At 40.7% G+C, this 144,179-nt stretch overlaps 6 protein-coding genes and 1 pseudogene across 8 annotated transcripts; 3 read left to right on the forward strand and 4 right to left on the reverse strand.

Annotated features, from left to right (window-relative positions):
- Positions 1 to 10,460: 10,460 nt before the first annotated feature.
- On the reverse strand, positions 10,461 to 11,414 carry LOC116666668 (olfactory receptor 5B12-like). The gene has a single exon (XM_032490499.1). It carries the CDS (start codon positions 11,412 to 11,414, stop codon positions 10,461 to 10,463), a length of 954 nt encoding a protein of 317 aa, XP_032346390.1.
- Positions 11,415 to 30,825: 19,411 nt separating this feature from the next.
- On the reverse strand, positions 30,826 to 31,776 carry LOC102507550 (olfactory receptor 1444). Its single transcript, XM_006172991.1, has one exon. It carries the CDS (start codon positions 31,774 to 31,776, stop codon positions 30,826 to 30,828), a length of 951 nt encoding a protein of 316 aa, XP_006173053.1.
- Positions 31,777 to 37,513: 5,737 nt separating this feature from the next.
- LOC102507802 lies at positions 37,514 to 38,217 on the forward strand (annotated as a pseudogene).
- A 6,592-nt stretch (positions 38,218 to 44,809) lies between these two features.
- On the reverse strand, positions 44,810 to 80,335 carry LPXN (leupaxin). Of its 2 annotated transcripts, XM_006172970.3 has the most exons (11): positions 77,783 to 78,741; positions 76,829 to 76,967; positions 76,270 to 76,340; positions 71,728 to 71,873; positions 66,447 to 66,493; positions 59,962 to 60,061; positions 57,060 to 57,227; positions 55,451 to 55,624; positions 55,267 to 55,348; positions 46,368 to 46,516; positions 44,810 to 46,039 (listed from the first exon to the last, which is right to left on the reverse strand). In XM_006172970.3, the coding sequence occupies exons 3-11, from the start codon at positions 76,280 to 76,282 to the stop codon at positions 45,770 to 45,772; spliced, it is 1,149 nt and encodes a 382-aa protein (XP_006173032.1). In that variant the 5' UTR covers positions 76,283 to 76,340; positions 76,829 to 76,967; positions 77,783 to 78,741; the 3' UTR covers positions 44,810 to 45,769. The 2 variants fall into 2 exon arrangements, with proteins under 2 accessions (XP_006173032.1, XP_032344614.1); XM_032488723.1 differs by lacking the exons at positions 76,270 to 76,340; positions 76,829 to 76,967; positions 77,783 to 78,741 and adding an exon at positions 80,228 to 80,335.
- ZFP91 (ZFP91 zinc finger protein) lies at positions 79,471 to 109,380 on the forward strand. Of its 2 annotated transcripts, none has more exons than XM_032488722.1 (11): positions 79,471 to 79,961; positions 84,866 to 84,894; positions 99,177 to 99,386; positions 99,644 to 99,680; positions 100,067 to 100,168; positions 100,703 to 100,837; positions 101,608 to 101,658; positions 102,096 to 102,174; positions 103,109 to 103,223; positions 105,062 to 105,161; positions 105,525 to 109,299. In XM_032488722.1, the coding sequence occupies exons 1-11, from the start codon at positions 79,615 to 79,617 to the stop codon at positions 106,033 to 106,035; spliced, it is 1,716 nt and encodes a 571-aa protein (XP_032344613.1). In that variant the 5' UTR covers positions 79,471 to 79,614; the 3' UTR covers positions 106,036 to 109,299. The 2 variants fall into 2 exon arrangements, with proteins under 2 accessions (XP_032344613.1, XP_032344612.1); XM_032488721.1 differs by having other exon boundaries at positions 79,472 to 79,961; positions 100,064 to 100,168; positions 105,525 to 109,380.
- Positions 109,381 to 109,902: 522 nt separating this feature from the next.
- Positions 109,903 to 113,587, forward strand: CNTF (ciliary neurotrophic factor). The gene is made up of 2 exons (XM_006172973.3): positions 109,903 to 111,230; positions 112,357 to 113,587. Exons 1-2 carry the CDS (start codon positions 111,117 to 111,119, stop codon positions 112,843 to 112,845), a joined length of 603 nt encoding a protein of 200 aa, XP_006173035.1. The 5' UTR covers positions 109,903 to 111,116; the 3' UTR covers positions 112,846 to 113,587.
- An 11,858-nt stretch (positions 113,588 to 125,445) lies between these two features.
- On the reverse strand, positions 125,446 to 127,665 carry LOC106728804 (macrophage-expressed gene 1 protein). Its single transcript, XM_014553396.1, has one exon. The coding sequence runs from the start codon at positions 127,663 to 127,665 to the stop codon at positions 125,446 to 125,448; it is 2,220 nt and encodes a 739-aa protein (XP_014408882.1).
- Positions 127,666 to 144,179: the final 16,514 nt, after the last annotated feature.

Genomic DNA, 144,179 nt, shown 5'->3' on the forward strand with positions numbered 1-144,179 from the left:
AAAACAAAAATCAGAGTATTATAATGTACGAATCAAGAACATGAGGCACTATAGTGTTAAGAGGAGTATGGGAGAGAAAATTATCACAACTGAGATGGCTAAAAGTGAAACGTTGTCCCAGAACACAGATTTCAGTTGGACCAGTTGGTAAAAGGAACTTTCCGAGAAGAGGTTAAGGGTATATTGGGTTATGTTGATGACTGTCCATAAATTCCAGAGGGCCTGGTGGAATGATTTCAGGAGTTGGGCAGGAGTCAAAGCTGGGAATAGAAAAAGGATATGAAGGAATATGGTCATTATTTAACAGGGGTTGATGCCTGATCTGAGATTCCTCAGCTTCACGGTGAGTGACACAGTGATGCAGAGAATTATGAGAATAGTCCTAAATGTCTCAAGACAGGTGATGACAACCAGGCTATTAGGCTGTGGAGTGGGAAGAGGGGGTGAAGGTCTTGATAGAAGCCTGACGTTTTCCACTCTCTTGTTACTCTTGCTATTCATGTTAGGAAGGCCACTGGAGAATGTTTCAGAGAAGGCACTATCTTGGTTCCTCAGAAAAGTACTTACCTTCATCCATAAACATATATAGATACCCCTAAATCTGGAGAAAACAATGTACTGAAAGGCATTTCATTATTTAAAAACTTTCTTTTTTATGTGGTATATTTATACAATGGAATACTACTCAGCCATAAAAACCGACAACATAACGCCATTTACAGCAACATGGATGCTCCCGGAGAATGTCATTCTAAGTGAAGTAAGCCAGAAAGAGAAAGAAAAATACCATATGAGATCGCTCATATGTGGAATCTAAAACAAACAAACAAACAAACAAAGCATAAATACAAAACAGAAATAGACTCACAGACATAGAATATAAACTTGTGGTTGCCAAGGGGGCAGGGGGTGGGAAGAGATGGACTGGCTTTTCAAAATTTTAGAATAGATAAACAATATTATACTATATAGCACAGGGAAATATATACAAGATTTTATGGTAGCTCATAGAGGAAAAAAATGTGACAATGAATATATATATGTTCATGTATAACTGAAAAATTGTGCTCTACACTGGAATTTGACACACATTGTAAAATGATTATAAATCAATAAAAAATGTTAAACAAAACTTTCTTCTCAACAGAGTGAAGGAGTGAGACTTAATCCAGCAATTTCCAGTGAGAGGAAATAAACTAGTTTCAGGCACATTCTTGTAACCAAATTAATCTACTGGTGAGAAGAAGAATTATTGAAGGGTTTTGAGTCATATTGACCTCTCAGCAATGTTTCTTCAAAGATTTTTATGAATTGGTCCACCACATAGTTGGTGTTCAGGACATAATTAAAAATTGTAATCTTCCTGAGAACATGCTCTGTGCCCTCAGAAAAATTCAAATTTATTCTTCAAAGAATAACACAAGTTTCAAAGCTTCCATGAAGTCTTCAGTAACTCCTTCTCCCTAGACACTGCCCTTTTGTTATAACCTGTAGAGCACCATTAACCACTTTCCTACTTGGAATTGGTTTATCTTAATTTAAGCTTCATTTCCCATATACATCATCTATACTATATAAGAAGACATACAAACTTAAATGATGAATTAACTATGATATCTAGAATGTATTGAGCACTTTCTATTTTTAGAATACCACATGCAGCCTCTACCTCCACTGATTTGTCACCCAGCCATGGGAGACATTATTCCCATTTCACATATGGGGAAACTGAAGCTTGCTGACAAGTACTTACACACTGAAATCCAAAAAACTAGCAAGTAGCAGAGCTGGTACTTGAAGTCATATCGTTTTAAATCAAAGCCTCAGTTCGTGATCAGTAAGAAGTATTCCCCTAATATTTTATAAATAATCTACACTCTCTATCCCAACGCTGGACACAGTAAAGTTACTCATGATAATGCCTTATTCGTGGGTGACTGATTTATTGAATCCATCATTCAGAAGCAATACAGAGAATTAAAAAGCATGGTTTGGGAATCAAATATAATATTAGCTACTGTGAATTTGGCAAATAAACTATCTTTCAGAATCCCCACCAAATGATAAGAACTATGTCAACAAATGCTTACAAGCAAACTCCTCTTCTCACTCTCCAAAAAGTAAAAGAAAAAAAACATTTCTACATTTAAAAGTGATAGAACTTTTTGATAACAGCAGTGAATAAGCCACATAAAGTGCTGGAATTTGTTCAGTAATTCATCCAGCATTCATTCTCTCCTCAAGTACTAAGTATGTACTTACATTACACCAAAGTGTGTCATAATTCTATGATTTACAGCTATACATAAAACACATTACCTGACCTCACGGTGTGTAGTGGATCAAGACCAATGTATAAAGTGATCATTATAATTTGTGATTTTTATTCTTTGTGCCCAAGCAGAGAGCATTATTTTTGTCCCTCAGGCCAGTATGGTAGGATGCTCTCATTTACACTATAGTTCACCAACCAGGAGGATATGTAATAGTTAATCAGTGTGGGTGCCTAATGCCAGTAATGCTTCTGAATGATAACTGGAGTCCAGGTCTCCTCATTTCCATACATTGTTCCTTCTGCTGTGATGTTTATAACTCTTCTTTCAAGCATTTAATAATTGGTTTCTTAGCCCCTCTTTTATTCCTCTTCATTCCTTCCCTTTTTCCTTAGTATAGTTATGTGCTCTCCAAATCATAATGAACTTTCAAACTGAGATCCAATTTCATACTCTCAAAGTCCATGGGATAGACAAAGTTCCCGGTATCACCATACTCCGAAAGAAGAAACTAACAGTGAGGTAGCTTTAAGAACTTGTCCAAGTCACACAAGCTCTTATGTGGCAAAGCAAAAACTCAAGACCCTCCTGTTCCTTTCACTTTTTCACAAGATAAATACATTTGTTCCTTAAGAATTTCCATACTGTTTGTAACATATTTTTCTGTTTAAGAGAGACTCAAAACATTCAGTATAGAGTGACACATAAATCAAGGGGGAAACGGATGTCTTGATGTATTTTCCAAGAAAAATCAGTCCCTGTAAATTTATTCAGTTGTAGATTGATCAGAAGCTTACCTTGCTCCCTGAACTACGCAAGAGGCAAATTCAGCACATTCACGTATGAGTCTCAAATCAGAAATTCAATCCATGAAAGAAAGGAAACATTCTACTGAGATGTTCTTCTGAGTCTCTGATGAAAATGGAAAGTTCTCCAAAGCAAGGAGATACTTAAAAAAATTAATTGCCGGGGAAGTGGGTAACATGAATTCCATGGTAAAGTCTGCTCATCTCCCTTTTCAGGTAAGTCACTTATCTGCTTTGAGTCCCTATATCTTTATCTATAAAATGGAGCTATTCGGAAGGTTGCCCTGAACTACACTCTCCCTGAAAGACTGCCGCTGTCATGAGATAATAAGAGAATCTCTGGAATATCCTGAAAAAGGACAATTATCATAATCATAATCAAGGTCGCGGTTATTACAGCCCTGGTCGTTACTGCAGGCTCTCAGCAAACCTCAGTTTGGGGAAAGGCCACCGTAGGTACTAGACAACTATTGACAGTCAGGTGAATGGATGAATGGTCAATGGGCTCTGGCACTTTGTCTGTTACCTATAATATAAGTCCCCATGGAGTCACATAGGAACATGAAGAGAGTTATAGAACCTTGGACCTCCCAGGGCACAAAGCTCCCATGAGACCAACAATAGCTCCTGACCCCGCACAGCTAGAGACCAAATGGTTAGTGTGTCTGTAAAAACCGAGCTTTGCCTATTGATGGAGAGTATGAGTGTATTATAATTACTACTTGGGTTCTCGTTGATCATGCTAAAATCAAGTTACATCATTACCTCTAGGGCTCCAATTTGATGTAAACATGGGGGGATAAGGACAGAAGTTTGAGATATCAATGGCATGTAACATTATGTTAGTTTCAGGTGCACAACACAATGATATGATATTTGTATATATTGCTAAATGATCACACAATAAGTCTAGTTAACATCCACTTCCATCCTTAGTTGCAAATTTTTTTTCTTACATTGAGGACTTTTATGATTTACTCTCTTAGCAACTTTCAAATATGCAATAAAGGATTATTAATTATAGTCGCCATGCTGTACAAATATCCTACCATGGCATTTATTTTGTAACTTTTTCTGTATCTTGAAATGACCTCAACTCATTCCTTTGATTATGCCTTTTGGCCCATAAGAGGATTCCGGGCACTACACATCAAACCTCAAAAGTCCTAAATGCTAGATTTGTTGTTTCACTTCACATAGCCTCACTTTCTATATCTTTTTAATGAAATTAGTAATACCTATCTTTGAAGTTTTACAGACTGCTTTGAGGATGAAATAAGACAAGGGACGTGAAATGAAGGTAAATCACTCAACCTGTGTAAAGGATTCCACCTGTTGTCAGAAAGTTCTATCCCAGGTCATTCTGACTGATGTATCACAGCAATGTCACTTTGAAGGAAAAGGCTTCCAGCCATGAGACTCTGAAGACCCCCTGAAATAAAATAAAATCACATCAACAAGGTTGCCCTGGGCACCAGGTAGTTCCCACTATAGTGAGTTTGAATAAAGCCAGATTGGGATTTAAGGGTCTAATGACTAATGTCTTGAAGGGAATTACACTGACATGGAGCTCTAAGGGAACAAGTTCTCCTGTGACCCATCCACAGCTCCATGCCTCATGGACTGAATATTTTAATTAAAATCTCACCTGTAGGGACCAAGTCCTTAGGGAACTTGCTAACAAAAGTCATGGGTGTGTGAGTTGTTATTTCTTCTCCATTAAACCCATCTGTTCTCAAAAATCAAGAAAGAGAGGCTATTAACATTATTCTTGGAAGAAGTTGATGTGGACATCAGAGCTGGAAAAAAAAACACATGCTGGTACATCCAACCAATCACAAAAGTCTTAGACAACCAAGCAAGTGACATCCTGGGCCCCTCAGTTAGCCACGCTATGATCCAGCTCCACACACCAGTGAACCACCACTAGCCCCTTGACCTCCTGGGGCTTTGTAGCCAACTAGCAACACAGTCCCACCCACCATTGGACCAGGACCAGGATGAGGACACCTCTGGTCATGTAGCTGGCCATACCAGGACCCAGCTCTGCTCACCAGCAAGTGACCACCTCTGCATAAGGCATAACCTGGCTACCAACCAGACCAGGGTCTAGGTATGCCTATCAGCACATCCACAGTCATCATCCTGTAACAACAAAAAGACACACAGCCCATACAGGGAGCACCCCTAGAGCATATCACTCTAGTGAGCAGAGGGCAGTGCACTGCTGGGACACAGGATGTTTCCTACATAAAACCACTTTTCCAAGATAGGGTAACATAACCAACCTACCAAATACCAATAAATAATAACAATGAATTAGTCAAAATGAGGCAACAGAAGAATATGATCCAAATGGAATATCAAGATAAAACCCCAGAAGAGGAGATCAGTGAAGTGGAGATAAGGAATCTACCCAACAGAATTCATTGAAACAATTATGAAGATGCTCAAAGAAATCAGAAGAAGAATGGATGGACACAGAAATTTAAAAGACAGCTAGAAAATACAAAGAAGAGCCTAACAGAATTGAAGAATACAATAACTGAAATAAAAAATGCACTAGAAGGAATCAAAAAAAGATTAGATGATACAGAGCAATGGAGCAGTGAACTGGAAGACAGAGTAGTGGAAATTCACACAAGCACGTCAGAGAAAGGAAATTTAAAATGAGGACAATTTGAGTCCTGAGATAGAATCAAGAAACTCAAATCCTCATGACAGTGTCCCAGAAGGAGAGAGGAGGTGGGGTACAGAACATATTTGAAGGTATAATAGCTGAAAACATCCCTTACCTGGAAAAGTATCAGACAACTAGGGCCAGGGAGCAGAGAGAATCCCAAACAGTATTAACTCAAAAAGGTCCATACCAAGAGGTATTATAATTAAAATGACAAAAAATAAAAAGAGATTATTAAAAGATGCAAGGGAAAAGCAACAACTTATGTACAATGGACCTACCATAAGGGTATTATTGGACTTCCCAGCAGAAACTCTGTGGGCCAGAACAGGGTGGGTGATATATTTCAGTTGATGAAAGGGAAAAACAAGAAGACTCCGCCTGGAAAGGCTATCCTTCAGATGTGAAGAAATAATCAAGACTTTTACAGATGAGCAAAAGCTAAAAGAGTTCAGGACCACAAAACCAGCTGTACAAGAAATGTTAAAGAGCCTTCTCTAAGTAGAAAAGAATAGGCTACAACTAGAAACATGATAATTATGAAAGGAAATATCTCATTGGTAAAGGCAAGAGTATAGTGTTGAGCATTTGTTTTGCAGCAAGTCCTAATGAAGGCCGCGTGCACCTCGAGCAGCCAGGTTGGCACCTCCAGGCTCCTTCCCCAGTAACCACACTGAGCACCTCAGCATCAAGCGGACGTAGCTTTAACTGTGTCTGTGAGCATCTGTGCTTTATCTCAGTGTATTTTGTTCATCCATCAACAAAATGTGTCCTAAGGTGTTTGCTTCTTTGCTTTACACCATTTTGGCTTACAAAAGTTTCATAGCCATGCTCTACTTTCAGACAGTGGGGAAAATGTAGGGGTGTGTGTGTGTGTGTGTGTGTGTGTGTGTGTGTGTTTGTATATATACATATATATTTATATGGTTTTATAAAGATATTAAGGAAAAATTGAGGAATTCAGCAACTGAGGATTCAGTACTAGAATGAAGAGAAATGTATTGAGGTAAACTTCATTTTCTTACCTGCAATAAAAATTTGACAAGTATCTTAAAATAGTAGACACAGATCGATCCATTGCTGCTGCAAATCCTGGAGGGTATTATTAGTGAAATAGGTTAGATATAGAAATACAAATACTGTATGTTTTCACTTACATGTGGAATTAAAATGTTTTGCATCTCTCTGATAATCAGTGATATTGAACATTTTTCGTTCTACTATTGGCCATTTGTATATTTTCACTGGAGAATTGCTTGTTTCAGTCTTCTGCCCATTTTTGCATTTAGTTGTAGGGGTTTTTTGTTGTTGCTATTGTTGTTAAGTTGTATGAGCTGTTTTTATATTTTGGAAACTAAGCCCATGTAAGTTGCCAATATTTCTTCCATTTTGTAAGTTGTCTTTTTTTTTTTTAAACATTTGTTTATTGAGTTATAGTCATTTTACAATCTTGTGTCAAATTCCAGTATAGAGCACAATTTTTCGGTTTATACATGAACATACATATATTCATTGTCACATTTTTTTTTCGCTGTGAGCTACCACAAGGTCTTCTATATATAAGTTATCTTTTTGTTTTGCTTATGGTTTCCTTTGACGGGCAAAAGCTTATATGTTTAGTTAGGCCCCATTTATTTATTTTGCTGTTAAATCCTATTGCCTCGGTAGAATGCTTTAGGAGAACATTGCTAAGATTTATGTCAGAGAATGTTTTGCTATGTTTTCTTCTAGGAGGTTTATACTGTCCTATGTTTAATTCTTTAAGCCATCTTGAATTTATTTTTGTGTATGGTGTGAGGGAATATTCAAACGTCATTGATTTACGTGCAGCTGTCCAGTTTTCCCAACATCACTTGCTGAAGAGACTGCATTTTTTCCATTGTATATTCTTGCCTCCTTTATCAAAGATTAATTGACCTTAAGTGTGTGGCTTTATTTCTGGGCTCTCTATTCTGTTCCATTGATCCATATGTCTGTTTTTGTGCCAATACCATACTGTTTTGATTCCTGTAGCTCTGTGGTATTGTTTGAAGTCAGGGGTGAGGGTAATTTCTCTAGCTTTGTTCTTTTTCTTCAGTATGGCTTTGGCAATTCTGGGTCTTCTGTGATTCCGTATAAAATTTCATATTATTTGGTTTAGTTCTGTGGAAAATGTCCCAGGTCATTTGATAGGGATCACAGTAAATCTGTAGATTGCTTTGAGTAGCATAACCATTTTAACAATATTAATTCTTCCAATCTAAGAGCGTGGGATATCTTTCCATTTCTTTAAATCATCTTTAATTTCCTTAATTAATGTTTTTGTAGTTCTTTGCTTATAAGCCTTCCACCTCCTTGGTCAGGTTTATTTCTAAGTTTTTATTCTTTCGGATGCAGTTTAAAAAGGCATTGTTTCTTTACTTTCTTTTTCTAATATTTCATTGTTACTAAAAAGAAATGCCACTGATTTCTGTATGTTGATCTTGTATCCTGCTACCTTGGCAAATTCTTTGATCAGCTTTAGTAGTTTTTTTTTTTTTTTGTGGAACCTTTAGTGTTTTCTATATATAGTATCATGTCATCCACATAGAATGACAATTTTATTTCTTCTTTTTTCGTGTAGATATATTTTATTTCATTTTCTTACCTGACTGTCATGGCTAGGACTTCCAATATTATATTGAAAACACATAGTGAGAGTGTGCATCCTTGTCTTGTTCCAGACTGTAGTAGGAAGGCTTAGAACTTTTCACCATTCAGTATTATGTTGGCTGTGGCTTTGTCCTAAATAGCTTTTATATGTTGGGGAATGTTCCCTCTACACCTACTTTGGTAAGAGTTTTCATCATAAATGTGTGTAGAATTTTATCAAATGCTTTTTCTGCATCTATTGAGATGATCATGTGATTTTTGTCCTTTCTTTTGTTGACACAGTGTATCATGTTGATTGATTTGTGTAAGTTGAACCATCTCTGAGTCCCTGAGTTGAACCCACTTGATCACAGTGCATGACCTTTCTTATGTGTTGTTGGCTTCTGTTTGCTAATATTTTTGCATCTTTGTTCATCAATGATATTGGCCTGTAAGTTTTTCTTTTGGCAGTGTCTTTGTCTGGCTTTGGTGTCAGGCTGATGGTGGCTTTCTAGAATGACTTTGGGAGTATTTCCTCCTCTTCAATATTTTGGAAAAGTTTGAGAAGGATCGATACAAGTTCTTTGTTTGGAGGAACTCTCCTGTGAGGCCATCTGATTCTGTACTTTTGCTTGCATGGCTCATTTACTTTTAACACTGAATAATATTCCCCTGTCTGAATGTGCCACAGTTTATAAATCCTTTCACTTACTGAAAGACATATTGATTGCTTCCAAGATTTGGCAACTATGAACAAAGCTGCTATAAACATTGTGGGGTTAAGTTTTCAATTCCTTTGGGTAAATACCAAGTAGAAAAACTGCTGGATTGTATAGTAAGAGTATGCTTAGTTTTGTTAGAAACTGCCAAGCTGTCTTCCAAAGAGGCTGCAATATTTTGCAGTCCTACTGGAAAGGAATGAGAGTTCCATTTGCTCCACATCCTTAGCAGCACTGGATGTTGTCAGTGTTCTGGATTTTGGCCTTTCTAATATATGTGTAGTATTATTTCATTGTTGTTTTAATTTGCATTTCCTGATAACATAAAATGTGGAGAATGACTCAATTTAAAACATTAACATTTTTGGTAATTTTCAAAGGACTATACCTAAGAAGAGGAGGACTCTCCAGGGCTGGTTTCATGACCATAAAGCCTGTACAGTTCTTAGATGGTCCTGCACTGGGTTAACACTCTGCTTTTCCCAACTTGGAATTATTATAAGTTTTTTAAATGGGACTCCACATTTTTGTTTTCACATAGGATCTGCACATTCTATAGCCATTCTGGTTTAAGTGTGAAGACTGTGTGAACTGATTCATCACATTTAAAGTATTCAAGGGAGATTTTAGGATTTCACAAGGTTGACGTGTGGAAAATGAAAATACCAGTTCCTTTTCTACAAAAGGAAAAACCTTCCCTATCAGGAGGGACAATAGCGGTGATCTTTCACTTGGTTCTGAGGGATATGCCCCATACATTTAAATACCTCTGGCATTCCATAACAAGTCATTTGGCACTTCACATCAAATCACAGGGGCCCTAATACTAGATTCCAGACATCATGTAAAAAAAGTACACTTCACGCTTCCTATGTATGAGTCCATGGTTTTGAAAGAAATATATATTTTATTTGTATTCTGAATGTATTCTAACTCATTTAGCTGAAAAAGAAATGTTCAAAGAAAAACCAATATCTCTAATATTTATAATTCAAAGAAATTGTCTTTAGACTCAGTAAAACTGGACACTGTTTTCCTTTTTAAAAGATGTCTTTATTATTTTTATCATCCTTCTGAATGATTTTTAGTATTCTAATACACGAAAATGAAAAAGCTAGGCTAGGCTATTCCTACCGAGTGGTGAGGACCAGTCAGCTCAACCTGTAATTTAAGCCTGAATGATAATCTATCAGTTGGTGTCCTGACTGTATACACAAAGGAAGGATCACAAACAGACACATTTGCTTCATAGACTTAAAAGAGCATGGGGGGAAGTACTCCAGTAGTTCATAAGACTCTTGATGTAGCAAGTCAATATTTTCCCCATGTCGACTGAAATGTATGAGACTGTCTTATTGTTGATTCTACATAATTAAAATATGAATCTTACAGAGAACTTTGCCTTCCCTACAGCCTTTTTAAAGGCACTCTTGACCTCTTTGTTCCTCAGGCTGTAGATCATAGGGTTCAGCATGGGAACAATGATGGCATAGAACACAGATGCCACCTTGTCAGTGTCCATGGAATGGCTGGAGCTGGGCAGTAAGTACATGAAGGTGCCAGTCCCGTAGAAGATGGAGATGGCAGTGAGGTGGGAAGCACAAGTGGAAAAAGCCTTCTGGCATCCTTCAGATGAGCGCATCCTCAGAATGGTGATAAATATAAACAAATAGGAAATCGAGATGATCAGGACAGAAAAGAGGGCATTGAAACCCACCACAAAAAATATAACCATCTCATTGATGTAGCTGTCTGAGCATGAGAGAGCCAGGAGAGGAGGGGCATCACAGAAAAAATCATCAATCACATTGAATCTACAGAAAGAGAGATTGAATATGTTCCATGTGTTCAGAGAGGCCTCCAGAAAACCAAGGACATAGGAACCTATGACCAGACACAAACACAAGCTTGTTGTCATGATGCTGGTGTAATGTAGTGGTTTACACACTGCTGCATAACGGTCATAGGCCATGCAGTTCAAGAGAACAATTTCCACAACAACAAAGACCGCAAAAAAGAACAACTGAGCAGCACATGCATTGTAGGAAATGACCTTGTCTCCTATAAGGAATCCAGCCATCGCCTTGGGAGTGACAGCTGTGGAGTAACCAAAGTCTGCCAGAGACAGGTTACTGAGGAAGAAGTACATGGGAGTGTGGAGACGAGAGTCCAGCAGGATCAATGTGATCACTCCCAAGTTCCCAAGCAGAGTGATGAGGTAGACGAGAGTGAACACCAGAGAGAGTGGGATCTGCAGTCCTGGGTCATCAGTTATCCCAACAAGAATGAATTCAATCAGCTCTGTACGATTCTCCACTGGGGCCATTGGTGCAGTATGTGAATATCCTATAGTAATGGGGAAAGAGAATCTGGGTGGTAACTGAGCTTAGATCCATCATTATGCCCAAGGTGTATCTCTCATCAGAATTCTCAAATTTAACAGGAGCAAAAACCAAATGTAATTATTAAATATGGAGGGAAACATAGATTGTTCTAGCTAAAAGAATTTTGGAGATAATATATCCCATTCTCCTATCCTCATAAAGGATTGAAATTAAAGTTCAGAGATGAAAAGAGACTTCTGTACAACTAATGATTTGCTACTGAGTAAAATATGTTGATCTTTCAATTCAGATTTTCAAACTCTGGACACAGAATAATTATGCAATAAAATAGGTTAGTGTAATTTAATTCTTTTCATTCAATTACCACTATTGTATCAAGTACAGTATTATATTGTGGCAAAACATAGTTTCATATATCATGTTCTAGCCTTCAGTAGTCTCAGAAGATAATAGGATACGCAGAATGTGTAGTTACCACACAGTGGGTACAAGAGAAGTGGCTGTACAAGAAATGCAGACATCCAGAGAATAAAAGCTAAAAGCATGAGTCAAGACTAAGGACATCTGGATGCAAATTCCAGCTCCAGCATGTACTAGATGGCTGACTCTGGGTACTGCTCAGTATCATTTGTCCATCACTTTTCCCTTGAAATCATTATCAAACTGGAGTGATCATGCAAACTGGCACTGTAATTTTTTACACACTATGACTAGGGCAGAGCTATTGGTCTATGTACTGATTAGAGGAATAGATGTTGTAATAGAGGAATTGCAGGTAACTGTGAAAACCAACATCTTGTATCCTCACTCATTCCATTTCTGCCCCAAATTCCTTTCACTCTCATATTCTGTCTATACCTTCCTCCAATTTTTCACCCAGTATTCTTCTTCTACCCAGATAGTGCCCAGTACAGCTATGCCAAGTAAGGATCAATCTGTTTTCTGAGTCAGCTTTTGTATTAAGTAGGGTGTCTGAGCCTCAATTTTCCAACTGAAAAATGGATATAACAATATTGCTTAGCACTTAACAGACCTTCAGTAAATGTAGATATTTTTACTGTCAGAAGATAGTGGAAGGCTCTATCTAGGGACCAAACAGTAGGTGAGGTTAGAAAAAGCTTCTAAGGGGGAATGAAATCTGGGATGTTATGATCCATTCATTTTTCTTTGTATTAATCTCATTAATCTGTGCAACAGATAATGATGGTTTGGACCCGGGTGGTAGTGAGACAGATAATGAGAAATTATCCAATTCTGGATATATCTCAAAAGTAGAGCTGTTTGGATTTCCTGCTATATTGAACATAGGGCATTGAGGGAAGAGGGAACAACGATGATTCCATTTTTCTATAGCAGTACATGGAATGGTGTAGACGAACCAGATATTTGAGGAAGAGCAAGAGAGATGATTCTAAGTAAGTCCTGCCGAGTTTGAGATTCCTTTTGGTCATCTAATTTGGAAGGGTTGCATAAACAATTGGAATAGTTGCATCATATTTTACTATTTTGAACTATATTGGAAATTTCCTACTGATATAACCTTCAGGTATTATATAAAATCCACAAAACTAAATTAACACCACTAAAGCAAACAGCTTGGAAAAAACAAAAATCAGAGTAATCTAATGTACGAGTCAAGACCATGAGGCAATATAGTTCATAGCAGATCAAGAACAATGTATAAAATGATCAATATTACTGGTCATTTTTGTTCTTTTGTTCTTTGTGGTCAAGCAGAGAGCATTATTTTTGTCCCTCAGGCCAATTGATGATAAGATGCTCTCATTTACACTATAGTTCACCATCTAGGGTATCTAATAGTTAATCGGTGTAGGTGCCTAATGCCAGTAATGTTTCAGAATGATAACTGGAGTCCAGATCTGCTCATTCCCATAAATTGTTCCTTCTGGTTTGGTGTGTGTACCTCTTTTTTCAAGCATTTACTAATTGGTTTCTTAGCCCCTCTTTTATTCCTCTCCATTCCTTCTTTGTTCCTTAGTGCTGTTATGTGCTTTCTAGATAATGATATATTTTCAAACTGAGATTCAAGTTCATACTCTAAAAGTCCTTGGGATAGACAAAATTCCTAATATCACCATTCTCCGAAAGAAGAAACTAACAGTGAGGTAGGTTTAACAACTTGTCCAAGTCACACAAGCTCTTATGTGGCAAAGCAAAAACTCAAGACCCTCCTGTTCCTTTCACTTTTTTTAACGAGATAAATACATTTGTTCCTTAAGAATTTCCATGCTGTTTGTAACATATTTTCCTGTTAAAGAGACACTCAAAACATTCAGTATAGAGTGACACATAAATCAAGAGGGAAACGGATGCCTTGATGTATTTTCCAAGAAAAATCCGTCCCTGAAAATCTATTCAGTTGTAGATTGATCAGAAGCTTACCTTGCTCCCTGAACAATGCAAGAGGCAAATTCAGCACATTCACATATGAGTCTCAAGTCAGAAATTCAATCCATGAAAGAAAGGAAACATTCTACTGAGATGTTCTTCTGAGTCTCTGATGAAAATGGAAAGTTCTTCAGAGCATGGCGATATTGAAAAAATTAATTGCCGGGGAAGTGGGTAACATGAATTCCATGGCGAGATCTGCTCATCTCCCTTCTCAGATAAGTCACTTAACTGCTTTGAGTCCCTATATCTTTATCTATAAAATGGAGCTATTCGGAAGGTTGCCCTGAACTACACTCTCCCTGAAAGACTGCCGCTGTCATGAGATAATAAGAGAATCCCTGAAATATCCTGAAAAAGGGCGATTATCATAATCATAATCAAAGTCACTGTTATTTGCAGGTATTTGCCCAGGTCATTACTGCAGGCTCTCAGTAAATCTCAGTTTGGGGAAATGCCACTGTAGGTACTAGACAATTATTGAAAGCTGGGCGAATGGATGAATGGTCAATGGGCTCTGGCACTTTGTCTGTTACCTATAATATAAGTCCCCATGGAGTCACATGGGAACATGTAGAAAAAGTCTCATAACCTTGGAACTCGCAGAGGACAAAGCCCCCATGAGACAAACATCAGCTCCTTACCCCACACAGCTAGAGCCTGAATAATTAGTGTGTCTGTAAAAACCCAGCTCTGCCTGTTGAGGGAGAGCATGAGTGTATTAACATTACCGTATGTGTTCTCGTTGATCATGCTAAAATCAAGTTACGTCATTACCTCTAGGGCTCCAATTTCACATAAACATGGGGGGATAAGGACAGAGGTGTGAGGCATAATTGGTCTGTAACATTATGTTAGTTTCAGGTATAAGACACAATGATTTGATATTTGTATATATTGCAAAATGATTACCCCAATCAGTCTGGTTAACCACCACTCCCATCCCTCGTTACTAAATTGTTTTCCTGTTTTGAGAACTTTTATGATTTACTCTCTTAGCAACTTTCAAATATGCAATGCAGGGTTATTAATTATAGTCGCCATGCTGTACAATTATGCCACCATGGCTTTTATTTTGTAACTTTAAGTCTGTACCTTCTGAATGACCTCATCTCATTCCTTTGAATATGCCTGTTTGCCCATAAGTAGATTCCCTGGCACTACCCATCAAACCACAAAAGGCCTAAATTCTAGATTTCTTATTCAGATGGGAACAATGTGAATCCTTTCACTTCACACAGCCTCACTTTCTGGAATTTTTGATGAAATTAGTAATACCCACCTTTGATGTTTTAAAGACTGCTTTGGGGATGAAATAAGACAAGGGGTGTAAAATGCTTAGAAAATCACTCAACCTGTAAATCACTTAGTAAATCACTCCTCCTGTTGTCAGAAAGTTCTATCCCAGGGCATTCTGACTAATGTATTACAGCAATGTCATTGTGAAGGGAAAGGCTTCCAGAAGTGAGCTTCTGAAGACCCCCTTGAAATAAAATAAAATCACATCAACAAGGTTGCCCTGGGCACCAGGTAGTTCCCACTATAGTGAGTTTGAATAAAGCCAGATTGGGATTTAAGGGTCTAATGACTGATGTCTTGAAGGGAATTACACTGACATGGAGCTCTAAGGGAACAAGTTCTCCTGTGACCCATCCACAGCTCCATGCCTCATGGACTGAATATTCTAATTAAAATCTCACCTGTAGGGACCAAGTCCTTAGGGAACTTGCTAAGGAAAGTTATGGGTATGTGAGTTGTTATTTCTTCTCTAATATATCCATCTGTTCTCAAAAATCAAGAAAGAGAGGCTATTAACGTTCTTAGAAGAAGTTGATGTGGACATCAGAGCAGGAAAGAAACACAGGCTGGGGCATCCAAGCAATCAGAAAGGTCTTAGACAACAATACTTTCATAAGTCATGTGGCGTTTTTTCTTTCTTTCTTTCTCTTTTGCTTTCTCTTTTTCTTTCTTTCTTTCTTTCTTTCTTTCTTTCTTTCTTTCTTTCTTTCTTTCTTTCTTTCTTTCTTCCTTTCTTCCTTTCTTCCTTTCTTCCTTTCTTCCTTTCTTCCTTTCCTTCTTTCCTTCTTTCCTTCTTTCTTTCTTTCTTTCTTTCCTCCTCCCTCCCTCCTTCCCTCCCTCCTTTCCTCCCTTCCTTCCTTTCAGAAGTAGATATCCTTCTGTGTGTATTGTGCCTCTTAAATTCTGAAGCCATAACCTGATTAGAACTAAAAATCTAGCAAATGGTACTCCAATTTAATCTCTTCCAACACTAATCTTTGTTTCCTTTTACACATTTTTCACACCTTCAGATGAAATTTTATATCTTGACTTTCTTACAATTAGATACGGGTTGCACCCCAGCCTTCTTGCACTTGGTAACACTGACACCTTCCACAAGTGACTCCAGAGATGTGTGTGCCTGTATATATATGTATCTTTAAAAAGGTTGTGTTATATTTCTTTACTATTGTGTCTGTATGAAATGAAGGATGCTCACTGAACTTACTGTGGTAATTATTTTATGATGTATGTAAGGCAAATCATTATGCTATACATCTTAAACTTAAGCAGTGCTGTATGTCAATTATGTCTCAAAATAAATAAATAAATACATAAATTAATTAATTAATGCAAGTAGGACAATGTAAGTTAAGAAGTTAAAAATAAAGTGGAAGTAACATAACTAAAGGTAAAAAGAACTTGTTACTTCTTATAATTTATTTCTCATGGAATTTTGTTTAAAACTTTAAAAAACCTAAATAAATTTGGAGGACAAAATGCTGAGGGAAAAACACCAGTCACAGCACACATACTGCACGATTCCACTTATATAAGGCATTTAAAATAGACACACTCATAGCAACAGTGAGGAGAACGGCAGCTGCCGGGGGCTGGGTGGAGGGGAAATGGGAGCTGCTGTTTAAAGGGAGTAAAGTTTCAGTTGTACAAGATGGATACGTTTAGAGAGCTGCGCGTGCCTGTATTTAATGATACTGGTATTGTGCACTTGAAAAGTTCCAAGGGTAGATCTCATATTGTGTTCTTGCCTCAACAAAAAGAAAAAGACATTAAAATGTTCACTTCCTACTAAAAAATAGTCACAGAATGTTTATGGTTTAGTGGTTTCTCTCTCTCTTTCTCTGTCTCTGTCTCTGTCTCTGTCTCTGTCTCTGTCTCTGTCTCTCTCCTGCTTTGTAGGCTGAACACAGGAAGTATCAGAGGAATATTAAGCCTGTGAGAAATGACACCAGCATCAGGTCCTAAAGACACAAGAATGCCTCCTAAATCAGAAGAGAGTAACCTAAGGTTGTATCAGTCTTGTTAAGAACAACTCTGGGAGTCCCCAGAATGTGTCCCCATCCTTAGGACACGTCGGATCGTAGGAGAGAACCCCCACAAAATTCTGGATATGATTCATATAGATAAATGTCATTCACAAAGATACAAAAATATGATTCACATAAGTAAATCTTGATTCAGATAAAAATAATTTTAGAAAGAGTCCAAGTACATTATTTTCTTTTATCTAAATATTTCTTCTGAGAAAAAAAAAATAAGGCTGAAATACAACACTGCTTTCCGGTTCCTCCTCACTGATGAATTACGGTTATTTCTGAGGTGCTTGTCATTTGATAGGATTAATCTGTTACAGATCATTCTTGTCCTCAGTTACTTCTTCTCGAAATGAAAGCGATCATTTTTCCTTTTCCTTGTGAGAAACATGCACAGAAAAGCCCTCTCCGTCCTTGTTTGCTGTAATACGTGGACGCTGGGTGTGGGGCTGGGAGGGACGTGGTTCTGCATAGAGAGTTGAGTTCTGGGAGGAGCTCCCATGCTGTGTTTCCTTTCCATTTCTGCTGCTTTAAGAGCTAATGGGGACAAAAGATTTGGAAGTTTTTCCATTTTGGGTCTACAGTATTAAGTGATATTTTCCTTATGTTTTCTAAATACTTGCTATTGTATCTTTGGTTATGATGTTCCACAATTATTTTTTAAAAGGGGACAGAGAAATTAAACCTGGGTTTTTAGAAGCTGCTTTGGATCTTCCTGCAAATGGAAGGGAAAATATTACCATAGAAAGAACTCTAGTCTTGAGGAGGCAGAAGACCCAAGTTCCATCTCCTGCAAGCTATGTTGTGACATCAAGAAAGTCTTCTCTGAGCTCTGGTTTAATCGTGACACCACCATAAGATTGTGCAAGGGTCAAATGAGAACACGTGAAAGCACTTCAAAAGCTGTGAAGCACATGGGAGCTATAAGATAGTGTAGGGTTTCAAAGCCAAAGAAGACAACCTCAGCTCCCTCAGGGGGAAGTGCTGTAGTCGTGCATCTCTTCATTTTATTAATTCATTCATTTCATTAATATTTACACAGCACTATGTGTTGGGTCCTGGGACTGAGCCAGTGCCTTGCTCCTCCTGCCCATCAGGGGCGGAAGACAGTAATACACATCTAAATAATTATTAAGGATGTGTTAATAAAACATTGTATAGTAATAATAAAAAAGAAGAAATGAAGCTGGTAATGATAATGCCCACCTAGTAATAATATTAATAGTAATGGTTAATGTTTACTGAGTTAGGCACTAAGCTGCAAAAATTATGTCATGTAACCTCCACAAGCCTTATAAAAAAGATATTGTTATGATTTCCACTTTACAGATGGAAATCCTAAGACTGTGAGAAGTTTTAGTAATTTCCCCAGGGTTGCATTGCCAGTAAATGGTAGAAACAATATTCAAGTGGTGGTCACTTTGCAGTGTGTAGAAATGTCAAATCACTGTGCTGTGCACCAGGAACTAACGTAGTATTGTAGGTCCATATACCTCAAAAAACAAACCAGGGAAACAAATTTATAGAAAAGGAGACCAGATTTGTGGTTACCAGAGGTGGGGGTTAGGGGGAGGGGGAATTGGATGAAGATGGTCGAAACATACAGACTTCCAGCTGTAACGCAAATAAGTACCAGGAAGTTAAGGCACCACATGGTCAGGGTAGTTAACGCTGCTATACTATCTATGAAAGTTGTTAAGAGAGCAAATCCTAAGAGTTCTCATCACAAGGAAAAAATATTTTTTCTTTTGTTCTGTTTCTATGTAAGATGATGGATGTTAACTAAACTTATTGAGGTTATCACTTTATGATGTACCTAAGTCAAATTGTTAAAAGCTAACAATTATACCTTAAAACTTATGCAATGCTGTATGTCAGTTGCATCTCAATAAAACTGGAAGAAAACAAATCTGCGATTTCATAACTCTGAAGAAAACCACTATTCAAAACTTAGAAGTCTGCTTTCAGAAGCCACAGCCTAAACCACCATGATAAACTAACTGTTGATTAAATAAGGTAATGCATGTAATAGCAAGCATTCAATATATAAAATAATTACTATTACTTTGTCTAAGTACTACTTTTGTGCCTCCCAGATTATTCTTCATGCTCGTCGACACTTGAGTATTATGTTGTGTCAGAATTTTTCAGTCTTTACAGGGTTTTATTTCCCCCATCTCTGCTGATATGAAGGCTCAAAATTCTCTTAATGAACAAGATTTTTCAATTCCTAAGGAGACACAGCATCTCTCCAGCATGCCCTGCAAAGTTCAAGCCTCTAGATTGGGACCTTTATCCTTTGTGAGTTTACATATTCATCAAATTCTGAAAGGAGGCTCATGAATCAAAAAAAAAAAAATAAAAAATGGTTAAGAACTTCAGCTCTTACTGTATTGACTGAAGCACAGCTACTCTTTATGACGAGCTGGACTTTGGCACTTTTCTCCCTAGTCTGAGTTTTGGATGCTCAACGCCAGATAACACCTAGATTTCTTCCTTGTCAAAGCCCCGTGGAATGCTGGTATCATCCCATCAGTCCTAAAAAATTCTGTGCTGTCAAAAAATTTTTAAGTTTGGAAACACTACTTGAAGCACCCCCATCCTAGAGATTCAAATGCTCATTAACCTATTAAAGATGCTGAAAAGGAAAAGCTGTTTAAATTACTTTTGCTGCCAAAAATCCAGCCTCTGTACCCCGATAGCCAGATTGAGACTTGGAAGCAGAGTCATGGGGGAATTAGAAAAGAACGGCTTCATTTTTTTGCCAGGCAAAGGGGAATCATAGTAGACTAATGCCTTAGAGACTGTGAATCCACCTTGTGGTTGGTGTCCTGAGGTTTTATAGAAAAGCTGGGCAGGACAGAAAGGTGACAACACCCAGGGGGCTTTTCCTGGGTGCTGCACTTTTCTTAATCTTGATGAACCCACCTGGTGTCATGGGTCTGTTCATTCCTCTGAGGCCATCAGCCCATGACCACCTTCCTGGAACACAGCTCCTGGGTTAAAGGATAAGCCATTCTGGGTAAAGAATGAACAGAGAGTGGGGAGTAGAGTGAAAAGGCTGGGGGTTGTTTAGCACAAAAATTGTTGAGCAAGAGAAGCAAAGGTGGGGGTTTGTCAGAGAAAAGAGAAGAACAAGTTGCAAGAATTGTAGGTCAGAATGAATCAACAAACAGCTTTAGCTTCAGGGAGGCCATTTTGTTAGTTTTCTATGCTTTCACCTCCTCATGGTAATGTTTTTTCCTATGCACACCTGTTAACTCCCCTATAATCTTAGTATTTAGGGAAAAAATTCCCCATTAGATAGAAGTGTGTAATCCATGAAATCCTACACCCCCAGGAGCAATGCATTGCAGAGTTACACTCTTTGAACATCTTGTGCCAACCTTCAGGTCGTCATATATAACTTACCATATGGGATTCAAGATTCTCTCTCATTATGCTGAGTATATGCTAACTTTTTGAGGACTCATTTTTTGCCATGTTTACCTTTCAAATATCATCAAAATGTCTGATATGTTTTAGTTATCCATAAATACTTTTATGAATAAGTGAATAGCTCAGAATCTTTTGTTTTTTTCATTGATAAGGAACAGAGTAACCAACTGTTCTCATTTGCCCAAGACTGAAGGGTTTGCTGGAACTGGAGTCTTCCAGTGCTAAATCTGGAAAGTCCCAGGCAAACTGGGACAAGCTGGCCATGCTAAATGGTGGTGATTGCTTGTTTTGTTGATTTTTGCTTTTAGGAGTCCTGTTTGTGCACTCTGTGTTGTGTGTTGGGAATTGGGCTAAACATTGGCCGTGAACATTTTTTGTTGCTGTTTAACCCTCAGAACAATCCTAGGAAATAGGTGTTAATTTTTCCTCCATTTCAATGAGAGGAAACTAAGATGAATGGTTCATGCCTGACCCAAGAATACACGGCCTTAACCCCCACCTGGCCCTGCAGTCTGCACCCTTAACCACTTCTCTCTCCCGCCTTCCAAGATGGACTTTGCAGGGACAGCAAAGAGAAAAGGGCCATGAAATTCATCTTTGAAAATGAGCACTCAGTAATTCACGTGGAAAATAATGTGTACAAGCATAATCCGCTCCCTGCAGGATGAGATAGAGATGCGGAGAGAGAGAAACCTGGAAAGCCATAATCTTGACATTAATCCAAGAGGCGAGTGAATTTGAACATGAGCTTTTAATATGTTATAAACAGGCCGAGCAAGCTGAGAGCTATTTTTAGCTCTGAGTTATGAAATACAATCACATGGGCAAGTGGCCTACATTTTCTGTTTTATATTTGGTGAGGAGTTTTGCAATCTAAGTGAGAACGACATTTCACCGACCCTGTTTGGAAAAGGCAGCTGGAGGCTTACAGATTCAGAGTGTGCTGAGCAGGAGACCTGCTTGGTGTTGTGGATTTGGAGACAGAAAATCTGGGGCCGCTCTCTAGCAACATGACGTGGGTAGAGCCACTTAAGGTTTTTGTACCTCAGTTTCCTCATCTGAGAAACAAGAGATTGTTGGACGGTCAAGATACAGTAGGAGGCAGGGAGAGCCAACAAACCGAGTGGATTAGAATCCTGGTTCTGTCTCTTAACACCTCCGTATCTGAGCCTCAGTTTCACCATCTGTAAAATGAAAACATTAATTCACCTCTCATAGATTTATTGTAAACTTCAAGGAGATAATGTATATTAAATATAGAAAACATATGTGACATGATAAAGGTACTCAGTAAAATTGCAATTCCCTTTCTTTGAATGTTCAGTTATCCATCCATTCCCTAAGCAGCACTAAACATCTGCTACGTTCCAAGTACTAAGTTAGGAGCTAGGGATTCAAAGGTAAAGATGACTGAGTGTCTGTCCTCAAACCATTTATAATTTAGTAAAATATGGTGACTCTTTGCCAGATTGTTGTCCTTTAGTAAGTCACTTCACATCTCGGAGCTTTGGTTTCATGAACTATGAAAGTAGGATAATAAAGTCAATGCTAATAGAGTGATTGTGAGAAACAAAAGCGGAAAGAGCTTCTAGCCCACAGAAAACCCTCAGGAAGCATTTGAGGAAGGGAGGGGGTGGTCTCCAAGGCTCTTAACATCTCCAGGACATATGAATGTTGTGTGTACTAACTTCAGGGCTATTAGTTTCTGCTTTCTTCAGAAAACAAGTCTGGAGGTTTAGGATTCCATCTCTGAGATTGTTGGAAACACAAATCACAATCCTGGGGAAGGTAAAACAGTATTTTTTGGCCATCAGAAGCTCTCGTAGAATTGAGAGTGGGCGAGGAGACTGCTTAGATCACGTCTGCTGGGAAATAGGCTCTGGGGCTGAGATTTCATATAGGTGGCTAACGGCGGATGCCCTTAGGAACAGCACCTGTAAGGGAGAGATGGGGGCAGGACCAGACAGGGAGATAAGTTGGGCTGTGATGCAGTCACAAGAAAGACTTCAGCCAACCCTTTGGGGCACTCTGAGGTGGCCCCCAGGAGCTGCCTTATGGGGCCAGGACTTTATATTCCTCACTGGCCAGTCTTGGATGTGGGTTACCCTGGGTGAGGTGGCCCTCTTCAGCTGAAGGCAATGCTTAAAGGGAGTTCAGCTATGATGTCCAAGCAGCTCACCATGGCGTCCTCTATGGGAGACACTATTATTGACATAAAGGATGCTTGGGATTGAGCGGGTGGGGGGAGGTGTGACGTGTCGCCAACTAGGGACTTAAAGAGAGGAAGTTGCTGCAATTAACTTGAAAGGCAATAGGTTGGCTCTTGGGTAAGACTGTCCAGCTGCAGCCATGCTCGCATGTCACTTGGGTATAAAGTGACCGTTATCTGAGGCGAGAACCAGTAATGCGTTTAAAAGGTGATTCTATCAGAAACATCCAGAGAGATGCAACAGTGGTGCTCTCCAGGACAACATGGGTTGTGGCCACCAGCCAGGGCAGCTGTGGTGCGTGTGGGCGTCTGCAGTCCTGGAACAAGATCTGTCCTGGCCACTTCGTGGATGTGGTGAGATCACTTCCCCTCCCCAGGCCTCGACTTCCTTGTCTGAAACATACAACAGTGAAATGAAAATAACCCTAAGGTCTCTTTTAGTCCCAGTAACTCCAGATCTTAATCAACACTGTCAGCAAGAAAATGTGATCGAAAAAATGGATCATTGGTAATTACTTAGCTTTCTGAAGTAAGTGCAATTGTGGGGCAATGCTTTTCTCTGTATTATTCATTTTTCTGCTGAGATGCTAGATAAAATGCTTATGGGCTTTTGTGGTAATGAGGGTTTTTGGGGTTTTTTTCCTATTCTGTTACCCATTTACATTTCTACTCTATTTTTCAATTTCTTGAGGCTGTGGCCCTGTCTCTTGGTCCCGACACAGTCCCTGAGGATTATCCCTCCCATGCTGGATGTATCTGTTTGGGTTTGTTACAGAGACCAACTGAGGCTAACATAAAGAGCGAAAATGCAGGTACTAGCAAGCATATCAAGAGGTTCACATAATCAAAGGGAAACTTGACAAAAGGCAGGAGCCAAGAGCATTTCAGAGGCTAAGGAACTGAAGTGAGCAGCAAAGAAACCATGTCCTGGCTGGAAGGGCCCCCCCCAAGGATCCCACCACTGGGGCAAATGATCCCAAGCCTTTATGATGTCCTCGAATCACTTGCTTAGGTTCAAATTTGGGGTAGCGAGAACTTTTCATTGGCTGAGCTTAGGACTCATGCCTGCCTCTCTGTACCTCCATGCACTTCTCTTAGGGAGTCTCTCTATTGGAGGCAGGGAAGAAAGGACTCTCTTTGCCTCCTTTTCCATAAACTTGGGCGGGCATAGGGAATTCTTCTTCCAGGAACCCAATAATTATGAGATCATCCTCCAAGGAAGTCAGAGCTTTTTTAAGAAGGAAAATGGATTCTGGATACAACAAAAAATGGCCAATGTCTGCTACAACAGACGCTGAAATAAGTTTTTAGGTGGCTATGTGCTCACACACAAAATGCTGAACAATTTGCCGAAAGCAAGCGAATGCTTTGCCTTAACAGAGATGCGTAAGCGAAACTGTTCTAAATGTTCCCCTGCAGTGACTGGGATTCTGCCTTCAGCTCTAACATCTGCACAATAGTTAGGCTTTCTTTAGTGGAGTTAGAATCTATAGCATAAACTTGAAGATCTTAATCTGAAAAAGAATATCCTTCACAGTTGGGCACCGACTCTCAGCATCCCAAACTTCTTTTCCATCATTCCTCTTCATGAATGTGACATTCCAGACAATCAGAACACTGCTTGCTGAACACATCTCGTACTTTCCTTCCCATTTCACTGTCTCTCTCTTTCTTGTCCAGAACAAGCACATGTTCTTCAGTTCCCCACCCTGGGATCTACCCTTCCTCTGCTCTCCTGTAGCATTTTATGTGTATCTCTTGTAATTGTTTATCATTTTCTACATAGAATTCAAGTTGTAGATTCTGTCCTCATTTTAGTTTATACTATAAACTACTTGAATATGAAACTCTGTTTGATATATCATTTTTAACATTTCTATTGTGAAATACATCTTGTGCAAAAAAAGTGCATAACACAAATTTACATAAACTCATTGAATATAGAAACTATATTTGATTCACCTTTTAAATACATTTTTACTGTGATGCACTTGGAAAAATGTATAAAACATCTAGGTTGATTTTAATAATAGCGAACTCTGATATATCCACCATCCAAGTCAAAAATAAAGCAGCAGTCTCTGCATATCCATCCAAATACATCTGTTCCTATCCATTTGTGGTTTGCTTTATTTTTATACAACAATAGAAAAATGGTTGAACGATTTGGGGAAAAAAACACAAAAGTGTGTTTAATTTGATCAGTAACCAAGGAAAAGCAAATTGAGACAGCAATGAGAAAACACTAACCTCTCTCCAAACTGGCACAATTTAAAAGCCCAGTTATACCAAGTGTGGGCAGTGGGAACTCACACAGTGTTGCTGGGAGTATAAATTGGCACAACCACTTTGAGAAATAAAGTCGAAACTGTATATAACCTACCACTCAGCAGTTACTCTTTAAGACAGAGATACACCCTAGAGAACGGAACACACGTGCGCACTGAGATTCAGGATGAAAATATTCACGCCTCACTGTTCATCACTACCCAAACTAGAAATAAACCAGGTTAACGTGAACGATAGACTCGTTGATTAAATTTTGTATTTTTTCTATTGGGTTGTCTAACCTTTTCTCGCTGATTTGTAGAAAGTTTAAAACAAAACCATTTTACACAAACACACACATACACAAACACATTAACTTTTTACTGGTTAAATACATTACAGAAATTTTATTCATACCACCCCTTCACACAGACACACGCTTTGCTTGCAAAATAATCACAGAACAACAACTGAGAAATCCCACGTTGTGAGCAGGAGGCAGGATTCGTAGGCTTGGATCTGGATAGCTGAGTGGTGGTTACCCTCAGATGTTTCTTTATAAAAGTCTGATTTCTCTGTGGGGACACAGTTGCTCTCTTTAGCCCAGGCTCTTCATCCGGTTTGATGCGAACACGTCTTAATGGACTGAGTGAGTCATCTACTTCTGATGTGGGTAGTTTATTTTTCTTACAAGTCCCTGACAACAAAAGCTCCTGCCATGTGCAGTCCCGTCTCCATACCTGGGCTCAGGTGGGTTCCTGTTGGTCAGGAACTCCGCCTTCAGCTCTGCTTATAATATAATTAGCCGTGGCATTACTATCCTTAGGGAGAGGGTGGCGATTTTAAAGATGCTTTCCTTACAAATATTCAAGAAATAAAAATAATAATTAGTTCATTTGTGTCCTTATTGTTATTATTTTTTAGATTCCTGATAGAAATGATGTCATATGCCATTTTTCATTGTTATTCTGATTTCTTGAATATGTGTAAGCACATTTGACTGTCCTTTGTGATTGGATTACCACATTCTGTTGAATCTTATTTTGAAGTTGGCTTTATTCCTTTGATAATTATGTAAGTTTAAAAAGCTAAAAGATCTAATCTGTTCTTAGAAATAATAATTAGTACATATATGTAAACTAAAAAAAAAGTGCAATATACTGTATATATGTGTTTACATGCAATATAATATGTATGTGCAGTCGAACTGTAATAATTCTAACTAATAAAACAGAAAAAGGAAAAAAAATTAAAAGATAAAAATGTTTTTCTGCCCATTATCTCCCTTGACCCTCACAACACCCTTGAGGAAGATTTGACTGTGTTTTTATCTACACTTTGAGGAGGAGGAGTTTAGCTCAAAGATAAGTGACTTATGCTGGTCTCAGAACTGGCAAGCATAGACTTTTGACTAGAAGTGAACTCTCCGCTCTTGGAATTCTGGACTCTCTACATCATTCCTTCAGAGCCTTGCTCAAGTTCCACCTCCTCCAGGGAGCTTCCCCTGGAGCAAAGAACAGGCTTCTTTCTCATCTCTGAAGAGTTCTGAATAGTATTTTCTGTGCTACTCACTTGACAATCGCCACAAATGCCTTGAATTGTCATCTGTCTAGAAATACATGCTTTTCTCCACTGCACTATTTGCAAGCCTCTCCTGAAGCAGGAACAATGCTGTGTATTACTGGTTCCTTCACAGACCTCACCCCATGCCTTTTCTGCAGATTATGCCCAGTAAATGTTGGCTGGAGTTTGGCTATCCCTGTGGGGTACAGCGTTCAAAGAGCCAACTCCAACTACAAAGACTGATATGCCCTATATCTGGAGGAAAATCTCATTTGAAAAGATACCTGCACCCCAATGTTAATAACAGCACCATTTACAATAGTCAAGATATGGAAGCAACCTAAATGACCATCAACAGGTGACTGGATAAAGAAGTTGTGGTATATATACACAATGGAATATTACTCAACTATAAAAAAGAGTAAATAATGCCATTTACAGCAACATGGATGGACATAGGGATCATCATACTAAGCAAAGTAATTCAGAAAGAGAAAGAAAAATACCGTATGATATCACTTAAATGTGGAATCTTTAAAAATGACACAAATGAACTTATTTACAAAACAGAAACAGACTCTCAGACATAGAAAACAAACTTATGGTTATAGGGGGGAAGGGTGGAGGGATAAATTGGGAGTTCAGGATATGCAGATACTAACTACTATATATAAAAAAAGGTAAACAGCAAGGTGCTACTGCATAGCACAAGGAACTATATTCAATATCTTATAATAGCCTATAATGAAAAAGAATATGAAAAGAAATATATGTATATGTACATATGTATAACTGAATCACTATGCTGTACACCAGAAACTAACACAGCATTGTAAACAGACTATACTTCAATTAAAGACTGATATGCCCTGATCCACGCATGTTCCACAGAATATAGGAAAAAATTCCTGCTGACAAAGTTATTGAAATCTGCGTCATTAATCTCAAAGTGCCTTACATGAGTCACCACATATGCAGGAGAATTGACACGGCTGAAGGAAGAATTATATGCTACAGTCTTAAATTTGCTTGCATTCTTCAGAGTGCCTTTCCACAAAGCAGGGGCTTATCATGAAAGACTGTCTTTAAACGATTTATACATCAAATAACTCATCTATTGAAATTCACTGAAATACAAGTCTACTCTCCTTATCTCAGAGGACTGAGCAGGGAAAGCAAGACTTACGTTCAAATCTGGGCTTCTGTCGTTAACAGTAGGCAAATAAGTTAATTTCCTAAAGAGTTGATTTCCTCCACTGCAAAACTGGAGCACCAAAATCTGTCTCCTAGTGAACAAATGGAAGTAAAAATGTCTTTTAAAACATCAAGAACTTCATAGAATGCAAAGGATGAATAAAAGTCAAGTAAGATTTGGTTCCTGTGAGTTTCAACAAGCTAAACTGCAGGAATGAGGGTTTGCAACTGTAAAGTGAGAGAACTGAGGTAGATTATTGTTGAAGGCTCTGCCAAGTCTAAAGAGTCTATGACTTTGTCGTGTTAGATTCAATTGTCAAGAACCCCTAACATTTTAATTTTTCTTTCCATACCCTCAAAAGCTGAACTAATTATCTTATGCACAAAGGGAGCCTCTTGATTTAAAATAATTTTCAGAAGGCTACTCGATCCTAATATAAATAACTGTCCTCCTGACTTATGTGTTTTCACATTCTGTTTTGGGACAATCCAGGAAGGATGTCTCCCTGTGCCTTGATTGTGCTGTCTTGGTCTACAGGCCTCACTCACAGCGTCTCTCATTCATCAGACCATTCCTGCCGGGAGAGGGTGGGCGTTGCTAATAACCAAATGAGCATTTAGTCTCCATCTGACAGATTTCCCATGGGGAAGTGAAAAGCTCCCCACAGTAACCTGTATTCCTGTAAATGGATGTCTTGCTGGCGACAAGGCGTCTCCTTCTGATTAGCTTCTGTAAATGAATAGTGTGTAATGTCAGCTGGAAATGTGTCTGCTGAGAATGGGGAGCCAGGAGGGCAGGAAGTTAAACAATGGATGGAAATAAAGGCTTGGACCTGGATGCAGCGGTGGACAAAGTGAGAGAGCTCGAGAAGCCAAAAGTGGGAAGTTCAAGAACAGATAAGTGAAAGCCATTGCAGGAATCTCAGATGCATCAAACATGCATTCGTTATGACGGGCATGTTCACATACTTTATTTCACGGCATCTTCAGAGTTTGTCCTGTACGTTGGGTTCCAAGAGATCAAACGACTTTCTGGAGGTCACACGACTGATCAGAGGAGTAACAATTTTCGCACAGCTCTTAATACTAGAATGATTATACCCATTTGTGGTCGACAGTAATGCTAGTTTAAATGCCTTCAATAGAAAATGTAGGCTTTAGGTCTTTAACTCTCAGAAGATCTACATACTTTTCTGCCTAAACCAAGATACAGGGACAGAAAGAAACACGCCCAGAAACATACCTTACTATGTGCCATAACAATTTTAATATAAAAAAGGATAGACTAATTTTTCATAGAAACCTAAACTGCTTCATGGTAAGGGCAGTTCTTCCTTGAGCTGAGGAGAGAAAGAGGTTGAGGGAAAAAAAAGGAAGACAAAGAGGAAGAGGAGAAGGGAAAAGGGGAAGTAGAAAAAAAGGAGCAGAAAGAAGAGGAAAAGAAGTTAACGATAACTATCAAGTAGGAAGAAAAGGCGAGCTATGACAGGAACCCCCCCCCCCCCCCCCAGTGCTGGGAGAGCTACTTCCAGACTCCTCCTCAAATCTGGGCACTCTGAGCTCTGTAATATCTACACGTCAGTGAGGAGGACTCCTCTGTGAAGTAGATCCTGACCATCAAAGGCTGTTCTTCTGTGTTTATTACTGGGTAGCCCTCACTGCTAAAGCAGGGAGGCAGGAGGATGGATGAGGCAGGTCTAGATGGTCAAGATCTTGGATCCAGAGGAGCTTCTGGTCCCTGTAGGTGATGGCGATCAACACCTAGGGGTGTTCCACAACTCCCTCTTCACTCCTCTCTCCACAAGACCCACCATCAACCTTCCTCAGACTGAGGCTGCCCTGGGCATGATAGAGTCTGATCATCTCAGAATTGATTTGACCTTCTGAGCTCCCTGGTGAGCCCATCAAAATTTCTGGTTTTCACTTGTAAGATAAAAAAATGTATTTTGAGATCTTGAAATCATGAAATATGTGATGACTTAGACTAATTGTAGCCATAAACACTGTCAAGCAGTTGATATGTGAGAAGAAAAATTAATCAGCACTCCCCACCCACACACAGTCGCTCACACCATCGAGCTCATAAAACGAGACCTGAAGGTGGATTTGTGCTGTGGGTCATCACACAATTCCTAGCTGAAGAAGTACATTTCTACAGGCTTTTGAATTTTTGCAGAACATCAGAAGGGAACAGGGATTCAGAGGTGAACCAAATTATTGAAAAAACAGAAACAAAGAGGGCACAAAAAGCTATTGTGTGATTCATCAAACTTACAGATACTGAGAAATGCAAGCACTTAATTCAGAAGACAAATATCCTCTCCACAGCCCTGGGGAAAAATGATTTTTTTTTCTTTAAACCTTCTGCAAGTTTTAGTAATTACTTTAGACAAAGGCCAAAAGCATAGAACAGAGGGCATATATTCTAAAAAGAGATATGATTATTCAGGTTAAAGTTTAAACAATTTATCTACTGAAACATATATACACAAGATAGTTTATTGTTTTCTACTAAAGCTGTCCTAACACTTCAACAGAAGGAGGTGGAGAATACAGAGATGCTGAGCCTATGAGTGAGGATGGGAATAAGGGGGGGACACAGAAGGGTGGGGGTTGGAAAGATTTAATACTGTCATCCGACTTTTGGTCCTCCTTACATCAAATTGTAATAACAAATGGAAATTTCTTCCCATCAAGATAAGGAGAGGGAAAGTCAGTGCATTCCGTTTATGCTTTGATCTGCTTTAAACAGTGTCAAGAAACTAATGCAAAAAAAGAGGTTTAAACATCCCAGGGTACTGTTCGCTAAGTAGAAGATTATTTTCCTAAGTGAGACATTTCAAAGTGCTGCTTTTTATGGCTTCTCCTAATAGCAGAAGTAACCACTGTGCTTGGAGAAGAAAGAACTGAAATCTGCCAAACCTCTGAAGTCACGATGGCATCTAGGTCTGAGGGACGATTTATCCCTCAGTTACCTGCCTACTTCCTACTCACACTTAGAGTCCGGGAATAAAGTTTGCTGAGTATTTTCCAGAGAGCATTTTTCACTTCTTTGTTCCTAAGACTGTAGATCAAGGGGTTCAGCATGGGAATCACCACCGAGTAAAACACAGAAGTGATTTTGTCTGTGTCCATGGACTGGGGGGAGCTGGGCTTTAAGTACATGAAGATGATTGTCCCATAGAAGGTAGAGACGGCAGTGAGGTGGGACCCACAGGTGGAGAAGGCTTTCTTCCTTCCTTCTGCAGAGCGCATCCGTTGAATGGCAACAAATATGAAGAGGTAAGAGACGAGGACGACCAGGAAGGTGAAAAAGACGTTGAATCCCACGACGTAGAAGACCACCAGCTCGTTGGTGCTTGTGTTGGAGCACGAGAGAGCCAGAAGTGGTGGTAAGTCGCAGAAAAAGTCATTAATCTCATTCGAACCACAGAAGGAGAGGCTGAAGGTTTGTGCTGTGTGGATGGAAGCATTGAGGAAGCCACAGACGTAGGAGCCGGCAGTCAGGAGGGCACACACACCTGCTGTCATGGTGCTGGTGTAATGAAGGGGCCTACACACAGCTGCGTGGCGGTCATAGGCCATGGAGGCCAGGAGGTAGCACTCGACGGTGGCAAAACCCACAAAGAAGAAGAACTGAGCAGCACATCCATTGTAGGAGATGATTCTGTCCCCTGACTGCAGCGCAGCCAATATCTTGGGAGCCACGGCTGATGAGTAACCCAGGTCTACAAGGGAGAGGTTACTGAGGAAGAAGTACATTGGAGTGTGGAGGTGGGAGTCTGAGTGGGTGATTGCTATCATCCCCCCATTCCCCACCAGAGTGATCAGGTAGATGGACAAAAATACCAGGAGGATGGGGACCTGAAGGGTGGGGTCATCTGTTAATCCTAAGAGGATGAACTCTGTTACTTCTGTGCTATTCTCCATCAATGCTAACTTAAATTTGGCCTGGCGATTAAAAAGGGCATCGATGGAAAAGTTGTTCAGTCTCTGAAGACCTCATATTTCAAAGAGTAAAAAAGATTTCCTGAGGCTATGATGTAAGTTTAAAGGCAGGTCAGCTGCTGTTGCAGTTTGTTTCAGAGCCTAAGTGAGTGGTACCCAACTGATAGGAGAGGGCTGGGATCAGCCAGAAGCTGGCATTTAAATAGACTTGGGGTCCTCTGGAGGGAAGTTCTCTACGGTCTCAATTGCAATTTAGGGCTCAGTGACATGAAAACAAGCAATCAAAACACTACTTTCCTGAGGGAATGAAACATTATTGTGATGCAGAAGAAGCTTAAAGGCCCTGGGGGAGCCCCAGACCTTGATGCAAAGGCTAAAATGATCAATGATTCAGTTCCATCAAAAATGCCTTCAAAAAAGTCCTCATCCTACACGGCTGGTGGGGATGTGAACTGGTGCAGCCACTATGGAGAACAATATGGAAGTTCCTTAAAAAGCTAAATATAGACTTACTATTTGATCCAATAATCCCACTCCTGGGCATATATCCAGAGAAAACTCTAATTTGAAAAGACATATGCATCCCAATGTTCACAGTGGCATTAGTTACAATAACCAACCTAAATGTCCATCAACAGATGACTAGATAAAGAAGTATTGGGGTGTGTGTGTGTGTGTGTGTGTGTATACACACATATACATATATGTATGATGGAATATTACTCAGCCATAAAAAAGAATGAAATAGTGCCATTTGCAGCAACATGGATGGACCTAAAGATTATCATCTTAAGTAAAAAGTAAGTTAGAGAAAGACAAGTATCATATGCTATTGCTTATATGTGGAATCTAAAGAAAAAGATACAAATTTTATTTACAAAGCAGAAATAGACTCATGGACAGAAAACAAACTGTGGTTAGCAGGGAGGAAAGAGGGAAGGGAAGGATAGATTAGAAGTTTGGGATTAACAGATACACACTACTATATATAAAATAGATAAACAACAAGGACATACTGTATAGCAGAGGGAACTATATTCAGTTTCTTGTAATGAGCTGTAATGGAAAAGAATCTGAAAAAATATACATGTATATATATAACAGAATTGCTTTGCTGTACACCTGATATTAACACTGTAAATTGACTACACTTCAATAAAAAATAAGAATTAAAAAAAGCTAGCTTTAAAGTATTGTCAAAAAAATAAATGAACATTAATACAAAAAAAAAAAAATGCCTTCAAAGAAGCTACAGGGTCCAACCATCCCCACAACCCATGGAAGACTTTCTGTGAATATGGGGACTTGACTCTTTCTCTAAGACTAACTGGGGAAAACTTTAAATTTTATCAGGCCAAATACAGATGATAAACTTCATCAGAATTTCCGTGTTGCCTAAATTCAACTCTGACTAAAGAATCTCAAGCTACAAGGACTTTTAGGGATCAAAACAGTTTCATGAAAATTTTTCTCCCAATCAGCTTGATTTGAAATGAGCTTTAGCATGGAGTTTACAGGAAGCAAAGACGTCTATTTCAGCCCCTACCGAATTATTACACGTTGGGTTCTCCCTACACTTCAGGTCCTTGTTAAGTACTATGTGTTTTTCACTTAATGTTCATCCTACTCTGCAAGAAATGTATCACCCCTCCAGTTTTACAATTGTGAAAGCTCACCGTGTATGCAGCACCCAGATCTTGGTTTCTAATAATCATCTCTAATAAAAGGAACATGGTTCCTTGGAGAAACGATTGATTCCAGGACTAGAGCAAGGAATACACATGGCAAACCTGGGGCATCTTGTCACACCAGGGAGTAAGGAGATGCTCAAGTCGTTCTAACTCAAAGTCTACATACGTTTACACTGTGCTTGACGCTCCTTTTGCGAATCAATGCTCTTAGAATCTAGAAAAGGTCCTGTTTCCCACAGAGACTCACAAATGCATGTTCCAGTAAAGCTAGCTACAAAAGTGAAGCTTATTTACCTTTTTTCCTTTGGTGAAACTATTTTCTTTTATAAAACTTTCTGTTAGAATAAATTCAATTTTTTGATAAAATGAGGAATAAGAAGTAGGTGGTGAGCTGGGTGCTACCGGGCTAAAGATGTTTTTGCATCACTCTTGGAATTTTGTAGGATCTAATCTTGTGACCCACACATCCAACTCTGAAGACTAGACCTTCCTCATTGTTATTTTATTTGATCAATACAACAACCAAGGGGAAAATGGAGAGAGAACGAGGGAGAGGAAGAAGGGGAGAGATTAAAAAAAGAAAAGAGAGAAGTCTAAGAAGAAGGAGGAAGAGGAGGAAGGAAGGAGAAAGGGAACGGGAAGAAAAACAAGAAGGAAAAGAAGGAAATGGGAAGAGAATGAGGAGGGGCAGCCGGGAGAAGGGAAGGAGACAATTTCACCTCGTGGGTCCAGCACCCTCACAATGGAGACGTTTCAGCCAGAACATCTAGCTCTATAAAATAATTTAGTACTCTCCTTTATCAGTGTTTAAGATTCTAAACAAACAAACAAACAAACAGGTTGAAATGAAGAATATTCACATGGTAAAATGGAATAGCCCTGAGTTTTGGCGAGTAAGAGACCTAGAATTTGCGGCTTACTGAACTGAATCACTCATCAGTTCCTCGTGGTTCTGATTTCTCTTCTTTCTTCTCCCCCCAAAGAGGCTCTGAGCTCCTATGGGGATACCTCTACTTGGACTTCTGTGGCTCTTTCATTGTTGAGCTCCTCACAAGATCAAGTCGTGGCTTCATTTTCTGGTAGGTATACGTACCTTGAGGTTTCGGGAAAATAAAGGGTAAGAAAGGGTCCAGTTCTGACTTTTGGGTTAGTGCAAAGCCAGGTATCACTGAGTGAATGCTGCCACCTCGCGGTCATTTCCAGCCTTTCCTGTGATGAGCTGTTCCCCATGGTGCTGCCTGGGAGCGTGAGAACTTGTCTTCCTCGGCACACTGACCGGTAGGTCATAGAGGGAAAATGGACTTACAAGAAGAATCGAGAAGCCACTAGTCGGTCTAAAACATAATAATAATAATTAAAAAAAATAATAAAAAAGTTAATTTCATGGACACATCGGATGTCAGCGCCTTTTAAGACTTAAGAGATTCCTAGGTGCTAAGACACCATGGCCCAGAGGTGACAAGGACAGTCCCTAGAGCCAGATGCATGGGTTCAAGTCCCAGCCTCTTCTCCTCCACCCCTTCAGTGTTTCAAGTCACTTAGCCTCTCCATTCCTCTCTTTCTCATCATGTGGTTGTTGTGAGAATTAACAGAGTAAAGTACTTAGAATACTGAACACTGCATATTATTATTAATATAATTATTATATATGAATGCTAGTCTATATTTTATACAGAATTATTAATATAATTAATATAATATTAATATTATATGTTATTCTGTAACACTGTATGTGTTATTTTTGTATCTAATTATATCAAGGAGTAAGCAGTTTCATAGAGATGAAGTGATTCGCCTAAAGCCATGCCACTGATGCGCAGCCTAGTTGAAACTCCATGGCTCTAAGACACCTGACTTCTTTCCATCCATCAATTTCTCCAGAATTTCCTGAGCTTCTCTTGACTCTACAGCCCCACTGAGGCATCTGCACCCTCTGTGGATGGCATCCTCATCTTCTTCACCAAGACTGGGCTACCCAATATTTATGCCACCGCCATCACTTGTCTGAATTCACCCTGCTTTCTTCTGCCTTCCTGGATCAGAACTTGCCCTCGTCTTTTCCCACCCCCTCCTTCTATACTGTTGATCCAATCTCTATGCACTTTGTGAGGTTTTTCCTTAGTGATTAGTCCCATCCTTCACACCGTCTGTAAGAGGTATGCTCTTACCCCATTTGTCCACAAACATGCTTAAGTTACCCATCCTTCCCCCAAAACTCTCAGAAAGCTTTCTCCTTCCTTCACAGACCCGTGTGCTCACCAGTATCCCTCCCTCTACCATTAAAATGATCGTCTGCATCATGTCCCATCCTAGCCTCCACCCACCACACTGTAACTTCAACTATTCCCACCCCCATTCCACTGAAACAGTATTCTTCACTCCACAGCCTGCTTCACAGACACGCACGTAGTGTAGTCGCCCAAGGCCCCATGCTCAGGAGGGTCTCTACTCGGGGTTTAATGCTCTGCAGTGGTCATCTTCAAATGTGTGCTGTGTAGGTAAAATCTGATACGACGACAGAGCCTGCATGGGAGGCTTGGCACTTCAGCTCTCTCGTGGTCGCACCTCCCACTGCCTCCCATTCTCTCTTCAATCCACTGTGTTCAAAATGGTGATGACCTGCTTGTGGCTTCCAGGATAACGTGCAGCCTCTCCAGCCCGACATTCGAAGCAAGCGCCCCAACCAACCCTTTTTATTTCTCTTTATAACCACCAAGCATCCTGCTTTATCCACACACACCCAAGGACATCCTCAAAAAAGGAGCTCCTTTCTCCACCTACCACGCTGGGCACGTTTTCCCCCTTTGCCTGCCTTCACGCTTTTCCCTCCGGGTTGGAATGTCCCAGTTTCGTCTTACTGCTTTCACTTGAAGGCTCAGATTAAAGCCATCTCCACCACGGAAGTTGTTCTCTGGGGTTATGAAAAACATGTGTGTCCTTCTGTCTATAAAGACATTTTTCCAAATTGCCTTGCAGTATTTAGAGCTGTTCACTAACTTCCTCATTTTGTTTCCTTTCCCAGCACCTAATCCTTCACCTTTCCCACCCCCATGCTCTGTGGCTTTCACTACCCTGACCTCTGCTGCCGGGGAAGAAACCATCAGGCACGGACAAGCTCATGTTAGGACTGAATGTACGGCTATTGCTAGACTGTGACCTCTTTAAAGACAGAGACTACGTCTTACTTGTCTTCGATTTTCTCCTGGAACCTAGAACAGTGCCTGTAAACAGAAGGAACCTACAGAATTATGCAACTCCTATCTGACTCTCTACTTAATAAATCAGGCTAGGAACAGAGATGTCATTTGAAGGGAAATTTATTTGTCCTTCACTCACCAAACTGGCATTCAGATCCTCAGATGTGGTCATCCTAAAAGGCACTGTATGCTTCTCATTAGGAACAAAAATGGAAAATTATCTATTTGTAGATTTGCAAACCCTGAAGGCCTATTTGTTAGTGAAAATTAAAAAGGAACTGTTTAAACTGGTGCTTTGAAATGCATCTCCCTTTTGCCTTCAAAAAGGAAACCACAACCATCAGCTGTATCACAGGACATCTGCATATGTAAACACAGAGAAGAGGGACCATCCTTATTCCTTAGAATAACAGCCTCCTCTGGGCTCTAGCCTCCGTCTCGTCTGTCTCCTTTAGTATTGAGCTGGATCATCTTAAATCTTCTTCATCTTAAGACTCCAACATCTCCATCCCTATGACCTTCTTCCTCTCAGCACACAAACATCCAAAAAATACTTCTCAACTCACCATCCTTAGAGCTGCCCTTCTAATGCATCTTTTGTTTACACATGAACATCTCTTCCGAGATGTTCTGTGTTCATGTTCATGTTCCCTGAGTGAATGAACAAATAGACAAATGATCAAGAATCAAACGATACTGCACAAGGTAACAGAACTAGTCAGCCGTAGAGCTGAACGGAAGCCCACTCCTGAAATTAAGACCCACATCATAAAGGCTTCCCCGTCTTTCAACTACAGTTCAACATCCTCAGTCCCAAATGAGCCTTAAACCCATGCCTGAGTGTGTTTACTCAAAGGAAGTGGGTTTACGCCTCAACAAGCAGAAATCATGGCGTCTGCATCAGTCAGGATCATGGAGGCCAACGCAGATCCCATCTGCAAAGACGCGGTCACCAAGATGCAAGAGATCACTCTTCTGCAGATTATAATGTCTCAAGTTCCTAACGTGGAAAAGGGTATGATTATTTTGGAGAACAGTGAATGTTCATCCCTCAAAGCAGAAAATGAGGAAATAAAACTTGAACTACATCAATTAAAACAACAAGCTATCGATGAAGTGATAAAACCCCAACAGATATAAGATTAGACTTTAATGTAGAAAAGAGCAGAATAAAAGAATTGCACTCATTGAACAAAATAAAGCTGCTGGAAATGAGGGCCAGAGACAGTGACATGATCCCAGCAAGATCGGGCCCCTAACTTAGACAGACAGAAAGAGAGACACTGAGGCTGATGGCCTCAAAACCAAGCTCAAGTTGCTCAAGCTTGATAATATTAAATATTTAGCAGAGTCTGTGTTTACGTGCCTAATGGTAAGTCTGGGATTTTATTGCCTGTGTATATAACAAAGTGTCTGTTTTTTTTTTTAAAAAAGATCAAAATATGCCTGTTGGTGAGTTTGGGATTAAGCTGAGTGACACCACCTAGTTTACGGTCAGAACACATGTGGAACCGTATCTTCGCCACTGTGTAATACTACGGACTGACTTCTGTCCCAACAAAATCCATGTGTTGAAGCCCTAATTCTCAACGCATCTGTGTTTGGAGATAGCACCTTTAAAGGGGCAATTAAGGTTAAATGAGGTCACAAAGGTGGGGCCCTAATCCAGTAGGATTAGTGTCCTTATAAGAAGAGGAGGAGACAGCAGGGAGGCACATGCACAGAGAAAAGGTCATGTGTGGACACAGAAAGTGGTGGTGGTGGGGGCTCTATAAGCCAAAGAGATAAGCCAGTCAGAACCTGTCGACACCTTGATCTTGGACTTCAAACCCCCAGAACGGGGAGGAAATAAATTTCTGCTGTTGCAGCCACCCAGTCTGCGGCATTTTGTGATAGCAGCCCTGGCAAAACGAATGCAAGTAACCATGACGACAAGGATCTCCCTGGGACTTTCCCTGGAATTACGGTTACGCCGTTGACGGGCAGCCAGCATCGTGGCACTGGAAGGTGCCTGAACTCCTCCCTTGGCTCTGCTTCTTTAACCTGGGGTCTCTGCTTTCTATCTAAGGGAAGCAGCCGACTGACGGATTTCCTGCACCATGGAAATCATTCCGTCTTGAGCAGACTTTGTCAATATGTTGCTGCAAAGGAAGATTATGAGCTCAAACTCGAGCTCTTCCCCTAATCTCCTCCCAGAATTTTCAATTCCATCAGCTTTCACCCTGAGCCTCAAAAAAAAGATTTCTAAAATCATACTAAAACAACGAAAAGCCTGCTATGGTTTCACAGTCTCCATGGAAATGCTAGAGAGGGAAGATGTCCTGACTCCTTCACAAATCTCTTGGACTATTCTGTTGATGCCTTTTATGTATGGTTCTTGGTGGCTTACAAAGCTCTTTCTCACTTATTATCTTAGTTAATCCTCCCAGCAAAACCCACGTGGGAGGTGTTGTTACCCACATTTAGCATATTATGAAACTGAAGTTTGGAGAAGATAAATAGCTTAACTGAGGTTTACACAATTTGTTTTTTCTTTTTTTTTTTTAAGTGAAAGTAGATTTATTCAGGAATATACACACTCCATAGACAGAGTGCAGACTGTCTTGGAAAGCAAGAGAGGTGGCCCCAGAACATGGGGCCAGCTAGGAAAGAGAAAGTGGCCGTGAGGTGTGGGAGTGGTTAGATTTTATGGGCTGGGTAATTCTATATGCTAATGAGTAGGAGGATTATTCCAACTATTTTGGAGAAGGGATGGAGATTTCCAGGAATTGGGCACCCCCTGCCCACTCTTTGGCCTCTTATGGTCAGCTGGGAACTGTCATGGCTCCTGTAGGTGTCATTTAGCACATAATAATTGCTAATGTTTACATAGTTGGTAAATGATAGAATGAACCTTTGAACTTTGGTTTGTCTGGAGCCAAGGCTACGGTTCTTACCACTATACCCCAAACAACGTAGGTTACAGCAGTGGGTCACCTTTCCTGCCCTAGTGCCCTCACTCGCCCCTGGAAAATCCACCTCATGGGCCATATTTCTGAGAGGTACTTCACACTGTCGAAGGGAAGTGTTCCAGGCAAGGAACACCAACACACGTTGCCTGGTTCTAGTGCCATCGCTAACATGGGATGATCTTGGCCTATTCATGTAACTGATCATTTTTCCATAGGTGAAATGGAAATGATAATCGTTGCCCCTCTCTCCTTCCTAAATCCCCTCCAACAGTACTACGCTAGAGGAAATGCTTTCGGCTTTCTAGAACTGGGAGCGTTTTACAGCTTTGCAAACAAATGACTTACGACACATCCCAAGTGTGAACACCAGTGAGTTGAAGATCTTCCCAATGAACTTTTTCTTATGTGCCTACCTTTTCATAACTTTCCCCAATAGATGCTCCAAGTTCCCACCCTACCTGTTGGCACTCAGTGCTAAGTGCACCCTGAGTTTCCTACTGAAAGCACCGGTGACTCAGACTAAGGGCTTTCTTTGTTCAGAAGCACATCCAGCTTGCGTAGAGGGCAGGCTAGAGGAGGCAGAAGAGGTGTGGGGGGATTGCTTGACCTCCTGTGTGTCTACAATAAATCCCAGAGGTCATCAAGTGTCCTGCACCTTCCCACAGCAATAACCTGTTCATTAAATGCACACTGCATTGGCCTGCCTCGGTTCCCCACTCTCTTACTGGTACCTCCAGCAACCCCCTCCTAAAATAGACATTTGCACACAAACCCTAGTCTCAGGGTCCACTTCTAGGAAAACCTACACTAAGAGACACTCCAGGATGAGTGGTAGCTTCGCCAGGAAGTTTGTAAAGTGAACTCAGTGACAGACCCTCCCCACCCTCAACCACCACTGTCTTTATTTTCCTCGTAGAAGGTGTTCTGTGTCACCCTTGTGGCTTCTCCATGTTTCTTTCTTTACTGGAAGCTCTGGAAATTTCACCTTGCCCAACTCACAAGTTCTCTTATCTAGCCTGTAAATTTCTCCCCTCCTTCTTTCCCTCTCTTTCAAAACTTTCAGATGCTCTCAGGAAAATCTCTCTCCCTCTAAGCGCCTCATTTTATTTTTGAGCCTCCGATATTTCTTAACTTGCGTCTGAAAATGCAAGCACACCTGGAGAGGGAAAGTCATAAATCCCAAGTGTCGTTGGACCTAATGAAAGTCATCACCCTCGACCCCCAAAGCACTAAAAAGTGTCCCTACCATCTCCTCTCAGCATCACTATAAATGTCTCCTTTCTCTTCCTCAGTCTCTTATAAACCTAATTTTCTTCAAGTACCAACTCTCAGGATAAAAGTAAACACAATTCTCTTATAATTTTCCAAGTTTTCTTTCTTTTCTCTTTGCAAGTAAGACATCGTTTTTATAAAATTATTTTTCACTACAAATACACAGCATTACGTAACATTAAAAATTTAATCATCTTCCATGGAGGGGCACTAGACAACGTTATGTAACAACTTCAACACATTTCCGTATCTTAGAAAAATGACAGTATCTTCCCTTCATTTTTCTTTTTTTTTTTTTTTTTGCCCCTTTGGTAATATTGATACACATTACTCTGCTTTGCTAACCAATTGGACCGGAGCAAGAAGTTTGTTTTCTAAATATCTGAGCTGTCCTTAGGATGCCTCAGACTTAAAACACAAAGTTCTTCACTCAATTATCCAAAATCCATGACCTGTAAAAAAGTCCTGGGGAGTGAACAGATATTATTTTGGTCTTTTTGTTTTTCATGGTGACATGCAATGCACAATCTGTGCCACTGTAGATTTTGTTTGTTCATTCATCTATTCATTCTTTCACGATACTTTAAGTTTGTAAAAGAGAGAATATATCTGCTCTGCTTACTCAATTAGCCAGAATCCTAACTCATACCAGCTTAAGCAAAAAAAAGTTACAACTTCCCAGTCTGAAGCTGAGATGCTGATACAGTAGGACTGAGAGGCTCAAAAAAAGAAGACATTGCTTCTTCATTATTTAGCTCTGCTTTCCTCTGTGTGGGCTTCATTCTCAGGCTCCTCAAGTGATGATAAAAATATTTCTCAGCAGCAATGGGGTTTATTAACCCTAGAGCCAGAATCCCAAAAAAAGGCCAGTTCCTCTTTCCCAAAAAATCCAGCAAAGTTCCTAGGGAGCAATCTGATTGACTTTGCTAGGGTCCCATGTTTACCCATGACCCAGTCACTTTGATCCAGAAGAACAAAGCACGTTTACTGGTCAGGCCTGAGACTGGAGTCTATTCCGGGAGCTGAGGGTAAAGTCAGCCGCACCCAAGAACAGGAACCAAAAATGGGAGCCAAGCAGTGCCTTGTGCAGAAACTAGACTGGAAAAAAATAACACTGAAAAATGTACTCACATTCTATTTTGTGTCCCCAGTTCGTCCAGTCATACAATTCAACATAGCATATCCAAGTCCAAAGACACTAAAATCCAAAATCAAATTGTCTCACAACTCTGAGTTACAGTTCCGAGGAAGTGAAGACCTCTTTGATTTCTTGATTTGCTCATTCTCTGCTTCAGGAGTGGTCCCGTTAGCACCTGTGATCTGAGGTGTCTCTCGCTGGAATTAGGGTAGTCCTCCAGTGAAAAATGCTACTCTCAGAATACAGTATTTGTTGAGATCTGATGATATCTAACACAGGGAGGGAAGATGGATTCTCTCAGCAGGATGCCAGAAAGTCTACTCAATTATCCAAAATCCATGACCTGTGAACCTAAATGTGGTTATGAGATATCTTTTCACAGGGCATTAATTCAAACACTATGCATTTACCATAACTGGGGAGGAGGAACTCCCATACAAATGGTATCATTTCTTGCTGAACAGACTTGAGACATCGCTGCCTCCGGGCAAAGGTACACACTTGCAACAAGCACAGCTCAGGCACCAGCACTGGTCTAAGACGTCTTTCTTTGTCATCCAGTGGACCCCAGTAGACTTCCATTTCTCCTTTGAGCTCTGGGTTCTCAGCTTACATGCTGCCCTGATGGGGAGTTTTATCTAGTAGCCTCCACGGCTTTTTAAGGATAAACAGTCATTTTTTCAGTCTTGTATTTTAGTGGCTGCTACCTCTGCCTTTATTTAAGGACCTGTCATGCCTAAGACACTTAGTTCTGGGGACAGTGGTGACCCCTTCTCAACTTCATTTCAGCTGGAAGATCTCCCTTTCTTGGGTTCTCAAACTGAAGCTGCTTTTGATGTTTCTTAATGCTGTGTCCCCCTAAGGCCTAAGGAAGACCACTGTCTCTGTTATGTGTTCCTCATAACACCATCATTGCCGGCTCTCCTCTGCTTCTGAGTTCTGTTAAGTTCTCCGACATGTTCCCTCGGGGCACTGGAAATATCTCCTTGTTTACCTCCTGTATTACCTTAAAACTTAGACACACTTTAATATTTTCACTTTTGAACATATAGGCTTGTGAATTCAAGATTCGTGATCCTCTTACCAGTACCCCAATTTTTTTTTTTTTTTTTAAGTATTCACATCTCCTCCAGAGAGCCCTTGTGTTTTTAGAAGCTTAGTCCTGCTCCTGACTCTGGGAATGACCCAGCTTGGTTGAAGGCAAGCTGCATAGTCCTCTCTCCCAGCAAACATCACTGGTGGGTGAGTGAACTAAGCTAGTCCAGTTAGGATGAACCTTGGGATTTTTGCTTGCAAAGCTAGAGAAAAGCACTCTTTCTCCCCCTACTGGTCACAAGCAGAGAGCGTGTGGCCAGCAACCATCCTACAAGGGCAGAAGTAGGTGCTAGAACTTGTATGAAAAAAAAAAATGATTGTTGTCTTTCTCTGTGTATCACCTTGGAGGACTCTATTCTTATTCCAAAGACTAATTGGCCAAACTAATTTAAGGATTCCTCTTTGAGAACAGAGTTCCCAATCTATGGCATATTCTTTTATAAAAATAGATATCCTCACGTGTGGAAAAACCCTGTCTTTTGAGGGTAGGTTTTATGTTTTAAAAGCTAGAAATTACTCAGAAGCAAGAGTAAACAGGCATACATCAGTATGAGAATAGTATTCGGTTTTTTTTTTTTTTTTTTTTAACAAGAGAACTTTTGTAAGTGGCTTCCTTGCTGTTAAAACACCGGTCCTGAGGGCAGCATCTTCTTTGGAGCAAATGTATAACCACTTACTTTCACTGTGAGAAGAAAAAGCCGTCACTTCTTAATTGCACTTTAGTAAACTCTGGTTTTTCTCTGGCATTTTAAAATATGTAGATTCTACTGAAATCTCAAAATAGCTAATTCTTAAAAAGAAAAAAAAAAAAGTCAGCACCTGAACATTCTTTCTTGAGGGCTAAAACCCCAAATTTACTTTGTCAAGTTACCAAAGAACCATGAACACGGCCATATTCACACCTGCAAATGACATCAGAGAGTCTTGTGCAGTGATGCGCATGCTTAGAAATTGAACGTATATTTTGCTTAGTCTGGGAGTCTCAGCCAGCCAAACAGGAGGAGAAGCCAGATGGCTCCCTATCTGGGTGGCCTCCCACATAGCTTGGATGCATTTGGAGTTCCTATTTTGTAAAATTAACTGTTACCACTTCCTTTTAACTCTCAATACCCCCTTGTTATCTATGCCAATAAATGAGACCAGTATGATAAACTTAGCAAGAATCATTTAATCTATTTCAGTTCTGTTCCCACATCAATATAAAGACACCCAATTCAGCTCTATTTAAAAAAAAAAAAAACTTCCAGTAAACTTCTCGTGGAGTTTTCCTTAGTAATTTAAACTAATTTTGTAATTTTGTAATTTTTTTTGTAACTTTGATAAATCATCATACAATTATTTTTAAGACCATGGTAAGAGAGAGATGGTACAGATCTTACTAATATTTCCTTTGAGGAAGCATGACTCCTTCAGAAGCTTACTTGAGACAGGACATGAGAAAGTCACATTCTTTAAAAGCCTGACAGGCTTTTCTACAAATTTGCTTCTACGATTTTTCAGAGGAACAAATAATTAAGTGGAGATTTTAGGGGGTGGGGTGGGGGGGGGGTTCCTAATCCAAATGGGAAAATGGTTAAATTAGGTTTCTTAGCACTTTTCTTCAGAGATGCTCTAAGAACAGCCATCTTGTTTGTCTTCATGAGACAACTGTGAATTTGAGAAAGATGCCCATTTCATTTTTCAAACAACTTTATTGAGACATAATTGATATACAAGAAAATGGCATATATGTAATATACACAACTTCATGAGTTTGGAGACGTGCATACATATGCAAATACGAATTTGCAAGTGCCTAGTGGAAATTGCTTTTCTCCGTAGGTAAACAAAGTGATTAAAACAATTTTAAGAAGCTTTGTCGTCTTTCAATCAATCATGTAAATGCAAAAATGAAATATAATGAATGTTACGGGCCCAAATTAAGAGAAAAGTTAGTGACTAGGAATCCCTCCTTTTAATTTCTTTTGATTTAAACAAAAGTGCCTATTGTATGGGAGTAAACAAGAGGTATGACACAAATTTAATTGCACGTTGTATCCAGTAAATACCATGGGAAGCAGAAAGTTTATTTACCAAACTAATGTAACACTGAGTCACTAAAACCACAAACTATTTATCAACGATGTCAGTACTCAAAGCTGTCCAGTTCATCTACTTTCTCTTGAAAAAAAGAAATACACTGATGGGAGATGCCAGGAGCTTAAAAGGGGTATCACGATTCCTCAAGAATAAAGCCCACAGCAGTGATTGTGGGAAAATGAGTCGCAGGAAAATGGCCAGTTTTGAGGGCCAAAAAAAGAGAAGATAAGCTTAGGGTGATCATAGGGGTGAAAATGGAGAAATCTAAGTAAGCCAGTGGTGGAATGAATGTGTGTATGTGGAAAATACATCTATAGAGACACTAGACAGCAGATGCTTTACCTAAATTCAAGTACATGATTTAAAAAAAAATACTAAGACTAAAAATCAAAATTTAAGACTACAAGCCTGGTCATGTAACATCTAGAAGTTTATCACCTTGGCTTTCTCTATAAGCCTATTGAGCAGAAGGTCAGTAACTTCAAACACACCCTTTCCTCTCTGGGTTTCCACGTTATAGTAAATCTGAAGAGGGCGTGGGTTCAGGTGAGACTACAGTGGGAAGAGCTTATTGAAGCAGGGCTGACAATAGGTCTTGTCATTCTGCTCCCTGAAGATTCCCTTGGACAGCTGTGTCAGGCAGAAAGCACACACGAAGTGTTCGGGGTGGAACTTGTAGCCCATGGCGCTGATGCAGCGGCCGGTGATGGGCTGCCCACAGCCATGGCAGAGGGTTCCCCGGCGCTGGTGGTAATGGAGCTCGCAGAAGGGACGTCCGTCCAGTTCAAAGAAGGAGCCAGTAGAAAAACTGCTGAAGCAGTCCTGGGTGGTGGGGAGGAGAAGACCAAGAAGAGAAATGCCAACGTCAAGAAGGAAAACAGCAGCAAAGGTAAATTTTCAGCCTTGAAATCCCTGCCAGTCACCTGCCAGATGGAGGAACTCATTCGGGCTCTTGACAAACAGAGGCTAAACTATTGCCCATTTGTAGAACAGATGAGCAAATGCCCACATTAGATGCTGTGTTTTGGGTCTCCTTTTAAGAAGCCCCCATCAATTCCTTATCCTAATTGTGAGCCCTCTTACCAGTTGCCTCTCCGAGGAGGAGAACACTGACTTTCCCTAAATCTGAAAGGTAAATGAGCATACAGACCCCACAAACAAAGCACTCCGGGTGCCAGACAGTATCCATGGCTGAAAGGTAGTTTTCCAACACCGGGCGGTTGCAGCCACCACACTTGGGTGAGAACATGGCTAAGAAATCCTTTCGGCAATATGGCTTCTGGTCCTTCTCATGAAAGCCTGGAGAGATAAAAGCAGAGACTCACTCTTGCAGTTTGAGACCTTAAGCCACGTTGGAGACTAAGAAGGGGCCAATGGTCTCCCAAATTTAGTGTCCCCTTATTCAGAATGGTGCTAAATAGATACCTACCTCAAAGGGTGGTTATAAGAAACATACGAGGCAATCAATACAGGTAACGTGGTTCATAGTAAGCATTTAACATAAGCGTTAAAGTCTATTCCTCCTCAGTGCCTTTGTACTAAGTGTTCCATTGGCCTGTGTGGTTCTGCCCCAGGCCTTGACATGGCTAGCCTCATCTGGGATTCAGAAATCAGCTCAAACATCATTGTATCAGAGGGACATCTCTTCAGCCTGTATCTATCACTTCATCTCTTTTTAATCACCTTTATAGCATCTACCATTATATGAAATCACCTTTATATAGCATCTACCATTATATGAGACCACTCTGTGGTCTGTCCTCCATCACTGGAACATCTGCTCTGAAAGAAACTAGATATTGTTGGTCTTGTCACATTATATCCCCAGTATCTAAAATAGCATCTGGGAAAAAAGTCCCTAATATTTAAAAATAAAGTACTATTAAATAATAATTTCCAAATGGATGCAAGATCTAAATGTAATAATTCAAATCATGCAATTACTTGAATTAAAAATGGATGGGTTCCTCTTTGATCAGGGAATAAGAAAAGTGTCACAAAAATGGCTCAAAGTTCAAAAACAAGTTAAAGTTAATACATTTAGCTACACTAAAAGTATATATGAATGATTTATGCATGATCAAAAAGCAGCCTAAGCAAAGACAAAGGACAAACTGAGGAAAATGTTTGTTAATTATGTCTCAGAAAAGTATTAACTAATATAAGGAATTCCTAAATGTATGTATGATTTCAATTATTGTTTTATAAAATTTTTAAAAATAGAAAAAAATCAATCTCTAAAAAATTAAATCAAGTTTAAACAAATAACTGTATATCATATTGATGATATGACCAAAGGAAGGCAATAATTCACTTAAGTGGCTTTAAAACAGCATTTTGACTTGCAGTCCTATGGATGTATTCTAAAGACAGAAAACAGCTATAAAGAATTCATAAACTTTTTTCAATAATCTTGTTTTTGCAATATTTATATTGATTTTTTAAATTAATATGGGTTGATTTATAATAAAGCAAATAATTACGGTAACAGGGTAATGCCTTTGGTAAGCAAGGTTTTCAGTCTAAAAAAAGGTAAAAGTATAATGTTAAACGAATTAAGTAAAGGAAAAAAATCTTACAAGTCTTACAAATATCAGTAAGAATTCATGATTTATATTTAGCTTTATTTTTTAAAAAATGGATTCTAAGTTCTGTCCACTGAAAAACCTAGAAGCAATGATATCCCAAAAGCAAAGAACACTCCTAGCACCCAGAGTGTGGTCCCTGAATAAAATTTCCCACTGAAACTAACCAGCCCTCTCCGAGGAATGACTGGTTCCAGGTTTGGGGCGTGGTTGACAAGACAAGCCTGCCGTATCTTGATGTGCCAAGGAAACAGGAAGATATCGTGGGTTATTGGGATCATGTTAAAAGGATACAGTAATCGGTTTGAGAGGGGCTACTACCAGCCTCCAATAAAACAATTTGAGCATTAAAAAAAAAAAGACTACTGCGTTTGATCAAATCACATCAAATATACATAACTCTATGATTTAACAATAATATGAAGAAAGTAAAAACTCAGTCTCCACTAAGTATTATTAATGAACCTACTTACTACTCTTAAAATTATTCTTACAAAGAGAAAGGGTAAAACATTTATCCAATTTTCCTATATGAGATATATTTCAAGATAACCAAATAGTTGATGATGAAAAGTTACTTTTTATCTAATCCCAGCTAACAAATGGAAAAAAAATGATAGAAAATTTACGGTCTTGCAACCAAGATCATTAGACGTTGGCAAGGATCATCAACAGAGAACTTTAAAATGGAAGGATCAGGTTGACACTGCTTGAAACCAGTCAATCTTGGCATCAGTAAAAGTAGGTCAGCCAGTTATTATACACCTTTTCAATTTTTTATCTTAGGGGGAGGTAATTAGGTATATTTATTTTTAATGGAAGTACTGGGGATTGAACCCAGGACCTCATGCAAGATAAGCAGGTGCTCTATCGCTGAGCTATACCCACCCCCTTACACCTCGTGATATGATTAAACAAGAAGTACCCAAAAGCCTCTATCTGTAACCCATTCTTGGCACTCATCCCTGGAAATACTGAACCTAAACCTAATCAAATCTCTAGGTCTAAATTTACAGAAAATACAGGAGAAGGCAGGATAAGAGGAGGATAAAGCAAATAAGTTAAACATTGTGAGGAGGCAGCCAGTCAAATCAAGAATACAGAACATTTTACAGGACATAGGTTCCAGTTTCTTAAATCAATGGTATAAAAAAGTAAAGAAGAGAGGATTATTGCAGAATTTAAAAATTTTGAGGGATAAAATGTCAAATGCAGTAAACAGATCTTGCTTGGATCCTGATTCAAACAAAGCAAGTAAATAACACTATTTAGAAATTTGAGAAATTTGGACATAGATTTAAAGTGATAATTAGAAATTTTTAATTTTGTTAAGGGTGAAGGAAGCTATGTTTAAAAAAAGCTACTTATCAGTTAAAGATGATGCGTGATGAAGTATTTAATGGCGAGATGACACGATTTCTAGAATTCGCTTTTAAACGTTCCATCAAGATAAAAGGATGGGTGGGTAACAGTTAGAGGAAATTCATTTGGCAAAATGTTGGCACCTATTGAAGCCAGCTAGGTAAGGAAGCACTTTTGTGTTTTAAAAATTTCATAATAAAAAGTTTAGGAATAACTTTGTTGAGGTGTAAGTGCTTTCTCTTTATTACGTGAAATGTTCACTGTCAGGTGCGTATGAGAAAACCCATGGCTTGATTTTTACAGATCCTGTGTCCAGATCACAGAGGATGAGAAATGAATGGTGATTACTTTTTTTTAAAACTCTTTTAAAGGGTGGGTATGGCTCAAGCATGCAGGAGATTCTGGGTTCAATCCCCAGTACCTCCTCTAAAAATAAGTGAATGAATAAATCTAATACCTCCTCCCTCAAAAAAATTTTTTAAACCCTTTTAAATAAGGCTGCTTCACAAATAGACGATTAGCCCAAGAAGAAATACTTTAAGAGGTAATAATGTTCAGCATTATGAGTAGGCCATGAAACTCAAAAGAAAATGATGAAGTTCTAAGTTTTGCTAATTAATAGTTTAATTTCTAATTTTAGCTAAGTAGTAAAAACAGTCAAATAAATATATGGAGGTATTCATGTATTTCTATATTTCTAGTGATAAAGTTAAATGTTATTGTTTTGAAAAGTCTTTTGATAATGTGTATCAATCCTGGAAACTAATCCATACAAATAATTCAATAGAAGAAAATGCTATGTTTAAAGACAGTCATTACATTATATTACTAAGACACCAGAAGTAATCTAAATATACTATTATGCACAAATTCTGTTGCTTCCAATGTTTGGAACTATGGATAATGCTTTGGTGAACACCCTCAGGCATATAACCTTACATAATTTGTTTGCATAAAGCCCTAATAGAATAATTAATATTATTAAAATTATTATTATAAAATTATGAAATAATATGGATAAATGCTTAAGTGAAAAAAGAAATTCAGGTACACTATAATTTTTATATGCATAAACATTAATAAATGAGAAGAAATACTGGAAAATGTTTTATGTTGCATGAGGTTAACAGGGTAATAGATTATAAGTGAAAATTTATGCCAGGTCTTTTTATTGCCTTCACATTAAAAAAAAGAAAAATGCAATAAACTAATTCATCTTCAAGCCATATTCAAGTGATACATTCCCTCTGCTTTGAAAATCGCTTCTCTTCTGATGGTTTGGTTCTTCCCTTAACTCGGGGGACTGCCTAAGAGGACAGCTGACCAGACCACCCTATTTCAAATAGCACCTTGTTACTCTCCACGTGCCCCCCAACCTACAGAGTTAGTCAGTTAGTTAGTTGGCTAGTGTGATTACTGTCTGTCTTTGTCACTAGAATCCATGCACCATGAAGGCAGGAACGTTGTCTTTTGTCATTGTCTCCCTAGCACCTAGAATAGTAGCTGATGCACACATAGCAAGTGCTCAATAAATATTCACTGGATGAGCAGACACGTGAACAACATGACAACAGCAAAACTGAGACCATCAGCTCTGGGTTCACCAGAACCTGTATCAACAGGGGAACTTCTCTGAAAGGAACTCTCCTTAGCATCCACAAGGAGCGCCTGCCAGAAGCGAGGATGACTATTAACAACCCCATTTCTGCAGCACCTACTTTGTCCTGATCCCAGCTGAGGGCTCTACCTCCAGAGCCCTTCATTTCTAAACTGAAATTAGACTCTTCACAGAAGTCCTCCCAGTTTACAAGTGAGAAAAGGGAAGCTCAGAGAAATTTCATAGAACCAACTAGTCCGTGGAGGAACTCAGATTCAAATCTAGGCCTCACTTTAAAGCCTAAGTTGGAGGTCACACCTTTGACTTAAATGCACTCTGACCTTAACTTCTCTGTGGGAACTGAGAGTACCAGCTGAGCCCAAGTATCATAACCCAATAATTCTGTAAATATGAGAGCTCTAACTATGCCCCAGTAAAGTGGCTTGTAAGCAAAATGCACAGAAGATTGGAATGCAACCCATCCAAGGAGCATCATTTCCGGAAATACTCTTTGCTAGTAGCAGTCAGACCGAAAAAAGGCAACAGAGGAGCCAGGGGGTGGGACCCAAACCATGTAGCTGCAGTTGCCCATTATCCACAGTCACTTTTGGATATGCCTTGTCTTGTTCACTGTGCTTTCTTTGAAAAACAGACAGTTTGATAGATTTCTGGGGCCTCTGGATCTAAGAATGCAAACCAGTGATTGTATAAGCTGTCCTGTGTTCTTATTCTATACCTCTGAGATACAGAAGAGCTCACCCTACTTTTTTCACCTTATCAGAGACTATCTAGTGTTGATCCGGTACCTCTGGAAGCAGGAAGGCCTGCTTACTATTTAAGAAAAACAAACCCACACCCATAACCACCTTTCTTGCTTTTGTGTGGCACCCAAACTTCAGCCTGCACCCATCACCTGGAGAGGTTGTCAGCGTGCCAACTGCTGGCCCCCACCCCACCCAGAGATTCTGATGCAGTAGGTCTGGGATGGGGCTCGAGAATCTGCATTTCTGACGAGTCCCCAGGTGACGCTGATGCTTCATGAAGCACATGGCACAAAACTGAGTGTGCCTGTAAGTAGGTGTTACTTGAGAAAATTATAAGACATGCCAACGACCCAGGAAAGACCCTCATCTAGGCATTTACGGGGGAGCTGTTCTCAAGAATGAGACAGCAGGAAGGTAACAGCCTCTGTTTCAACTCAGGTGAGTCCCAGGAGAAGAATGAAAAGCAATCAGCCAGACTTGCTGCGATACCCCTGCAGTTAGTAACCCAACAAACTGAGAAAGTTTCAGCACTTAACTTTCCGGGGGGGGGGGGGTCCTCTCTGGGGCCAATTACCTCCAGAGGATGGATGAGAAACACTGACAATTAAAAGTGCCTTAGAGAGAGGGAAGGTGTTTCTATGCCCGGGAGGCTCTTAGACATAGTGGAAATTAGGGAGCACCTGCATGGCCTGGATAACGAACAATTAAAAAGAAAGAGGTAGGCACTGAGGACCTAGTCCCTCTGGGAGGATGCGAAGGCCTGATGTGCTTAGAAGCTTGAGCCTCAGAGAGGAATTCTCTGAAGGGAAACAAAAATGCAGATGAATTTAATTTCCCAGGAGACTCCGTGGTTAAGCCATCATCATAGAAACTTCAGAAACTTTGTGTGTGACTATGTGACTCGGGGCAAGACAGGATGCCACCTAATTAATGCACTGGTCACATGGTAGGAGACTCATTTACAGAAAAAAAAGTATAAAAACAAAAACACAACCCAAGAAGAGCTTCTGATTCATAAATGACATTTTTGGTCCGTTGTCTCAATGAATGTTTTAAACAGGTGTGGCTTCGTATTTGCTTTGTAAAGTCAGGAATAACCCAATCAGCCTTGTCTGTTTAGAAGGACCCCAAGTCAAAAACAATGAGAACTAGCTAACTTCATGGCACTTCTGGTCATCCTGTGAATAGGATATTTTTCTTTCATATCTTACTTATAGGTCTTGAAATATGTCTGTATCCTGTTATTCTGCGCTCAGGCAACTTCCACATCACACTCATCCACGGGTGATATTCACTTGCTGACTGTCTAATCAGCTAACCCTCAGACTTCCATGGCTACCAGTGCAATATAAATTTACCATGAACTAGATTAAATCTCAATGAAAAACGCAGCTTAACTGAAGTGCGATCTAAAAATGAAAGATCTAATGATTTGTGAAAAGCATTGAACAAGCTTCAGTGAACAAGCAAATTACTACAAAGCACTCTGCTAGTGGATTTTATCAGTGCTGCTCTATCTAGATCTGTCTTCAAATAAAGCGTATGGTCTCATCTGTTTCACCCCTGTCTCAACCCTGGAGGGGTCAGCTATCAAGATTAGTAACAGGAGTGAGAGGGTATAGCTGTGGTAGATCACGTGCTTAGCATGCATGAAGTCCTGGGTTCAATCCCCAGTACCTCCGTTAAAAATTAATAAATAGAAACCTAATTACCTCCCCCCAACACACACACAAAAACAAACAAAAAGATTCGTGATAGGTATGAGGGTGGTGGATGCCAAAGGCGGGAAAGGACCAAAGAAAGGCCATAACCCCCTTCCCTGGCCTCCTGCAGCTTAAAGACCCCACTGGGGGAAAGGGTAGCTGTCACTTAAAATAAATTAGAAGCTTTAACTATTACACAGACTGAATTACCAAAGGACTTAGTCTTGTGTTTTTGTCATAATTTTCTATTTAGAAGAGTTTATTGAGTATTATCAAAAAAGACATGGGATTGCCCACATTTTTATTGAGAAGAAAACTCCCCACTGAGTTAACTCTAAATGGACAGGAAAAGAAAAGGAAAAAAAAATAAAGAAGCTTTCTGATTTCATGCATCAGTCATATTTGTTCAAAACAAACATAAAAAGAAGTCAGAAAAAAAATCAAGACAATTCAGAAAGCAGAAGGGAAAAAAAAGTTTGCAAAAAAGGGAAAAACAGGTCATGTAGAAAGGATCAGGAATGAGAACAATATCGTAATAAAAAAAACTTCTCAACCATGAACACTGATGACACTGAAGCAGTGTCCTCAGAATGATGAGGGTACATAGTTTCCACCTAGTTTCTATGCCCAGGCAACTTCAGATAGGCAAATATTTTCAGATGTTCAAGACTTCAGAACTTTCACCTCCTGTTCATTCTTTCTCAGGAGCTACTATAGGGTGTGCTCCACCAAAATAAAGGCAGTAGTATGTATTAAAAGCCACAGGATCCAGGAAACAGAGGATCCAAAGAGGAAAACAGCCAAAGGATCTCCCAAGATAATGGCCCAGAATAACTGCCTCTCAGCAGGCCTGAGGAGAACCCACTTCTGGCTGGAGCGGGACGAAGGAAGTCTTCTGGATGGCTGTCTCCAAGAAAAAGCAAATGGAACTGACATAGTACCAGGTGCGGTTGACCAGTTTGAGAAGGATTTCGCAGCTCTGCCAGATAAATTAATGATACATACACTGAAATTTAAGCAAATGAAAAAGGGATCTAAATATTAACTTCAGAAAAAAGCAAATTTATACAAAAAGGACACCGTGATCATCATCATCATCATTACTATCTCCATGTGCCAGGCACTATTTTAAACACTATGCTGGTAATGTCTCTCAAAATCCTCAAGGGGGAGGTATAGCTCAAGGGGTAGAGTGCATGCTTAGCATGCATGAAGTCCTGGGTTCAATCCCCACTACCTTCTCTAAAGATAAGTAAAAAAATAAACCTAATCCCCTCCCCCCCAAAATTATTAAAAACCTTTTTAAAATAAAATCCTCATAGTGACCTATAAGGCAAACATTATTATTAGGCCTATTTTACTCATGAGGGAAGTGAGTACAGACAGGATTAACGACTTGACTAACAAGGTATAGCGAATAATACCACAGCCTAGATTTGAACCAGTCTGACTCCAAAATCCATGCTCTACCATATCACAGTTTGTTATGTGGCTCAACTGGGAGCAATACTTACGTGACTGTCAACATGTACACACTGAATACTGATCTGACCCATAATTATGACCTAATTATAACTGAAAGAATGGGGGAGGGGGATTATGTTGGGGGTGGGTGGGGTAGTAACACCATTTCTAAATACTTATCTTCCCTGGTAGGAAGTTCATACACAGTATTTAAAATTGGGGGGAGGAAATCAATGTATAGTAATATATTATGTAAAACACACAAGGAAATAACAGAAGAAGCTAAAAAAGTTTGGAAAGGAAAACTGGATTTGGGAATAGAGAAAGGAAAAGTAAGAGATTGTTCTTTTTAAATATTACCCTTGAAGAAATATTTGCATTTTAAACAATGTATTTGTATTTCTTTGATTAAGAGAGTTGATTTAAACAAAATTTATAAATGTTGGAAAAGGGTAGGGAGGGATGGCATTTGGTACTGAAATGGGCACCTGGATGGCAACGGCAGGAACCAGGGCCACCAGAGCAGGTCAAGGAAGAGCTCTGCTCGTCTTCCTGTAACTACCCCAGGTCGTACCTTCCGCACCGAACACCTCTCCACAGTGAGCGCAGAAGAAGTGCTCTGGGTGCCAGGTTTGGTTCATGGCCGTCAGCACTTTCTGGAAAAGAAACACACAGAGAAGGTTAGAATGCTGCAGGGCCGTAAGACGTGGCCCCGGCTCTAAGCCACGGGAAAGCAGGGTGCAGGGGGCTTTGCTTACCTCCAGGATGGGAGCGGCACAGTAAGCACACCGTGGAGAGAAAAGGTGGTGGTAATCCTTGGGGCAGTAGGCCAAGCCACTGCGCTCAAAGAAGGGACTGGAGCCAACCTCCTGTCTGCAGTGAGCACAGACGAAATGCTCCGGATGCCACGCTTGCCCCAGAGCATGGATCACCTGGAGAATGAAGCAAAGCCTGGCGTGGGGGCCCCGTCAGTGCTCAGGGGTCCACAGGCTGCAGGGTGCTCTCAAACAGTATTCCATGCAAATGCCACCCCCCGGGAGGCATTGACACCCAACACGGAGGCCTCCACCAAGGTTCCACAGTGAAGTCTGTTGTCCGTGCTTTATGGATAATAAAACGGTGCCCACTTGCCTGACTGATCACACTGATAAAGCCTATAAATGCTAGATAAACAACAAGGTCCTGGGAGGGGAGGGGAGAGCTCAGTGGTAGCGTGTGTGCTTAGCATGCACGAGGTCTTCGGTTCAATCCCCAGTATCTCCATTAAAAATAAATAAATAAACTTAACAACCCACCCCCCAAATAAAAATAATAATAGTAAAGTAAAAAATTTTAAAAAATCCACAAACAACAAGATCCTACTGTAGAGCACAGGGAACTACATTCAATAGCTTGTAATAACCTATAATGAAAAATATGAAAAAGAATATATATATAACTGAATCATTTATATATATAACTGAATTATATATGTATAATTATATATATAATACATTATATATGTATAACTGAATCACTATGTTGTATACCAGAAACATACTGTTAATCAACTATATTTCAATAAAAACATACAGTTTATAAATGCTCATTTCCAATATACTGCCCCAGAGAGTGGGAGGAACAACATAGAGCACAGAAGTGATGGACAAGAGATAACTGCAGCCTTGGCTTGCAATGGATGTCTGGAAGAGGAAAAGGCCAATGACAGTCTTTACTCCTCTGATCTACATCTCACAGCCCAGGCAAAGTCAGGTCTCAAAACCCACTATTACAGGAGGTGGGTATAGCTCAGTGGTAGAGCACGTGCGCGTACGTGAGGTCCTGGGTTCAATTCCCAGCAACTCTACTAAACTAAAAAAAAAAAACTTTTATTATGGTTTTAGCGAAAGATGATGCCAGAGCAGGAGTTTGTGGCCATGATTTGGAGCTAAAGTGCAGCTAAAAATCATAATCGATCAATTTACACTGGAAATGTTTGAGCAGAGGGAGGGGCGAGAAGGTTCCTCTAGGTAAAGGCAGTACAGAAAAGTGGTTAAGAGCTCAAACTTGGGAGCCAGACTCTCCTGGGCTTGGATCTTACCTCTACCTCTTACTAGACCTTGGACATGTTGGTTATCGCCCTCGAGCCCTCAGTTTCTTCATCTTTACAAAGGGCTTGTAACCACTGAAGGGCTCATGTGACCATTAAATAAGGGAATACTTGTACAGCACTTAGCTCAGCGCCTGGAGCGCTGTAAGGGATTGGTAATTGTCAACGATTACTAAAATGTCTTAGAAGATAAGAAGAAAGATGAGTCCTGATGGCACGGAGACAGACGTGCACACAGACACAGATAGCTGTAGAATCAACATCTTGGCCCGTCCCACCTTTCCAGCAATGGGTTTCTGGCAGGAAGCACAATGACCCTTGGACACTGTGGCAATTCCAAGGTCCTGCAATTCCTGCTCCAAACCTCCCAGCATGGAGTCCAGGGAGGCCTTCTGATCCTGCTGATGCGGTAAGTGTTTCTTGCTGGCATCTGCTTTCACTGTAACCTGATACCAAAGAGAGAACCATGAAGAGAATCAGCCTCATGTACCTTTGATCCCTTAGTCTTCCCACAACCCGCCTCCAAGACATTGAAAGAATCTAACATTGTAACCCAGTAAAAATGCTTTCATCTCCCTTTCATTTCATTTCATTTCCCTTTCTAAGTTCCTCAGGCCCAATGAGATCTGACTTGTCTTCCTCTGTTTGTAAATCTTTTCTGGCGATGGGAAATTGACTGTATGATGATGATACCTTTTCTGATTCTTATGACGACCACAGGTCAGCAACTAGTCCTATCTTCTTCTTCATCTATTTTGCAACATTTATTGAGCACCTGATTTGTGCCAATCACTGCTCTAGGCTCTTGGTATAGAGCAATGTACATGACCAAGCACGTATCTGCCCTCATGGAGTTTACATTCTCTGGGTGATAAGACAATAAGCAATTAAACAAATAATTGTACAACGTAGTGTCAGGTAAAGATAAAATATACATTATATATCAAGACAAATGACAGAGGGTGGGGTGGTGAGGAAGATTTGATTAAGATGAGGGTGACCAGAGAAGGCCCTCAAAGGAGGTGATATTTGAGCAGATATTTCAGAGATGAACGGACCCAGAAATATAGATACCTGTGGGGAAAGCATTCCAGAAGGAAGGAAAGCCCAGAGGAAGGAGCCGGACTTTAAAAGAAAAGTTAAAAAGGTCAGTAGGGCTGGAGCAGAGGGAGTGAGAATAAGGGAGGCAGGAGAAAATGATGGAGAAAAAGGCAAATATCACTTAGGACCCTCATGGTAAAAAGCTTCAGTTTTATTCCAAGGGTGATGGAACCATCAGAGGGTTTCAAGCATGAGAGTGAATGAATCTGATTTACAAGATCCCTGTGGTAGCTGAGTGAGGAATCCGGTGTAGAAAAGCAAGAATGGAATTAGAGGCACTGGTTAGGCAGGAGACTACTGTAACAGCTCAACCCAGAAATGACTTGGACCAGGGTTAGTGGAGAAGGTTGTGAGAAGTTGTCTGATAACTTGCTGATGGATTGGCTTTATGAAAGCAAATCTCCCAGTCAAGATAAAACTTTCAAAAGAAAAACCTCAAATTACAAAAAAGTTGCCCAACTTCTCCTTTGTCAACCCATGTCCTGATCCCGCCTCTCTCAACTCCTTTCTAACTGGGCTACTGAGACCATCTACCTAATACCTCCTGATCAGAGAAAGCCAATGACTCTCCATTGCCTCCAACATCAAATCACAGCATCAGACGGACATTCAACGTCCCCCATCCACAGCCCTCAATTTACTTTTCCAATCTCATCTTTTATTACTCAGTAAAAAGCCCCCATTGTGTAAAGCCAGCCAGGCTCCCTGCAGTCTCCTGGATGTGTGTTACTGTCTTCAGGCCCCTACTTATCCTCTTTTTACTGCCTGGGATAACCTCACATTATCTCACTAATCCAAAATGCTCACTTCCTGTCGAGAGACTTTTATCACATGGCAGATTTCCTTCTTCCTCTGTTACATAATGTTAGTGAATGTTGGCGAGATTAGCGTTCCAAAAGCTAACATCCAAAAGGCCTGAGAGGGTACCAATGTTAAGTAGGCCAAGTGACTAAGTAAAAGCACAAGAAATGTATATGTATCTACATCTACATCTACATCTATTTGCTGGTATATTCCAGAATACTTTTGGAAAAGATATGCAAGCAACAGGAGATACTGACTACCTCCAGGGGGCAGAGCTGGACGGCTGGGAACAGTTTGTACTGCAAGCTTTGGTACTTCTGATTTTTGTACAGTGTAAAGATACGGCTTATTCAAAAAATAAACAGATACTTTTCTAATGTAAATAAACCAAGACACACACTAAATTAATTTAAAAGCTCCACACAATTAAAACTCCTAATGCAGATATTCTTCCTAGTATTTTCAGATATACAGAGCAACGAGGAATGCACGTAGCTTTATCGTAGACATTAAAGGAAACTTGTTTCTGATGTCCATTCATTTGTCCCTCTAATAATTATGTATTAATCACGATGTATCAGGAGCTGTGCTGGGCCTTGGGAGCCCAAAGGTGAGTGGCAAAGATAAGCTCTCTGTCCTCCCACACATTGTCACACACCGCTTTGAAATGATTTCAGTCACTTCATGTGTGCATATCAGATCCCCCAACCAATTCAGAATGGTTGAATTCTCTTCCTTAGCAGTTCTAGACGGTAACTCCCTTAATAAACTCCTAAGTCCGTGTGTGTGATTTCCATTCCCTGCCAGGCCAGTGAGCTTGACACCCCTGCTCCGGAGACTAGAACAAGGGGGCAGATTTTATCTCAGGATGAGCTGAAGACTCGTCACCCTTCCTGCTTCCAAAGCCACACGTTGCTCTCCCTTGCCCTGCCCCAGCTTGCCCACGGGGCTCCTCTGTCCCGCTCAGGGAGATCTCTGTAACAGCCCTTGCACCCTTCATCCAGCTAAGGTGGCAAACAAGTCTTGTATTTTATAAATTTCATACAGTCTTATGCCTTATTTTACAAAGCACACTCCAAGCCCCTTGAGATCAGAGCCTGTATCACAGTACCTTTTAAGTCCAAATAATACATTGTGCACAGGTGAGTTCATCCACTGAATTACATTTAGTATGGGAAAATGAATGACAGCTTAGAAGAGTTCCTAAAGGGGGAATGCAGAGCTGAGTTCCACAGAGATAAACTCTGAAGGCTGTGTCACAGACACTGCGCTCACCTTGGTCTGCATGTCACACAGGCGGGCCATGAGCTCATCCAACTGAGCGGCTGCTGAGGTTTTAGGAGGTGGTGGTGATTCCTTGGGGTTTTGGACCTCACTATAGGGAGAAAACAAAAAATCATACGAACACATCGAAACTCAAAGACATGTTAGGATGCACATAAAATACCAGAAAATGTAGTTTTAACTAGTGACCCCTTAGATATGACTAAAACTAGAGATAGAGAGTATCTTTTAAAAAAATAGGTACTAGACTAAAAACCTCAACAAAGTTCCCCTACTTTTGTCTCCATGTCTCCCTCTGGTTACCTCATTGTTCTCATGAATTTAAACAATGGGCATGCAGCTGGCTGGTCATTCTTCCCCAACAATTAGGAGCAAAGCAGCCTCTGAAAAGAGCTTTACTGCCATGGCTCAGTTATTTTATTTTTTTTTATTTTAATAGCATTCTTTTCTAAATTACAAAGTATTATATCTTCTCTCAGTTATTATCAGGTGAGAGACAAAATAATAAATAAGAATTTGGAGCAGGCCTCAGCAAACTAAGGTCCATGGGCCAAACATGGCCCATGCTCACTCATTTACACACTGTCTATACCTGCTTTCCTACAGAGATGGATAGTTGTGACAAAGACTTTATAGTTCACAAAGCCTAAAATATTTACTATTTACCTTTTATGGAAGAATTTTGCAGACCCCTGATAGAGTTTAGGTAATGAATATGATATTGGTTTCATATCTATATAAATATGAATAAATTATTGATAAATAAAATTTTGGACCCAAGAAATAGCATTTATCCATATTTCAAATGCATGTATCTTTGGATTCAGCAATTTCACTTCCAAAACGGTCCTACAGAAAAATTGGACATATCTATAAAAACTAAACTAAATGGAGACACAGACAAACAAATTCTGGTCCATCCACGCTATAGAATTCCCTGTAGCTGCTAAAAAGAATGCAGACCGAGGGTGGGGAGGGTAGAGCTCAGTGGTAGAGTGCATGCTTATCATATGCAAGGTCTGGGGTTCAATTCTCAGTATCTCTATTAAAAATAAACAAATTAAAAAACCTAATTACCCACCCTCAAAAAATATTGTTTAAAAAAAGAAACCAAATTTAAAAAAAAAAGAATGCAGACATAGATTTATATGAATTATAGAAGATTTCTAAGATCTGTTGTTAATTTTAAAAAGCAAAGCCCAGAACAATATGAAAAATGTGTCCACTTACATAATCTTATAAGCATATATACCTAAGTGTGAATGTGCATCCATAAAGACCTCTAAGAAGACATCATGGCAGCAATAATCCATGGAGATGGTACCTAGGTTGCGGGACGACTCAAACTGGAGGTGGTCTCAGTTTTCACCGTGTGTATTTCTGACTTCCTTGACTTTTTTTAAGACTATTTTTTAGAGCAGTTTTAGGTTCACAGCAATATTAAGCAGAGGGGTATGTCTGACTCTTCATACACACGAGTTTATAAAAATAATCATCCACATTAAGCTAGATTTTCAAAACAAAGGTCATCTATACTGGAAAAGAGCTACTGATGACCAAGAGATGAGGTGATAGGGGTGGCAGTTGGGGCATCTGTAGTGCAACTCTCACGTTTATCTTAGTTACACACACACGAACGTGTTCATAAACAACAATTCCACAAACAACCTTCAGTATACTACATTACTATAGTCACAGTGTTGTGATTCCTATTAAAATTATTTTTAAATATAAAATTAATACATTAAATGTAGAAAATGTTAAAACTGCAGAGGAATATAAAGAAAAAAATTAAACCACACATAATCCTCCTTTTGAGAGGCAATTAATACTCTAGACATGCTGGCTCAAATTTTTACTCTCTTTCATGATTGTGTATAATTTTAGAAAATCAGAATTGAGACAGGACAGGAGGAGGCAGGGCACAGCCATTAGAAGAATGACACAGCAGTGGAGGATGGTACATACACTACTTAAAACCCTACTAGACCCAAGAAAAGTGGAAGAATCAACCCCCAGTAGACCTTAGGCCCAAGATGGCAGAAGACTTGACTTCCAGTAGTTCCTTGGGCCTCATCTTACGGTCACTGTAATACATTAGCACGCTAAAAGGCACACCCACAGGTGCCATGACAGGTCCTGGGCTGACCATAAAAGGTCAAAATGTGGGCAGTAGCCCAATGTCTGGGAATCCCCACCCCTGCCCCTAAGTAGTTGGAATAATTCTCCCACTTGTTAGCATATGAAGTTACCAAGCCCATAAAAACTAACAACCCCGCACCTCGTGGTCTCTCTCTCCTGCCTTCTGAGATGATCCCCACTCTGTCTATGGAGTGTGTATCTACCTTTACTTTAAACTACCTCCCCACCCCATGCCTCACGGCTTCTCTGGCCTCCTGAGATGGCCTCTGTCCATGATGTGTGCATCTCTCTGAATAAATCTATTTTCACTCTACTATGGCTAGCTCTGTATTCTTTCCTGTGCAAAGCAAGGGACCCTCACTTGGCGGGGTGCATCCCAGGGACCCACCCGAGACCTGGGACACGACCACCCTCACGCACCCCATTTTCCTGTAACAGAATGACACTATTTTACGCATGTTTTAAAGTTAACATTTTTCCATATCCTTATGTACCATATCCTTATCTGTCCTGTGGAACCATAATAGTTAACATTTATTAAGTGTGTAGACTACGTCAGGCCCGCTGTAAAGGGTTTTACACATGTTCTCTTTAAATCCTCATAAAAACCTTAAGAGCTAGGTATTATCATCCCCAGATGAAAAAAACTGGGGCCCAGGGAAATTGAAAACGTTGCTCTACACAATGCAGATGGGGAACAACAGAGTTTGGGTCTGCAGCCTGTGAAGCTTGTGTTCTCTATCATTAAACCGTTTTCTAAAATGATGTACACAAACCATATAGTTTTCGGGGGGGGGAAGGCATAGCTCAGTGGTAGAGCGCAAGCTTAGCATGCACAAGGTCCTGGGTTCAATCCCAAGCACCGCCATTAAAAAAGAGTCTTAAAAAAAAAAATCCAAAATCATAGTTTTCAAGTGTATAACGTACCATAATTTATTAAACCAATTATTTATTGTTAGACACCACGATAGCTTCTGATTTTCACTGCTGTAATCAATACTGCTAAATAAACATCTGATATTTATTTCCATAGAGTACATTTTGAGAAGTGGAAACACTGGGTTATACAGGTAACTGACTCTGGAGTAATGTTTGTAATCAACATTAATCAAGAAGCTTAGATAACAACCCACTAAACTGTGTGTTTCCCTCTCTCTCTCTCTCTCTCTCTCTCTCTCTCTCTCACACACACACACACACACACACAAAGCCATAAATAAAACCAAATACTCCAAGTCTTTCACTAAATATATTTTCAAAAATGACAACAAAAGCTTACTACTTTACTTATTTTTATGTATTTATCAGCTAGGGAAAAAGTAGAAAGAGGATGGATATCTTTCCTAAGAAAAAAAGACTGTCTCTTGCATATAACATGTCCTGCAACTGACTCACTCATGTTTGAGGATTTAATAAGGAAAACGTAGGAGGAAAGAAGGAAGTTGCCTTTTAAGTACAACATGGCCTCCTGCCAGATGTAAGTTTTTTGGTTTTTTGGTTGTTGTTTTTTGTTTTTATAACCTGAGAACAGGAATGGTCAGGTATGCAAGGGATTGATTTAGTCCTTGGAGGTTTCCACCAAGTGTAAAGGAGCTCTCTCTCACAAGTCTTTTTTTTTTTTTTTTAATTTTTAAAAAAACTTAATTGTGGTATAATTTCTGTACAGTTAACTACCCATATTTCAGGTGTACAATTTGATGGATTTTGATAGATGTACACACCTATGAAACCACCACCACAATCAAGATACCTAACATTTCCATCACTCCCCCATCACAACTCTTTTCAGTCATAATCCCTTAGTAATTGCTGCCACAGACGTGTGTCTTAGAAATACGAAAGGCACCCAGACTCTGAACATACTCCTCTGCCCTGTGCCCCAGTGTAGAATAAATGTAGTTTCTTATAGGGGTCTGTATAATCCTAAAAGCCTGTCCATCTCATAATTGGGGCAAACTTGTGCTTTTTTAAAGAACTCTTACTGATTTCTAACTGGACTCCTAGTGCAAGTGTATAAAGGGCAATCAATCACTGTCATAATACCCTAAGAGTAATTCATTTGACAATAAAAAAAAATTCTAAATAAAAAATGAGAGGCTCTGAAGAGTTGATGATTACATCACTATAGGAAATGTTCCTGAAAAGAGAGAAACCTCAAATCAGAGCTCCTCTGATCTGTCCCCTGACCTCTGGAAGACGGTAAAGGTGCCTAGGGGTGTCATCAGCAACAACTTCATTACTCAGAGGTTTTAATGATACAAATACAAGAGATGCGTTTGAAAGAATCCAGACTGCTCAAGTGAGGGGCTTCATTTTTAACTCGTTCATTCTTCTGCAAAATTTTTATGAAGTGTTTCTCCCTGTTCTTCCCCAAATTATTTTTATTCACGTAAAAGATACATTTCTAAATATTATCATGTTGTTATAGTCACAACGGGTATTGAATATACTTTCAAGGTGGAAAGGGATGTCTGGTGAATTCAAGCAAACCAGACGAAATGGTGGAAACTGGAAGCAGGCATCTTGCTTCTGAGTCTCATGCTCTGTCTGTGCATAGGAGCCTTGTTGGTTCTGAATTATATCAACCTCAGATTTGTATCAGTCCATTACATGCTCACTAGGTCACCTGGATTTCCTGTCACTCTCCCACACAGATCTACGTGGTAAGTATCATTCAGTAATGGGAAGTATATCCGTCGAGGTCCACTCAGGAAAACACAAACACTGGGAAGGAATTTAATCCAGAAACATGATTACCTAGGTGATGAGAGAGCTAAGAAGCAAGCAGAAAACACTGAGGGAACCCGGAGATTAGTGACAGCAGGAAGCCATTAGGCCAAAGGGACAAAGCATAGAGGCAGTTACCAGGGCCCAGGAGCCCAGGTTCACAGGCATAAACTGGAATCACACCAGACCTGTTTTTCTCCAGCTGAAGCCATAAAAGGAGATACAACTGCTGACAGAGACGCTGTGGAGAGACAGAGACTGGGGCAGTGAATGCCTCACATTTCTCTGCCTTTCACTCTCCAGTCTCTCTAGAGTCCCTCCTGTTGTTGAAACCACTGAGAGCCAACAGACCCTGGAGCCTGGGAGCCCCAATCTACAGGGGTCAGCTCCCCTGGAATACAGAGCAGAACAAGAGAAGAAGGAGAAGCAGGTCTGCTGTGAAATAGACCAGAGATTCATACTACAGAAGAGGGGGTGTGAGGAAGTCAGTACGGGCCTGCCATCAGCTGACCACAGTGCCAGGTACACAGGGAAATCGCTGTTGGCTGGGTTGATTTTCATATTATGTTCCTGCATTTATTAGAATTTCCAGTAAAATCATGGTTTCCTCAATTTAAAAACATTTACTGAGAGCCTACTGTGTAACTGGGGTTGTTCTGCTGTGTTGTTTTGTTTTGTTTCATTTTTTTATGAAAGGGGGAGACAGGAAGGTCTAGGAAGCATGCCCACCAAGCAGCTTCCTAGGACTGGAACACACTGACAGTGTGTATTGATAAATTGGCTTTACTCCCATCAAAGTAGAAAGTGCCCTGAAGTGGGGGGTTATAAAAAGACTTCCTGATAGCACACATCCTTCTTTTATTTTTGAGCCATGTTTGTGCACTATTGGCTGCAATTCGGAAACAGGTAGGATGGGGTGTAGGACTGTTTCCCAAGCATGAACCTTCACTATCTACATTTTAAACCCTTTAATCTGTTTCCCAGAATGTTGTCTAACTTTTAAAACTGCAAGCTATAACTGAAGAGAGAACAGGAAAGACGGTCTTGTAGTTTTTGTAGACTGTCAATCCTGCATTGGCCAGTGGGAATGATTTAGTAAGTGGGTCTGTTTCAAAATGAAACTTTTATTAAAAGGAAATCCCTCCACCACTAAATGAATTTTGAGCAAATATGGGAAGAAGTGTATGTTCATTATATACTCCCTGCCATGGAGACCCACTGTCTTAGTTCAGCCCTGATCTCATCACTGATTCTGTTGGCATCTTGCTGCAATTTCCACAGGTGTTTTCTCTTTTGTAAACTGGAGCATGCTATCTAGAATAGCCGGGCCAAAACATCTGTGGTAACTTGGACTATTGACACTTGTTTGGGTGGTAAAAGAAATAGCAGAGTCCACCAGCCCGGACAACCTGTCTGGAAGCCAGGCTCCTTGAGAAGCTGCCAAGTCAGCTGGGCAGAATTCCACCTCTGCTCGCAGACTATGGGATGAGGAGGAGGGTAGCGGGAATTCTAATAATAAACACTTGCAAATTATGATCCAAACACAGATGGATAACAATTATCTAATAACCTTAATTCTTTAAGCATTTAATTTAAAAAAAAAGTACCTGTAGACATTGGGCTCCTGGATCTTGGTGGTATACACGAGCTGCACCTGAGACACACAAGTGACAGAGAAGAGCAAAGAATGAGTTTCTGTATTTAGAATGCTGGTGCTTGTCTACACCCTGAGTTAGAGGATGTTTTAGCTTCTAAAGGGGACTGATAGCTAGCGTGTCTCTGAAATCTCCTTGCACAAGGCAGAGGAATACCAGCCATCCCATAGAGAAAGGCCAAATTCTAAGCACAGCAGCTGGCAGGTGAACAAATACGGTACCCCCTCTCCGCCCTAAAAGCACTGAAAGAGAGAAGTCATCATACTCAGAAAGGAACCGCAAAACAAACTGAGTCGTAGCAAAGCCCCTTTAACTAGACAGGATGGTGTCTAGGGGAAGACTAGAACACGATTAGATGTAACATACCGAAAGAAATAATGAGTGACTCTAAACAGTAGTTGGCCAGTAGTTCACCTACCTTGTGAACAAATATTTACTGAGCGCCTGCCATGTGCCAGGGCTGGGGATGTAGCATTCAAAAAACAAAACAAAACAAAGGAACAAAAATTGCTCCTGAGCCTTACATTATGGTGGGGAGAAACAGATAATAAACAAATTAACATGTAAAAAAATAATTAATAAAAATTAATGAGGGATGGGAGATAGGAAATGGGGAGGGATGGCATTTATAAATATATCGGTCAGGGAAGGACTCACTGAGAAAGGGGCACTTGAGCGAGGACTAAAAGGAGGCGAGGAAAGTATACAGATTTCAGGGGTGACATGGTCCAGGTAGAAAGTACCCTGGAACATCTGTGGAACAGAAAGGAGGCCAGTGTAGCCTGAACAGAGTAAACCAATGAGACAGAGGCAAAGAGTATAAGGGTAAAATCATGCAGATCGGGTGACCATATAACTTATTATTCAAACTGGACACCTCTGAGAGTGAACAAGGGTACTAAAATAATTAACATTACATTAATTTTTGAAATATGTATTTCTTGACCAAAATTTTTATCTTATTATATTGGTGGACCTATAAAATAATTCTACTCAAAATAAAATTTTCTAGAATATTTTTAAATGACACATAGCAATGAACATTAAAGCAAAGGATTTTTTAAAAACCTTTTATATTGATTGTTTGAACACTTTAAAATAGCACAAGTAAATAACTATTCTTGAGATATATATACACATACTTTAATTGGCTGCTTAGCCATTATTGTCTTCAACATTATGATGTGGAAATTTTTCTGCAAAAAATGTCTTTTTCCAATGTGACCTTTTTTATTTTCTTTTTTGTTTTATAAAATTGCAATCTGCTGCAAAGCTGCATTTTTATGGTTAACATATTTGAAATTGTTGACACTTTTCATTGATGCTTCTCTGTAGACCATATTTTTAATTGAGAAAATACTGCCTCTCTCGATGCAGATGAACCTGTAAGTTCAGGGCAGATTCTGCTAAATGGAGGCTATCCTCAATTCTATGTTTATATTAACTATTTCAGCCCCAATATTTTCACAGGTGCTGTATTTCTGTCTCCAGTCACACTTTTCTTCAATAATATTTTTATAAGACGGAGCTCTTAAATTGTCTCTATTTGAGATGCCGTTTACCATTTCAGCAAATGTAGATACTGCAAAAGTCACAGGCCTTCACAATTTCATCCCATTCTGGTGGAGAATATAAACTTAGCCAGTTAAGATCTGGAGGTCCATCAGAGTCAAGATTCCCAAAGCACAATTTTCAAAGTAGGTAATTAAAGCATTTGATCTCTCATCCTTTGATTTGTTCAGTTCCTCCCCAGCTTTTGTAGGGAGAAATTTGAGCTTTTTCCTTTTTGAAAGCTTTGTTTCACATAATTGCAACTTGTTAAAAACTTCAAAGGCTACATTTTCATGCTACATTCATTGAATAATTTGATTAAATATTTCCAACTGATTTTGCACATAATGTGGCCCAAATTTAGGTTGTTTTACAAAGTGGTTTTCCAAAGGCTCAGGCATTTCTGAAACCCAGTTGATGACAGGCAATGCAGAGAGAATATACACATGGCCATGCCGATGTCTTTCTGGACTCAGCATCAGCTTCTGTCACAAAAGTTTTGTAGATGAGCTGTATATATACTCTGACTGTGTGTGTGTGTATATACATAGTTTATAAATTTCAACAATTGAAGTTTCTATTTTGATGGGTAGAATACTACAGCTTGTTTGGATGCATTAATGAATTTTGTGCACATCACAACCAGTCCCAAGGACATTTCTGCTCCACAGGCTTTTAAATATGCAAGAACATTGATTTTACCACAATGCGGTGCTCCACCAGAATTTGTGTTAATATCATCACCCCCCACAAAAACATTTTATCTCCACTCTTGGACTTTTCAACTAAATTTACAATGGCATTAACAATGTCAGATGTTTCATTTTAGACAGAAAAATGAATTTCCAAATATTTTGATCTTTTGAATGGGATGAAAACATTAAACCATCTTGAATTAACAGATTTTCTAACTGAGGCCTCTGATGGTACTGATATAAATCTGATGTTACTTGATGGCTTGCAAAGGGGATCAATTCATTCATCACCACCAGCTCAATTTACTTAAAAGCACAAGAATACTTGGAATTGAAAACGAGCAAAATTAATTTAGAAGAGTCATTGGATTCCAATGGAAAGGTGTGCTTCACAATGACATGTAAAAACACACCTCCTGCAGCTTCACATGTTGAACTGCTATCTTCTGGCATTTTCTTCTTGAATTAAATATTAACTTCGGAAGTAGATTCTGATGGTTCTTTACCATATTGGTGTCTTCTGTTTTTTCAAAGGAACAGTGATATTTCTACTTCCCCCATGGTGGATGGTAAATGTTGACAAATACTTTGTACAAATTACACACCTATCATCAACTTTCTTGAGACAATTAAACGTGTAGTTTTGGTTTGAGCCAAATGCTGCTAAAAATTTTTGTTGCAAGATTTAAAAACATTACTAAATAATAAAGCAGACGTTATAGCTTTAAGATACAAATAATGACAAAAGTGCTCTAACAAGAACATTTAGATTACACTCTATGGCAGGAATGCTTAGGCTGTATTTCTTAAACATGATTTGTATGGTATTTGTATGATATTAAGCCACAATTTCCCATATTCTTTCTCTCTGAGAAGGCTTCCTGCAACTCAGAGACAACTACATGGACCACAGCAGGGCATGAGTGGTGATATACCAAATGGCCAGCAGGGGGAAAAAGAAACCTCAAAACTTTTCCTGCCACCATATAAGACCAGAGGTGTTTGCCCCTAAGTGCTGTGCTTGAGCTCGTAGCTTTAACAGCCAGCATTCTGCATATTGTCCTTGAAAGGATTCTGTCAGTTAGGCTTTTGTCTTAACAAAATCAGGAAAAGAGTGACAAGTTATTTTGGGGGGACACGTGGAGGGCTGGTGTCGCAGGTGGTAAAAGAATTCACCAAAGGCAAGGAGAAGTTTAAGAACAAAGAGAAGCTTAATAGGTTTGCTGCTACAGGTAACAGCGGGCCGCACAGACGAGAGGTGCCTGTGTGAGCGCAGGGATGAACGTGCAGGTTCTTTTATTGGGGAAGGGGCTGTGCACACCAAGGATGGGAACAGCCTTCTGATTGGCTATCAGTGAGGTAAGGGACTGTGGTACACAGGAGGCTAGCGGATTTATGACTCCAGTAAGATGGAGACATGAGCTGACATAAGCAAGGTAGGGGAATTTATGACTCCGATAAGGGGAAAACATGGGCTGTGATAAGAGGGCCTGAGTCATCATGAGGCTAGCCACCTCCCAGGGCTGTGAATTCTGCTAAGGCAAACACCCGTAAGGACGTCAGGAAGTCGGGGGGCCCGCGGGGGCCAGTTGGCACTGCCATTGTCATTAGTCATCTTTTGGATCTAGCTATAATAAAATAAGCACTCTGTTCACTGCCCGTGTGTTTTATATGCTCCTAGAGGAGACTGAGAGAAGACAGAAGAACCAGGTGGAGATCTCTGAACCCATGCTGGTTTACTTTAATGCCAATACTAATTTTAAAACTTCACAAAAAAAAAAATGGAAAAATCTAGAGTAAAAATTAAGTCAATAATAGGGTGTCAAAAAAATAAGCATAAACTCAGGGCTCTTCCATGCGAACCAAGACATATATGGTCACCTCCAGAAGGTCTGTGGAAAGATTGTGACTTTTAGTCCAAATGAGATGAGAATTCATTGCTGGGTTCTGAGTAGGAGAATGAGATGATCTGATTTACGTTTTACAGGATCATCTGAGCTGCTATCTGGAGAATAAATTGCAAAGGGGATCAGGGAAGGGGACCAGTCAGGAGTCTATGGCTATAATGTCATAGTGAGAACAAAGACAGTGGCTCCCTAGGAGAGAGATAAATGTGCATCCTTACAACTGTATGTGGGTAGCTGGAAGGAAGAACAGTGAAAGTGGAAACCTTCCCACAGGCTCAGATTTCAAGTCTGTGCTCCTGGTGATTTCATACAGTGCACACGGATGAATCGGAATATCATAGTTCAAAACCACCAGATACGAAGAACATCTACTTAATTCCTCTTACACTAATTCATTCTGATTAAGCAACCTTCTAATTATAAAGCAGAGGCATGCAGACCTACTCATAAGAAGGGAATACATATGCCAGCAAATATTAGTATGTGTTCTACTTGATAATTTAAACTCTAACCAGAGAGTAATAAATTGGATTTCTGGAGTTTTTTTTTTTTTTAATGTGATCTTTTATAAATTTAGTTTGTTTGTGTTGGTTCCCTAGAGCTTCACTGTCTCTAGATATACAAATAATTAAATTTCCCAATATATTCAGGAGAAAATAAGACCTGGAAAGTGGTAACCCTAAAAAGTCACCCTGAGAAGATTTGCCTGAGCTGGCCTTGCCCAGGTGATCTCTGGCCTTACCGAGTACCATTCCAGTCAAACTGCAACATGCATCTTGGATACCCACACGGTACTATCAGAGTCTCCCAAGTGAACTAGGGGATACTCTGCCTGTTAACAGGCACTCATTAGAAAAAAAGAAATAGTTTTCAAAGACTTATTCTCCCATGATGATTTTCTCAGTTCTCCTCCTCTTTCCAAAAACAACGACCTTTAATCTATCATTGAGGATTTTTGTTTTCTCACTCTTTCTTGGATATATGATTCTCCTTTCACATCGTTATATGTAAGATACAGTTAATTTTCAGAAATGCACTCAAATATCTATATTCAAGATACTCTAATAAAGGAAAATTTACCGGGAAGGAACTTGTGTCGTCTTGAATTGAAATGTCAGCAAGGCTCTTCTCCTTTCTGGAATGCTGATCTGGGGAAGGAGAAGCTGTGTTGAAGTATTCATCACTCTCCTGGAGGGTGGAGTGTTCCAGTTCCTCCAATAAGGCATCTACATCAAAAGATACAAGGGAATCATAATATAGAACATGTAAGTCTTCTGGAATAATTATCCTCTTAAATATCCCCACTGTGCTGCCATTTATCTCCCTCTTCTCTTGGGTTAAGGCTATTTTCAAACAGCTTCCCTTACTCCTTATTTGACTTCGAGAATGTGGTCTATTCTACCAGGAGATATTTAATGCCCTCCACATAGTGTAGCCTGTTTCTTATTCCCAACAGCTGCAATCAATTTCATAGTCTTATTCTTCAGTATGACTTTTTATATTGCAGGGTATTCATTTTTATCATTCACTTAGAGTGGATCACCCACAAAGATTCCCCAATTAGAAAAATGTAAATCCTGCATATTTTGCCTATCAGAAAAATGTAAGCAATTATATTACAGTTTTTCACAACAAACCAGGACTGTAAAACTTATTCTTAACCCTGATGATTTTTTTTTTCTTATATTCCCACCACATAACAAAATTCTCAAAGCAAAGTAAAAATATTTTGTCTTTTAGGGTGTAGGGGAAAAAAAGGACTGGGGAGAAAACAGATATTGCAAAACCAAGCAAGACGTTGCAATCCAAATATTTGAGATTTGTATCTCTTGTAGTTTTCTTGGGAAAAACCAATGGACTTTATTGTGTGAGTATTACACTATTACCTTTCTGCTTTGATGAAATTAATACGAATAATTAATAAAATTAACACATGACAGGCATTATGCCCAGTTTATATTATATATGTCTTACATATTTAATTATATATTTATATAATCATCCTAATGCTTTCAGGCTAGTGATATTATTGTCCTTATTTTGTAGATCAACAAAGAGACAAATAATTTGTTTAAAGTCACATTGCTACTGAGTGCAGAACCTGGCTTATTCTGGGGTATCTGAACCCTGGCCCCTGCAAGCCAGAAATTCCAGTCCCTATTCCCACTGTGGATTCTTTGGGTCATCCTGGCATGACACATTCTTCTCTGAAGCTAGTTCTTCATCTACATAATGAAACAATTGTATCACAACAGTATTTTTTAAATTGTGGATTGAGACCCACTGGTGGTTCTCTAGTGGATTGTTTACTACAGATTATAGTTTTTTAAATTTTGCAAAACACTGGATTATATTATTTCTAAGGATCTGCCTAGCTCTAAAATCTTCAAATGAGGAAAATGAACTTTACAGGTTATTAAAAATTTTTTTTTAATTTATTTCAGATGTTGGGGGATGGGTACTTCTTTTTAACGGCATAGGAAAAGATCTAATCATTTCTCACAAACGCAATCGTCTACAGATCTTTCTCAAGCATCTATCTCACAAAAATAGTGAATTCTATGCACCATTTTAGAGATAAGCAAACTGAGCTAAACTCTTCAGGGCAAATGACTCTTAAACAAATAAACTATAATGGAAAAAAGGAGATAGAGTGGGAATCAACAGATTAAAAGAGACTTAAGAGGCGTGTGACTGATTTCAATGTATGAATCTTAAATAAACAAGCAAAAATGTTGCAAAAAAGAAACAATTAGGAATATTGAACCCTGATTGAAAATTCAATAAGAAGTAAATATGGTTAATTTATTTTAGGTATGATAAGCATGTTTGATAATATTAAGTAACTTCTGTTAAAATCCAGGTATGATAATGGTATTTCACAATATTAAGGAATTACAACTAAGGATTTTGTGGATGTATTGGTGTTATGGTTATCTGTGTAAGTGTATATATACCTTTATGCTGAAATAGTTACAGATGAAATGATACAATGCCTGAAAGTGCTATAAAATAATCTAGGACTAGAAGGAATGGGTGGGTCCTTAAATGAAGTAAGACTGGCCAAAAGTTGAGGATTGTTTAAAGTAGTAGTTTTCAATAAACCATTTACTTTTAGTAAATTTTAAAATTCTCTGTAATAAAAGTTTTTTCAAAAGAAGAGAAAAGAAAAGAAAAAGAAAACTAAGGTAGAAAGAGAAAGTAAAACTTTTTCTCTCTAGACTTTACTAGCCAGGCAGCCAAATTTCTGAGTTCCAGATTTTCATTCTGTAGCTCTCTACAAAGATATAGCTTCTTTCTTTTCTATTTTCTAAGCTTTGCTCCAACCAGAAGTCATGGAGACTCTTGGATTCAAAATAAAAAGTCACTTACAATAAAGATTAGGGGAGAGGGAAGATCCTCTAGAAGAAAAGCAAACCATACCACTAAGAGTAGAAGGTTACCCTTAGAAGCACCAACATACCAGAGCTACTAAAACACTTCTTTCTGGGCCATGAGTTAACAGGCCTTTCTCTTCCTGTTTCCTATGAGTGTACATACCACCAGCACCCCGAGATTATCTTGCCTTTTGCCAGATGCTATAATTTCAAGATGACTAATTTCAGTATGACAAATAAGGGATTACTGGTGGGGAGGTTGGGTATTAGACTGAAAACTCTACAGTCCTTTTCCATAGTTTTTTATCTATGGAAGTCAAACGTCAACATTCACTTTCAGGAAAGGAATTAAGTAAGATCTCTTGTGGGTCTCACTAGACTGTAGTGATTTCATTCAGAGCCAGTGTCTACTCCCAGCTCCCCTTTATCTAGCATCCCCCTTGTAGTGAGGGTTTAAGTAAGACCTTCTGGGTGGATACAAACTACCAACCTTGGGGGGAATACTGCAGAGAGGAAATATTGGCCTGCCCACCTGGATAATACACATGAATGTTACATTGCAGGCTGCTTGGTACTTTCTACATTTCTGGATTAAATTTCTCCACCCATCCATCCTGCTGAAGAAGTACAAAACTCTGAAAATCTGTTATTCTTTAATTTTTTAAATTATCTAGTTTATTCTATTGGCTGAAACCCCTGAGCCAACACACTTCTAAACTGGGAAACATCTTGTATCTTAATCAATTTTGGTGTCAGAGGCTTCTGAGGGTGACACTGAACAAGTTATTTTGCTTTTCTTAGCTTGTTCAACTGAAAAAAAGTGCATAATATCTATTTCACAAGGTTGCTTGGAACACTAAAATGATTAGTACATGTAAAAACATCTAGTTTTAGCTTAAGTCACTGCATAACTATTAGTTCCTTTTCCAACTAAGTGCATGAAAGCCATTCGGTGTCCCTAAAATAAAAAAGCAGAGCTGGACTCTGGTGTAACTCAGGCAAAAGTGTGAATTTCCCCAACCCTCACACAGGAGAAGAATTTGCATTCCACCCCACGTCCAAAACATATTCTACTCCAAGTATCAAAATAGGCTTTACTTTCAAAACAGTTCAATACTTATTAAACATTAAATACTCCTCTACTTTTCAGTAATATCTCTCTTCCCTCCTATAATTTGCCTTTCTTCCTTTTTCTACTCCTCCAGCTCTTAAATTACAGTTTTTGGGTTTTTTATCTTTTAATGGAGGTACTGGGGATTGAACCTAGGACCTTGTGCACACTAAGCATGCACTCTACCACTGAGCTATACCCACCCCCTTCCAATTACAGTTTTTAAAAAAAGGCAATATACAAGACATGTTTTCTATTGTTATTGTTTGCATTTTTAACACACTGAAACATACAAAACCCCAGGACATTGCAGAATCACACAGCTTGGACACTGGGCAACGGTTAGTGACTCAGTGTTAGTAAGGATGACAGCAACAAAAGTTGGCAAAGGATATGGAATGAGTCCCAAGAATGACAAACCTTATATTACTCCAAAAGTTTAAAATCAAGGATCTCTCTGAACAATGTGGCCAATAGATTCAGAGTTGGTTTTAATTGCTTTGGAGTGGAAGGAGGTATCATATTTGCAAGCCATAGTAATCTGTTCCTCCAGAATTGCTCTCAATACAAAATTTAGCAATGAAAAGAACTGGATTTTTTATAGCGCTGTGCCTTCTTGATTTAATACTAAACCACAGAACAAATGAAATCACTCTGATCTTTCTCCAACCTTTGCAGACCCCTCATTCTCGTACTTCTACTTCATTTCTTCTCCTCCTAACACTCTTTAACCCCGCTCCCTTTTCTTTCTTTTTCTCCCCAAATCACATCTCTGAGGTTGCCAACTGTGTGGCCACCCTATGATTTCCAGCAGCCCCCAAGGAGCAAAATGCTCATAACAAAATGACAACTTAAATCACAATTCAGTCCAAAAGGGTTTGTGCGGAGTTTACTCTGTGGTTAGCACCAAATGCTCTGCCTATTGTGCCCCTGAAAACAGTGAACCCATAGTTCCCCAAAATAACATAGTTCCTCACGCTTCACTCTTGGTTGGCCTGTCGTCAGGAGAGAAGTGAAAATAAAATCTTCTAGCACTACCCTTCATCTGGCTAGAAGTATTCCCCACCCCACATGGAGATGGCAGCTAAATCTTCATTCCCTCAGAGTTTCTCCTCCAAGAAGCTCCTCACTCACCCAACTCTTCCATTGTCACACACCCAAGATGCTCTGGTACCACAGGTTGTGAAGAACTGCTTTGGTATGTGCTGAAGAAGAGGACCACAAAGGAACTGAATGAGCCAGCGTGAAGCAGCCTCTATAACCCTTTTTTGGTTCCTGTATTTGCTTAGCACTTCCTTTCTTTTGATTTGGTGATTTTTTTTTTCTTTTTTGTAGGTCAGGGTTTTAAAAATGAGACTGACATAGAAAGGTGGGTCGTTGGATTTGAGTTCCGATTGTGCACTGGCCAGGGTGATAAAAGATTCAAAGTAAATTCTGAAAAATTTGAACACCTACTATGCGCCAGGCTTCATCTTGAATTCATGGGAATGACAGATTTGCCCTTGTGCCTTTTTCCCCCAGTGTTGTGGGTATCCCACTGTGACTGTGCTTCAGGGAATCTGCTTTTTTTTTTTCCTTCTGTGAAGCTGAGGACCATAAAAGCATAATCTTCATAAAATTTCCGTTGGAATTAACCAGCACTCAGTTCATTTTGCTGTCTTTATTTACTTAACTATCCAGAAATTATGCTCACCTGCTTTCCTGAATAGATCCTAAACCCCATTAAAGGCAGAACAGGATTCTCAAGGCCAGGTTCCCATTTGGATTCTCAGGGCCAGGGTTATTTCAGTGGTCCAAAATGCAAACAATTATACAAGTCATGAAGAATGAACCTGGAAAATTTAAGACACCAGGTACTAAGCCGCACATGTCTCAATTAAGCACAATTCCTGCCTAGTTATGTTGCCTTATAGTGGTTTCTCTGAAAGTGACACTGAGGTTAACTTTCACTTTAACTACTGTGATTTTATTCACCATGAATAAAATAAAACATTTACGAAATGCCTACTATGAGAATGCAGTACTTAAAGAACTAAGATCATGGCCCCATGAAACAGATACTATCCCCATTTCTACCAGTGGTGAAATAGATTCAAGGCATAGTAACTTGTTAAAGATAGTAGAATTAGCAGGTAGCTTTGCTACTTACTATAATACATATTTAACTTCAAAGCCTGTAATCTTTCGTCTACAACACGATGGGCTTTTGTTTCTGTTTTTGTTTTTTTAGGTTAATCTAAAGGAATTCTCCATTCTCCATTCCACTGTGATCTTAAAACTTCTATTTTTCTTTTTTTTTTCTTTTAAATGTAAAGGAGATCCCACCTCTGCATTACTTTGAGCAGTCATTTGAGTATCAGTGCCATTCCAAATCTGCACACTGCAAACAAGGGTTTGAAAGAATTCCCATCCACAATATGCCAAATAGTTTTTACAATTGAAATGCAATTAGCCCCATGAAAGCGCAAAACACTCAACAGGGAATATGAACATTTGCCTAATCTGAGTGGTAACTGAGCCAAAATACTGGAAGGAAAAATGCTCTTCAGCACTTGGCTTGCAAATTTTGAACTCCAACTGCAGTTTAACTGAATGATTAATGTGAACTTTAGAACTGGATTCCCAGATCTTGTTTCCATTCACTTACTTTGGGGACTTCTAGCTCCAGATGCTTTATTTTCCAAGGTTAAGAATCGTTCCTGCAAATCGCTCCTTGATTATAATGGATGCAAGGGAATAAAGGAAGGAACGCAAGAGGCTCATTGCCTTCACCAAATGCAACTTGCAGATAAACAAATGTGGAAACTCCCGTTTGACGCATTAGGGCAATTTAGTTGCACACGAGTGGAGAGTGGAGAGAAAAGTAATTTCTGACAAAGCTGCTATTCTGACCATGCTTCCTGTGCAGCAGAAACATTTAAAAACCGCAGAAGCAGATGGCTTCGGGGCGGGGAGTCTGAAAGAGGACTTCAGTTTTCTAGTGGATCACCGGAGTCACGCTAACAACCTTTCACCCTTCCCCTCCAGCCCAGGGACCACAGCCAAATTAAGTAGCCGGTGCCAGTTCCTTGGTCCCCAAAACGTCTAGTTAAAAAGCAATTCTACGGTTCTTTCCGCAAACTTTTATTAAGAATCAGATGAGAGTTGAGAATTGTGTTAGGCCCCCTAGGACCCGGCGGAATCAGATTCAAACCCTGACCTCCAGAGGCTCCCAGGTTAGTGGGTCAGACACAGAAGAATATTGAAGCTATGAACGCTAGCTGGTCCCAGATGAGGCGCCGTCTAACGAAACAAAGCTAAGGACTATTACGTGGCCATCCTAGAACTGCTTCGCCAACACCAAGAAAAAAAAAGTAGGGGAAGCCTTGCCAGGGAGACCCGACCAAAAAAATAGCTGGCCCAACATTCGTGCCCGAATCTGCGCAGGCGTTGCGGCCTAACCCGGAAACAGAGTCGGCCCGGCCGAGAAAACGCGGAATGCGGAAAAAATGAACTACCTTTCCCATCTGGCATCGGTCAAAAACGCCCAGCATCCCCTTTGCCTCAGGTTTCCTATCTATTATCCTAAGGCGTAGGATAAGTAGAACTTCATTTCCCAGGATGCCTTTGGGCAAGCTAACCATGCTCATGCGCCAAAAGGCGGGTCCTCCTTGCCCTCACGACCCCGCCTCTGTTCTACCGCCGCCATTTTTTCAGGCACTTTCATCCGGCAGCCGACGGGGCTTTTTTTCTTAAAGGAGAAGCGACAGCTCAAAAAAATTCCCCCCTTCTCCCCGCAAGACCTGGCGACGCTGGGGACAGAAAGGCCACAGGCAGGAAAGTGGGATCGGGGTGGAGGCAGAAGAACGCCAAGGCTATTTCCGCGGCTTAAGGAAGAACGATAGAAAGAGCCCTTGTGGCATTAGCGGCTCCTTAGGGAGGCAGGTGCGCGCGCAGCCAGTCCAGGGTGCGCGCGAGGCGTGGAAAGAGGTGCGTTTTCTTCCCACCAACGTCCTCGCGAGACCTGCCCCTCCCATTGCCCCTAGCGTTCGCTGAGCTCCGGAGGTGGGGAAAAAAGGTCACTTTGGGATTGTCGCGAGACGCAGCCGTTTAACGGTGAGAACGGGTGCGCGGGGAAGGAAACCTCGCGCGCTCCCTTGGAGCCGTTTCCTGATTGGTTGAAGGAAGGGGTGGGGGAGGGAACCCGGTACGCCGCTGCGTGAGGGACCGCGAGGGGCGGGGCGAAGAAGCGGTTACTCCTCTCCGATTGGTCAGCTGAGCGTCTGTGGCGGGCGCGCGCGCGGCGCCAGCGGTAGCCGGCCTTGAGTGGCAGGGGGCGGGGGGGGCGCCCTCGGAGCCGGGCGGAGGGGAGGGGGGAAAGAGGAGCGCTGAGTGAGAGTGAGCCGGACGCTCCGGGGGGCGGGGGGGAGCAGCGCCGCGGCCGCCGCCGCCTCCGCCTCCGCCGCCTGGGACTAGGGGGTGGGGGACGGACGCGTCCCGATGCCGGGGGAGACGGAAGAGCCGAGACCCCCGGAGCAGCAGGACCAGGAAGGGGGAGAGGCGGCGGCGGCCAAGGCGGCTCCCGAGGAGCCCCAGCAGCAGCCCCCTGAGGCGGCGGCGGCGGCGCCTGCGGGGACTACGAGCAGCCGCGTGTTGAGGGGAGGTCGGGACCGGGGCCGGGCCGCTGCGGCCGCCGCCGCCGCCGCTGTGTCCCGCCGGAGGAAGGCCGAGTATCCCCGCCGGCGGAGGAGCAGCCCCAGCGCCAGGCCTCCCGACGCCCCAGGGCAGCAGTCCCAGGCCGCGAAGCCCCCGTCTCCAGCTCAGGGCAAGAAGAGTCCGCGACTCCTGTGAGTAACGCAGCCTTTCTGGCGGTGGGAAAGACCCCCCTCTACCCGCACGCAACCCTCTCGGCTCCCGTAGCGACCACTCCACGTGACGTGCTGCTCGCTCTGCCCCCTGCCGGCTCGCATGCCAGATGTCACACCGCTTCCCTGTTAGCCGCTGTCTTATCGCTGCTCTCTGGCTTCCCCGCCCCCTCGCCTGTGGTCGGGCCACTGCCCCGCTCCCTGAGGTCCTTTGTAGGATGCACCTCTTCGTCTCCCCTGGGACCCACCTCTTCCCTGCCGCCTCGGGCTTCTCCCGCACTCTGGCATCTGCACGCCCTTTGTCAGCCCGTCCTTTCCCTCTTACGGCGGCTCTCCAGTATTACATCACATCCCCCGTAGGAAAATCAACAGCACGATCTTAGATATGCCTTCAAAAGTGTGTCGCCCCCACCTTCCTATTAATTAGCTCAAGAGCCAGTTGTACTGGTATCATTTTGGAGCTTTTTTTCACGCTACTAAATTTTCACATTTTCCACTCGTTTTAAAAACCTGGTACTAATAGGGTAAAAACGTGGCTCTGCCAATTTTCAGCGTAGTCTTTCATATAACAAGGTTAGGTAGATTTCTTTTTTTTGTTTGTTTTTTGACAGGTTTAACGAGATTGGGTTTTCTTTAATTTTTTTTTGACAGGTAGCATATGTTTTTGTTTGCTTGAATTTTGCATGTCTTAATGTAGAAATTTCGTCTTTAGAATAATCTGAAAGGAGTTTTTTTATTACCTAGGGATCATAGAGGGACCAAGAACAGATAACCAGAAATATAAATATTTTATATGCTTTTTAAAACGTTTCTGTGTTCAGAATACTGAAGCACACGTGTTTGTAAATTCTAGAAATTAAGCACAGCCGTTGAATTCGCTTCTGAAAACATTTGTATCTTGACTTTCGAGTAAAAAAAAATTAGTAAAAAGCAGGGAAAATTGAAGATGAGGGGATAAATCAGTTTTAAATGATTTCCCCCCACTCTACCTCCCCCATAGAGACCGTGGCAACATTTGGCTTATAGGGACCTAATAGATTGAAAACTTGAAACACACCTGTTCCAAAAATAAGAGTGAAGTCTGTGACCTTGGCATGCTTGTCTTGGAAGACTGTCAGAAAGAGAAATAAAATTCAAAAGAATATTGTGGTATTAGATGTGCTTTCAAATTATTCAGTGCTAGTTAAGTTAACATAATTTAGACAATTGTGTAAATTTTGTTTCTGTGGACAACAAAAATCTGTCCTTACAAATCATTCAGCTGCAAATGGGATTCTGATTACTGCAAATGAATTTTATGGTCACAAAAATTCTAAGCTCCTGTATTTAATCTGATAAATTTGAAGATATATCATTAGCCTTATTTGGGTATAAACTCTTTGGACAAATTTCTTAAACTGCATGTGTCTCAGTTTTATTATCAATATGAGATAAATCTCTCTGAGTTTGTGAGAATTAAGTACAGCATGTGAAACATAGAACAAAAGCCTGGTACATAGTAAATATTAGAAGTTATTGTTTTGAGCAGTGTTGTGGAGGTATAACTGATTTGTAGTGTTTTTCATGTAAATTCTGGCAAAGTGAATTTTTAATTCTTTTCTATTAACATACATAGGAAGATTAAAATTTATTTATTATTTTTAAAATTCTCTTCTATTTTCACCTATTTATTTGAAAGTTAACTATACCTATATCTCCTTGCTACATTTCCCTCCTACTGAGCCACCAGTTTTACTTAGAGCAGCGGGCTCCTAAGATAATTATACCTAGAGTGGTAGCTGTCATGGTTTATTTTTTATCTTAACTCTTGGCAAAAGAATACCACTGAGTCTTTTTTTATGTCCACAATATAAATGTTAAACCAATTGAGCTTGGATGAAGATGACTTAATTAAACCCCTTCAGTTTTTTTCTTCACAGTATTCCTTATGGGGAGGAAAGAATAGTCTTAATTCTTAATGTCCTTCTCTCTCTCATCCAATGTCATAAAAGTTAGTAGTGTTCTTTTACCTTAGCCTTAGAACTGTCCCTTGATTATATATTTTAAATTACGCAGTTTTGATTGAATTGTTGTAATAAATTTTCATTTTAATATTTTTCTTTTTTGTTACACATTTTCAATATACTGGATGCCCTGGAAATCAAAGGACTCTTAAAGCATTTCAGCTCATTAAATCTTGATTGAGCAGTAACTGGCTCTGATACTGTGCTGAGCCAGAGTTTATAGAGAAAAATGAGGCATGTACTTCATCTTCAAGGACTTTGCAATTAAAAGGGAAGATGCATTGATTAGTGGAGGTTTGTCAAATGTGTGAACAGTTTATAGGTTTTCATAGTGATCAAATAAATTTTAAAACTAGTAAAGTAAGAAACTTAATCCTTTGAGACATTTCAAGAAGTTTTGTGTATCAGTTTACCGAACTCCGGTCAAGTGCCTTCTGACCTTGATTCAGCTCTATTTTCCAAATAACATTCACCCCAATAAATTCCCAGTAATCAGCTGTTTAATCTACATTTGTTTCTCTTGACTGAAGAGGCAGCAAAGTGTACAATAGCTTAAAAGGTCAGTTATTACAGAGACTTGGATTGATTGAAACCTCTTTTCCTATTGCAAGGCTGAATAACAGAGAAAAAGCATTGGACTTCAGTCAGTTTCAGGTCCCAGCTTGCTGCTGCTTACTAAATGACCTTGGGCAAGTCACTTAACCTCTTTAAATATGCTTCTTCATCTTTAGCTGACAACTTACAGTTTGTGAAGTGAGCTTTATAGTTAGATGACAATTAGGTTATAGCTTTTGTAAACTTTTCTAAGCTTATAACAATTTTCTGTTTGCATTGGAATGTTCAGAAGTTAATAAAAAGAGCAGGAAATCTTTGTGAAGGGAAATAAAGAATTTTTCAGTGAATGTGCTCAAGAGAAAGGCATAAAGTTAAATTTATGATCGTTATAAATTAAAACTTAAAGACTAATAGTAAGGAAAGATAAACCAAATTTGAAGAAAAGTTATATATCAATGCTAAGAATCAATACTCTTCATTTGCTCTATTTTAGCCAATAAATTCCAGAGTTAAGATCCTTATATCTATATGTATGTACACACATACACACACACTTCAGCTTTTTTCTGATTCCTAAGTTAAAACATTTATGCTTTCTACTAATAAGGACACAATATAATTGTTAAAATAAGACTAGGTTAAATGCAAGAAGCTTATTTTGCTTCTACCATGATAATAAGTCCTCTGGTTATGTAATACATTTCAGAATTTAAAACTTAAATACTTTTTTTAACTTCTGATTTACCTATTGAGGAAAGCTGTTTCCTCACCACAAGGAATATAGGCTAATAAAACTGAGTATTCTTAGAGGTAAACCTGCAGGTGTCAGATGGGTTACAAATGAAGGAAACAAATACTGCTCAGTTTTCCCAAATACGAAACTCCATTTGGAGTTTATTTTCTTGCATGACACCTTCTTACTACTTTTGTAAGGAAAAGGTGAGGGTCTTAGATAGTGAGAATGAAAAAGCAGTAATATTCTGAATTGAAAAAAACTTTTAAGGCTCTTTGGAGAAGGTTTCAGTCGTACAAGCCTGAAATCCTGTTTTTCTCTTATGGTGATCAATATGGTAAAGGAAACATTGAACAATTCCGAAAGATTTTTGAAAAGTTTACTGTCTAGTGTTTCAAGATCTAGCAACTATTTCTGTACTTTTTATTTGTAAAGATGATTAGCACTTATATTAGTTGTTAATTGGGACATTAGTAATTTAAAATTATAATACCAAGCTTTTTAAAACAATATGGGATGAGAAAATGATAGCTAGTCTTTCTAAATAAGACAGCTTCTTTATCCTGTGGCTTGTGTATTTGCTTGGATATTCTGTTACAACATAAGGATCTTCATTTGTATTAGGTTTACTTTTGAAAAAAAAGAAAACTTTGTATTGCTCGGAGGTGCTGTTTGGCATCTTCATGTTAAAGATCCAAGACATGTCAGCTTTTAATTTGGATAATGGCTATGGGGAGATTCATAAAAACTATACTCAACAGTTATGTATGATGGAAGTTTTCCTGAGTTAAAAACATGAGAAAAACATTTTTTTGTATCAGTAGTTTATAACATACTAGATTCTTTACTGTTCCTGTCTAATTTGTAAAACGCAGTTTATACTTATTTCTGAGGTCCAATCTGTTGCCTTTTTAGAAATAGATTTTGACTTGGGTTTAACAGGTGAATAATTTTAGGGTTTTTGTTTAGGCTTGTTAAATTTTTGTTCTGGAAGTTGTCCAGTATACTCAAAGTAAAGAAAATAGTATAATGAAACCTCAGTATTTATCACCTAGTTATAACAATTTTTGAGATTTTGTCATACTTGTTACCTCTATCTCCTCCCCCTCTCTTTTTCTTTTGGCAGAAGTATTTTAGAGGAATTCTCAAACCTTGTTTCATATCACCCCTAGTTACTGTATTTTTGTAAAATAAGGACATTTTTCTTTTATAACCATTTAATATAACAAAATCAGCAATATTTTCTTTGTATTAATATTTTTATAGTTAAAAACAACTGTTTTGAATGATTTTCTATCTGTGTGTTGTCAAGTATGATAGCTACTTATGACTGTAAATTTACTTTAACCAAACCTAAAACTTCCATTCCTCAGTCCTGTAGCTATTTCAAGTACTCACCAGCCACGTGGAGACTGCCATGCTGGTAGATCGGTGGGTGTGGAATATTTGCATCGCTGCAGAAAGCTCTATTGGACAGTACTGCTCTAGATGTTTTTCTACATCACTCTGGAGATGAACCTGAAAGAGATAAATATTTGTATTTTAAGACAATGTGCAATATTTTTCATTTAATATTTGGTTCTCTTTTCTTTCAGATGCATAGAAAAAGTATCGACTGACAAAGGTAAGACTGGGTCATTCTTACATCTCATGTACTTTACGTGACTATTCTGTAATCTGACAAAATAAAATAAGCTTCAGTCTGATAATTCAAATTGTTCCCATTTAAAGTGACTTTTATTAAGTAAATAATTATTGGGATAGACTGAACCTATTTAAGTAGCAGCAGGTTTGGGCAAGTGGAATATTCTTGCATTACTTAGAAACCTGGTAATGGGAAATCAGGTTATCTGATATCACTGTATTGCAATTTTTAAAGCTATTTGGGTTTTTAATAAAGTAACAGAGGAATGATACACAATAGGTGAAATAAAGTGTAGACAAAATCAAGATGCTTGTAGAGACTCACATTATAAATGTAGATTAAAGAATGTGGAAAGAAAAATGTTCTAAGATTTCAGCCTGATGAATAATTAAATGGGGTCATTAGGTCATTTTCAAATAGCAAACTAAATGTATGTATTAAGTGTAGTCTTCTGCTTCTCTGGATTGAGAGGGGAAGCTAATGTTCACTTTTTTCTTTTTAAATGCTCTTTTAAGAAGACTGTTCTGGCTTTGCAGATTGGGTTATTAAAATTGCCCTTGTCATTGTGAGCCAGTTGCTCAGTTAATTTATTATGTATATATGTAACATAAATTTATATTATTCTTAATGTAGATTTTTCTCTTCATGAAGAATACTTTGAGAATACGTATAAGGCAAGTTGAAAACCTGGATTTATGTCATTGAGAAAAATGACAGTCTGGTTAGGGACCAGTAACTTGAATTTGTGGCTACTTTGTCAATAATCAGATGACAGTAATCAGGATTCTTTTTTCTTTGAATTTTAAAATCTGAGGCTAATATTTCATAGTATGCCATGCAGAAGTATTTTGTACTAGGCAAATTTTTTCTTTAGAAAGCTCTGCATGACTTTGTTTAGCAAGTTTTGGGTTTTGTTGCTTTTGATACTTGGAAAATTGGAGAATTGTCTGTCAAGATTGGAAGGTCTTGTGTTCCTTACTCAGAGATCATTTTGGAAATTTTAGCTCTGACTAAAGAAATTATTTTGAGTTGCCTTGAGGAGACTTCAGAATGTGGTGGAAATCTTGAACCCTTGTTGGAGATAAATTAATTGCTCTTTGTGTTGATTTCTTAAGCCAGAAGTTGCAATGTTACATAGTTTTGCAGTTGAGGGGAGATTAAATCTACATTATGGGTAATTCAATCTCAGTCAGTCCCACTTTAATCCACTAGTTAGTTAAATGCTTGATCTAGAGTTAGAGCTTAAGGTTTCATTTCAAGTTCTGCCTTTTATTGCAAATGAACTCCACACAGTAACTATTAAAACTGAATGACTAATTCAGCAAGGTAACAGGATACAGGATTACCATACAGATACCTGTTGCATTTCTTTATACTAACAATGAAATAACAGAAAAAGTTTAAAAAAAATTTTTTTAATTGCCTCTAAAAAAAAAATCTTAAGAATAAACCTGATCAAGGAGGTGAAAGACACTGAGAATTATATAAAACATTGATTAAGGAAATTAAAGATGATTTAAAGAAATGGAAAGATATCCCATGCTCTTGGATTGGAAGAATTAATACTGTTAAAATGGCCTTACTACCCAAAGCCATCTACAGATTTAATGGGATCCCTGTCAAATTACCCAGGACATTTTTCACAGAACTAGAACAAATAATCCTAAAATTTATATGGAACCACAAAAGACCTAGAATTGCTGAAGCAATCCTGAGGAAAGAGAACAAAGCTAGAGGTATAACCCTCTCAGACTCCAGACAATACTACAAAGCTACAACAATCAAAACAGAGTGGTAGTGGCACAAAACCCCGCATGGATCAGTGGAACAGAATAGAGAGCTCAGAAATAAACCCACATACCTATGGTCAGTTCATCTTCAGCAAAGGAGGCAAGACATACAGTGGAGAAAAGACAATCTCTTCAGCAAGTGGTGTGGGGAAGCTGGACAGCCACCTGTAAATCAGTGAAGTTAGAATACTCCCTCATGCCACACACAAAAATAAACTCAAAATGACTTAAAGACTTAAACATAACATAGGACACCGTAAATCTCCTAGAAGAAAACATGGGCAAAACATTCTCTGACATAAAATCGTAGCCATGTTTCCTAAGGCCAGTCAGTGCAGAAGAAATCAAAGCAAAAATAAACAAATGGGACCTAATCAAACTTAAAAGCTTTGCACAGCAAAGGAAACCATAAACAAAACAAAAAGACAACATACAGAATGGGAAAAAGTATTTGCAAATGATGCAACCAATGAGGGCTTAATTTTCAAAACATGTAAACAAACAGCTCATACAGCTCAATATCAAAAAAGCAAACAACCCAATCAGAAAATGGACAGAAGACTTAAATAGAGATTTTTCCAAAGAAGATACACAGATAGCCAACAGGCACATGAAAAAAACGCTCAACACCACTAACTGGAGAAATGGAGATCAAAACTACAATGACGTATCACCTCACACTAGTCAGAATAGCCATCATCAGAAAGTCTACAAATACTAAATGCTGGGAAGAGTGTGGAGAAAGGGGAACCCTTCTACACTTTTGGTGGGAATGTAAATTGGTGCAGCCACTATGGAGAACAGTATGGAGGCTCCTTTAACAACTGAAAATAGAGTTACCATATGATCCAGCAGTCCCACTCCTGGGCATATATCAGGAGAAGACAAAAACTCTAACTAAAGATACATGTACCCCAATGTTCATAGCAGCGCTATTTTTAGTAGCCAAGACATGGAAGCGACCTAAATGTCCACCGGCAGATGAATGGATAAAGAAGTTGTGGTATATGTACACAAGGGACTATTACTCAGCCATAAAAAGAATAAAATAATGCCATTTGTAGCAACATGGATGAACGTAGAGATTATCCTACTAAGTGAAATAAAGTCGGAAAGACAAATATCACATAATATCACATATATATATGTATAGTCTAAAAAGATGATACCAATAAACTTATTTACAAAACAGAAACAGACTCAGAGACAGAAGACAAACTTATGGTTACCCAAAGGGAAAAGGAGGGGGATAAATTAGGAATTTGGGATTAACAAATACACACTAGTATGTATAAAATAGATAAACAACAAGGACCTTCTGGATAGCACAAAGAACTATGTTCAATATCTTACAATAATGTGTAATGGAAAAGAATCTGGAAAAGAATATATGTATATATCTGAATCACTTTGCTATACACCTGAAACTAACACAACTTTGTAAATCAACCATACTTCAATTTAAAAAAAAAAAAGAAAGGGAAAAAAGCTGCATTATGGGTAATTCAGTCTCAGTCTCTCACTTTAATCCACTAGTTAAATGCTCTGGATCTAGAGTTACAGCTCAGGATTTGAATTCAAGTTCTGCCGTTTATTGCAAATAGTGCAGTACACTGAATATGGTAAGGACGCAATAAAAGTTAGCTGTTGTTAAGTTTGTAAAATTTTGAAGAAGTAGATCCTCTCCCCCTCCCATCTCAATCTCTGCATTAATTTACCTGTTAGAGTAGCTGTTCAACTCTGAACAGTATGTATAGCTACATAAGTATATCTTACATTTATATAAAAGATGTTTTCAGGATTGTTTTTACTCTTATTTACTCCAAACGACTTGAAATTGTGTGCTTATCTTCAGTGAAAGTTTAAAAACTTTGGACATGTTTGAATAAATGATACTGCACACACAGAGAAAGCAACTTACTGGTATTTTTAAATTATTAAATTGCAAAGTGACATGTTCATTTTTCAAGCTGATATAATAGTAAAGAAATGACTGCCATTGGTCCCTGTTCCTGCTGTGTTTATTTAACCCTGGTGGGTATATGTAAAACAAATGGAAAGTTGCTTTGCAAATGGTATTTATTCATTCAGTAAGTAATTTTTGAGCATTCACTGTGTGTCCAGCACTCTCCTTAGGTACTGGATTGTGCTGGTAATCAAATAAGTGCGATGAAGAAATCTTAACAATGTAGTAGTGTTTGATGAAGCTGGGAAAGGGAAGGCTAAGTTTAGATGAGATGGCAAGGGAAGACTTTGAGAAGATGACATTAGAGCTGAGACCTTGCAGATAACTCGATGAAGCATTCCACAAAGACACAAAAAGAGAAAAGCTTAAAGCATGAAATCTTATTTTACCACTGCCAAAGGATTGTCTTCATCACTGGGGAGCTTTCAGGAGTTTTAGCAGAAAATTTGAGGGATCAAGCCTGGCTAATTCCTTTTTAACTTGGCTTTATGTTTTCATTCTGGTCTCTATTTTGAACCAGTGTTCTACTTAAAGCATTGAAGTAAAGGAATGGTTTGCCTAAATGTAATTACTAGTAATCCCAGTATTAACTTTATCCAGTAATTGTAACTTCTTTCACTTTCAGACCTGTCTAAAATTGCCCAAGATAGTAATAAAAAAGACTGTAATATCTTAATCTTTATTAAAGTGAGTTTCAGGTGTTTCATGGAATAATAACAAATATTACAGAGTCAAATGTAGGCAGTGCTTGAGTCATCAAAGTTTATTATTATTACAGGACTTCTCAGAGATTGAGATTTTGGGTACTATACAATGTAAATACCAAAATACGTAGCAGTTACCTGTAAGACACTCCTCCCCCCGTTTTTTCCTTAAAGAATATCTCATAAAATTAGGGCTTATGGGAAACACAAAGGTGCTTGAAAATTGATTGTATTAAACTTTGGGTCTCATCTTTATTCCAAGTCGCTTTACTGTTTTCCGTTACTATCCATGTTACGGAGTAGATGTTTGGAGAAGATTGCCTGGACAGAGTCACCAAATGAGTTAAAAAACAGGTCTAGAAATGTACTCAGGTTGTTTAGAACTTTGACTGTTTGCTTTATCTGGCTAATAGTTTTCATAGCTTTAATTTCATCAGAGTGTTTCTGTTTTCCTGTGTTGGAATACCTTTGATTATTTCTTGGTCCTCTCATTTCTAATACTGAATACTCTTAAACAGTATTTGTGTCATCCTTAAAATATATACAATGGGAATTCTCACCTTTTTTTCCACTCCAATGAGAAAAATCTAACTTTTTAATTTTTACCATTTGAGCATCTGTACAAAGGATGTATAGAACATTGTCTTCACAATTCTTTCTTGAAAGATTGAGTCTCTTTGTGGATAACCTGGTTTCCTAGTTAAAATTTTGTAAGTTTTGAATAGAAAAGAACTCTGAAAGAAAAATCTCTTAAGTTAAAAAAAAAAAAGAGGCATATATAATTCTAATCTTAACCCTCAGATATGCTGTCAATTTTAGCTTAAAGACTCCCCTTCACAAATTGAATGATACTTTTCTGAAGTTGGCTTAAATATGTTTTTTAACAAAGGACTCACTTTTCTTGATTTCTTTTAACATTGTTGAGATAGGCTAATATTTCAAAATGGACTTTACTAATTATTTATGGAAAACAAAGTAGAGCTAATTATAGAAATACACGGAGTAGTACGATCATGTTTCAGACACTCAAGTTCTGACTGTTATAATAATGCTTATGTCTCAAGTGCTAACAGTACATTAGACAGGCGTTTTAGCTATCCTGTTTCCTTCCTAGCCCTTTTTCTTAAGGTACCAGGAGCTGTATTATTTCTCCCAATATGAGGATAATCTGCTCAACATCTTGTTCCTTGTTGGAAATGCCCCATATCCTTTAACCGTTTTTCTAGTTCAGACACCCAAACCTCCTGTGGATCTTGCTCTCTGTTCCAGTTTCCTACAAGTGCAGACATACCTCATTTACGATAAATGTGGATTGAGACATAGGCTTAGAAAGCCTTGATTATCAGCTCAGTTCAGTTATGGGATGTTTTATCAATCAGGTAAATGAGTCTGTCCCTTACATATATAAAAAAAACTTTATAACAATTTCAGCTGCTGATTCAACTTTCGTAAGAACCATCTCAACAGAGTAATAGGTTTATTCTGTTATATACAGTAGTTTTATATTGAGATCCCTTTTCCTGCCAGAACCGGTTGAGGGCTGCAGCAGAATGCCCAGGTAGGAGAAAACTCAAGCAGAGAAAGCCTAAGGTCCTGAGCGGGCAAACCGACATTCATCCTTGACTCTGAAACCCTGAGAGACGCTCATCTCTCCATATGGGCCTGATGTTATCCTCACACTGAGATCATGAGTAAACAAGAACCTCTGACAAAGAGGAATTAGCTCTGATCTAATGCCCCCTAAACTTTTAAGTCTGAGAAGGACTGAGCTCCTCTGAAGTAAAACTAGCCAGGTTGATCTAACTGCATCCAGGCAAATATCCCTTTGGCCCCTTAGAGGTAGCCATGGGTCTGTCCTTTGTCTGCTTGCTTCCTTAAATGTGTCTAATTTTGTCCTAAACTCCCTACTTGTATCCTACTGATTTTGTTTGCAACTTTACCTCTTTGAGAATTTCTCAACCCCAGTTTCTTTACTGTGACTCTAAACTCTGTCAGTTATCTATTGTTGTACAGCAAACTATTCAAAAACTTAGTGGTTTAAAATATAACAGTTTGTTGTTTCTCATTTGGGCCATTCCCTCTCCGCAGTGGCCTTTCAATTCAGACGTTTTCACTTCACGGTGGTCTCAGGGCAGTGGTCCAGAAGGCCAAAGGCAAAAGCTGCAGGGCCTCTGGAAGTCACTCCATAGAACACAAGATCAACATACAAAAATCAATTGTATTTCTGTGTATTAGCAGCCAAAATTTGAAATTACAAAATTAGAAAAATAATGCAATTTACGGTAGTATCAAAAATATAAAGTACTTAGGGATGAATCTGATAAGAAATGTGAAGTATACTTAGACACTGGAAAGTATAAAACAAGTGGAGTGATGTGCCTTGTTCATGAGTTTGAAGACTCAATATTGTCAAGATGTTATTTCTCCTCATATTGACCTATAAATGCTGTATAATCCAAATTCAAATCCCAACAGGTTTTTTGTTTTTTTGTAAAGAGTTTTGACCTTGAAAACTTCTTCAAAGGATATTGGGGACCCCTAGGAGTTTACAAACTATTCTTTCAAAACCATTAGCTTACACTTAGTAATCCCACCAACATGGTGGGATTGATTCTTTAAGGAAAGAGGAAGAAATTAATAGATACTTACCTGGTGGGCATCTAACCATGGCTACTACACATGTGTTTTCTACATTTATTTAACCATGTCTTGATTGAAGGACATTTGGTATATCTCAGTTCTTTTTTTCTGGGATTACAGATGATTTTTTTTAAAAGAAACTATTAAGATATATTATACATATACAAAAGTACACTTATTATTAAGTGTACAGCTTCGTGAGTATTCATAAGGCAAGTCCAGTCATGTGACTGTCACCCAGCTCAAGAAACAGAACATGGTCAACCACCCTAAGTGTAATCACCATTCTGACTTTGACTAGCACAGGTTGGTTTTGCCAGTTTTTGAATTTCATATAAATGGAGTAATGCATTACTTTTCTGTGTAGGCCATCTTGTGCTCACCATTAGGTGACATTCCTCTGTTGTATTTGTCACAGATTATTTTCGTTGCCATAAAGTGTTCCATTGTGGGAATGTATCACAATTTGTCCATTTTACTATTGATGGGCATTTGGGTAGTTTTCAGTTATTGGCCCTTAACGACTAGTGCTGCAATACATATTTTATTAATAAATTTTATTGAGGCATAATTTACAAACCTTAAAATTAGCCCAGTTTTAAGTGTGAGATTCTGTATATGTAAATTTGCCTTTTCTGACTTACTATATGTGGACTTGTACATACAATATGTGGGGTTTTTTGTTTTATTGTGAGTCTGGCTATTTTCACTTAGCATAAAATTTTTGAGGTTGATCCACGTAGCACGTACAAATATTTTCATCCCTCTGTATAATATTCCTTTGTATGGAAATACTCCATTTGATCTATCTATTCATCAGTCGACATTTTAGCTACCATGGAAAAAGATGCTCTGGATGTTCCAGATGTGCAATTTTAGATTAAAAACTCACTTTCTTGAAATAATTCTTCTTGTGATCTTTTAGGTCAGCCTCTTTCATAAATGAGCTTTTCTCTTGGCACTTGAACCTAAGGCTGATTGGAAATGAACCAAATCTGAATTAAGCTTTGGATTGGTACTTTCCCATTCCTCTTTTGTATGATTAGGTGTGGTATAGTAGAAAGGATACAGAATTCGGACTTAGATGTACCAAATCAAATCTCAGCTGGGTTCAGATCTCAGCTCCACAATTTAGTACGTGAGCTTAGGAAAGTTAGCTACTTGGTTTCCTCATCTATGAAGATAACGATAGTATTAATAACTTGGCAGGATTATGAGGACTAAATTTAGAAAAGGCAAAAACATACTAGGCACATAACAAGTATTAAAGATTTGTTAGTTTCCCAGAAGAAATGTAAATATTTAAATTACAGAGATGAGAAGACTTTTACTCTAGTTCCTTCCCAGCCTATCGGCCAACCACACTCCCTGTTTGCCCAAAATCAGTCTTAGGTTTATAATCTTGAATAAGTCATTTAATTTCTCTAAACCTCAGTTAGAAACGTGAGGCAGTCTAGAGAGGACCAGCTCATATTAAGATAAACCTTCTAACTTGAAGTATTTTACCGTAATGAAATGGCTATCACCTTTTGGAACTTGATAGGTTATTTTGAAAGGATTTTCTGTTGTTCTAGGATTTAGAAAATTCGCTTCGTTTCACCTTTTGATATCAGGAGAAACATTCCTGCCAGTAGTACCAGTATCTTTTGTCTCAGTTCATAGCATCACCATTCTTACTTTGTCCCTTCCTCTTTCCAGAATGTGGCTGTTTTCTCTGTGCCTGCAGTCGTTTTCCTGGTGTCTTCCTTCACCCAGGCTACTGTGGCAAAATTTCTTTCTTTTTACTTATGTACCCAGGAGCCTCCTCAAAGTCAGCTGCTATAATGAGAAACAACTAGAAATTGTCTTTGAACTACCACACAGACAAAACTCAGTTCTTTTCAATCTGGTCGTGATTATCCTCATGTTTGGGTTATCCTTCTGTTAATTTCTCCTCTGGGAAAGTGACAGGTGCTCTTTTTTCCCCCTTTGTATTTTTTTAAAGTTGAAATTCACATAACAGAATTAACCATTTTAGAGCATGCAATTCAGTGACATTTAGTACATTTACAGTGTCCTGCAACCATCACCTCTATCTTTACCAAAGAAGACCCCATACCCTTTAAAGTTGTAGTCATTTTCCATTCCCCCCTCTTTCCAGCCTCTAACAAACATTGATTTGCTTTTACCTTAATTACCTGAAAACAATCTGAATTTACCCTACCCCTATTCTGAATATTTCTTATAAATGGGATTATACAATGTGTGACCTTTTTTGAGGGGATTTTGATAGGGATTATATTCAATCTGTAAATCTCTTTGGGGAGTATTGCCATTTTAGCAATATTTAAGTGTTTTATTTTTAATTGAATTGTAAGTGGAATCCTTTTCTTAATTCCCTTTTTGGATTGCTCATTGCTGGTTCAGTGAAAACAATCACTTTTTGTCTGATGATCTTGTATTCTGTAACTTTGCTAAATTTGTGTGTTACCTTTAATAGTTTTTTTTTTTTTTTTTGTAGATTCCTTAGAAATAAGATCATTTCATTTGCAAAAAGAGTTTCCGATTTGTGGGCCTTTTTTTTTCCCTTGCCTAATTGCTCTGGCTACAACTTCCAGCACAGTGTTAAATAGAAGTGGAGGAAAAGGGCATCCTTATTTTATCTCTGATCTTAGGAAGAGAGCTTTCAGTCTTCTGCCACTGAGTATGGTAGCTTTGAGGTTTTGATAAATGCCCTCTATCAGGTTGGGAACGTTCCATTCTATTCCTAGTTTATTGTGTGTTATCATAAAAGTGTTGATTTTGTCAAATGTTTTTTCTACATCAATTGAGATGATGATGTGGGGTTTTTTTCCCCTTCATTCTATTAATGTGGTATATTGCATCAATTGACTTTTGTATGTTGAACCACCCTCATAATCCTGGGATACATCCCACTTGGTCATAGTTTTAATGTGCTGCATAGTCGTAGTATGCTGCTGGATTTGGTTTGCAGGAATTTTGGTCTCTAGGTTTCTTGTGGTGTCTTTGTCTAGCTGTGGGATCAGAGTAATCCTGGCCTTACAGAATGAGTTGGGAAGTGGTCCCCTCCTCCTGGGCTTTTTTTCATTGGAAGGTTTTTGATTACTAATCAGGTGCTTTCACTTGTTATACTTGTGTTCAGATTTTGGGGTAATTTGAGCCTCTTCTTTTTTTTTCCTTCAGTCTAGTTAAAGGTTTGTCAATTTTGTTGATCTTTTCAAAGAACTAACTTTTTGGTTTCATTAATGTTCCTCTGTTGGTCTCCTGTTTTTCTTATTTCATTTATCTGTGCCCTACTCTTCATTTCCTTCGTTCTGCTAGCTTGGATTTGGTTTGCTTCGTCTTTCCCCCCTTTTTCTTTAAGGTGTAGATTATTGATGAGACATGTGACTTTTTTTTCTGTTTTAATGTAGCTGTTTATGTCTATAAATTTCCCTCAGCACTGCTTTCGCTGCAGCCCATCTTTTATGATATGTTGTGTTTTAATTTTCAGCTATCTCTAAGTACTTTCTAATTTCCCTTGTGATTTCTTCTTTAATAACCCTCTGGTTGTTTAAGAGTATGCTGTTTAACTTATGCATATTTGTGAATTTTCTAGTTTTCCTTCTGATGTAAATTTCTTGAGTGGCCTAACATACGGTCTCCTCTGGAGAATCTTCTGTGTGCACTTCAGATTGTGTATTCTATTGTTAGGTTTAATTTTTTTTTTTTAATGTATAGTGTTACTCAGCTCCTCTATTTCCTAACTGAATTTCTGAGTGGTTATTTTATCCATTACTAAGTAAGTTATTGAAATTTCAACTTACTTTAGAAATACTGACTTCTCTTTTAAATTCTGTCAATTTTTACTCCATAGATTAGGTTTATTTAGGTTTATAATTCTGACATCTTCTTGACTGGTTGACTTTTTATTAATATACAGTGTCCCTCTTTGTCTTTTATAACTGTTTTTGACTTGAAGTGTATTTCGTGAAGTCTATAACGATACTGCTATCAGTGGAATCCCCCCCCCCGAGATGTTGAGTACCTGTGAATGTCACAGTATTTAAAAGTGGGGTTGTTGAGCTTCTTGTTTGTGTAGATTTATGTCCTTTTTTTTTTGATTTGGGGCATTTTTGTCTTTTATATTTCCAAATACTCATTCTGCTCCATTCTCTTCTCTCCTTCTGGGACCCTCTGTTGATTTGCTTAATGGTTCTCCACAGGTCTCTTAGGCTCTGTTTATTTTTCTTAATTTTTTCTTTCTATTCTTTGGTCTAGATACTCTCAGTCAAACTTTAAGGTAAGTTTGCTGATTTGTCTTTCTCAAATCTGCTGTTGAATGAATCCCATAGTGAATTTTTCACTTCAGATATTAAACTTTTCAGCCCCAGAATTTCTCTTTGGTTCCTTTTTATTACTGTCTCTATGTTGACATTTTTCTGTTTGTCGAGACACCATTCTCCTTTCCTTTAGTTCTTTGTCATCGGTTTCCTTTAGCTCTTTGAGCATGTTTTTAGAAACCATATTCTTTGTGTGATCTCTCTAAAGGCTCTATTCTCTTAAGCTGGTGCTTGTGATTTGACAGAGATTTCCTTACATGTCTTGTGTAACTCACTTTTTTCTTGATTCAGTGTTCACTAGGTTGCTGTAAACCTTGACTATTTTCCAGAGTTCTTACAAAGTTGATTCCAGCGGTTTGCGGGGGAGGGTGTGGTGTGTGTGTGTGTGTGTGTGTGTGTGTGTGTGTTCGGGCTGGGTCGGGCTCCTGTTGGGGGACATTTTGGCTGATGGCACTTTCTGACGGGGATGGGTATGCTATTCAGTAAGATGGGGTATTGCACTTTATTTATAAGAATAAGCAGTTCTCATCAAATTGCCATTATTTATCCAGTGGATAATATCCACAGTATGAGATGTCCTTTCATCATGAAGAAGAAACTGGCTTCATTGAGTATAGGAGGTTATGGAGTGGATTTAAAGTCCAAATTAGTGTAACTGGGTTGAGTAAAAGAATTTTCTCTTCATCATTTAATGTTGCAGTACTTTATGGAAAGTGTTGAATTGCTTCCTTTGAAGAAATTTTCTTAAAAGCAGCCATGACCTAGGTGTAAAAGTCCTTGGTTACTAGTCTCAAGGCAGGATTTTTAGATCTAGGTCTGCTCAGATAACTTTGTGGTCTTGAACAGGCTTGTCTTCATTGGCATTCCATTCCATTGGATTGTACTTAGCCTAGATAGTTTTTAAGATATTTTCAACTCTAACTTTATTTTTATTATTATTATTATTATTATTATTATTATTATTTTGTTACTTGAAGTAGCTCAGATAGGAGAAAGGTAAGAAAGGCAGTTATGGTGAAAAGAAAACGAAGAAAACATGTATCTGATTTAATAATTATGTTGGGTTTTTTAAAGTTCCCACTGCTATTCATCTCTACATTTCAAACAAATTTTATTTCATTATCGTAATATGTTCTCATAGAAGTTTCAGACAATGTAGTTAAAGCTCAAATTGCCCTCAGTCATCACCTTGTTCCACAATGGAGAATATTATGTTTTTCAGGTCTTTTTTAAAAAGTTAAGCAAAAATGTTACCAAACCATATGTATGTGTGTATATAGTCTTATTGTTTCTGTTTAACAGTATTTTTGCCAGTAATTCCATATCATTCTTTACAGAGACTTCATGTAATAGTCTATCTTGATAATATACCTTGATTTATTGAAACAGTTTTTCCTTGATACGGAGAGTTAGATTCCTTGATAAGGAGAGTTAGATTCTTTCCATTTTTAGCTATTATAAATGTGCTATAGTGAACCTCCATGTTCCAGTTAATTTTCCTAGGGTAGATACTTTGAGGTAGAATTCCTGGAAGTATTTTTGGATCTTACCTGATAGGTGACTAGTATTTATCAATTTCTTGTAATCTGTCCAGAGTTGTTACTACGTTAATATATTAACATATATTGTAAATTTATTTATACCATGTATATATACATATATACAATATTTGGACATTTTATGGATATGGGTTTTTTTGGCATAATAAAGTGTCATGGAATTGATTTCATGCTATTGTGCATTGACTACATGTATCATAATTCATACTACTGGTCCCCTCCTGAAATTTAGTTTTCTACTTTTACTACTAAAAAACAGTGCCATGACTATATATGTCACTTTATAAATGTGATTATAGTTTTGGAGGATAAATTCCTAGTAGTTGAAATTAACTTAAAAAGGTGTAAGTACTTACAATTTTGATAGATATTGCCAAATTGTCCTTAGGGGGTTTTGCTGTTATCTCTGTTAAGAGTTCCTGTTTTTCCTACAGCCTTGCCCACACAGTATTTTGTCAGACGTTTGGATCATTGCCAGTATAACAGGGGAACAATACTGTGGCACAGTCATTTTCATTTGAGTTTCTCTTGTTATGGGTGGATTGAATTTTTTATCATTATTTTTGTTTGTTCATATGTTTGAAAACCATGTTTTTACTGAGTTGCCATTTTTCTGTTGGGCTCTTAGACTTTGCTTATAGTGGAATTTGCCATGCAGAGAGCTTTTTATGTTTATGTAGTCAGATGTATCAATCTTAAGACCTGAGATTCCGTGCTATTCTTAGAAAGAACTTTTCCATTCTGAGATTAAAAGGTTCTTGCATAGTCAAAATAGTCTCACTTTTAATATACTAAGTGAAGTTACTGAGTAGAATCAAGGGAAGGCATTCCTCTTTAGCACTTACATGCAGCAGTATTTGTTATATCATCTAGACCTATGATTCTTTTCGTTTTTGTGCCTCTGGTAGATCTGGTCATCTTTGGGGGCCTCCTACTCAATCTGGTTATTTCTGTCTTAGATCTAAAGGTTAAAATATAGAATAAAAGGTTAGATCTTAGCTGTATTTCTCTTAGCATTTCATTTTCTAGTAGATAAGACAATACAAAATTACCACTTTGCAACATACGCAGTTTTTTCTTCAGCGTGATGACAGTAAGGATAGGCTTTATTACATTTTCCTCTCATCTTGTTGCTTCTATTATATCAGTAAAATTCTAAGAATTTTTTTTCCTGAAAAAAAATTTATCTTTTCATTGGCTATATTTATAACAATGTATATACAAGAAATGGTTATTGGTTAACTGTAAACTTAAAAAGAATGGTATATCTTTTCATCTAGATCCCAAGGAAGAGAAAGAGGAAGAAGATCCTGCCCTCCCTCAGGAAGTTTCCCTCGCTGCAGCTAGGCCGAGCCGGGGCTGGCGCAGCAGCAGCAGGACGTCTGTCTCTCGGCACCGTGACACAGAGAACACCCGAAGCTCTAGATCCAAGACTGGTTCCTTGCAGCTCATCTGCAAGTCCGAACCAAATACAGATCAGCTTGATTATGGTACAGTGCAAGTAGAGTGTGGTTCTTCCATAACCAGTTGCCTGTTGGTTTTAAATATAATGTTGAATGTTTACCAGAACAGCTTAACTTTCAGGGGCAGGTGTGGGGGTATAGGAAGGGTTCCTTTTTGACATTTTGTGGATAATTCTCCTTTTGTATAATTACCCTAGGCAGTAATTTGATTTGAGTCTCTTGGCTACAGAGAGAAAATATCTGTACCCACACAGATAAGTTTTGTTTGGACTTTATTTTTCCAGATGTTGCTGAAGAGCATCAGTCTCCGGGTGGCATTAGGTAAGAAACTTTTAATGTTTTATATTCAAATCTTTGGGTACGTAGAGCACAATCACATCAAATGATGTGGTTGTTTTCTGCTTGAAATAATTGAGTCAACTGTTTTTTAGCTCTTAGTGTCACTGAGCCATCATTGCCTTGCTTTTATTTAATGAAGGGATTATTTCACTTCGTATTTAATGAAGTAATGAAGTTATGTCTAGGACTTGAGTATTTTTAGTTCCAGTTATTCTTTACGATTAAGCAACTAGATGGCAGTCCAGCCAGACCACAAGAATGAAAATCCTAGATAACTTACTGTGAATCTTTTGGCTCCCTCTAAATAAATGACCAGATATAATTCTTACAACTTGAATTTGTAATCTCTATTTGCTGCTTTTTAGCAGTGATGAGGAGGAGGAAGAAGAAGAAGAGATGTTGATCAGTGAAGAGGAAATTCCCTTCAAAGATGACCCAAGAGATGAGACCTACAAACCCCACTTAGAAAGGCATGTCTCGAATTTGTTGGTGAAAAATAAGTTAGAAAAGCCTTATTGTATGCTTTTATTTCACCTTGTTGCCCAACTAATGGGTATGGACTTAATTTTAAATGAGTAATTATGCACTTGTTTTGCGACTTTAACGTTATCTTATTAACCCCTCATACAGCCATCTCTTCCATTTATAGAACTTTGTTTTGATCATATCCAAATTATTATGATGTCTGCATGTTTTATCTTAAGATATCATGATTGCCTGAATACTTAAGATTTCGTTCTTTTGTCTTGTTTCTCTTTACAACTATAGTGAGGTTTGATTCTAAGGCATTGTTAGCCTGGGAGTCAGCTCATAGGCTTTTAAATATAATTGTGTGATTACTGTGCATATGAGAAGGAATGGTTGGCTGGAAACCACATTTCATAGGCGGGGATTATAATTTCACAAGAAATCAGTGATAACTTCAGACTTTACCCCGTTGTCACAGTTGTCCTTGAAAAGGTCCTTTGCTGGATACCAATGTTGAAATGTATTTATAATTTCAGGGAAACCCCAAAACCACGGAGAAAATCAGGCAAGGTGAAAGAAGAGAAAGAGAAGAAAGAAATAAAAGTGGAAGTAGAGGTAGAAGTGAAAGAAGAAGAGAATGAAATTAGGGAAGATGAGGAGCCTCCTAGGAAGTGAGTAGGCAGTTACTTTTAAAAATGGGAACTTAACAGATTTTCAAGCCACTAGTGGAAAAAAGGGTGGGCGTGTGAGGAACGATATTGCCATACACGTATTGCTGTCTCAGGCAACTGACAGTTTCTTTGGAGAGACTCTTCTCAAAAGTTGCAAGAGTTTAATTCAAAGCAGTACTTAAAGACATTCAAATGAGTGGGTAAGACAGTAGCTATAGGATGCAGAGTGGGTGGAGACAGCAAGAAGTCTGGCAAATGTAGGTCCTCTAAAGAGGCCAAATAAGGCAAATGGCGTGATAACCTTGACCAGGTGTATACTCTGTGCCTAGCAGTTATTTCTGGTCGTATAAGTAGCTTTTTTTCAGTATGTAGGCGTTTGTCTCTGCTGCCAGGAGAGTATAGTTTATATTCTGAGAGTTTTTAGATGATAGCTTCTTACTATACTTTTTAAATTTATAAAATTTAAGTGGTGGACTTTTTACTGAAACAACTCTTTTAAGTAGTAACCTTGAGGTTTATGTAATCTTCCATAAGAATGCACAGTTTATGAAAGGTACAGTATTTTAGCTTGTGGTGCGGATGTACTTGTAAGTGAAATCACTTCACGGTGAAATCTTTGGTCGGCCAGATATGTCTTTGGCTCTATGTATCCTGGGTTATCCTTTGTCTCTTCCACCTGCTCCTTGGTCTTAAGTATGTGTCCTCAGCTATCCTCCACTACAAGCTTCAGTCTGGAATATGTGGGCAGTTACACTGTTCTTTAATTATAGGAGAGGAAGAAGGCGAAAAGATGACAAAAGTCCACGATTACCCAAAAGGAGGTGAGTAATTTATACTCCTGCCATGTTGTGTCTTCTTTCTGGTGGTGGGCCCTTCACTCATGTGTTCAGCCCTCATAATTATCCTGCAGGAGTGGCTAGTTAAAAATTTCACAAAAACTTCAAAACTTCATGAATGTCCTTGATGCAGAGTTACTGTGTTTTTATTTCCATTGTAGGATCTTAAAGTTCCTAAAAATTTTAACACTTCTTTTCCTTTTGGGGGTGTGCTAGTTTACTTTGTACTCTGTTTTAAAAGCTGTATTAAATAATTTCTGGTTACTTCTAACGTCAATTCTGTGCAAGCTATAAACTAGTAAAGAGACTTTAATTCTTAGTACTATAAGGTAGCTATTCCCTATACTGCAGTTTGAGTTAAAGACCACTGTGTGTACTGCCTCTTTACTGTTGCTCACTTTTCTCCTACATGTTGATAATAGAAAAAAGCCTCCAATCCAGTATGTCCGTTGTGAGATGGAAGGATGTGGAACTGTTCTTGCTCATCCCCGCTACTTGCAGGTCAGTGGACTTGTTCAGTAAGGCAGCCTTTCTACTAGTTCTCATATTTTATGAGACTTTACAATTTGTGAACTTGTGTAGCCTTTATCATCATTATATAATGTCAAGAAAAATATTTTTTAAACATAAAATTACTTCAGTTGTGGGGTTTTTTGTTTGTTTTTTTTGTTTGTTTGTTCAAGTGACTAAGAACCTAAGCTTAAATATTTCCTTGGAATCTTGGAATATTCCAGTGTTTCTCATTATGGTGCAAGTACTCCTGATGTAAGAGATGATTGTGTAACCACATACCAAGGCGCAGATGAACAGATTTTATTTTAATGTATAATTTTAAAGAATAAAATTAGCAACTGAAACCCATGGTTTCTTGAATACTATTTAGAATAAATTGAAAATTTTTTAGTTTTTAGGGGTTTTTTTAAGTGAGTTTTTTTTTTTTTTTTGAGCTTGTATTTAGGCCTGGCAGAAAACACGAAAGTGAAAAGTTGATTACTAAAGCTGAAGACGTGCCTGTTTGATCTTTAGCAGCAAGTCTAACGTAAGACGCAGGCCTTTCTGTGTCAGTCTGGTTCTGCTGTAATGATTACATCTGCTATTCTTTTGTCGCGTGTTGTCTGCGGCACGAGCACCGTCCGATACACGATCCCTGCACTCTCACGACAGCACTCTGAGACAGTTGTCATCACCTCCATGTTACAGATGAGAACTGGAGCTCACAGTGTTGGAGCTCGTCTTCTGAGATTGCACTGCCCGTGAATGGCAGATCCTGATTGGAATCCAGGTCTCTTTCCGTAGCCTGTGTTCTTAACTGTTTTATTAAACTGCTCCCTATTCATTTGGTTTTCCTTCAACACTTTTGACTTAGCAAAGAAACGAGATGAGCTTTCAGGAAGCCTTAATTTTTATCCCCGTTCACTTTCTTTTACTGTTTTAGCACCACATTAAATATCAGCATTTGCTGAAGAAGAAATACGTGTGTCCCCATCCCTCCTGTGGGCGACTCTTCAGGCTTCAGAAGCAACTTCTGCGACATGCCAAACATCATACAGGTGCTTGCGTAAATAAAATGTTTTACCAAATAGCTAAATGCACCGTGCTTGTAAGTGCTCAGATTGGTAATATTTTTTTCTGATCTATCCATCCATTCAACACCACCAAGTTCACTTGTAGTAGCCTTGATTTACAGCTAAGAAACTGGAGGCTGGGCAGCATTAGTTAACTAGCCGATGGTCACACGGCTAATTTTTAGCAGAACCGTGGTTTCTAATGCTCCTTGGGCAGATGGGTACTTGTAGTGTCTGCCTGGACTGAAGATGAGGAGTGTGTGGGGAGAAAGCCTAAGTGGTAAGGAGGCCTGCTTACAGTTCGTGTTGAGCCAGGGCGCTCCCGGGACGGCTGCCGCCGCCGCAGTCAGAAGGCCTAGCTGCTGCGTTCACATGTGCCCTCCTGTGGGCGCTGTTGGCTCGGAAGGAGAAACTGAGTCTCTGTGTTGAGTGGATTCAAACATCATTCATTTATAACCACTTTAGTAATCATTTACTAAATGATTACTAAATGTGTGACTTAGGAAAGTTAATTTCTTCTCTTCTCACTTTTCCTCATTTATAAAATAAGGCATAAAAATGAAATAACATATAAAGTGCTGTTCAAATGTTTATATTTGGTTAATACAATTTTATGATGTCAGTGTTAGACTTTTCCAATTTAGTGTATACTGGCTGCCTTTGAAAATATGATTTATTTAAACAAATAGATGCCCCTCACTCGTTTGCCATGCTGCTGTGGGGCTGGAAAAGTGGGCAAGACCTGGGGGATCAGATACCAGGAGCAGTCCCTGGGTTAGAAGTGTGCATTTTTAGGCTCAGTTATTACTCAGTGATGTAGAACAGAGATCAGTAAGCGTTGGCATCACTTGAGCTATGTGAGTGGCAGAGATCCCAGACCTGCTGAATCTCACCTGCGTCTGCTGGGTCCCCAGGTGATTCCTCAGTACATTCAGGTTTGAGAAAAACGTGACTTTAAATGAAAAGCATAGAAAATGTGTAATGGCCACTTATTCAACAAATATATATTGAGCATCTGTCCACTTTCTCCCCAACCAAATTTGTATTTAATTACTTCTTATTCAAGTAAAGAAGTAATTAAATACAATGCTTCTTTGCCCCGTAGATTCCACATCATGTTACCAAATTCATCAAAAATCCCGAGAAATTTGGGGGGTTGTGAAATGACAGAGGGAGGTGGTTGAAATGTGTGGAAGATGAGGGGTAAGAGAATGAGGGAAAGAAATACAGGTACTGTTTGCATATATTTGGTAGCAGTAGCTTGACTCTTTTGAAAGAAGTTTAAGTTGTTTATCTTGGGAAACATTTTTTTAAACCTGAAATGGAACATGAAAGTACCAGGTTAGATGTGGATCACTTTTCTTCAGGGAGTACCAAATTTTTGTGATGGCAGTGGTGGTGGATGAATGCCAGATTCTTTATATGTAGATATTCAACTTTCACAGTGTGTGAAAACAGTTGTTTTAAGAATAAAATATATGAAAATTTTGTAGTTGTTCACTTGCTAAGCAGTTTATCCAAGACATAGATTACTGGTAAACTTGAGATTAGGATTTCAGGTCTCATATTACTATCTAGGTGTGGTTTTTTTGTTTTTTGTTTTTAATAGATTCTAATGCTACTGAATAAATGGACCAAAAAGTGATGAAAACAATATTATTTGCTTTTAAGTTTTGTTTATCCAAAGTGCTTGTACATTGAAAGCAATTGCTTTTCCTCTAAAGTCACCTGCCTGATCATCTGCGTACTTGTTGAAAGCAAGGTTAATATACTGAAGAGGGATACTAAGTGGAACACTAACCACGTTATTTTTTTTTTCTTAGATCAAAGAGATTATATCTGTGAATATTGTGCTCGAGCCTTCAAAAGTTCCCACAACCTGGCCGTGCACCGGATGATTCACACTGGCGAGAAGCCACTGCAGTGAGTACTTACGGTGAACGTCGGGGTGAGAAGCGCATATCCCCCACTTAGGGGTTAGCCCCTTTACAGGCGTTTCAGCTGCCACTGCTGTTTACTTTTATTAAATAGTGGGTATTTAAAGTTAAAGAGCGGGTATTAATTAGGAGAGCTACTTAGTGACCTTTTTCTTCTGTTTCCTCTTAAAGAAGGGGGGAAAAATCAGATTAATTTTCTATCTAGTAACTTTTTCTAATCTTTCACAAGAAGTATATACATGACTGACTGTTGCTTATATACATGACCTCTAAGTTCTCATCCTGGCTTTAAGTAGGAGGCCTCTTCTTTGCTCTATTTGATCAGCCATTCATTTTCCACTTTCTTTAGATGCGAGATCTGTGGATTTACCTGTCGGCAAAAGGCATCCCTTAATTGGCACATGAAGAAGCATGATGCAGATTCCTTCTACCAGTTTTCTTGCAATATCTGTGGCAAAAAATTTGAGAAGAAGGACAGTGTAGTGGCACACAAAGCAAAAAGCCACCCTGAGGTGCTGATTGCTGAAGCTCTGGCTGCCAATGCAGGCGCCCTCATCACCAGCACAGATATCTTGGGCACTAATCCTGAGTCCCTGACACAACCTGCAGATGGTCAAGGTCTTCCTCTTCTTCCTGAGCCCTTGGGAAATTCCACCTCTGGAGAGTGCCTCCTGCTAGAAGCTGAAGGGATGTCAAAGTCATACTGTAGTGGGACGGAACGGGTGAGCCTGATGGCTGATGGGAAGATCTTTGTGGGAAGTGGCAGCAGTGGGGGCGCTGAAGGGCTGGTCATGAACTCGGATATACTCGGTGCTACCACAGAGGTTCTGATTGAAGATTCAGACTCTACTGGACCTTAGTGGAAGGGAAGACTTTGGGCGCTGGGACAGCTAAGACTTTGTATTTAAAAGATAAAAAGGACAAAAAAAAAATTTAAAGCATTTAAAATCTAGTAAAATAACTGAAGGGCCTGCTCTTTCCATTGTGGATCACAGCACACACACACACACACACACACACACACACACACACACACATCTCCCCTTCTCCCTCTATTCTCCTCCTCATAAAATTGATGTTGCCTTTACCAGAAAGCTAGACAAAGAAGCAGCTCTTAAAGTGAGGGTTACTCTTACCTTCAGTTCCAGCCAGGCAGACTTCCTGGTCATCAGCAGATCCCCCTTTACTCTGATGTGCTCTGGATCAGCTTTTAATTCTCAATGATATATTAATATCCTCTAAACCCCTTCTCCTCCTTTACTGCTGCCCTGTGGTTCTGGCTTCTACCCCCTGCAGCACATTTATCTTCAGAATACCTTATAATTCTAATCTCTGGAGGCTGGCAGCTTGACTTGGCACTTTAAGGCCCCTTAGCAGGGTGAGCTGTTAAAACAGCACACATCTCTCACCCCCTTTTCTTCCATTCCCCCTGGGTTTAGGAAAGGAAGGATCCATGGGGACCACCTCCCACCTCTTCACCTTCACCACCTTCCTCAGTCCCCCTCCTGACACCTCCGTAAGGTTCTCAGTGGTGCTCCCTTGCTTGGAAGCAGGCCCCCAGCAGGGAGGGGGCTGCCCTCTGCGTGGTCTCTCTGACCACAAGACAGGGCTCTGCATCAGTGAGGCAGTGAGAAGAGTCCCAGGCTAAAGGCAGAGATTTGCACTTTGAACATGTGTGTCTTTGTGTTGTGAAACCTGAGAGTCCTTATTTATTAATGGAAAGTCTGATTTTTTTTTTTTTTTTGTCTTTGTTGCTGTGTTTTGTGGGGCTGGGAGAGAGTAGATTATTCTGATGTGGGGTCCTTTGCGTAAGAGGTACTTGTAGAAGGTGAGATGTAGGGTTGAAGAAGCACCGCCAGCCCCTAAAATCATAGCTTTCTCCAGTGGCCTTTAAAGAAAGCTGGTCCTCCACACTAACACAGTCACTACAGTAGCCCCGTGCTTTGTCAGAAGCCTTTTTGGGGAAAGACGTTAGGTTTGTGGTAATTAGCGCTCTTTGAGTCTTTAGAACATTGAGATTTAGGAATTTTGAGGGGATGAGGAAAACTGTTCAGAGTCTAAATTAGAGATAAAAGGTTTTCTCTTATGAACTTGTTCGTTTTCTTTTTTTGTCCCCATCATTTCTTTGTACACGCCTCCTGTTAGCCCAGCTCGGGCCCCTGCTGCGCTTTTGCTTTGCTTTGTCGTTGGTGCGTTCCAGCTCCCTGTTGGTGAAGGACACTGCCATCAGGGAAGGAATGGTCCGCATCATGCAGTTTGAAGTCAAAGAAAGTTGATGTATTTTGTTTCGCTTTTAGTAACCCTTCCGAAACAGAAAGGTTTCCACGAAGTTAGTCATCCATATAATGCTTTGCTTTCACCCGAAATTCTGGGGATCACCCCTTCCCTTGAGACAGGGGTTTTCGTGGGGTGGAACACTTACTTACTACTGTCCATGGGAGAAACTGTGTTTTTGTACAACTCCATAACTCCCAGAAGACTAAAAACCTATTTTGGCTCATTTTTGGAGAATTAGAAGGGCAGTTTCTCTCCTCCGTACCTCAGAAGCTGGAATTAAAGGCTTGCCCTATTCATTGTTTGTCAGAAATGTATGATGGTTGTTGGAAAGAATGAAGTTTGCTGAGAATGAAATAAGGAGCAGCTTGTTTTTCACGAACACTAAAACTACAAAGTTTATCAATTTTCTCTGATTTTTTTCCATAAAGAAGGGTAACAAAATGTCATCTCTGAAAGAGGCTGGCTTTACACCCACTAGTGTCAGCGGTTGGGATGCTGGAGAATAGGGGGTGAGACACCTACAGTGAGCAGTCCTAAATGCACTATTGTTTCTTTTCAGTGTCGCAGACTTGCCATCCCTCCAGTGTTGGGGTGAGCAGTGGAATAAGGCTAGAAGGGACGTAGAATGCTTTCCTGCCCACAGTGAGGACATGGAGTTGACTTTGGTATGTTGAGTAGATTTGAAAACACAAGATTGATCAGATGGGTCGACGACAAAGTTGCTCCGCTCCTGGACGAGTCCATTTGGTAGTGTTTCACTAGCTAGCTTCTACACCCCACACTTAACCTTTGTCCCGTCACACTTACCTTATCCTTTGTCTCCTCCATGAGTTGCATTTGCAGTGGTTAGTCTTCAGATATTTTAGCCACCCACACAAAAGCAAACTGCATTAAAAAACAACAACAAAACCTTGATGAGATAGAGGGAAAATACGTTCTTCCCTGAATCACACTCCTCCCCACTGAAAGCAACCAGTTAGTTCTGATAATTAGAAGTTTCTGTTCTTTGTCCCCTGTTTTAGTCCTCTTCATGGCTACCATTTGCCTGCAGTTTGCTTCAGTAAATTATTGTAGCAGTTTGCGATACATTTTAAAATACTTCCATGGACTTGGTTTTTTTTCCTTTTGAGAAAGGGATGTTAGCAAAGTAATGAGTTGGTTTGAGTGAACTGTCTTGTACTAGGTTCTCTTCCCTTTTCCTTTCTGTTCCTCATGCTGTTTACTTCATTGTCCTTCTGAGGAACTCTTTTAATCTTAAAATTCTGCATTTCCTCATCTTACTCAGATTCTGTTACCTTTTTGATAACTCTTCCCACTGCATATTCTCAGTCTTGAACTAGCAATTCTGAATTCTGAAAATGTAATTGAGCTACAAGTATTCTTTCTGCAAGACGTGCTTCCCCCTTGTTTGTGGTTGCCCAGGATAATTTTGCATAACTGAGACTTAATATGCTTCAGAGAGTTTCGATAAACACTGGCCAAGATTACTGGGAGTAAAACATAGATATATTAAGGTAAGGAAAAGCATCCACACAGAGCACTTGAACCTCCTTTGTACCTGTTTGGAGAAAAAAATACAAAGAGTGTACTAAACTAAGGTTATTGCAGTCTGGTTGTTTGAAGTACCATTTTCCCCTCCTGTCTTTTTCCCACTTTTCAATGTACTCAAGAAAATTGAAAAATTGTAATGAATCAATTTAAAATACTTTATTTCCTAAAAGCCTTTTTGCCTATTGTAATATGCAGGACCCTTCTCCTTTGATGGGAGAGACAGGTAGTTACCTGAATCTAGGTTGAAAAGGTTATGTAAAAAGAAATTATAATAAAAGGGATACTCTGCTTTTCAAGTCCTTGTTTTCTCTTAATCTAGGTAAGGCATATCCAAAATAAGTATGTAAAGAAGAAAAATAAAAGTTGTCTTCATGGAAGCAACTGGTCTTCCTTGGTTGTACTGAGTTAAGTCATCCTGGGGTAAAGTAGTGGATGCTGCTAAATGAGAAAACCAAGTGCCCTCAGAACAGGTTTTCTGTAGCCGATGCTGTGGTTTGCGCTTGTTGAGAATTGGTTAGTTCCTGATTTCTCATACTGAGGTGCCGTATGATTCTGTGGTCACCTGGTGGACTTGGAACTCCTTTCCATGTTTCGGCGGTCTGGGAAAGATGTGAGAAGAGCCTTAAGTAAGCTGTGAGGTTAATTTCACTCTGATAATGACAAGGCCCTGATAGCGTTTAATATCAGTGCTTTTCACAAAACTCATTGTCCTTGTGAGTACAAAGTTGTTAAAAAAAAAAAAAAAGGAAAGGAAAAAGAATCCTCCCTTCTTAAAAGGCCTGCTGTGACAGCCACTCAGGCCTCATCTCTTTATCCTTTACGTCCCTTGATTATCGTTTATGTGTGGAAATTTGAGAAGGCTTGTTTCAATTTAGAGGCAATGCCCATGATAGGAAATAGTGAAACTAATGGATTGACTTGAGGATGAAACTTGTAACTCTCACCCAGTTGGCGTCATCCTCCAGCCTACCGAGTTAAATGCACTAGAACAACAACTCTCCAAGCGCTTTTCGGCTCTATGCCTTCATTTCGAAGTCCAGCTCATTCTCTGACTTTGTTAAGAAGCAATGTAGTATGACTTGGGATAAGGAAGAAAAAGAAAAGCATGTTGTCACTTGAGTGAGACTGCCTTAGAGACGTTACCAAGTCAGGGCTGGGTGTTCCCTGTCCTTTGGAAGAGAACAGGCCTAAACAGTACCTTCCTCCTCCTGTAGCTACAAGGAAGGCACCATGATTGAGATCAGAGATGCTTCCTTACGTGATTTTCAATCAAGTGTACATTTAAACACATAGCAAAAGCATGGGAGTAAAAAGACACTATATTTTTACAGGATCTACTTCATGTATAGTTTGTGTCTTGAACATAATATGAACTACCTAAAGAATGATACTGAAAAGTCAGTGGGAGAAACAGTTTTGGATCAAAGAATCAAGGGTCTGTATTTAAATTTGAATCTAGTTACTGGATTTTGTGCACAGTTCTTTAAGCCTCGATTTCTTATGTGGGATGAGGAAAATGTTTATCTTGTAGAATTATTCTAAAGATCAAATAAAGGCTTTAAAGCAACTAGCAGTGTCTGGCCCAGGGTAGATGCGTAATGAATGGCAACTGTTATCAGTAATAATAACAAGTTCATACTGAATATGTTACCTGACCAAAAAAGAAAGAAAAGGACATGGGAAACACAGGGAGGGCGATAGTAAAATAAACTGAATATGTGTGTATGAAATAGATTGCATTAGGCAGGGGTGTCATGAGGGATTATTATGATAGTGACCTTGTTGCTAAGTGCAAAAGCAAAACAATGACATAAAAACAAGTACACTAGGCACTGAGTGGAGGAGAGACATGGAGGCAGACGCTGCAGAAAAAAAAAAAAAAAAAACAACAACAAAAAGCTGATTAAAAAGGGGCCTTTGATTCCACAGGCACAAAAATCCACAGCCAGGAATTTGCTGCCACCTCTGAGTCAGGCAGGGGGGTGGGGGTGCACAATTCCATTAGTAGAGAAATGCCCAGTGGATTTAGTCTGAGAGTCACATTTCTTATTTGGACCAGTATAGACAGAAGCAAAGTCAGCTCACTGGTTTCCTGGGACAGTTGAGTTAGGGGATGGCTTTCGCAGAGCATTCACCGCTGACCCCTCACCGCCGGGACCTCTGTAGCCGTTCTATCTGGCTAGCAAGGAAGATTCGTTCAGACCTGACGGCGCTTATGGAATCTTATGTAAGTTGCCTATTTTGCTGTTGTCTATTTTTGCTTCATCTCTTCTGATCCAGCCCCTTGCCATCATGCTCCAGCCTCGTTATCAGTTACAAAAGCCCTAATCATACAGCCATTATATGTTGGACACCTATCATTTAACATGGCCCCTTCCCTTGAGGAAACTCGTGTGACCTTATTTTCTTTATCTAGGCTATTTAAGAGACATGTTGCTCCTTGAATAAGATAACATAACGTGGGGTTCTAGGTAGGATTGGTGTGTATGTTGGAGACTATTCCTAAGTTGATTGCCTACAGTCTGAATTCTCCCGGAACAGACTAGCCACAAGCCCTCTAAGTTTGGGTTCTTCGTGAACATTGTTCTAATTTTTTGAGCTATGTAAATGAAAGAGTGAAGTTTATAGGATTGGGAGAACAGTATAAATACCCAACCAATTTCTCCTGTACAGTATTAGCAGCCCACTGATTAGTTACATACAGTCCAAAGTGTCTACATAGAAGGCCCACCTACACTCCAAAAATCTGCTAGAAGAGTCAGTGAGGACTTGGGGGAGCATCAGATTCTTAAGGAGATAACCATGGAGTTCATCTTCATAGAGCCAAGCCCCACCCGTCAGAAATGAGACTCTTTGAAATACCAATTTTTAAAAAAGGCACAAAAAATAAAAATACCAATTAGAAAAAAAAAAAACTTCCACTGAATTGTCTAAAGGATTATCCTCACCATTGAGAGTGAACAATGGAGGAGAGAGGACTGTTAGAAAAATTCTACGATGGCTATATTGTAGGGCTTCCTCACTGTGACCGGTGTCTTCAAGCAAGTATATTTAAAATACTTAAACTCCAGTGCAGTTAAAATACTTCAGTTTCCTGGGGGGAGTTTGAAGTGGGAAGGAAAAGTTAATTCTGGACCAGTCAGTGATTTGCAACCTTTGCTCAGAACCCAGTGAAAGCTGCAAGTTCTCCCAAGAAAGATGAACAGGTAGTCAGAGCAGTATGTGTGATTTCAGGGAGAACAGGGTCTGCCTAAAGTCAGCCATGGATCCCCAGTGAGTATGAGATTTAAGGAGTAAGTGAGAATGGTGGAGTCATTACAGAGGATGAGATGTTTTTCTATGTCCTTGGCCAGGTGAAGCATCAGGGTCTGAACGAGAGCATAAACCTGGACTCTGTGGATGGTGTGCCAATGGCAAGCACTGATCGATGGAGCGAGCTGACTGAGGCGGAGCGACTCCAGGAGAACCTCCGAGCTTATCGCGCCTTCCACGTCATGTTGGCCAGGCTGTTAGAGGACCAACGGGTCCATTTCACTCCGGCTGAAGGTGACTTCCATCAAGCAATACATACCGTTCTCCTTCAAGTTGCTGCCTTTGCTTACCAGCTCGAGGAATTAATGGCACTCCTGGAACACAAGATCCCCCCCAGTGAGGCCGATGGGATGCCCCTTACTGTTGGAGATGGGGGTCTCTTTGAGAAGAAGCTGTGGGGCCTGAAGGTGCTGCGGGAGCTTTTACAGTGGACAGTGAGGTCCATCCATGACCTTCGAGTTGTTTCTTCTCATCAGACTGGGACCCCAGCCCATGGGAGTCATCATATTGCTAATGACAAGAAAATGTAGCAGTCACCCCTCTCCCGCTCGCTTTCTCTTCTAATGGAATATACGTAGTTCTCTGAGGCCTCCCTCACTTTCCCATTCACTCTCCCATTTTTGAAAACCTTCAAGACCACAGGTGTTTTCATTAGCTGGGCTTGCGCACATGGACAGATGGGCATACAAGCTTAGTCTGCGGGGGTGTGTGTGTGTGGAGGCCGTAAGGGAGCTGGGGCACGGACAGCATCCTCCCAGCTCAGTGCTCTCATCTTTCCCACCCACTAACTAATAGCCTTCACAGGCATGGAACAGCTTCATGGGATAAAAATATTTTTAACTCTAGTCCTGGGTGACTCTTCTGAGAAGACTGAAATAGTGAATTAAAAATCATGGACTCTAGCCATCTCGAACTCTTGGATAATAAAAATAGTAACTAACATTTTTGAGCATCTATTCTGTGGAAGCAGCGTGCCAGGGGCTTTGTGTGTATCACGATTTTCACAACCCTGCTGTGGGAGGTGGTGTCCGTCCCACTTGGCAGATGAGTAAACAGGCTCACAGAAATTGATAACTTGTTCAGGGTTACCCCCCTAGCAGATAGCACCCTGAATTTGAACCCGGATCATTCTTAATCCAAAGTCTGTGTGCCCTTCACTTTAGAGGCCTGGTTATAAACCTCTGTCACCTCTGCTGCAGGGCTGGGAAATGTATCCATGTATCCATCTATCCCCAGCCCTGAAAAAACCACCCCCAACCGTGTCCTGGCGTTGTAAAAGGCAGTATTGGTTGCCCATGCTTGGCAAACGAGAGCACTGGAGATCTTAAGTTTAGTCCTAGATCAGAAGAGGTGGGCGTGCTCAGGGTGGCATGGCCGTAGACTGGGAGTGTGCAGTATACATCTTGCTTTAAAGTATGGCCTTTAGGTCTGGGGTTGGGCACAGTTTACACCCAGTTACCTCTCATTTAGTGTGATCAGCAGTGAGCGATACAGGCAGGGTGACCCAGGCATTCACGGACAATGGGTAGGATACTGCTCAGAACTTCACGCCACATTCTCTGGGCTTAGTCATGAGGAGAGGGTGAGGCCCACGCTGTTCCCAGCGGGAATGCCAGCTCTCCTGAAACAACACACAGCAAGGCCTCCATGCTTCAAGTAAAGGGCGCAGCTCTGCGTTTAATGTCGTTCTCCAGAGAGACAGCATGAAAGGCCCCAGCCGGTCAACGTGGGCATTAACACAAAAGGCTGCTTGCAGTCAGGCCTACGAGCTGGCTGTGCAGTGGGGATCCTGAAGATCTCACGTGTACCACTGATTCCAGTTAAACGCAAAAGTCTTGGACTGGGGGCCCAGGTTACTTCAGTTTCTTTGCTTGAGGCTTGTGTGTTCTTGTAACTGTGAGTCAGAGAGGGCTGGCTGCCACTGGTCGCATCCTTTCCCACCTGGGTTTATGTCCCAAACTCCACGGAGTCAATATGCGAGGACTCCGGGCGAGGTGCTGTGGCAGCGGTGCAGGGGAGGTAAGGCCCTGCTCTCCAGGCTGCCTGTGTGGAAAGCCAGCTGCAGGCATGTAAGAGACCAGCGCTGGACCGGACTTGTAAGATGGGTTTAAGTGGTACGGAGTTAAAGGAAGGAGGCCAGTGAGGGCCAGAAAATGCTTCCCAGAGGAAGGAGTCTCAGATGTAGAGAAGTAGGGAGGAGCTGGCTGGTTAGAAGAAAATGAGGCAGTGATAAACATTTGAGTCCTGCCACCACCAGAGGTTTATTTCGTTCCATCTGTAGTGTTGGTGTAGGTAGACAATTTTGCAGTGAATGTATAGAGGCTTATTTCATTCAAGCTTTTCCTTGTGTCAATTGTTTCTTCTACTTAAGAGCAGTACTTTGATTGCTAAAACATGTGCTTATTAATGTAAAGAGCTTAGATTTATCTGTATAGCATTTTAGGCTCTTTGTTTAATGAAGAAGGGGATGACTAAAACGTCTTAACGGGGGTAACTGATCACAAACTCGCTGCATCAGACAGGAGTGACGCCCCCTCCAAGTGTCTTGTTTTCATACCGGGCACGCGAGGCTGGGCAGACATCTGCAGACGTTTCAGACAGCGGCGGAGCGTGGCTGAAGTTCTGCTGAGTCACATAGGAAGGAATTTGCATGGATTAGAGGCGGGTTGGAAGTGGCAGAGGTTCCAGAAAAGGTGTGAGTACCAACTGCTGAATGGGAGGAAGTGGGAAGATGAGGTCACAAAAGTAGAAGCCTACTGAGTGCATCCCCAGCGCTGTGCTCAGAGCCGTGTGTCAGTTTCTCCTTCAGGACACTTGCAATATGCCTGGAGAGACTTGGGCAAACTTCTTAGGAAAAGATAAAGCACCGGGGAAAGGAGCACTTAGTCACAGTAACAAGGACAGAAACGTGTGGATCTGAGTGTAGACGTTGCATCATGCTTATCTGAAGTAGATGAAACACTGAGTACGGGACCGACAGTGGGCCAGCCAGGTGTGTGTCCTGCACTACAGAGGGTGAGGATGACGACACTGGAAGTGTGCACAGCCCGACAGAGTTTTGATCTTTAGATTTCAGTCTCCTTGTTTCTTAGATCTAGCTATGGATGAGGTCTCTGGGGAACCACAGTTTTATATACATGTAAACTATTATAACTACATAGACAGTTTGTATATAACTCTTAAAAGGCACAACTTTAGTTCCCAGTCCCTAACTCTTACTTTGTAAAGAGGATTCCTTCCATCCCACTGCCTCCAGGAAAGTCCTCTCCGTGGGAAGAGATTCAGTTTTCCCGAATCTGTCAAGGAACTGCATGTATGAGAGCTGATCAATTCTTCATGCATTGATTTAAGAGTGTAATCTGGAAAAGACTTGCAAATTAGCACAAAGTCCACACGTGGAATAAAACTGGCTTTAAAACAATCAGGTTGGAGGGAAGTGAGAGTTTCAATAAAAGTGGAAAGTGTAAGGTCAGAGCCCTGGAATCGCTGTTGTTTCCGGCTGCTGTGGCATAAAGCCCAACGGATGACTCACTGCTGTGACCACCGGTCAAACAGGGAGAGGACGAGTGGGTATTTCAGGGAGACCTATCTGAGAAGTTGTCAGAGTGGCTTGTTGTTTGTGACTCCTCAGCTCCTCATGAGGCAGCGGAGCACCTTCTTCTATTCTGTAAAACAGAAATGCAGAAGGTGGAGTGGGCCTCCGGCAGGCTGAGAAGGAAAATTTTGAAGATATCACTTCAATTGGTTTATCTGTGTGTATGTGTGTGTGTGTGACCGTTTAGGTCAGGGCATTTAAAAAGAATGGTTTGGCCTCCTGCCTCATCCTACCTCAGCGTCAAGCATCAGACTCAATAAATGAACCGTCTGAATGCTGGTACATTCAAAAAGCGAAAGCGATAAAAAATGTTGTCATTTCGTTCGAAACCTTCTATAGAGCTCTAAGATCTACAGATAAAGACAGAGTGAAAATATAATTTGATCTTTTGATGCAATATGTCTGGGGTGTGAGGTAAGAAAGTCCTCATGCATGTGACTCTTAAAATATGTGACTTTGACCCATCTATTTTTGGCAGATAGATGCAAGAGTGAAAGAATAAGAGATTCAGTAATGGCTAACCAGAAAGATTTTTGCCTCAGCAAGACCGTGAGTTGCTTCTTTTATTTCTGTATCTGGATGAACAAGGGGAATTTCAAGTGATTTCAACACTGGATGAAATGTAATCCTCCCAGCCCGGGCCGGGCTCCTTCAAGCGCGCGGGGTAAACCTCCGTGGTGCCCGGCCACTGGGGAGAACTCCCATGGTACCCTGGTGACCCAGCTAGAAAGTAGCATTAGAGCCACAGCTTAGTTCAGGGCACCCCCACCGCGCCTCCCTGCTTCTCCATCTTCTCAGGAAGCATCTGGTATCACTGTTTACATCCTTCCACTCTCCTGCATCCAGTGCTGCCTGGTACCCTTCCTTTCGCTAAGCCTTCGGAAGCTCTGGAAACAGCAAATTATAACCCGGACTTCTATGGCCACCCCAACCCCCACCTTTACTATAATTTGGTGGTCCTGTAACCCATGCCTCCCCTAGCATCACAGGACAAGTGGGACACATTCTGAGGTCATGGTTAAATACGTGATTCCCTTCAGGTAGGTGCCATTTGAACAAGGGACCCAGGGAAGCTTTGCGAAAATAAAGTTCTAGGGCAGGTTTCTTATCTTTAGGTCAGACCAACCCTTAGGCTACATCACTTGGGAAAGCTTAGGACTACTTTCTCTTGTCTTACTTAGCGATCCCCGGTTCCTATCTTGCAAGCTGGAGTGGAGGGAGGCTTGAGAGTGACATAAACAACTTAACAGGCCAATAAAAATTCCCAGCATGGTTCTAAGCCCTGAACTTCAGACGTGTCCAGCCTGTCTCCAGCCGAATTCAACAGCGATGAGCATTGACACCTCACTCGGGCCAGCACTAAGGATACAGAAATGAATATTAATGATGGCAGCAAACATTGCATGGTGTTTGCTCTGCTGGTCATTGATCTAATCACTATACGTGCATTAATGCATTTACTCCCCACAAGAGCCCTGTGAGGTAGGTACAAAGATTCTCATGTTACAATGGCAGAAACAGGCCCAGAAAGCTAGCTCGTGGCTCCCTGCCCTGGGAACACTCAGGATCTCCTAAGAGAGACACCAGGTACATAATTGTGACAGAAATCAGGGTGTGGTTAGTAATACCACACGTGTAACGAAGGGCTCTGGAGCCCAGAGGAAGGAAAGGTTGGAGAGAACCTCCCAAAAGAGGCACTTTGGGAATTGGGTTTTGAAAAATGACTAGGATTTTGCCCTCAGGGATAAAAAAAGAGCCCTCAGGGTGGGTTCCCCTTCTACAGTTAGTTGCTCATCTATAGTTAGTGAAGCAGAGCAAAACTGCTTCGCTGAATCCTTCACCAGACTAACCCAGGTCCATTGCCTGTAACAAAGCCCTCCTAATTCTTCCTTGTTGAGCTGCCCAAAGTCCCCTGAGAAACTCAAGCTGCTACGTGCAAATGGGTTTATGGAAGCAAGACTAGAAGCAAAAAACAAACAAACAAAAACAAAAACAAAACCCTCTAGATGTTGGAAAACCTGAATTAAAGCGACAATGGGAATGGAGCAAAGAGGACACCTCTGAAAATCATGACAGAGGGTGTGGAGCGGGGGAATGACATTCCCCTCCCAACTAGGAGGATAGTGGATAAATTGGGCAAGAATCACGGAAAGGGGAACAGATACTGGGAGTAACATAGGGGATCGCAAGCCTCGTTTCTAAGTATGTTGGGTTGAATGTGGGAGCACAGGAAGCACAGCGGGGTGGGGAGGGTGAGTGTCTGAGGATGCAACTGGATGGGAATGTTGGGCTCAACCATAAGGGTCTTGAATACGACGCTAAGGCGTCTTGATTCATTCAATAGGCAGTGAGGAACCATTCAAGATACAAGATCTGTGACTGTCTTAAAAGTCAGTCTTAAAATGACATGACAAGAAGGGAGGAAAGGAAAAAAAAAATCACCAGGGGTCAGATCAGTTCCTCTGCCTTAATCCTAAAGGGAACTGAAAGTGTCCCCTTGTCCAAATTCAAGTCCAGATTGCCCACTGATTCTGCCGGTCACCAGAGCTTTAGCAGACTTGAGGCATGTCAGGAACTTACCCCATCCTTCATCTCTCATCTTGGACAAGTTTGCATCTCATTCCATGCATTTTATTCCTGTCTGTGTCCCTATTTCTGTCTCCACATGACTAACGTCTGTTCTTTCTTCAAGCTCTAAGTCTTACATCATTTTAAAACATCCTTGATCAATATACCTCCCCCACTGTCCTCTCTTCTTTGCTGTGACTAGCACTTCATGTACATCGTCTGCTGTCACCATTGTTTCTTGCTGACTACTATCATGACCACTGCTGCGGATACAATAATATTGAGCTGTGACACTGAGCTAGATGCTCTGCATAAAGCAGCTCATTGAATCCTCATGAAAACCCATCACACCCGAGGTAATCATTTCCACTTTACAGATGAGAGAACTGAAGTTCAGAAAGGTTAAATGACTCACCCGAAGTTGCAGGGCTGGGAACTGGCAGAGCTGGGATTCATGCTGAGGTATTGGATATACAAGCCACATTTTTTCTTCACACGACCGTTCTATGACTGATTCCACTGCGCATTAGTTATTTGCGTGTATGCCTCCCTTCTGCTGGAGCACGGGCCCCTTGAAGGCAGGGGCTGTGTCTTCTCTGGCATGATGGAGATGCTCATCAAATGTTATCTGAACAAGAGGAGGGAGACAGGTAGAGACAGTGATGGAAGGCAGTTTGTAGTGGGAGAATGATTACTATTTGTACTCACATTTTCCAGCTTTTTTCACAGAAATGATAATGGCTTTATGACATGCTGGGCTAAACTGGAGGGGATCTGGATTCTAGAAGAAAGCTGCTCTAGGCTGGAGCACACTGGACCATGATAAGGACTGTATGCCTGGCAACCTCAGTCCCCAGTTGGTTACTGTGGTATTGAAGGGACCAGTCCATCTCAGCATCCATTGGACAGTCTGTACTTTACATGAAGGGTCAAGAGAAAATAGATATTTCAGGCTTTGTACTATGAGGTCTCTGTTGCAACTAGCCCCCTTTGCCATTGCAACATGGAGGCTGTTGTAGACAACGCAGAAACAAATGGGTGTGGCTGTGGTCCAACAAAACGCCACTTACAAAAGCAGGCGCCCAGACAGGGGGCCATGTTTGGTGACCCCCGATTTATACAAACATTATGCTTCAGAGCTTTGGGTCCTTCTCCTCTCAGCCCGGTTTTTAATTTTGATGAAGTTGAAGGGGAGCCTCAGAACTTTACCTCTACCTGTCTGAGATTTTCAGCTGGGACTCTTTTAATGAAAAGACAGAGAAAGATACACAGTTGATTGAAGCGCACAGTGCACACCACTCAGGAGAAACCTGAAGCAAAAGAAACCCAAAACGGCAGCTGGAATTCCAGTTTACGCAGCATCGTCAACAAGAATAATACATCCGTAGAGAAACGACAGGGCAAAGGGAAGCTTGGGCTTTCAAGGGCGCCAACTGTGGGAAGGAAAATACATGGGCGAAAAAGTAAGAGTAAGGTTTGTTTGCAGATTCGTCTGGTGCCTTCCCTGGGCTAAGAAGAGTCTAAATAAAAGTAGAATTTATATGGTGCCTCTAGGCAGAGAAAGGTGAGCTTTTTCTGAGTTTGCTGCTGCTTAAGTGCCTTTAGTTCAAAATAATTTTTATGCAGGGTGGGAAGGGATAGACTGGGATTTCAAAATTGTAGAATAGATAAACAAGATTACACTGTATAGCACAGGAAAATATACACAAAATGTTATGATAACTCACAGAGAAAAAAATGTGACAATGAGTGTGTATATGTCCATGAATGACTGAAAAATTGTGCTGAACACTGGAATTTGACACAACATTGTAAAATGATTATAAATCAATAAAAAATGTAAACAAAAAATTTTTGTGCCAGAGAGAATATTTTGGGATGACATTCTGGTTTCCTTCAAAATCCAATTTATTAATTTATTGTTTTATGGGTAGTGTTTTTGGTGACATATCTAAAAACCTTGGCCTAACTCAAGTCACAGAGATTTACTTTCCTATATTTTTCTCCTTCAGTTTTTTGTTTGTTATTTAATCGTCCCACTTAATAAAGGGTCATCCTCCTTAGGAGCCCCTTGAGAATGAATGAATGTATTTTATAAAGAATACGGTATACTATTTTTTTTAATTTGTCATATTTATTTTTAAATGCATGAAATAGAATTTACCTTGATATTTTAAATACTGGATGAGATTTTTTTTTTTTTGCACAATTCAAATAAAATCTAACATGCTAATTTAAAAAGAAAAGCGTGAATGAATGAATGACTTAAATGAAATAAAGGAAAACCCTTCTCCCAATGCTCCTTACCTCCTCCTCTCCCTACCCTGGACGCCCCAAACCATGACGCTCAGCAGAGATTCCTCAAGCCCCAGTCTGATTTTTGAGCCCCTAACCTTGCTGATTTGTTTGCCTATAATTTAGTGATTCCCAGCCTTTCAATGATGAAACACATTCTTTTTACAACAATACACACATTCCACTTTTCTTTGCACCCCCAACCTGCATTAAAAAACTACAACAACATAGTTTTAAAATTGAATTTAAAATTAGTTTTCGTTCTCAATGGTTCAGAAACTCCTTGAGAAAACCGGAGACTTTCTGGCTTACAACAGTCCCTTTCTATGAAGTACAGAGAACAGTTTCTAGACAGGATGGATTTGGACCAAGCCTAAGGTTAGAGGTAGTGAGATTGCAGCTGGGCTGAGGAGTGGGCTTGGAAGGAGGGGCTCAGGGGCTTACCAGACCCACTGTCGTAAATCTCCCTCCACAGTTGCTCAGCTCTATTACCCATTTTTTTAATTAAAAAAAATGGTGTTTTATGTAAATAAATATCATAAAAATTTGAAAATGAATTAATCAAGAGGCAATATAAGTGCAGAGATGTCAAAACAAAGATTGAGTTTAGCAACAAGAACGTTGTACAAGGGGCCAAAATTTGGGTCTAAGCTCTCTAGAAGTCAAAACAGGGAGAAAGACCTCTTTGCTTTACATGACTTACAGAGTCCGTGAGATCTCAACAACCCAGCTGTCCAAGAGAAGCCTGTTGCAGAAGACTCTGTGTAATGTCCAGCGTAAGAGGGTGTCTTACCCACTCAACTGTGGGCTCCCTGATGGCGGGCCAGCCGTCGGCATTCCCATCAGTGGGGAGGGAAGGTCAGCAGTGCCTCCCCCCGTCACTCAGAGTTCTAACAGGAAACTGGAGACACCGCGGTTACACCATGCTAGCGTCTCCCCTTTCCCGCCCTTTTTAGTTTTACTTTTTGTCTACTTGCATAGAATATTTTGATACAATGAAAACTGAGCTTTACTAATCTTTGTATTTATTGAGCACTTATAGTAGGCAAAATGAGGCTTAAAACTGGCTTATTAATGAAACAATATATTTAAGAATCCAAGAAGGGGTCGGTGACTTAAAAGCTGATAGCTAAGTCTCATCACCTGGGGCCTCACAAGATCTCCTCTGGTTTTCTTTCATTCAGCAAACTTGTAGAGCACCTACTAGGTGCTCTCTCTGATGCTGAGCTCTGGAAAGAACTATGTAACCATGATGCGCACAACACGTTGCCCCCCCCTCCCCCGCCGCCACCATTCAAAGAGCTCGTGATCAGGTTGGATGAAGAACTCATGCAAAGTGACAGGCTCCTAGTTACACGCTGCTGAAGAGGTTAGGAGGAGTAAGAGACAAATCTTCCTGAGAGTCTGAAGGAAGGAGAGTGTGAGGGAAGGAGGATGACTTCTCAATCTTGATTGATGGGCAAGATTTCAGCAGGCCATGGCACAGCCTGGAACTGACCTGATGTGGGCATCCGGGTGTGAGCACAGTAAATGTGGGTCATGGGGAGAGGTTAGCCGGAGATCAGGGTGACAAGGTGAGCCTGGGGCCAGTCACCTACAGGCAAACAGTCACTGATAAAAGTGGACCAACATATATGCCAATTAACATGTCCTAGATAACTATTTACAGTGCTTCCTTTTGGTCTCAACAGGGGTCCAGATTTGGATGATCAGTTACATGGCCACCCTACTTATGCGGTGGTCCACTTTGCACCTCTTCTTTTTTTATTCTGCACCAAAACCTTCCATTATGCGCTGATCCTCACCTTTCTCCTATCAGGTAGGGAGCCCGGGTTTTGAAGCCTGAGAGGCTATTCCAGGAAAAGAATTGAGACCATCAGGAAGGGGCATTCAGTTGCTGTTGAAAGGATCCTTCCAAGCAAACAGAACTGAACGCACTTGAAAAATGTGCCTGGCTGGGACAGGAGTCCTGTCCCGTCCCAGAAACCTTACCAGCACTCTCCCAGTTAGAGTTTGTGTAACCTCATTCATTTTCCCATAATGTTCTGTTTGAGGTTCTGTGACATTTTCACAGTGAGTAATTTATATTTTGGGGGTGTCTTACCCACTCAGCTGTGAGCCCCAATCATCCATCTGTGTACCCATTGCTCCACTGCTCACCTCTATGCATCACCATCGGGATGAGCCCCACATCGTGACAGCTCACCGTGGTGTGCCAGGCGCCGTACCAAGGGATATCCTAGTTTTATCTCATTTAATCCTTGTAACAGTTTTTGACTTTGGTTTCGGGGTTATCCCCATTTTATAGATGAGATTAGTTCTCAGAAAGGTGAGACCATTTGCTCATGGTCAGAGAGCTGATAGACAGCTGTGCTGGTTCTTGAGTACAGGCTTGTCTGATTTGGCTCTGGAATCCCACGCTTAAAGCAGTGGCAAAGCAGAACCCGTAGCATTAGTGTCATCGATTTCAAATTTAGAAAGGCCAGGCTGTTCTAAAGTGCTTTACATCCATCAGCTCATTTAATCTTCTCAAGTAACCTAGGAATTTAACAGGATAACCCCAATTTTTTTTTTTGGTGGGGGGGTGAGTATTAGGTTTGTTTGTTTGTTTGTTTGTTTGTTTATAATGAAGGTCCTGGGGCTTGAACCCAGGACCGTGTGCATGCTAAGCAAGCACTCTACCACTGAGCCATATCCTTACCCCAACTCCATTTTATAGAGACACGAGAAACTTCCAGAGGCCAATATTTGCCCTGGACCAAGCCTACAGCTTTACTGCTATGCTCAGCAAAGAACTAAATGAAATAATCTATTCAAAGGGCAAATTCTACTCAGTAGGTACTAGCCATTATTATTAATATTTAAGTCATGTAACTTTGGGCAAGTCAACCTCTCTGAGCTTCTTAAAGACGTTTCCCCATCTTGAGCATGAGAACTATTTTCCTACCTTAAGATTTATGAAGATGAAGCAAGATGCTATTACAAAGGCGTTTTTCACGTAGAGAAAGCCCCTATAGACAGTAGTGACCGGAACTCTGGAGAAGGCTCAGGAGAGTCGCCAGTCAGTCAGTCCTTAGCTGACAGTTGGCTCCAATGTGCCCACGTTAGACCAGTAGGAAAAATGGTCTCAAACATCCCAGAATTATTAGGATTTCAATTGTCCCTTCCTCTCAGGACTCACAGTTTGTACCAATACTACTTCATCAGTATCCTGATACATTCCAGTCTGTAGCTAGAGTAGTTGAAACACCAAGAAGTAAAATAACTCACTTAGGTCATGGAAATGACCCTGTCAACCCTGTGAGGCCACACTTCCCCGCTATGTAGGGTCTCTCCGCGGGCTGTCAGAGCTGGCTCTAATATTCACACTTTGAAGAGCCCATTTGGATAAGAGCCTACATGCCCTGTGGTTCTAAGATTAGGGTTTAACGGGACACCTCAGGTTGTCTTTGTTACAACTACAGACCCAGAGTCTGGGTTTAAATTGTGATGAGGCCTGTGTTCCAACAACGTTACAAAACTGAAATCTGTCCTCATGGGAGTGCTGTTTGGAGTTAAAGAATGAAAATCTACTCTTGGGGGAAGGGTGTAGCTCAGTGGCAGAGTGTGTGCTTAGCATGCACGAGGTCCTGGGTTCAATCCCCAGTACCGCCACTAAAAAATAAATAAATAAACCCAGTTAAAGGATGAAAATTTACTCTGGTGTACTTGAGAGAAACAGGCCCTCCAAAGGGAAGACTCTTCCACCGGGGGTGACATAGAGGGCTGAGGACTCAGTTTTCCAAAGCTAAGCTTCATGGAACATGGAATAAAATAGAGGTTTTCCCTTGGTTTTTGAATGTTTTGACTGTGATCAAACTTTATATCATACTTTACATTGTGACCCAGTATATTGATATATATATATAATGTATATATAATACATATATTAAACCATACAAAACTGCCACTTTTTGTGAGTCAAAAACAATTGGATATGGAAAACTTTATATGATTATCTTATCTCACAAAATAATTTTGTGTAGTTATTTCATGCAATGCACTGTATTTTCTGTCTTTAAAAAAATTGCTGATTAGAACCTAATGTCTTTCATCCTCCACAAATAGGTCAGACCCCATGTGAATTAAAAAAACCTCTGACTTAGACCCAGGCTGAAAGAGAACTTTTTGAGTTCAAGGCAATGATTCTGGGAAAACAAATTGATAGAATGAATTTTATAACAATTACCAAAAAAAAAAAAAAAAAAACAAACTTCCAACTCCAAAGCTACATAATATGTCCTGGGGTCAATGCTGAGTTTGTCTTCTCTGTTGATTCCACACCCCTCCTCCAACCCCCTACTCCATCCCTGCCAAAGAACACCAGGAATACACCTGTTTTTGAAAAAAATCTGGGTTTATTGGTTCCTTACAACAAGGGAGGCGCCCAACATGGGTGGGGCCTCTTGGCAAGAGGGTGTTAGGGAAAGAGATTCTTACAGGCCTTAAGCTTGTATTAGGCGATTGGGAGAAGGGCTTGAGGAAGCGCAGTTCAGTCCAGGTACCTTCAGGAAGTGGGACCAATTCTATGGTTAGGTAGCTTACATCTTTTTATCTAGGCAGTAGAAGAAACAGAATGGGCCAAAGCTCTTACTAGTAGTGATTAAGCAGGACTGTTTGGTTAGTTTAAAGTCTAGACGGAATCCTTGCCATTTTCTTTGCAGAAGACCGAGCCGGGCCCTGTAGGGGTTTCTGTGGCCCCATAGGCCTTCTGTTCCTCTGCCCCGATGTCCTTCTGTGATCTCTTGAAACCCCCTTTCTTGTAGTACCTGAAGGCATAGTTTGCCCCCAAAGCAAGAACCACCACAGCCACAATGGCACCCATCCAGGAGCCAATAGTGGCGGAAACACTGCGTCCAGAGTCAGCCTGGCTCAAGAGTTTGACCAGCAGGGATGGATCATTGATACTGGCTGGCTGCCAGCGGTCAGAGCCTTTCTGCTTCACCCAGAACAGCTGACGGCTGGAGTCAATCAGGACAGAGAGCCTTTGGGCTCTGCTGTTGTTGAGCCAGGGCGGGCGGGGAATGAATGGGGGTAAGCGGACACCTGCCATCTGCTGGTCCAGCAAGATCCCAGCCTTGAGGCAGTAGAGGACTTGGCAGCCATCGCTGAGGTAAGCCTGGTGTTGACTGTACCCTTCTGGGCATTTCATGGGATATTTCGTGGAGCTGTCCTGATAGAACACCTCCTTCAGGATCCCAGGGCTCTGGCCCTTGGTGAAGCCAGCTAAGGGGTTGCCAGCCTGGCAGCTAAAGAAACCCCCGAACGGGACTGCCTGGGCTGAACCCAGCTCTGAGTCAGTACTGACACATACCTTGAGGTCGCCAAAGAGTGTCTGCGGGTAGAAGTGGGAAGGGCAGATCTGCGACCCGGTGAATGGGTTTGGGTTGCCTGGGCTGTAGAGGCCTCCGAAGAGGAAGCCGGCAGTGTTGAGCCGGAGGACCCGCGAGGGTGCGCACCAGGAGGCGGTCAGGCGCACGGTGTGGCGATGCTCGCGGTTGGCGCACACAGTGGGGCAGCACTTGAAGAAGAACCAGCAAGTGTGGCACTGCGGCCGGCACTCGGGACCGACCTGGCTCCACGTCTTCAGCTTGGTGCTCAGGTAGCTGACGGTGTAGTTTGCCGGGCAGGAGGTTTTGCCGGTCAGCGGGTTCGGGATGTGATAGGTCTCGCAGAGGCTTTTGGCACCCGGTTCGGACACAGGCTGACATTCCTGGAAGACGCCCCCGAAGGTGAAGTTGGCGTGGTTGCGGTTGCTGCACGAGCCGTCGTCCACATTGGCCCCGGGGTCGAAGTCGGGCGAGTCGAGCCTCATGCATCCCGGATGCGTGTTGATGGCGTAGTAGCGGTGGATGGCGCTGTTCACGGCGGCTGCCAAGCGTCGCACGGCGGGCGCGGGGAGCTCGGGCAGTGCCTCCGGCTGGATCAGCGCCGGCAGGGGCAGGCCCGACTTGCCGATGGCCACCAGCCGGTTGCTGATGCCTTTCTGCCACTTCTCCAAGGTGATGCCCGGGTAGAAGGGCACGCCGCCGTGGCTGCGCGTCTCGGAGGCCACCGTGTGGCGCAGGTAGTTGTCAAGGAGCTGGTTCTCCGCCTGCCAGGATACCCCGGTTCCCACTTTAACCTTTTTAAAGAACAAGGCCGAGGCGGCGAACGTGATGTTGATCCTATCTTGGGTGTTACTGCCCACCAGCTCCCGCTTCAGCTGGTCCTCCTGCACCAAGGTAGCCCCGGCCTCCACCTTGGTGAGGACGTGTGTGCCATACCTAACCACAAGCATCTCCGCCAGGTACTCGGCCTCGCGGGTCTGATTGTTCTCCAGGTGGTCGCTGATGGTCAGGAGATGCTGCCGAAAGATGGGCTGGAATTCGGTGTTCTCAGAGGCCTTCACAGAGTAGATGTTGTGGCGGACCTCCACCCTGCTTGTTAACGTCTTGTGCTCCAGGTTGTACTTCTTGACCTTCCGGCAGCTGAAGGAGAACTTACCGTTGAGGACGGAGAGGAAGGAGACCTCACTGTTGATGGAGGCCGCCCAGGAGTCTGTGTAGTTGACCCAGTGGTCAATGAGCTCGGCGCGGGTCTCCACGATGCTCTCCCGCCGCGGCATCACCTGCGTGTGGTCTGGGATGAGGTACTCGCCGTCCTCGGTGGTGAGGCACTGAGAATAGTCTCGCTTCAGCACCAGCTCCAGCTCGACGTTGCGCAGGTTGTCCCAGCCAGAGCCCGGCAACGCCCCCAGCACCGACACGTTTAATTTCTGCTTGCATTCTTGGAAGTCGGCCATCCCCTGTTCCCCCAGGACACCGCGCCCGGCCAAGAGCAGGACTAGCAGGGGCGCGAGGCGCTGCGCCATGGCAGGAGGAGAGCTTTGCCTGGGCAACCTGCCGCCCCTCAGCTCCTGCATGGCTTGGGGTCCTGGAGGGGAAGTCTGGGCAGGGGACTGAAATATTCAGAGCAGCAGAGCAGTAACTCAGCTCAACTCAGGCCCCTCCCCAATGAACAGTCCCCTCCCAGGTGCCTCGCTTTGAAGTCTTTACGGGAAAGGATAATAAGCAGGTCTCTTATCAGAAGCACCAAGGGGAGTGAAACTGATTTCAGGTTTGGGGCCAGGGATGGGTAGATTAGACTGGTAGAAAGTTCCATGCCCAAAGGCCATCTTCAATTCATTTCGATAAAGAAGAGCAAACCTTATCCACTGAATACATGGTATTTTGGTCTCTCACCCACTCCCAGCCACTGGACACAGGTAGGGTCCTGTTTTTGATTGCAAGTATCAAGCTCAGCCTGGGTGAAGAATTAGCCCAGGAGAACTGGGTCTTCCTCCGGGTGGCTAGCCAGCCTGTGGGCACTGTGGCTGGGAGGTCACACTCACTCCAGGATGATTTCCTTGTGGGCCTTCAGCAGACAGTCCAGACAAGGGCCCCTTTCCAGACTGGGGCAGGCTCAGGGCAGCTGTAAAGAATCAGGGATGGCTGTGCCAATGCTCCAGAGCCCTGGCCTATGGGCAGGACAGAGCGTCTCAGGAGGGCTTAGCGCACTCCACAGACAGTCCAGGGCCCAAGAATCTTTCTCAGCCTATCCCATCTGCTTGGAGCTCTCTGGAGCCCTCCTCCTGATTTAAGCAGCTGTTCTAAATGACACTTTGGGCTAGTGGTTTATAATCCTATTTTAACCTCTCATCAGTCTCTCTTTCTCTCTTTTTTAATAACTATTTTTTTCTTGGCAGGGGAGGTAATTAGGTTTATTTATGTATTTATGTATTTATTTATTTTCATGGAGGTCCTGAGGATTGAGCCCAGGACCTCATTCCTGCTTAGCAGGTACTCTACCACTGAGCTCTACCCTCCCCGCTCACCAGCCCCTTTTTACACATTAGGAGACAGGCCTAGAGAAGTCAAGTGACATCACCAGTACGCAATGCAGCCAGCGTTTGAATCCAGGTTCATCTGATGCCAGAGAACCGTTTCCACCCACTGATCTGTGCTCAGGGCCTCTTCTTGCTATTCAGTGTCAGAGCCTTCTTGACTTCTGTCCCTCCCAGGGCTCTTGCAGTTCAAGAAGGCTCCTGGAAAGGGCATATGAGATCACTTAACCCAGCGGTCTCGCTTCTGGTTACGTCTGATGGTGGTGGTGTGATTGGAGCAGATGTCTTCTCTCTCCATCATGTACGGGAGAGGTGGCAGTGTCCAGAGGAATGCGGGCTGGCCTTGACTTCTCAAGATCTGGGCTCGGTCATTCATCAGCTGAGCCCTCCCACTAGCGTGGGTTTCTTCCCTGAGTCCCACCGCCCTCATCTGTTAAATGATGGAAAAAATACAAGGTTCTTCAGGCTTGAGCTATTGGATATAAATCACCCAGCAGACTGCCTGGCACAAAATAGGGTGTTCTTTCAGTAAGATGGGTTAAGTGACTTGTTCAAGGTCTGAATCTGCACCCAAGCTGGTCTGAATCCAAAGCCTAGTGCTCTTCTACCACTACATGCTTTTCTCCGATCTCTATTTTTGCTTTCTTTGGTTAAAAGGTGTCATTCATTTCTCAAAAGGTACTTTGGGATGGATGATTTGCTAGATAGAAGATTGTTCTCTGGGGAAACAAGGATTTTCCCCTCTCTTGGTGGATCTTCCTGTGACGGGGACAAGGAATCATATGGCTTTCCCACATTCTGGGCTTGTGGCTTAGGAACACCTTATGTCATAAACTCAGAGGAGGCTGGAAATTCATCATGTTTGGTGACTGGTCTTCCCCAGGACCTGGGGCAGGTTTGCAGGCATTTTAAGAGCAGTGGATCCAAGAGAAGATACACACGCTTTGGTTGAATTGTGGCTAAGTGTTTGCTGATGTGGCTCAGATGCCAGCGGGAGGAGGGCAAGGAGCACAGTGAGGATGTTTGGTTACCACTCCTGGGCAGCATCGGCTGAGACCCGGGGATTAAGAGGGTCAAACAGTGCCCAGCACTCATATCCCCCAACTGTTCAGAGGCAGCCTAAGGAACACACAGGCAGGGGTAGCCTTGAGTCAGATACCAAGGCCCCGTGGGACCTCGGATAAGTGTGACTAACTGCAAAACAGGAACATATAGGACTTTTCTAGATATTAACTTTCAAAAATCACGACAAATGATTGTTATGGAAAAAGAAGAATCAAGAGATTAGATGAAGTGAAAAAGACCTCCACCCAGTTCTGCTCCCCGCTGACCCTTCCATGCTTGTTTCCTTGGGTGAACCCATGCATGTATATACACACTGTTTTCTTTTACAAAAGTGGTGCCAGGCCATGTGCTGATTTTACTAGGGAGAAACCAAGCTGCACAAGGTCACGCAATGGCAGATTGCAGCAGGAACAGATCTGAGTCCCTGCCTCCTGACCCCCAGGCTCAGTCCACCCCTCACCATGCCTCACAGCCTCCTTGGATGGTGCGAATTTCAATCGAGAGCTCCAGGGGACACAGATGCAGTTATCCTAGTGGATGAGCAGAGGAAAGGGTCCAAATTCCCTGCACATTGCAGGTGAAGCCAGTCAGAACTGCCACTGGCTGCCAGTGGCCTTCCTGAGGTTACTGGCTAAATATTGGCCCTGCCTGTAAGGGTCTCATTGTCGAACCCAAGTTCATGTGCCTCATGCACAGTGAGGCCAAGCAAATGTCAGAGTTTGGAGCAGAGAGAGGTTTATTGCAGGGCACCAAGCAAGAAGAATGGGCAGCTCATGCTCAAAAGACCCCAAAATCCCCCACAGATCTTGAGGAAGAGATTTCTACAGGCAAACTGTGGGGTGAGGGCGGCAGAGTGTATGACTTTCTTCCGGTTGGTTGGTGGGGAGGTAACAATCATGCTTCGTGAATCTCAGCCTCTGGTTCCAACTAGTCTGGGGTCTGTGTGCTTGTGGTCAGCAGGTGTTCACCATCCTTCACCTGGGTGGGGGTGGGGTCTTAGGTTCAGAGATGTGTAGGCGATGGTCATCTATGTCCTTTCAGGAGAAACTAGGAGTCTCGTGTCTCTATTAGCCTATTAACTGATCAAGCCTGCTCTTTGAAATTGGGGAAGGCCAAGAAGACTGAAACCTTTTTTTTTTTCTCTTTTTTCCTACAAACAAGAAACAGGGGACATGGTGGAGCTTTTGTACCTGGAAGGCCCTGCAGGGTCTTGTTTGATTTCAGTCTTATTTCATACCCTACATATGATGCTTAGCTGAGGAGGGAATACATGAATAAGTGATTGAGGATGCAAAGTGGTTCCTGAAATATCACCATAAAGGAAGATACTCCTTTCAATAGAATCACATTATTAATTGTGTTGTCTATCTATATGTATTTTAATTTTATTTTTTGAAGTCTATTTGATTTACAATGTTCTGTTAGTTCCTGGTGTATGGCATAGTGATTCCGTTATATATATTCTTTTTCTTTTTTTTAATTGTTGAGAAACAGTGAAAACAATTTTTTATTCTTATTTTTTATTGACGTGTTGTTAATTTACAATGTTGGTTTCAGGTGTACAGCAGAGTGATTCAGTTATACATACAACATACATACATACGTATGTATTTTTTCAGTTTCTTTTCCGTTATGGCTCATTACAAGAAATTGAATATAGTTCCCTGTGTTATACAGTAGGTCCTTGTTGTTTCTCTATTTTATATATAGTAATGTATATCTGTTAATCCCAAACTCCTAATCTATCCCTCCCCTCCTTTCCCCTCTGGTAACCACAGTTTGTTTTCTATATCCCTGAGTCTGTTTCTGGCTTCTAAATAAAATTTATATCCTTTTTTTTTTTTTTTTAGATCCCACAAATAAGCAACATTAGGGGCAGGGTACAGCTCAGTGACACAGCACGAGCTTAGCATGCACAGTCCTGGATTCAATCCCCAGTACCTCCTCTAAAAAAAAAACAAATAAATAAACCTAATTACCTCTTCCAATAAATAAATAAATAAGCAACATCATATGATATTTGTCTTTGACTTACTTCACTTAGTATGACAATCTCCAGGTCCATCTATGTTGCTGCAAATGGCATTATTTTATTCTTTTTAATGGCTGAGTAGTATTCCATTGTACATATATACCACATCTTCTTTATCCTGTCATCTGCTGATGGACATTTAGGTTGCTTCTCTCTCTATTCTTAAAATAAGACAGGGGCCAAGTAATCAATACTGCTTGAAAACAATCGTGCTGCTTGTCAAAGAGAAAGAGGCCATAATGAAGAGGAAAAGAAGCAGAGATGGGGGAGTTAGCTGGAGTTTGGCAGAACTGGATTTGGGGTAGACCTTGGCATTTAGTGGCTGCGTGATCTTAGACAAGGGATTTAATCTCCTTGAACTTCTTTTCTGTGAACATCTGAGAATGTGAGGGGGAGGAGAACAGGAGTGATTTAATCAAGACGACAAGGGTCAGACAGGCTGAAAGATCTGGGGGACTTTTAGTCTGGTGGGTTTAATGGTTCAATATCAGGGGCAGCCCAGGGATGCTGAGCTGCAGTCTTAATGCCTTCCTCACCCTGAAGTCAAGCTGATGGATTCTGGGTTAAACTTCTCAGTAACTCCTATTCTCTTTGGGTGCGTCCCACCCTGACCCTGCCACCCACACCCAAGAATCATCTGATCAAGGGATGCGTAAGGTCAAAGAAACTTCCAGGTCCCGCTCCTCCCTTCCTTCTGAAGGCACCTGGCAATCCCTGCTTCCTGCACTGTCCCTGCCTTTCCTGTGATAACTTTTCTTTAGGATTTTTCCTGGGTTTGCCTCACCTGGCAATGGAAACATGTGTTCTCTGCAACTTTGCTTGGAGAAGACTCAGACTCCTTAAAGAGATGAGGAAAACCGGCAGGGGATACAGAATCTAGAAGAACCCCGATCAGCATCACTGAATTAACCTGTGTCTCTTAACCTGCAGTGGTTCAGTGCTTTGTGGAGGAGGAAAAATAATCTTCTCTCCACCATTCTGAATCCTTGACTAAGACCCCTTGTAATAATAGACAGATTAACAACAACAGCAACAAAAAACCAAGTTTATAAAATATATACCTCATGTAGACATGGGAGATACCCAGGGAAAAATGAATAACTCAAAGAGGTTGGCTTTACAATTTAGGCTTAAATATCAATAGGAAAAGAGGAGTCAGGGCACACAGGCCTCTCAGAGGAGAGTCAATGATTTTGAGGAAAGATGAACGGGCCCTTAGCAGAGAGATGGGAAGTGTGATTATTTGTGGTAAAGTTCATTTGGTTGTGGTGTTGACCTGTGGTCCCCCCTCTCCTATGTTAAGCACCAATCTTCCCTGGTTGCTGAGCTCCTGGGGAAGGGGTTAATGGCCACTGAGTTCCTTCTGGAGGATCTGTCTTTAGGCAGACAAGGAAAGTTCAGAAAATGCCTCTTTTTACATTTGCTGTTTCTCAGATGCCTTTTGCATCAGAATAAGCAGGATACCAAAGCAGCATATTTTGGGGTGGCCTGCTCTGTTACATGTCAGCTTATCTATTACACTGATTCCCAACAAAGCCGGTTAACAATACACGTCCTTGGGTTCCACGGAATAAGAACTGCTGAAGATGAGTTCTGAGAACCTGTATTTTGACAAAGTTCTGAGACCCAAGTGACCTACCTTCTACAGAGCTTACCTTCTACGTTAACCTACTAGTCCATTGTCTTCACCAGCGTGGCGACTATTACAGGAGATTCTTGCCAAGACGAGTGGCTTGACTTCTCATCACAGAAAGTTTCCGAAATGTCCATCAACTCCTCAAGGACAGCAGCAAGTCGGTGCCCTAAGATTACATGACGTCTTACCTTGCTGTCGCTGCCCGCCTCAGACCGTTGTGCCGTGATGTCCACCCAGTTCTAATCCTGACATCCCCCACTCCATGGAAGGATTTGCCTTAATGAAACTTCCACTTCTCAACCAGTTCTAACCATGCCTTTCCCCCTCTGAGACGATGCCAAATCTCCACGGAGATGGAGCTGTCCCTGTCTCGTCAGCAGGTTGTATTATGATATTTGGGGCGCTGGCATGCCCCGGGCCCCAAGAGATTGGAGGCACAGATTTGAGAACTACTGGACAAAATCAAGTCCAGATTTCTCAGCCTAACCTACAAGGTCCCCAGTGGTCTGACCATTGCCTCACTTTCAACCCAGTTGTCTGTTTACCCTCCTTTTAAAAACCATACACTTGAACCATATACTTGAACATTCTCTTGTATTTTTTGGAACTTTGTGCTTTTATATCAGGCTTTTCTCCCTGCTCCTCCTTCTTATCTCTCAGCGTCTTTTTCCTCACCTATTGTTGTAACCAGTCACCAGTGATGGTCCCCAGTTAACTACCCCTCCCAGGATTCGTGCCCCTGTGAGGTCCCATCTTACGGTGAATCTGGGCTGGCCCTGTGACTCATTTTAGCCAATTCAATGTGGCAGACGTGAAGCGGTGCCATCAGGTTAGGGCCTAAATCTAAGATGGCCTGGACTCCTGCACTTCTGATGATGTGGGAAAATGGGGCTCCAGAGGGTGGTCGTGTGCCAGGTCTTGGGCTTGTGTCCTGCCAAGTGAGGGTCCCTGGGATGTGCCCTGCCAAGTGAGGGTCCTCGGCTTTGCACAGGAAAGAATTCAAGAACTCATAGTCAAGGAAAAGTAAGTTTATTCAGAGAGATGCAGGCTTCATGGACAGAGTGTAGGCTATGTCAGGAGGCCAGAGAGGCCACAAGGCTTGGGGACAGGGGGTGGGAGTTGTTTAGAGTAAAACTAGATACACATTCCATAGACAGAGTCAGGCCATCTCAGGAGGCAGGAGCGAGAGACCATGAGGTGCGGGGTGGTTAGTTTTTATGGGCTTGGTAACTTCATATGCTCACAAGTGGGAGGATTATGCCAACTACTCTGGGGAAGGGGTGGGGATTCCCAGGAACTGGGCCACTTCCCACTTTTTGGCCTTTTATAGTCAGCCTGGGAACTGTCATGGCACCTGTGGGAGTGCCATTTAGCATGCTAATGTATTTCAGTGAACGTTTAATGAAGCTTGAGGTCTCCTGGGAGTCAGATTTCCCGCCATCTTGGGCCTAAGGTCTACTGGGAGTCAAATCTTCAGTCGCTGTGTCATTCTTTTGAAGGTTGTGCCCTGCCTCCTTCCCTCCTGTCTCACTGAGAGCCCTGAGCTGTCCCCTTGTTCTACTGGAGAAGCCACACAGAGAGACACCGTGTGACTATCTGGAGAGGTGGGGAGCCCGGCTCTGCCAGCGTCCTGTTCGTAGAGGATATGTAGGTGGGCTCCCAGCCAACATCCCCCGGAAGGAACAAGTGCCCAGTTCAGCCCAGTCAAACCACAGACGAATGAGTGACAAAGCATAGTTGCTTGAAGCCACTAAATTTTGTGGTGGTTTGTTATAGAGCAGTAAACAACCAAATATCCACTTTGAAGATGTACCTCAAAAGCCACTCCTTTACGGAGCTGTGTGTTTTTTCTCACTCAGCTACCTTCCCATTTCCATAGCAGGAGCTAGAAATCACCCAGCTCCCTGCTGAAGTCAAACAGAAGACAGTCAGCTTGCTAAATGGAAGCGTCCGTCTTTTTCTGGCCTCTTCCTGAAGAGTGTTCCATGAATGCCACCTGTTCTATGGCCAATGGGGCTTTTTAGTTGAGACTAGCAATTGAGGAAAATCTCCACAGAGGGTCAGAAAAATGTGTGGCATGCGCTGCCCGCGGTAGATCAGATGTGCCGGCTTCCACAGATGAAATCACTGTCCTGAGAGGAAATCATGGCTTTAAATCTTTAAAGGTTTAAAGTGTATCTAGGTTGTGGTGTATCTGGTCAAGGCTGGGGTAATTTTTGAGGGGATGTAGAGAGATAAACCACAGGGGCAAGTGTAAGGATAAAAAGTGGAGGATAGGGGTGAATTCCAACTTTTCGGGTTTATAATGCAGGCTTTGACTAAGTTTATATATACCCTGTGAGTATCCTTTCTGCGTGTTTAAAAAGCCCAGTGACAGTAAAATAAAAGGCTCCCCTGGTGGCGAGCAGGTGGTTTTATTCTGGAAGCCGGCACGCTCCCTCCTGCGCGGTGAGCATCACTGACCAGCAGAGGGCAGAGCAGACAGCAAGAGACACCTTGGCTGGCTGTTCCGTGAGCCAGAATGAATTTTTTTTTCCTTCCCCATCTGTGATTAGAAAACACATAACATAAAACTTACCATCCAACCTTTCTAATTGTCTAGTTCAGTAGTGTTAAGTATGTTGACAAGGCTGTGCAATCTCCAGAACTTCTCCTTTCGCAAAATGGAAACTCTGTACTCATTAAACTAACCATTTCCCGCCCCCTCAGTCACCGGAAACCACCTTTCTCGTTTCTGTCTCTATGAATTTGATGACTTCAGACACCTCGGAGAAGCGGAGTCGTACAGTGGTTGTCTTTTTTTGACTGGCTTATCTCACCTAGCTTAAGGCCTTCCAGATTCATTCCTGCTGTAGCACGTATCAGAACTTCCTTCCTTTTCGGAACAACTATTTTTTAGCATGTCTCCTCTTTCTGGATTCAACACTTCATAGTATGTCATGTATTTGTAAGTGGGGGCATCAGTGTGTCCTTTCAATTCCTGCCTGTGCTGGCGACATACACGTGCTTCTTGTTCAGCCTGGTGCTTGGTACGTGGGGTCGTGGGGTCGCTGAAGAATGGAGCATGAAAATTAACACACTCATTCCCTGGGCAATCCCTGCCAAGGGCATTCTGGCTGTCGGTGTAAGAACCAGGACATTGTTCATCTTCCTCCTTTAGTTCAGTGTCTCCATGTCTGAGAATCTATTTAAGAGAAATGATTCAAGAAGGAAAATGGGATTCACCATTAAAACATTTAGAGTGGTCCATGTGAACAAGAATAGTGGTGCACTGCTCACATCTCCCTGCAAGGCAGTGCCTGCTGGGAGGACTGCCGGGAGCTGGCAGCCTCCACCTGCTGCCCGTTTGGGATCTGCTGCAGCATTTGCCCCAACTCCGTACTCTTCTAGGGGATTGGAACAGGCTTCTTTTAGCAAGTGGGCTTTAACTAAAGCTTGAAGGATGAATAGGACCTACTCAGACAAAGAGTGGATAGAAGAGGAGCGGAAAAAAGACTGTAGTAGAAGGTGTGTTTTTCATTATTTTATTTTATCTTTTTGGTGGAGGTACTGGGGATTGAACCCAGGACCTGGTACATGTTAAGCACACACTCTACCACTGAACTACACCCTCCCCTTAGCAGAAGGGTTATTGGTAAGCCAACTGAGTAGTAGAATTTCACTTCTCCATTTTGGTTACCGAAGATTGTCCTCTCAATGGACCCATCTCTTTCCCACAAATGGCCCCAAACATGTCCTTTCCTTGAATCTACTAATGTTGCTTCCAGCTGAAAATTCCTGGTCAACCAAGGACCTCTTTTAAATTCTCTGGATCTTTAGAATAGACTCGGTAAGTGTTGGTCTAGTAATCGAGATTATCTGTCGTCTCCCGGATGGGCTAGGAAACGAAAGGATAAGAAGGGACTTTGGAACCCCGGGGGATCTATGCAAACGGGAAGCTTGCTCATTTCAGCTCTGGCGTAAGTATGCCCGAGGAATGAGCTCAGGTTTCAATAAAAAAAACCAGATACTCCTACCTGCTCTTGTGGCTGGACAATGACTGGGTTAACATTAGGCCACCTGCCCACCAGCACCTGAGGCTGGAATGGGTACCTCTAGTTTATATGGAAGATGGTACCATAAACCTGTAGCGGCCCAAAGGCTAGGGAGACTCAAGGCATTGGGAGAGGGCAGCAGAGCATCCCCTGGCTGTGGACAAGTCTTGAACTAGATCCATAGACTTTCAGGGCTGCTGGGGTTGGGGTCTGTGTGCAGCATCTTCCCAAGTGGTGTCTGCTTGAACAGCTTGACTAACAGGGAGCTCACTACCTTCACAGGCAGCCCAGTCTGTCCGTGGTCAGCTCTGACCGTTAGATTTGCTTTTTGCTTTGTAGAAGTTGGTCTCCTTGATGACTGCACATTTCAATCTCAGTTCTGGAGCCATCGTGAAAAACTGGAGCTTCTGTTTTCACCTGATAGAGCTTCAAGTGGTTGAGGAATATTCAGCCACAATAATTAATAATAAAAATAAAATAAAATAATAATAATAATAATAATTTAACCAGGCCCTATTATATATCAAATACTATGCTAGACACTTAACACATTATCCTATTTAATCTTTTCTTTCTTATTAATTTATTTTTAAAATTCTATTATTTTTAGTGGAGGTCCTGAGGATTGAACCTAGGACCTCGTGCACGCTAAGCATGTGCTCTACCACTGAGCTGTACCCCCCATTTAATCTTTATAACCACCTGGTCATGCAGGGGCTGTTATCCCCACTTCAGAGTTGATGAAACTGAGACTTAGAGACAACAAGTAACTTGCTAGTAAGTAACGGAGTTGGGGTTCTGTATTAGTTAATGTTCTCCAGAGAAATGGAACCAATACAGTGTGTATTTATGAATACACATATTATTTTTTTATGACAAGACATTACAGGGAATTATATGGAACCGTTGGATTATTTTATAGTGGAGCAAATACACTTAAAGAGAAGAAGCTTTCATCTGAGTACGATTCTCGAAGAACACTATACATGATTTTTAGGAGTTGGGGATCATATAAAAATGTCTTGACAAATGTGCCAATACATGAAATTTGATGGGACACGTTTTGGAGACTTTTTTTCACTTGGGAAAAGCTGGCAGAGTGTCTTGGGAGTTCAGCTTCTGATGTGTACTTGTCCCCCAACCTTCCCGGACTGGAGGTTCTTGGATGACTCATCGTTAAGTAGACTGTAACGTGCAGTGCGGGACGGCTACTTTCAGAGACAGCGCGCTGTAAGGAGTTTCTCTCTCTTTTTCAAACGTTTCTATAATGTGAACTCTCTGCTTTTTGCACTTCCTTACACTCATATTCTGCCAACCTCTGCAGAGACCAAAGACAAAGAAGGCTAGAAAGAACCAATAATCAAGAAAATACAAGAGAATTGGGGGGAGGGTACAGCTCAGTGGTAGAGCGCATGCTTAGCATGCACAAGGTCCTGGGTTCAATCCCTAGTGCCTCCACTAAAGAAAAAAAATTTTTTAATATATAAATAAAGCTAATGACCTCCCCCCAACAAAACAGACAAACAAAAACACAAGAATATAGTTATGCATATTAGGGTGGGCTTAAAACTGGAAATTCATATAAATAGAGAAGAATAAATTAAACAGATGATATTAAAATAGAAGTTTTTAGCATTCAAAAACGGGAGGAGAAGAAAATTTTTACAAGAGCGAAGTTTAAATAAAATTCATCAATAATAAGGACTGTATGAAAAAAAGTGAAATCAGGAAAATAAAAAATAATTACATAACAGTAATTATAATTAGCCCAAAATGTTAGAGTAGTTATATGTGAGATGCTGCCTTAGCCCTTCACAGGAATCACACACTCCTCACAGGACGGGGAGAGTGGAGGCAGTTAATATTCCTATTGAATGGGTAATTAACTGGAGGCCTGACAGATAAGGCAACTTTTTCAAGGCCAGCTGGTGAGGGGCAGAGATGGGACTCCAACCCAGAACACTAAACCGTCCACTCAAAATTGGATAAAAAGCTTGAGCTGTTTTTATTCACATCACTTCTGACATCAAACGAGAGGTGTGTGCGCACATGTGTGTGTTTTCCTCCTGACACCAGCTACTTTGTGTGTGTTTTCCAACACCACGTCTCCAACTCCCTGACACCAACTGGACACCCAACAGTTCAGTTCACTTCTGAGACTCCCTGGAGTCAGTGCCACCCCCACCGGTGATGCTGTCTCCCCTTCAGACGCCAATTTCAAGTCCTGGGCCATGTGAACTTCTGACAGATCAGTTCCCATGACCCTCCTCCTCAGTCTGGATGATTTGCTGGAATGGCTCCCAGAATTCAAGAAGGCACATTACTTATGTTTACCAGTTTCTTATAAAGGATACAGGGAGCATCCAGATGGAGACATACATAGGGTGAGGTCCAATAGCTCCTTGAGTGCGGGGGCTTCTGGCCTTGGGGTCATACCACCTTCTAGCATGTGCGTGTTTACCAACCAGGAAGTTCCCCAAATCCTGTCCCTTAGCAGTTTTTAGGGAGGTTCCATTGTGCAGGCATGATGGGTCACGTCACTGGCCATTGGTAACTGAACTCAGTCTCCCGCTCCTCTCCGCTCCCCAGAGGTTGGAGGGAGAGGCTGAAAGTTCCAACCTGCGAATCACCTGATTGGTTCCTCTGGCAAGAAGCCTCCATCTCGAAGCCATCCATGGGTCCCCCTCAAGGGTCACTTTATTAGCATAAACTCAGGTAGTGGCTGAAAGGGGCTTGTTATGAATAACAAGAGCTACTTCCGTTACCCTATCTCTCAGGAAATTTCAAGAGTTTTAGGAGCTCTGTGCCAGGAACTGGAGACAGAGACCAAATAAATATGTTTCTTTTTATGTTGCAAAGCTGAACCAAATTGTGTCAGGGATTCCCCAAGACCACTCTCGGGTTCAATGATTTGCTCAGAACTCAGAAAAGCTGCTTTGTTGACAGTGACGGTTCATTACAATGAAAGGACACAGATTAAAATCAGCGAGGGAGAAAGGCACGTGGCCTGGAGCCCAGGTGAGGAGGTGTGAGCTTCCAGGGAGGTGGTCTACCCAGGGCTCTGCTTCCCAATGAAGTGTCGACATGGACAAGCTACTGCCAACCCTGGATGCCCACCTGAGCCTCAGCGTCCAGAGTTTTTACTGGGGGTCAGTCCTGTAGGCATGAAATGCCCACATGACAACTTTAGCTGCCCAGTCACCAGCCCCAATCCTCACTCCCAGAGGTTGAACTGACACAGTGTCGCCCAAGGCCCCAGGTGAGTGAACACAGGGCTCAGTGTCCGTCACGTTGCTGGTATAAACTCTGTTATGGATTGAGATCACAGATATACGAAGTTATTCATTCTCATGGGGTTGGATATTCTGAGGGCTCAGAGGTTATCTGCTGAGAGCTTCTGGCCAAGGGCTAGTCTTGTTTCTGGAATGTGCAGGGTTTGAACAGGCCAGTCCTGGTGAGCTAGTCCTTTATTGCCCAGGTACATTTAAGATAAAAGCGATAGAAATGTAAAAAAAGGCAACAGTGTAAAGCAATGAAAGATTAAAATCACCTAAAAATGGTTAAAAAAAAAAAAAAAGAAAATGAAATCAGTTATTAGTCAGACTTGAGGTCTGTAAGAAGTTTTCTGAGAAAGTCCCCGGAAAAGGGTTTTCTGCTGAGGCCACAGGCTGTCTCTTCCTGCAGTGGGCATGGCAGGCAGCCACGAACTGCCCTACTGCTTGACAGGTTCCTCCTCTTGTGCTCAGATCATGCTTCCTTTTCTGTAGGTTGGGCAAGGAGGATGCGGGGGATGGAACCCCAAACAGCTACAGCTTGTCGCAGCTGCATCAACAGAGCAGGCCCCCGCCACTGCACTGGAGGGCGGCCCCAGCATTCACAGCACGAGGATCTGCAGCATTTCGCAACCACACCACTGCAGAGGGGGTGGGCCCCTGCAGAGTCAGCCACGTGGGAACGTGACTCCCAACCATTGTCAGAGGCAGATGCACTATGAGCGAGTTAGGACCTTCCCAGGTCCTTGACTGGGCAAAGTTTGAGAGCAGAGTCCAGTCCTCAGACAAGGTGTAGATGACACTCAGCAGACGTGGATGCCAGGGGGTCAGATTCTAACCAGGGGAGAGAGGTTGGTTACCTTGGTTCTCCTCCACCCTTGGTCTGGCGTTTAATCAGATCATTCATCAGACGCTTAGATCCATCTAAATGACATCTAGTTGTCACCTAGGGAGATGGACAAAGAGTGATGTCATCTCTATTAATCACCTTTGCTTAATTTGAGATTGAATTTTGTTTTGTTTTTTTAAAAACAGACTGAGATTTATGTCTGAAGGTGATACTGTGTGTGAAGCATAAAGAAACATTATAAATCAGGAATATGGTGAGATTAACAGACACACATCACTATATAGATAAGCAACAAGGATTTACTCTATAGCACAGGGAATTACAGTCATTATCTTGTAATAACCTATAATGGAAAAGAATCTGAAAAAATATATCTGAGTCACTATGCTGTACATCTGAAACTAACACAATATTGTAAATCAACTCTACTTCAATAAAAAAAAGACAATAAAGAAACATTAAGATTTTGTGGACAGTGAGTAGAGACTTAATTTAAGAATCACTGAGGCTTTGGAAGAAGACTGACAGAAGAAAGACACAAGTGTGCAGACAGAGAGGTCCCTCCGGCATCAGGCAAAATTAACTCGAGTGACTGACATCTATTTATTTCCTACTGAACATTTTGAGTTTCATGCATAAAACTGCCCTCGTATTGTTCAGGCAGATCATGAGCTGCAAAAGGGCAAAAGCATCAGGCATCCTTCGACATCTAAACACAATAGCATGCATTTGAAGTGAAGGAAGCTGTTTCCAAATTTTGAGGGCAAGGGATGTGACCAGCAAATATTGCAACCAGCTAAGCTGCTGTTTATGGGTAGTGTCTGCAGAGGGAGCTTCTCAGGTATGTATACATTCAAGAAATGCATCACTCAGGCACCGTAACTGGACAGTTGAGTGAAGTCATGCTTTGCTTAAATGAGAAACGAATCACAATAAGGAAGGCAACAACTGGTAACCAGTAGTAAAGAGATGAGTCCTGACACCAGTAAAAGACAGAATTGAGCCTCATGAGGTGTTTTGAATAGAGCCATAAACTAGAATGGGAATGTGAAAAGGTAACTCTTGACTAAGAAGATACGCGATATAAAAATAAAATTACACTGAGAATCTGAGTCCAAAATCGCACACTTCAGTTTTGGAAAAAAAGGAGGGACATTAAATTGACATAAATTGGGCTGCCTGTCTCATTTTCCACGTGGGAGTGTCCGCTTTTTTATTTTTCACTTCGATAATTAGAAAAATACAGCCTTAAGTATATTGTTTTAAAAAAGTAGCAGTGAGTACTCGTAAAATTTAAAGCAGAATCTGCAAATACCAAATTGCTTTAAAAACAAAAATGATCTAGGGAGAGATACACCAGGACATTTTTCCTTCACCTCCTGCTATTGCTAAGGTTTTTTTTTTTTTTTTTTCCTTTCTGAGACTTTCTTTCCATCATTAAAGGGTAGTCATTGGTAGCCCACTGAGTCCTTCTTTGTCTAAAGCAGAACTTTAAAACACTTCAGTGCAGTGAACCCTTTGTTACTCTGGTAAAGCCAGTGGACACCTCCCCTAGATCATGAATTATTAAGTGAATAAAATAAAACACAAGGATCATGAAGGAAACAAAATTATATTCAAATAGAATTGTTCAAATGTGCTTTACATGTTGATTAGTTCATTAAATAATGCAATCTACCAGTAAGTATAATGAATATATTCATTATATAATTATGAATTTCAGAATGACTTTCAATATGATAAGAGGAAATATTTCAAATTATCTTCAGCACCTGCAATCAGATACGAAATATCTGATTATGATTCATGACAAAGTCAGAGGTAATATATATCTACTGTAGTTTGGTGCATACATTCACGATGAAAGGAAGTGCTAAATTATGGCTGGCAGTTAATAAAAAATGAAGATGTGAATTTTTTTCTCGTCAAGTTCAGTGATTCTCTGATTTTTAACAAAACCTCTGGGAGATCTGTGGGCCCAGGACAAAAGTACCTGATCTAGAAAGCTTTGTTTCTCTTCAGCAGAATTTCTCTCCATCAAAACATGGCTTCTAAAACCACCCTCCCAAAGCTGCTCAAATGTACATTTCCACCAGCAACACAGGGAGAGGACCCGTTTCTCTGCAGCTTCCTCAGTAGCAGGAACTGTCAAATGCACACACACTTAACCAGTCCAAAAAAAGTGGGGAAAAGATGGTAATTCCACTGTCCTTTTATTTGCTTTTCCATCCTTGTCACTTAGATGCCTTTGTTTCTAACTTGTTTCATCACAGAAACTCTTCATTACAATGGGCATACTGTGGAAAATTCTCCTGTTGCACAGATAACTTGTGTTAACAGAGTTGTGTGTGCCTAATACAATTTTGACACAAAAAGTAACAACATGAAGCTAAAAGTATTCTCTCCTGTCTTTAAAAAAAATTTATTTTGACTCATTCATTTCTTCATTTATTTAATAAATATTTATCAATTCCTTACCATGGACCAGAAATCTTAGTAGGCGCAAGAGGGGGGCATAATTTTCAGGCATTTCCAGTTAAATGTTCTGCAATGCCATTCCCTTTCCATTCCCCAGCTGAGTGTCAAAAAACCCACATTGTTATTCCCTGTGCCC

The sequence above is a fragment of the Camelus ferus genome, chromosome 10, assembly GCF_009834535.1.
Source record: "Camelus ferus isolate YT-003-E chromosome 10, BCGSAC_Cfer_1.0, whole genome shotgun sequence".
NCBI lineage: Eukaryota > Metazoa > Chordata > Mammalia > Artiodactyla > Camelidae > Camelus > Camelus ferus.

Excerpts from the sequence above, each read along its gene's own strand:
- LOC102507550 (XM_006172991.1), bottom strand. The coding sequence starts at position 31,776 with ATGGAGAATAGCACAGAAGTAACAGAGTTCATCCTCTTAGGATTAACA.
- LOC116666668 (XM_032490499.1), bottom strand. The coding sequence starts at position 11,414 with ATGGCCCCAGTGGAGAATCGTACAGAGCTGATTGAATTCATTCTTGTT.
- CNTF (XM_006172973.3), top strand. The coding sequence starts at position 111,117 with ATGGCTTTCGCAGAGCATTCACCGCTGACCCCTCACCGCCGGGACCTC. Across the intron at positions 111,231-112,356 it reads CGGCGCTTATGGAATCTTAT|GTGAAGCATCAGGGTCTGAA; the intron begins GTAAGTTGCCTA and ends GTCCTTGGCCAG.
- LPXN (XM_032488723.1), bottom strand. The coding sequence starts at position 80,267 with ATGCCAGAGTGCGGGAGAAGCCCGAGGCGGCAGGGAAGAG. Across the intron at positions 57,228-59,961 it reads TGTGTGACATGCAGACCAAG|GTTACAGTGAAAGCAGATGC; the intron begins GTGAGCGCAGTG and ends CTTTGGTATCAG. Across the intron at positions 55,625-57,059 it reads AGAAACCCATTGCTGGAAAG|GTGATCCATGCTCTGGGGCA; the intron begins GTGGGACGGGCC and ends TTCATTCTCCAG.
- ZFP91 (XM_032488721.1), top strand. The coding sequence starts at position 79,615 with ATGCCGGGGGAGACGGAAGAGCCGAGACCCCCGGAGCAGCAGGACCAG. Across the intron at positions 99,681-100,063 it reads CAGTCTCCGGGTGGCATTAG|CAGTGATGAGGAGGAGGAAG; the intron begins GTAAGAAACTTT and ends GCTGCTTTTTAG. Across the intron at positions 105,162-105,524 it reads ACTGGCGAGAAGCCACTGCA|ATGCGAGATCTGTGGATTTA; the intron begins GTGAGTACTTAC and ends CACTTTCTTTAG.
- LOC106728804 (XM_014553396.1), bottom strand. The coding sequence starts at position 127,665 with ATGGCGCAGCGCCTCGCGCCCCTGCTAGTCCTGCTCTTGGCCGGGCGC.